This window comes from Chlamydotis macqueenii, chromosome Z, assembly GCF_036417535.1.
Source record: "Chlamydotis macqueenii isolate bChlMac1 chromosome Z, bChlMac1.mat, whole genome shotgun sequence".
Taxonomy (NCBI): domain Eukaryota; kingdom Metazoa; phylum Chordata; class Aves; order Otidiformes; family Otididae; genus Chlamydotis; species Chlamydotis macqueenii.
In genome coordinates, this window is record NC_141593.1 from 18,610,760 (window position 1) to 18,754,391 (window position 143,632).

At 40.6% G+C, this 143,632-nt stretch overlaps 3 protein-coding genes and 1 pseudogene across 13 annotated transcripts; 3 read left to right on the plus strand and 1 right to left on the minus strand.

Moving 5' to 3' along the window:
- The first annotated feature begins 3,259 nt into the window (after positions 1 to 3,259).
- On the plus strand, positions 3,260 to 10,921 carry SETD9 (SET domain containing 9). Of its 3 annotated transcripts, none has more exons than XM_086770662.1 (6): positions 3,260 to 3,369; positions 4,122 to 4,486; positions 6,213 to 6,336; positions 7,090 to 7,205; positions 8,434 to 8,539; positions 10,777 to 10,921. In XM_086770662.1, the coding sequence occupies exons 1-6, from the start codon at positions 3,284 to 3,286 to the stop codon at positions 10,862 to 10,864; spliced, it is 885 nt and encodes a 294-aa protein (XP_086626788.1). In that variant the 5' UTR covers positions 3,260 to 3,283; the 3' UTR covers positions 10,865 to 10,921. The 3 variants fall into 3 exon arrangements, with proteins under 3 accessions (XP_086626788.1, XP_086626787.1, XP_086626789.1); XM_086770661.1 differs by having other exon boundaries at positions 3,277 to 3,670; XM_086770663.1 differs by having other exon boundaries at positions 3,277 to 3,670; positions 4,122 to 4,270.
- A 5,726-nt stretch (positions 10,922 to 16,647) lies between these two features.
- Positions 16,648 to 39,444, minus strand: MIER3 (MIER family member 3). Of its 4 annotated transcripts, none has more exons than XM_086770587.1 (13): positions 39,258 to 39,386; positions 38,524 to 38,548; positions 36,172 to 36,317; positions 34,351 to 34,485; positions 32,782 to 32,902; positions 30,477 to 30,562; positions 29,903 to 29,975; positions 27,281 to 27,432; positions 26,737 to 26,818; positions 22,796 to 22,887; positions 20,992 to 21,119; positions 20,639 to 20,784; positions 16,648 to 20,556 (listed from the first exon to the last, which is right to left on the minus strand). In XM_086770587.1, the coding sequence occupies exons 1-13, from the start codon at positions 39,264 to 39,266 to the stop codon at positions 20,099 to 20,101; spliced, it is 1,653 nt and encodes a 550-aa protein (XP_086626713.1). In that variant the 5' UTR covers positions 39,267 to 39,386; the 3' UTR covers positions 16,648 to 20,098. The 4 variants fall into 4 exon arrangements, with proteins under 4 accessions (XP_086626713.1, XP_086626712.1, XP_086626715.1 ...); XM_086770586.1 differs by having other exon boundaries at positions 22,796 to 22,890; XM_086770589.1 differs by lacking the exon at positions 38,524 to 38,548 and having other exon boundaries at positions 22,796 to 22,890; positions 39,258 to 39,444.
- On the plus strand, positions 23,936 to 25,485 carry LOC147596279 (uncharacterized; annotated as a pseudogene).
- A 12,235-nt stretch (positions 39,445 to 51,679) lies between the features above and the next one.
- On the plus strand, positions 51,680 to 89,073 carry GPBP1 (GC-rich promoter binding protein 1). Of its 6 annotated transcripts, XM_086770107.1 has the most exons (14): positions 51,680 to 51,816; positions 52,612 to 53,688; positions 54,478 to 54,545; positions 56,531 to 56,645; positions 70,815 to 70,934; positions 76,824 to 76,947; positions 77,426 to 77,649; positions 78,307 to 78,373; positions 80,653 to 80,837; positions 81,669 to 81,809; positions 82,298 to 82,462; positions 84,370 to 84,554; positions 87,262 to 87,364; positions 88,128 to 89,073. In XM_086770107.1, exons 5-14 carry the CDS (start codon positions 70,872 to 70,874, stop codon positions 88,284 to 88,286), a joined length of 1,416 nt encoding a protein of 471 aa, XP_086626233.1. In that variant the 5' UTR covers positions 51,680 to 51,816; positions 52,612 to 53,688; positions 54,478 to 54,545; positions 56,531 to 56,645; positions 70,815 to 70,871; the 3' UTR covers positions 88,287 to 89,073. The 6 variants fall into 6 exon arrangements, with proteins under 6 accessions (XP_086626233.1, XP_086626228.1, XP_086626229.1 ...); XM_086770102.1 differs by lacking the exon at positions 56,531 to 56,645; XM_086770103.1 differs by lacking the exon at positions 56,531 to 56,645 and having other exon boundaries at positions 51,681 to 51,805.
- Positions 89,074 to 143,632: the final 54,559 nt, after the last annotated feature.

Here is a 143,632-nt window from a genome sequence, read left to right on the forward strand (position 1 = left end):
ATATTAAATGTTTAAATTTTGCATTACTGCAAATGTAACTATTAATTACCAAATCAGGTGAGTTGATTGGGTTAGATGGGTTCTGGAGCCATTGAGGTGTATCTTGGAAGTTGATCTGCTATTTTAGGTTTTCAGTGAAATGATTCTGTTCCTTGTGATTTAAGTAGCAAACATAAGCCTTTCCTTATTCAGTCAATCTGAACATGTATTGCAAAGGTAAGTCTTGTTTCAATTGCTTGTCTTTGTCCTGTTTTTTTTTTTAATATTTTTAAAATTAATTTTTGGATACGTGAAAATAAAGTGTTCTGTAGCCTTTTTTTGTGACTAGTAATTTCCACATTTTGATGCATCACTCTGTAGTCTCCATTACTTATATGACTTTCTCTCAACATCAGTTCTCCAGGAAAAATTTGCAGCAGAGATCTTCAGATAAATTCTAATACCTGATTTTTAAAATCAGAAAAATGTACAGAAAATTCACGACAAGGATTAGATAAAATATAAATTCATTGTAAGTATCTTCTTTTATTTTATTTACCATAGAACACCTGAACCTTGCAGTACTGTGTGGTAGTTATAATGTTGTAGTCTCCTTTGTAGGACCAAAGGATGGCAGGGATCACCTGTCCCCAGCAGTTGGCAGTAAATGACAAAGACATCTACTTATGGAACCAATTGTCTTCATTGGTAAAGGGCATGCTCCGTTTTTCCACAGGCAAATAGTACGCTATGCCTATTTTTATTTCTTTGGTGGGAATAACATTACATTCAGTGTTCTACCTGATGGTCATAGCTTGAAGTCTGACAGTGTTTCATTTTTGCAAGTTCTTACTGAAAGGTAATGATTGTTTCCAGAATATGTTGGAATGTCATGAGAATCATGCATTTCCTCTTCATCATCTTAGTGGGCAACTCATATGTGTGGCTGTTCTGACCCGACCCTGGCCACCTGCTGAGACACTGAACTTCCCTTCCTAACTTGTCCCTCATTGCTTCGTCTTCTCTGCTGAGGTGAATCACGAATGTGACAGTCTTGCTTTTAAGAGCTACAGTATACATGTACTGTGGCAAACGTGCGTGTTTTCTCATTATGGCACACTCCTGCTGAAATCCAGAATTTCAGTTGTGAATTGAGACCTTTCTTGCCTGTCTTTACTGAGAAGGTCCAGAAGATGGCAGGAAAGCATTTTGAGTCGGCCAAGGGCTGAGGCTTTTTCTGAGGCACTGTGCCATTTACTTTTATTTCCCACAATTATTTCAGTTTGCAATATATCATCACTCAGTTCCTGTTCTTGGAAAAGATGTGCAAGGCCAACAGTAGAGTTAAAGTGAATATAGAGTAAATCAAGACAATTTATAAAAATATTAGCAGGCTCTGAGATGGAAAGTGGATTCTGCTTGTTTCATTGCTTTGGTGGGACTGGCTTACAAAATTCCAAATGCTTGGCAAGAGTTCAGGTCCAGACATAGGAGTACAGGCTTTGACAGTGTTTTGTGGTTTCTCTGTTCACTCCAAAACCAGTTCTCAAACACTAGCTCCATATGTTCATTTTTTTAAACTAGATTCCTAAGAGTGCAAGATGCACGCTGTCTCATTTTGCCAATAACCTTTACTTCACTGGCAGATTTTAACTAAAACTGCAGATAAGAAACAGTGTCCAAAAAGACAAGTTTTATAAAAGTACGTTCCCAAACACAGAAGATAGAACAGCAGCCAAGGAGATAACATTACCCTTACTTTGGTATCTCTTAATGATTTGTAAAGGATTATTTGGGAGTCTTTGTTAATTATTGAAGAGTGATGGCTGAGTGATTGTAGTCCTCACTAGTTTTGTTTGCTTGTTTGTTTTACAGACACTTGACAGTAGAATGTAGCACTGAAAAAGCTTATGCCCCCACGCCACATGCACTGAAGTTGAAAATGCTCATGATTTGTACTATATTCCATCTGTCTGGCTTGTTAGGTTTGCAGTAAATAGTGCAGAATGCTTCACACCAGTAAGTAAGGTGCAGTTGCTTATGATGCTACAAAGCACAACTCATGTCTCCTTGTCACCAGGGCCAAATACTTTGTACAAAGTGTGGACAGGAATGTAACAGGTTTCAGCTCTGGGCTATTAATCTGCTGCTTTTATGAAGTGGATTATCTGAGGCACTAACAGTCTTCATTGTCAGTGCGGGCAGGCACAGGATAATCTTGGAAAGGAGATCTGCTACTGCTGGGCTTACTCCTGAATGCAGAATTGTCAAAGAGGTCAGGTTCAACTGCTGCTTCTAGATCAATTTTTTCATCTCCTTTGGTATCAGATCTTGCCTTTTCACATTGTTTAATAAAACACAGAGGGAACATGTACCATTATTTAGATATAGAGAGAGGTGTGTGTATATTTACATGTATAAGTATGTACCCATAGACATGAGTTTTCCAGTGCCTGCAGCTCTCCCTTTTTTAGTGCAAATATATCATGCCTCTCTAGGTAGCACCGTGTGGTTAGCTAGCTCTTCATATGCTGTCAGCTGTTGAAGAGCAGGGAGTCCCAACGTCACTTGAGTCCCGTTTTCTCCATGAGCTCCCTGCTGCCATTAGCAAGGAAGTGAGCTGCCTCCTCTCCCTGGCTGTGAGGAAGCTGCTCCTGCCCAGCTGTCGGTCGTGCAGGACGGGCCCGATGTCCGTGTGGATGTCCCTGGGGCTCCTTCCCCGGGAGGGACGAGATGGCACCTCAGAAGCGTGGTCGGCCTGAGGAAGACCCCTCAGCTCCATCAGTCCTGCGGGCTGACGTGTACCTTATTTTACTTTATTTAAATATATAGGGGTTTTTTTTCATTACCTCCATCAATTGCCATTTTAAAAAGTCATTTTTAAAAAATTGTGAAGAAACGAACATTGAAAAATTTGGATTGCAATTACCCCTTCATGCATATTAAGCACGCAGCAGTGTGACGTGAAGGCGGTATCACCTACTTAAAAATGTACATTATTTATGCTCCTAAGTGATGTTTGATTTTACGGTGCGGTATTGCTTGTTATTCAACTCCGTGGGGCGCCGACAGCCCTCCGAGTTCTGCGCTTCGGCCTCCCCGGGCCTCGCCCTGGTCCCGGCCGGCCCTCGGCAACGCGCTCTCTGCTCCCCCCCCCCCCCCCATTGACCAATGGCAGCTCCGTACGCAAATACCGCCACGCGTCCGGAGCGCGGATTGGCTGGACCCGTTGGGCGGGCGCGGCTCGAAAGAAGGCGGTGCCGAGGGCGGTCGTGAGGGAGGGGGGTACCCGTCGGCCGCCGCCATGTTGCGAGGCTTGCGGCGGCGGTGGGACGCCTACAAGTACCGGTTCGTGCCCTGGCTGGCCCTCAACCTCCGCCGCAAGCGCAGGTGAGGGGGAGGGGCAGGTCCTGGGAGCTACCGGGCTGCGGCGTGGCTCGCCTTGCCGCCCTTTCTGCCCGCCAGCAGGATGAGGCGGCGGCAGCCGGTGCCGCCGCATGGATTTCCCTCAGGGCTTTTCGGCCTCGAGGAGCTGTTGGAGGTGGGCGAGGAGCCGCCGTGGCCGAGACCCTGCTCCCCCCCTTCTCGGGAGTGACCGGGGGCTCCGCAGGAGCCAGCTCGGGTTTTTGACTGGGAGCTGGCAGTTCAGCCTTGGGTGTCGCTTCGCTGGTGTTGAACTCGTAACACTTGGGTACTTTAAAATGGTATCTAAAGTTAAAACTCGATAGGTTTGTTTTATTTATTTTTTTTAGTAAGTTCTCTTTTGAAAGGTAAAAGTAGTGTTTGAATTTAAATAAGTATGACATTATTATAAATTGCATAAATTAAAATCTCTCTAGTTAGCATAGTATTTGTCCTCCCCTCATTTGAAGTGTTACGACCTACGTATGTTTTTTTATAAACTTTAATAATCACATGTATTTGATTTTTGGTATGTTTGTCACAAAGAGCTCAGTGAGGTTTAACCTACTTGCCTTGCTGTAAATACACAGATAATGGTTTTATAGTAGGACAGGTATGAAAGAATATTCTTTAGATTTTGTTTGAAACCACAGTGCATGCAAGTTACTGCTGTAAAATGGCTCTTCTATATATTTTATTTAGGGAAAACATAATCTTAAAATATGTTTTTTTCTTGACAGGACCCTCCGATATGTTCCTGAAAGCTCTCAAGACAAAATTATCTCTGATGAGGATGTCTTCAAAACACTAGTGAAAATATTTAAAGCTCTGTTCATAAATGATTTCAGTAAACAAGCACATATTTTTGCCTTACTTCCAGAAATCAAATGTAAATATCTGGAGTTACTGACTGTTGAGCAGAAGCAATCAAAAGTAAATTCATGTAATCATCAAAGTCAACATGTGTTTAGTGCAGAGGAAGTTCTGTTTAATACACTAGGGTTCAGTATTACTCGAGACCGAAGTTCACTGGTGTCTGCTGGAACTGGAGTCTTTGTTACCAAAGGTTTTGTACCGAAAGGGACAGTTGTGTCTATGTATCCTGGTAATGGCATGTTCTTTTTTCTGATTAAGTTAGATGTGATTTCTAACCATTTAATTATAGAATGCCAAGGTTCTACACTAATTTTCATTTTATGCGTTCTATTTATGTCATTCCTTAACAAAATCACAAGCTACAGTGAATGAGAATATTTCTGTATAAACCTATGAGAGTTCTTTTTGAAGTAAGCAAAGCAGTATTGGGGGGGGGGGTAATTTTGAATTTTGTTTATTAAAAAAGCTTTCAGTACTAAAAGTCTGCTTTTTCAGCTGCTAGAGAAGCTGTTCCAGATTCTTAAAACACAAATGCGTGGGAGCAATTTCAAGTGGATGAACAATGCAGTTTAATTCTTTGGAGTTTCTGTTTTAGATAAGGATCTCCACACAGATCAGCAGACAAGACTGAACTTTTTCAAAACACAAAAATAGAAATTGGAGAATTAAAATAAAACCTTTGTTTAACGGAACTCTCTTCCATAAATCATGTTTGGAAAATCAGCACTTCTGTTACTCCTCATTTCTTGGTACTATATTTGCTTACATGTCTTAAAAGGACTTGTAATTCTGTCAGTATGGCTGAGCTAGGATAGCTTTGCTGAAATGCTTTGGATTTTTTTCTGTTTGATCTGCCAGTAGAATCGTCCCCTGCATGCGGTCTCTGGTTTGTGCCAGCATAGCGGGATCAGGACCAGTCCAAGCACTGGGCAGCAGAGCATGTTTTGCCGTGCCAAAGCAGGAGTGTCTGACCATTACCAGTGAACTGACTAATTGTCAAATGACAATCACAGGGAAAGTTGGTGGCGACCTTTCAGCTCTCTTCAAATTTCAGGCACATGCTGAGTGTAGGTTCATTGAGAGTCTCCTCTAGCAGCTCATCTAGCAAAACAAGAGGATGAGCTGTTGAGATGCTTTCCTTTTCCAGAGGTGTGAAGGAAACTGCAGGGCTGCTGGCTGGGGAAGTGACCCTGTGGGGACAGCAAGTCAGTGCTGTCCTGCCTGTTGTTTGACAGTGAGTGCAGCCTGTCTGTGGGGCCTTGGCTTAGCTTCTTGTGAGATTGCAGTGAAGGATTTCTGCAGAGGGTTGCTGAAGATGGCATGGGTGTGAGGGATGCAGGACTGCAATGTCATTAAAAATTGCAAGCCAGTCTAGTGTCACTTTTCTATGCTTGGAACCTAGGGCAGGTTAAATCATATCTACAGATTTGGGAAACAGTCTGCTGAAGTGATTTTTCTGTTCTTGGTTTGGCACTTTACCTCTCCTGTAGCAAGCAAAATCTCTGATCAGGGTGGTGGAAGAGAGTGTTTTAGGTTCTTTGCTCCAGTGTGTGCTTTTTGAAGTGTCCTGACAAAAGTATTAACAAAACAGCTTAATATCTTCAGCTGCACTTTCTTGTACAAACATCGCTTGGCATTTTCCTCGCTGAAGCAGGCCAGTTGGTCATGATGCTTTATCTACCTCTCAATAGGGATACTGGACAGAGACCTTTTTTAATTATTTCCTTCAGTGATTTCTCTCTTTGGAATATCTCAGCTCATGTAGATTTTTTTGCATCCCAGAAGGATGTGTCTAAAAGCTTGTAACAAGTGTTAATGCTGTTAACAGAGAGAGGAGTTCTCTCCTATCCAGTCTCCTTTTGAGTTTCTGTGTTGAGAGGGCTAGATGATGTCGTAAGCCCATTCTGACAGTTAACTTATGTTCTTCTGAAATAATTGTATCTGTCTTGCAACAGGTACAGTATACAGAAAGCATGAGCCCATCTTTTTCCAGTCCCTTGGCAATCCCTTTATTTTTAGGTGCATAGATGGCATCCTTATTGATGGGAATGATAAAGGACTATCAAGATCAGTGTACAGGTAAGAAGTCAAAAAATGGTGGTATTAATAGTCTCAATTCCCTGTTGTCTTACCCTAAGTTGTGTTATAGTTGAATATCATCCACCTATATGTATTTCATAATCAAAAACACAAGATTAAGAGCTGCTGGATGTGATCTGTTATCTACTACTTGTGTCTTCATCTGTAACACCAGTGATGTACATTTTGATGTACAGAGGCTGTTTGCTGTAAAGAAATGGTTTTAATAGGAGCAGGAGATGTAGCATAAAATTTTTGAAATGCTTCTGAGCTGTTACTCAAATCTGCTTAGTTGATAGAAAAGAAAAAAAAGCCTCTGTATGGACTTGATAATACCAAAAGCGTGAATCTAGTAGCTCTGGCTCTGGTCTACAGATGAGCGGCACTTAAGAAGGAAGCAGTAACCTTAATAATAGTTGTTGTTATTAATATCTCACATTGGAAAGGACCCATAAGGATCACTGAGTCCAACTTCCTTCCCTTCACAGGACTACCTAAAACTAAACTATATGTGCAGGTTCTTCCACGAGAGTCGGAAAGACACCACACACTAGTGGGAGGTTTAAATGTACTTTTTAGACTGTCATCAAGGTCTTGGTCTGTGCATGTCCCTCCCACCCCCTGCCAGTGTTGTCCTGTCTCGCAGGTGGGTTGGGCAGCTGTAACTTCACTCAGCGACTGTGGCCATTTCTACAGGAGGGAGTACAGATAACCTGTTAGTGAAGAAGCTGTGATTCGCGTTGGTTGTTTCAGGTCTTGCAGCAGGAGAGACCAACTTGGCCCATTTCAAATGAGCGATGAGAGCTGGCTCACAGCTGCCCTGCAGAACCCGCTGGCAGTGGGACAGTATGTCAACAACTGCTCACATGGTAAGTTGACAGGTAAATTTTCCAGGCTTCAGTTTGTCTTTATGGATATAAATTATTTTGGAGGTGACACAGAATCAGATAACTGATTTGGGGGGAAATCAGTGTTTTTTTAAGCAAGATAAGTGCTTACAGGATTAAGAGTTTCTGAGGCCTTTTGTGACAGCTGGGTGCTAGGATCCTTCAGCAATGCTTGAAATGTCTTTCCACTTGTCTCACTGACTCCCACAGATCCACCAGTCTCCCTCCTCGTATGTGGAATGAAAGGCACACATCCCAAAATGTGAGGATGGTGGGAAAGGATATCTAACAAAGGGCCACTGGGCTGAGGCAGTACACAGAGTTGCAGATCAAGTTCCCCAGTATGGTTTCAGCAGGTTTCATGAGAAAACCATACACACAGTGATAAAAGTAGTAAGATTCTATCACTGCTCAGTTTGCACTGTAGTCCTTCATGCGCAAAATCTACAAAACTGTTGTTGTGGTATAGCTGTTCGACATGAAGAGGGGAGCTATTTATTTATTCTATCTTACACTGTATGTGTTGGCCTTAAGGTGTAGGGGAGTAAATAACTCATGGGAATGGTTGTGACATACAAAAAGTTAAATTGCTACCACACCTTGCCTCTTTGCTACCACAAACCTGCTGCCACACTAGCAGGATTTCAGAGCCTGCATTATACAAAAGATACCCTGCCTCCAGGTAGCATCCAGAAGGGTTGCTGGAGTAACGAAGCAGGTATTGACTGGCATGGAGACAAAGGTCTGTCTGTGAAACTGGTTCTTCAGGTCCAATATCCACGTAAAGAAAACTCCCTTCTTCCTGCTGGACAGATGGTGATTTTCTCCATGGCTGTATTTATTACATATTTTGCCACCGGGAAAATCTTTTCAAGATTTTTTTTTTTAACTGTAAAAGCAAATGTTGTATATTGACAACATTGAGCAATGCTGTAAGCTACCCCTGGCATTACACAAGTTGTGCCCCTTCATATACATGTTGATAATCAATTAAGGATGAATTAAAGCTCCCATAGTTGGTTGTGTATCTCTTATGTAAATTCAAAATAGGACTTCAGAGGAATGCAGTAGCTGCCAACAGAGGCATGGTTTTCAGGCTTGATGAAGCATCTGGTACTTTTGCAGCAGCACACTTGATATTTTTACACCTCTCTAAAATCTTATCTAAGATTTTCTTGATATCATACTTTTTTTTTTTTCCTATTTCTAGAAAAAGCAGCCAACGTGTGTTACCAGGAGTTTGATGTGCCGGTGTATTTTCCAGTAGAACTGAAACAGTACCTTCCAAACATTGTCTACAGCCATGACATAGAGAGGTTAGCAGTGAATCAAAGAGCTGATAGATCTTATATGATACAAAGTGTACTGTATGTGTAAAAAAGACAAATGTGTTTGAAGAATAATATTTCATATGAATATGAGTTACACAAAGGTGTGCACCTGTATGGAAGAGTTAGCTCTTTAAATAGACCCATACTGAGTGACTTACAAGACTACGTCTTCCCCTTTTTCTACATCTTCACAAGTGAAATCAGCGTAGCTCTGAAGGTAGTTTTACAAGCAGTGGTACGCTATAGTGTGATTCTTCTGAATCCCATAAAGTACTTGTCATATTTTGCTTGTATTACAATACTGAGGTTTTTCACTGTGTATTTCAGTTGTAGCTAGTAACCCTTAACCAATCAAAGCCCTTCTAAGTTAGTTGAGATTTAGTCTTCTTACTCTTTTGTTCTCCATGTCTCCTGCTTATGTGAGAAATATTTTTTTACACTGAGGGTTGTAGAACACTGGAACAGGTTGCCCAGAGAGGTGGTAGATGCCCCATCCCCAGAAATGTTCAAGGCCAGGTGGGATGAGGCTCTGAGCAACCTGATCTGGTTGGAGATGTCCCTGCTCCTTGCAGGGGGTTGGACTGAATGGCCTTTGAAGGTCCCTTCCAACCCTAACCATTCTATGATTCCATGATTCTATAAGCAGATGAATTTGCAAGGAGAAACATAAAATTAATTTGTATTGAGATGAAATACTATGCAGTATAAAGGCATGTGAGTTTTAGTTACACTGCACAATTACAACATCCTGATTATAACCTGAAAATCCACCTCTTCTAGAAATTAAAAGACTTAGAAACCTTTCTCAGATTTTTGTTTGGAAATGTGGGAAGGGTAGCAATTAGATGAATATGGACAAGGAGCAATATGGACAGCAATGACAGACAGTAGGTCTGGAAGTGAGTGTCCTGTACTGGGATGTTATTAAGAATAACTATGAAGCTGTGAGAAAGTTGTAATGTTGGTCCTGAATTTAACACACCAGAGAAATTGCACTTCTGGTCTGGTTGCTACCTTCAGAAACCAAATAATCCTCTTCATCTAGAGGATGTATAAGGATTTTAGACCAGATCTCCTAGACTTTTAGTGTAATTCTGGAGCTATTTTAAAACTCTGAAATTTGACTGGAGAAAGTTATGGTGCATATTGGTAAAACAGCTTTTCTGATTAACCTTAGACTTTGTCGAAGCAAGGTTAAAGATGCACTTGTAATCTGCAGATAAATAAATAAATGATAATAAGAGGTAAGACAACTTTCAGGAAGCCTGGATGTTGTCCTTGAAGTGTTAAAGGGCAGTGGGCAGAGCTAAGCTATGGGACTATTTCAGGAAGGGGGAATTCTGCTCTCTTCCTTGGAATCTGTCCAAGAAAATACAGTCTTTCAGTTGTCAGTTCTCCTAGCGTACAGCCACTAGACAACAGATCCCACATGGTTCTAGGTGCCTGTTTTGATATTGATACTTACAGTGCTAACAACATAGGTAATCTGGTTCCTAAATACTCTTCTGTCTTGTAAAACGGTTTTTAGTACTTGTTTATCTTGTTCTTTGATTTGTTTCAAAATGGCCTCACACTAAATTTCGTAGTAGAGAGGATTGTTCTTAACTTCCACATTCAACAGCATCAGAAGAATGTGATCTCCTTTCTAGAATAGATACTTCAGCCTTAGGCCATGGTCATTTACTTAAAGGGGTGTGGGTTCCTAAATCTCACTGTAAGAAAAACGCCAGCTGCTGATTTCAGCTTGGAGTTTATGGAGAATTCACCCACCATCATACATTCCAGCAGGTGTCTGGTGCAGTTCAGAGCTGTTTCCTGGATGTTTGTTGGCGGAGAGCGGGTTTAGCCAGCTAGCACCTGTGGGTAGACGTGTCTAGAGGAATGGTATCTGCTCCATGAACTTCGCTGTAGCTTCTCCTCTCTGTATAAGTGTCTTTCTCTCTCTTGACTAATAATTTTCATTTTTTAATAACCGTGTGAGTAGAAACATTATTTGCATACCCACATAGGCTGTGCTCTTATTTTGTAATTTTTTTTTCTAATTATATTTGCTGTCTATTTCAGTGTTGTTTTCTCAGGCTCCCTGGTCTCCATTATGCATACTACTCCCAAAAGTAATCTAGACAGAGCCATTGTTTTAGCTACTTGCCATGAAGAATTAAAGAAAATAAAAGGGAAATGTAATTGTTCACTTCCACGTTTGCTTTTCCTTTTTTTTACAGCCACCTGAGATGTGTAGTGCTTGTCACTCTCAGAGACATCGAGCAGGGAGAAGAACTTTTTTCTAATTACTACACTGTTGTCAACTGAATTAATAGATTCAAGACTGAAGAAGTCTCTGTCAATAAAATACTTACTGGGTGTTTACATCAGGCTTCATGAGCATTTCTACTTAACAGAGGGCTGTAGCTTTACCATTTAGAAAGGAAGCTGCAGGCTTGTATTTCCCTGAAAATATTCCATGTTTGATGCAGAGGTGAAGGTTTAACTGTTTATGTCATTAGATGCTCAGCTGCCTATTGTTGTTGATATTACTGATTATTGGTGTTCAGCTGTCCGTACAATATCTCATAAAATAAAACCGAAAGTTCTGGACATGTCATTTAATTTTCTGGTTTGCACAGCTGTCTGTAACTGTGTCTCAGTTTTAGTGTTTTGCCATTTCACTTCTCATGCTTACAATGAACACAGTTTGTAAAAATTACTTCCCTCTCGTGAATCCAAGGATTATTCCTTGGATAATCTGACAGTTCACGGTAATTACTAGTTGTCATTCTAGTTTTCTTGGAGCTGGTCCCTTTGGTATCTGCTTCCTTTTAGAAAGTATTTCAGCATAGCCAGTTGTCCACATCTTTTATGAGGCTTTTTGGAACAGTGCTAATTCACACTTCAAATGTGCCTGCATGGTGTGCTGTCATCAAGAAACTAACTTCGGACACTTCCTTTATGCCTGTCTTGGGGTAGGAGGAAAGACTGTGTATCTTGAAGCCCTCTCCAGTCCTAGTTTCAGTGGTTTCGTGAAAGTTTCCTGGCATGTGGCAACTTTCATAGCTTTTCTTCTCAGAGAGAGAACTTCACGTTGCAGCATAGCTGGAGGAAATAATGCCAACCAAATGTGCTGTTTATTTTTTTTTTTTTAATGAGTTACTGGTATAAACAGAGACAGCCATTCCCACATGTCTGCAAACTGCCTGCAGAAAGTAAACAAGAGACAGCTTGTCAGTCTTTGGGTCTGGCTAAACCGCTTGGGGAAGAAAAATCATCCCAGTATTTACTGCAAAAGTCCAAGCAAGCCTCCCATAAGCTGATGAGAACGGAGAAGCTGGGAAATGGTGTGCTCTAATGAATCTGGAGTGGCAGGGGCAGCCAGGGTGCCCTGCTTAGTTGAAAAAGCATCTTCTCAGAACACAAAGCTTTTTGGTGTCTGTGTTACTTTGTCTCCTTCCAAGCCTGAACCTTGTCTTTCATACTCATTTGGAAGCCCTTCTCAGCCAGAGGAGGCTGGCTTTATCAGCAAGATTTAAATAGCAGAACTGTGAGATAGTGGCATGTGGCTCAGCGTGGGTTGTACAAGTTTTAGGAAGGTGCTGGGGACAACTTCTAGTGGTGGTCCTTGTGTCTTCACTGCATGGTAACAGATCAGAGCTGGCCATGACCTCCAGTCTACTGAGGAGGACACTCATCCACATCACTCTGCAGATCCCTTCTCTCCTGAGCTGGGCCCAGCACTCTTTGGGAGGAGGTTATTGGGCATCTCTTGATCTCTGAAGGAGGCTGATTGTCAGGGTGCCTGCAGTGCTGCTCAGCTCAGCTGATGAGGGTTTATGGGTGGGTGGGGAATACCAGCCCCAGCGTGCTGGAGAAGGCAGGCACTGTTCATGTTCTGCAGGCTGAGATGCTGTCATGCAAGGGCATAGATTGCTTCAGCCATCTCATTATACACTGGTTAATACCATTTAAATGGCTGGATTTGAAAGTACACTCCTGTCTGGCAGCTGTGGAACTCACTTTTACAACTCATTTGTAGAGAATCGTTTGCTCTACTGCTGTTGCTGGCTCCTGGCTATGAGGGTCGCACAGCAGTGGAGGATTGCAGGCTGCCTGTCACTAACGGGGTACGTGGGACTGGCTTCTCCTTGCTGAAATACTGAAACCCGACAGCCTGATTCAGTGACATGAGGGAAAGCAAGACCTGGCTTGCAACTGGCAGCAGCAATTGATTTCTGTCTGCTGGTGGCTACAGAAAGCCACAAAGTGGCAGGAGGAGGAGGAGGAGGTGCAGTCAGGTGGTACTTCCGAGCAAGAAGCTGCAGCACAACATGGGGACTGAGCAGGAGAAAGGAAAACGGAAGAGTGGAAGTCATGGTCCAGTAAAGTGCTACAGCCTATGAAAGGGCTTCAGGTATTGCAGACATCTTCCTTCTTGTCTTTACATTCCCCTCTCTTCATTAAAGGTGAAAATCATTCCACTTCCCTGTGTGCCCTTCCATTCCCACCAAACTGACACCACCAGTGTCTGAGAGGAGGATGCGTTCTGGTGTAATTCCAGATGTAATGTGCAATCTGATTATAAACTAGGAAAATTCTCTCTGCAATCTATTGTTTGTTTATGATAATAAATTATTCATTACAGTAAGTACAGTCTCTCTCTCTTTCTTGAAAGATTATTTGCCTGGGTAATTTTCATTGGAATTTCCTAAAAATAGGAACTTACTTGGCTAACTCTGCCTCTATATACCTGTACATTTAGTAGTAGAAGAAGGAAAGGAAAAGCAAACAAAAATTTAAGGTACTTTCAATTACGGATAGGCCAGATCTGCAAAGTCCCTCTCCCAGATGCACGCCCACAGTCACCGCGTGTTAAAATACTGTACTAATTCATGAGATAATTTGTCTGTCTAAATCAGTTGCCAGCCATGGTGTGCTGGCTGGGAGCCTCAGTGAGGATCACCAGCGGTACTGGGCCTGGCGGGGGTGGAGCGAGCTTTCCCCGCAGGAGCCCTCACAGTGCTGCGCTGTGTGTTGGTAGCTGGAAGGGTGCTGGTATCTCTGCAGTGCTGGGGCTGCAGCGGAGCCATGCTCCCGCAGCATCAAGGCTGGCTTGCCATCATTCCCCCCTCACTCCAAAGGTCAGTAGGCTGGGGGTGGGCAAGAGGTGGGAGGGGACATAGCCAGGACAGGAACTGACAACAGAGATCCTCCACACTGCATGACATCATGCTCGGCAATAAAAGCTCAGAGAAAGCAGGAGGGGAGGGGGCGTTAGTTATTAAGGCATTTGTCTTCCTGAGCAGCCGCTATGCGTACTGAGGCCCTGCTTCCCTGGCAGAGGCTGGACATCATCTCCTGATGGGGAGTGCAGAACAAATACTTTTGTTTTTCCCTTTGCTTTGCACACAGCTATTGCTTTTCCTTTATCAAACTGCTTTTTTCCTTGATTCAAGCATTCTTTTTCATCTTCTTTTCTCCCTTCCCACCCCCCCAATCCTGCTGAGGGGGGGAATGATAGCATGGCTGGGTGGGCACCTGGCAGCCAGCCAAGGTCAACCCACCAGACCAGCACAAGACCAAACCTAGGAGTGTGTGGGGAAAATGGAAAGGTTTGCCACCGCACAGAGAGTTTTAGGCTTGATTTTCCTGGATTTTCCTGAACTCCTTACCCCTGTGGTAAACATCCTTGTAGTCCCTGCACTGCAAGTGGGGGAGCTGGTGTGGGATGGCAGGAAAATAGAGGTGCTGGGAAGATCAAGAGATGAGCTAACAAACTTTGCAAGGGTGCTGCAGACTCCCAGAGAGAAGAGCGAGATGGCTCACAGCAGGAGAGGGGCGTATCTGCTGGGGGAAAGAGCTGCAAGGGGTCAGCCCAAGAAACGGAAACTCACTTTAAAGAAGTAATTATTAATCAAGGTACTGAAGTACTCAGTAAGCAAGATGCTGAAGTATCACCAGTATGATTTAGAGCAGGTGCACATAAAATAGCCTGTGTCAGCTTTCCCGGTTAGTACATGTGTTTGAAACGCCTGTCTGCGTGGGGAATCCACCCTGAAGGGCTGGGCTGGGGGGCAACTGGTGGCAGCTCAGAGGCCACCCTTCCCTCAGGGCTTCGTTCTCAGAACTGTTTTATCTGTCAGCGCTACACGTGGCCATGGGGAACGTGCTCAAGGCAAACCACATCTCTTGGCTGTGGCACTTCCAGTTTGGAAGGACTGAGAATGAGTTTCTCAGGCACTGAATAAAAATACCATCTGCTAAACTCTTGAAGGATATATGTTTGTGTGTATGTATATATCCATCCGTATACACAGGGGTGTTTCCACACAAGCATACAAATATCAAAGTGGGACTGGTGTAGGGGATACGGTTTCCTAAGCAACTCCCATGGCACCTTGGTAGGAGGAGAGGGGGAAAGGTGTGAGTGTGTGTAAATGCCGCTGCTCATCCTTCCCTCCTCTCTTGCTCTCAAAGCCAGCAAATCTTGGCCCTCTGGTACGGGAGGGAGCCAGGATGCCTCGGCAGAAACACGCTCTCCTGCTGCCTTTGTGCCGTGCTGGAGTCGTGGGCCTTCTCCTGCCGTGCAGTGTGGCTGCTTAACCCCACAGGCTCCTCTGCCTTAGCCCTGGCATGCGCCTGCCTGCTGTGCCTGAGCATCGCTCCCTTTTGGTGCGGTTATTGGTGCGGCTTTCTGGGTCGCCCGGTGAGCTCCGGAACTGGCCCGGGCAAGGAGCACGCAGCCAGGGAGAGAGCAGCCCAGAAGGCAATGGGGAGTTGTTGGGTAAGCACAACGTCACCTTTATACACAAAATAAAAGCATCTTAAAGCATGATCCAGTGAGTCAAATTAGCAACTCACAGCCACCACCTGTAGGCTTCCAGCTCGCTAGCTCTCCCTACAGAGAGGGAAGAGAAATCCAGAAACTAGTAAAAGTATTTTAGCAAACTAGTGGCTGGGGTTTATGCTTTGTCTTTGCTGCTTGCATTCTGTGGACAAAACAAGGATTTAGGCACCAAATAGCCAAGCACCATAAGGACTTTAGGGGCTGCTTATCTTTTTAGTGGCAGCAGTGCATGCGTCTTGAGATTACTGGAAGCGTAAGTACTTAAAGTAACTACTGAGTTGGGGGGGAGAGGTTTACATTATATATACATACACTAACTAAAACAATTTTTAAGACTCCAGCATCACAAGGCTAACAACTGGTTGCGTCAAAACAAGAAAGGACTGACGGCGTTGGTGGTTATGATTTGTTCTGAAAACACTGATCTTTATGCTAAACAGCTAGAAAAAGGGAGGTCCGGCTTGTCACCAAAGAGTTTTGGATAGGTGTTTTGTTTTGCACCTTCTATCAGCCATCATTACAGACACTTAAATCTCTTCATCAGCAGAAGCAAAGTTCGTTACATTACTTGGCAAATTACAACTTCTGCTGTTCAGGATTACATCAGTTTGTACTCCTGGCTAACTAAAAAATAATCATTTCTTTACCTCTAGCTTTATTGTGCCAGCCATTGCAAAAAACAAGCACAGCACGCATTTTGGCCTTTGACAAAATGGGACTGTGCGATCTCAGAAGTAATACAGTGCTCTTCAGGATCCAAGACTAGTGGTCATTTTCTTGAGGGAAAGGACAAGCAAAACAAAAAGCATTTCAAATATTATAAAACTTGAGCATTAAGACAAGTAAAACTTCTGTATTCACACTTGCTGTCTAGCTTGACATGGATTTAAGGGTTTGGGTGTTTTCTTACAGCAGAGAACAGGAATGTGTTCCCCACAGCTTTACCATGTAGTTTGAATGCTCTGTCATACTGCTGCAACGTGCTACTCCGAAGCTAAGTTTAAGTCCCTTTAAGATTTTGCTAATACTTAAACCATAATATTTTAACCTTTAAGGGCAATAATTACTATGTTACCTGCATAATGGTATGTTGCTGCATGCTGCATTTTTCACTCTTCTCTGTGTAACATTAGGTCGTGTAGTAGTGCGCACTTTTGCAGTACCTGGCGTTCTTAAAATGTGTTGAATTACTGCTAAATCTTTCTGAAAAGGGAATAGCAAACATAGTGCAGATGCATGAAAAGCTTCACGAGTAAAGAAAGGTTTCCAGACATTTATTTCTGGAACTGTACACCAGGTATTAAAGTACAACAAATACAAAATAATGCTCAAAAAAATCAGTGTTTATGTACAAATATTAAAACAACAGCGACTTCCTCTTGAACATCCGATACTAAAACATGTTCCGATTGTCACTAGATTTGTTGTTATGCACAGGGTACTTACTTTGAACTGAGAATAACTGCAATCTGCTTTATTAGGACTATAACCATTCCTACTGTATTTTACAATTGATAGCGTCTTCCTTCTTCTTTCCATGAAAAATAGGAATAAAAAAAATAGCAACCTTGTCATTATTTTATAAATTACTGTATTTAGTTTGCCTGTCTGCAGACAATGTGCTTGTAATGCTGGGCAAATAGTGTCCCTGTTGGTCAGTTTATCCATTAGTTTACATTCAAAGTTGAAATATTCACTAGAGACTTTGGTTAAATTAAGTAGTATCACTATGTTCTACTTGATCTGAAGTTTTCCTATATTTCTGACCCTCAGTTTTACAAATTTAAAACAGGAAACAATTGCACAATTCATTGACCTAGTTGTACACAATTTAGTATTCTTCAAACAGTATTGTACATCCTTCAAGTAAATTCAGCAGTTTGACTATGACAAGAGAAAAACTAAACATTTAAAAACCTAGCATGAGAAGATGGCTTACAACTAACCAAAGTAAAAGTATTGCTATAATCACAGCACCAGTTACACTTCTAAATGAATCAGCTATCCTCTTCAAATTCCCTGTACATAAAAAGGATACATTTACCAACACTGCAGTTGCCCATTATGGATTTTTTGGTTTGTTTGTATGAAGAAAAAGTGTGGCAAAGGACAAAGAATTCATCACAGTTTGTTACAAGAATTGTGCTTCACCATCTAAGAACCAAGGTAATGTGACTTCTTCATATGGTTGCAATTCAGTTATCTTCATGCTGACTTTCAAAACGCAATTCTTTTAATAAACAGTAACAAGTTCTCCATTTAAATGTTTAAACTGAGAGAAAAATAAGTAAGTCCAGCTTTTAAAAGAAAAATTCAATAAATAGCTATTTTACATGGATAAAGTCATAGTGGTACAAATTTATGAATGTCACCTCAAGCATGCACAAAAATGTTACTATACACAGAAGTAGTCAGAAAATATTGAAATAGATATCTAAAAAGATATGAAGAATTTACATATTTACAAAATCTTGCAAATTATTGCCTCATTTTAACAAGGAATTAAAAGTAAACGATACCAGCTAGCTAGCCAACAGGCTGAATAAGATCAGCATTTAAAAATCTATTAGACTAGCAGGAATTAATTTTTCTCTCATACCATCTTCTGAATTTTGGTCAAAAGTCTTTATTAAATAACTAAAGTGTCCATTCAACTTGCTGACAACCCAAACCTTAGACAGGTCTCTGTCTACATTAAGAGCCCAGCAATGCATAGATAAACTGAATATATTACTGCATCAGCTAATGAGAATGGGCATGTTCATTTAAGTGCAACTGGTATAAGCATTCAGTCATCTTTGTATAATTTTTATACAGACCAGCCACTCACTGTAAACCCACAGATAAGCTTCAATGTATAACAATGGAGGATTATGGCCAGTATTTTACAAAATTAGATAAAATGTGTTGATTCATAAACAAAAGAAACAAGGTACAAAGTTCAGCACAAAACACAGCAACAAGAAGCTGACAACTTGGCTAAAAATGTCAGAGTACAACACAGGGCCAAGGCTACCCGTTATTTACTGTGTACTTACTAAAATTACCTATTTCAGATGTGTAAGTTAAGAACTCATTATAAAATTATATCTGCTTTTGTCCACTGTGCTAAACTAATTTGTGTTTAATATGGTACATGTGCTATTGCGTAAACACTTCAACGCAATCTTCATTACAATGTTGTGAAGAAAACTCCATATGCTGCATCCAAACCTTAGGATGTCAATGCAGTTCACAGTATGCATAATAAATACCCTCTTCCCTTTCAAATATTAAAGTCACTACTTTGTAATTACTCAGCATAACCTTGAAGCAACTATTACAAATATCAACAATGCAAACTTAATCACTTGAATAATGAAAACAAATTAGTGGCAATTAAATTTGTAATACAAACAGTGCAAAAAAAAAAAAAGTATGGTGGGAAAGGGGTAATGAAGTAAGGTTCAGTTGCTCATTAAAAAACCCTGCAAGTCATACGCTATAACAACATGTTATAAGCCAATACCATGTTTGGTTTGACTCTCCCAAAATAATTAGAAATAAAGATTACAAAACAAACTTCCTGGATGGCTAAATTGCACTCAGTGTTCAAAATAAAAAAAATTACTGAAGTTAAATAGTTACTTCTATGGGAAACATTTCTACTCATCCCTTCCTATTTGACCAAGGCTGTGAAGTGCCATCTCTGAGCCAATGACCTACCAAAACAAGTAAATGCAATCCACACTAAAGGAAAACTTTCAAATATGTACTTCAAGGTTCTACTATTCCTATATAAACTAGATAGTCCCTCAAAATTGTAACGCTTTGAACTGCAATGCTCCAAACAATTTAAGATGTCTTCCAATGTAGACTGTTTAGTGGTAAATCCTAAGCTGTGCAGACTGTAGCTTTATACAACATCAGCTACCTTACGAAAGTCAAGATACATGATTACATTATTCCTCAAAGTCATGGACAAAACCCATCCAAATACAAGATAGCCTAAAATGCATCTTTTTAACCCAGTAAGTTTAAAGTACACAGACACCTATGGCAACATAATTACTTCTGTGTAAGGTAGCCATGGCTTATAATTTTGCAACAGCATCGAAGTGTAGGTCTTCACACTTCACTCATGTTAAGTCCCTTGTGCTAGCTTCCACCAAGATGACCTTGCCGTTTTGTAAACTGAAGTGCTCTAGTTTAGTATCACATGAGAGAAGGTTCCATTTAAAAAACATCCTTGTATGTTTGTGCAGTTTAAATTAAAGAAACTCACCCCTGCCTTTATAAGAAAAAAAAAAAAAATGCTACATTGAGCAGGGATCAGGAGTGGTACCTGTAAACATTGTTATTCCACTGCATCCATTACGGCAAAAGTAACTTAGACTAAAAAGTCACTCCAATCCGTTCAGAACTTCTGTGCTGGTTTTGAAATGGTGGCCTCCATCTACAGGCTTTAAAAAAAATTGAAGCAGAGCTTAAAGCTGCACCACAGAGTTCTCTTAGTTCCAAACTCTGCTGAACATCCTATGATATTTCCACATTTATGGACTGAAAGAAGAAATTACTCTTGATAAATCAAGATATAGTTCTATACATACAAAGACATCACTGATGTCATAAAGTTCAAACTTCCAGTGAAAGACTAAGCAAACCTGATAGCTCCCATCAAGTTTACTACTACTGCATAAAGTACCCACTGTTTGTTTAGTTTTCCACAGTCATTCCGAGTGAAGGGCAGCATGCTGGTGAAGAGTGTGGGTATTGATAAAACCATTTGTCTCATTTGCAGATAGACTGCTGAAGTCAGCCACTGAAACAGCCATTTTGGCACTGGTAATGTGATGCGTGTGGTTCTCGAAGTCCACACCAAGGTTATTTACAGAGACATCATTCATGAAAGATTCTGGGACAGCAATTCCCATTTTCAATCTCTTTGCAGGTCTTTCTGTCTCTTCACTGCACATGTTTATTGGGTTTAGCTCTGAATGATAAAAGCCAGTCTCAAATAAATTAAAACAATCACTTTCACCATTGCTAGGCAAGTTAAGCAATTCTTCTGTTCCAACAGGCACGTGATTAACTGGTGCTCGGGGTAAGCTGTCCATAGAAGGAAAGGCATCATCCAGGCAGTTCACATCTGAAGTGTGGCAGACTGTAGCTACACTATTTGTCAATGCTGGGAAAAAGAGGAACACAAATGTAAATGAAATAGTTGTTAGTGTAGTTACAACAAAAGCTTTTTTTTTTTCTTGATTTACCTGTCAACTCATTGGCAGTGATAGAATTCAGAATGCTTAGCTGTTGATCAGGAATGGTTTCTGTTCGACTATTAGATGTTAAGGCTGAAGAATGCACTGCTCCACCAAGAGCTTCTGCTTCATCTACCAAACGATCCATGTAGTCCCTAAAGAATATTACAAGCATAATGTATTACTTAACTGGAAAACAAGGCCTAAAAATGATGATGGATTTAAATTCAGTTGCCATAGCCACTGCAATACTACGCTGCAAGGACAGGAGGGGAAAAAAAAAAAAAAAAAAAAAAAAAAAAAGGAAATTTCTACATTAACAATTTGCAACAGAAAACATATTCCAAGAACATTTTACTTACGTAACTCCTGGATGATGGTTGTATCTCTTCTTTCCAAATCTTGTTTGCTGAGCGAAGTAATCATAACGTTCTGACTTCTTCCACATGTAATAGAAAGCTACACACTCAGCAACTGTTCTGGTTCTTACCTAAAAGGCAGCAAGAGGAATTGACAAAATTAATGCAAAGACTTATGCTTCTTCATTTCCCCAGTTCCCATATTCCTGCAATATTCTTAGTTTTATTGTTCTAGTATCTGGAACAAACCAGTTAGCTTAGGAGACTTCAAAGAGATCTATAGTTTCAAACAAGTATGACATTTATTCTGTTGTATGCATTACCGGCTTCTTTAAAACTAGATTGAAACTGTATCTATATCTGAAGCATTTCAGTTCATAACCTGTGTAACAATTCTTTAAACTATCAGCGAGACTCTTAAGGAAGAAAAGGGTGAGCAAATGACCTAAGAGAAGTGAAACAGAAAAGACTTTCACTACTTATTCCTTTTCAAAAAGTCCGAAACTGTGGAGGCTTTGACAACAGATATTCACAACAATAAATGCTTAAACGACAAAATAAAATTGTAGTCTTATTGAGAATGCATTAAGGACTCAAAAGATGCATTATGATTTATGTTAACTGTTTGTATCTTTCCCCAAAATGGTGGTTGCTATGTGAAGTCAGATTCTTGGAGGGAAAGCTCATTACTTCTACCTATATTCTTATACACTATATCCATTTTTAGATGCAGAAACATTTCACATCATCATTCGCCCACAGTTCCAGTTGAAGTTTTACAACTAGAACACACGAGTCTATTCAGACACAGTCTGGCAGTAAACCATACTTGAGCTTAATCAAACTTACAGAAACATCACAGGCAAATTCAAAATACCTTGGGTGTAGCAGTAAACCTTTCAAGTTTAGACACAAACATACCAGGCAGAGGAGGAAATGAACAGATGTCCATATGCTAGTATATGAAGTCCCAGTTAACAATGCTTTGCAGTACAGTGGTAAGGAAACATCTCTTCTTAAATTTCTCCATGCACTAAATCTTGTCTAGCTGATACTTTCCATATACATCAGCTTATGCTGGGTCCCAGAACTTTCCCTAAACTTTCTGGCATTTTATCCACTTGGAAAAAAACCCAGTTGATTTCTTAGACAAATTCTGGTCCATAGTGACAAGATACATCAATGAATGTGCTTTGTTGCACGTTGGAAAAATATTTTTAGATTATTTCTTTGCATCTCTGATGAATTACTATTTATTGGTAAGGACGATTTAGAACCCAAATATTTATGATGGAACAGGTTAAACTAGGTATTGAGCGAGACTAGGTGCAGCAATCACAGCCCTATAAAGCTTATCTAAAATGCAACAAACCCACCAATCTCCTAAAGAAAAAACCCTCAATGTGGTATCAAAGCATAAAGGGGATCATATAGAAAATTTGGGAACATCCCCATATTGTCAACAAAATTAAGTCAAGAAAACGTGCGTTTTCCCCTCCCACAGCCATGGTATGGAAATACTATACTTCTAGGAGAGACACACATTTAAACTAAATTATAGTATAAATGCATTAGTGGAAGTAATGTCAATGTAAGTCGATTTCAGAGATAATATATTGACTCATCTTGCAATGCCAAACTTTTCCAATGACACTGAAGGAAAAATTGGCACAAAAATGTCAAGCTGGTTTTAATATGCTGGTTCTTATTTCACTCTTCTCCATGGCTTCTGACAAATGCATTGCTTTTACAGATTTTCAGCATTGTATCATCTACTAATTCTTCCATTTAACTGTAAAATACTAACCTTGTTTTTCTGTATGAGATGAAAGTCTTTTCCATAAATCAGAAGTGCATGTTCAAAGCTTCTGCATTCTTCTTCTGTCCATGCTGTCATCTCTTCTAGACAATTACAAAAGTAGTATGATAAACTTATTTTCACTCACTACCCTTTTACAGAGAATAATAAATTTCTGTTGCTAACGCATGAATATCCAAATGCATTCTAAAACCCCCAACAGTTCAGTTTTTTCAATTCATGTTCCTTCTTCTACTGTACAGATATCCTACCTGAAATCTGAAATTCTTGTTTATAAAGACTCATAAAAGAGTGTGATTTCTGGAATCTTTTAGCCTCCAGGGCAAAGGACATTCAAAACATTTTATTTATTACTTCTTAGTAAGTTTGTCATCAAAAGACCAAGGTTTGATCACGTCACCAACATACCAGTGAGATCATTTTTCTGAATATTTCTTCTCACATATGATACAAAGAATGGTGGTTGTTGGAAAAAAGAGTGAATGAACAACCTGTTGCAATGGACACCCTGACTCTGAGTTGGTTAAGCCATCACTAACAAGAAGGCTTGACTGAAGTCAGTCCTGCTCGGCAAACTGTGGGAACTGTGCTAGGCCATTACCGTCTAAGGAACTAAGGAGTATAGGCCATGTCTTAATAGGAGCTAACAGTACCAGACTGAGCTGAGACTAGCCAAAACTAAAACTGCTACAGCTGCACACCTGCAGATACACCAAAGGACAGGTTGACTATGAGTCAGTCACTTCATGCTATGAACACTTGTAGCCCCCTGAGCCCATCGAGCTCTCCTGTACAGCAGCAGGCAGCACAGAGGTAATCTTCCCTTGAGCAGGGAAGGGACACCTCTTACCTGGCACCTGATGTCTGTAAACGAGGTAAGCAACATCTTACATTAAGCCTAAAAATGTATTGTATGCTAGTGAAGTGTATATATATCACGCTATAGCTTAATTATTAGAAGTGCAGTAAGTAGTAGAGTGTTTGAATACTGCCTAATTATCAATTATTGTTAAATCACTGTTCAATTACTATCCAATTATTTCTTAACTACCATTTATCATTCAATCACTGATTATGAATTGATCATCATTTGAATATTAATAAAACCTTTTAGTTAACTCCAAAATGATGACTTTTCTTAATAATTCACCTGCGACAAATATTGGCATAGTTAGCAGGATGGCGGATTCAATCAGTGACTGCTTATGGAAGCACAGAGTTTACCGTTCACTGAAATTTTCCGATGACTGGGCACACAAAAACCAGGATAATTGGAGTAAGGTAATATAACAGTTCACTCTTGTAAGAGGGAAACTGAAAGATGGTAAAGATTAGTTAATAATAATATAAAAGATGTTGAAGAGGTACTTAGGAGCTACATATTAGTTTAAGGAATATAAAGAACAAGAAAGTAGAATGTTACAAGATGAGGACAAATAAAGAAAGCAACAAGACATGCTGTTACCTCTGTGAACAAACCAACTGCTGAAACAACTTGGGGTGGAAAAAGAAAAATGCAGGAAGGTAGAGGATAAACTAGAACTCATGACAATTCAGGCCTCTGTGCCTCGCAGATCTTGTAAAAATTTGTAAGCTAATCCTTTCACTGGAAGACTGAGATGGAGGTATTTGGGAGAATCCTGATCAAGAACTTAGCAATGACAGTGAATTAGATTAATGAGAAATTAAGGTAGCCTCTATTATTAAAACTGAGGCACATGCCAGACCTCAAGGAGGCAACTGGAGAAATACAATAAAGACCACTCCATGAGAACCCCTGCAACTGGCCAATCTGCACAAAAAATATGGGTGGAAACCTGGTGAGAGTGAGACTGAGTACCTGTCGTGCACCTCCTCAACTGGACGAGATTGTATTTGTCAGATCAAGGCGAAGCGGATGGCTTCTGTGGATCAGGAGTGTTCTTGGAGAAGGGACCAGCCCCTAACACTGAACCACACTCAATTATGCCCAAGCAGCATATTGGGCAGGGGGCACAGACCCCTGGGACAGTGGGGAGCCTACTGCTATATCAGTAAGAGCATTGAGTGAACTTTTTTACTGGCATTACAAAAGCAGCCTGCCTTCAGAGGCAGGTGCACAATGTGGTAGTTACCCCTGCCCCTGTAGACACCAAAGCCATGAGACGACTAAAAAAGGCTATTTTAAAAATGTACCTCATTGCAAAAAGGAATGAAATAAGACACAACATAAAAAACGGATCTCAGGAAGGTCAGGATGGCCAGCCCTGCCTCCAACCTATCCCGACCTGGGCAGACTTGATGCATGGCATTGTAAATGATAGTGGAGAAATGAGGTGGTACAAACTGACACCAGCAGGGTGATTCTGAGATGATACAGACAGCAGATAGATCCAGCAAGTAAGACAGACTCCCCATAAGCCCTAACACTTTCCTTGATCTCATAAACTCCCTGGTGAGGCAGTGGACCCCTGGAAAAGGCACAATGAACCATGCAGGAAAGCCTTAGCACTAGGCATACCTTGGGTAGCCATATGGGGCCAACTCACTGCGACTATACTTAGTCTGCTACAGGCTTCTGAAAAACAACGGATATCAGGGAATCTGGAACAAACCAACCATCTGCTCCTAAAGATCCCATGAATAACCCTTTCAGACTTCTTAAGGAGGAACTGCAAATACTTTTTTTTTTTTTTTAAGATAAAATCTGCAGTTTGTAAAACTAAAATTCAGTTTTAAAAACAACAAAAAAAAATCAGTAAAAAAGAACAGAACTTTTTTTAAAAAGTAGCTCAAACTATTTGAATAGGTCAGTTTTGTCTCAAGTATTGTCACTTTCCTATTATGGCTTTGGGTCTACATATAATTAAGAACGGGTATTTCAGGCATCTTACAGGCAATCCAGAAAATCTCTTTTCAGCTGACATTTAAAGCCAATAGGAGGGCAGGGGTGGGGAGTGCAAGTATCAGTCCTTAGGACAGAATTCTGCGGTATGAACCACAAATAGGCAGAGGTATTTTTCAATCCCAAACCAGAAATCTAAGTCCTATAGAGTCGTGGGATTTAGGACACAACTCTGCAACTGATACTTCCTTATTGTTTAGGTCTACACAATCTCTTCCTGTACATGAGCTTTCCAAAGCACTGCTCTAATATTCTTTACTCTCTCCTTCAGCTTTACCTTTGATATTTAGCTTTTGCAGCACCTAACTTGTAAACACTCAAGTTCCCTTTGGATTCAGTTCTGGGTATGGAGTATCTGCCAGAATATCAACTTATACCAGGGCTCATACTAATTTCTACTTTTTGCAACATATATGTTAAAATACAGAATGAAGAACTGTCTTTGCTAAATGATAAACCCAGATTTTCATTTAAGGGAGTAACAAAGTCGGGGACAAACAAGACGGAAGCTCGTTTTCCACTGTAAACTCGAGCAAAGCTTTCCACGCTCTACCAAAGACTTATGGAACTATAAAGTAGAACCAGTTTAGTGTTGGCATAGCACGTTAGCTCAGTGAGGATGAGAGTGGGGCGTACTTGTATAGCCAGCTATGTTCTCCCGATTCTGGTATAAAAGTCATCAGATTATAATTGATCATGATCTCAAAAAGATATTGTAATACAGGCGAGAAGTGCCTTACGGGAGCAAAGTCACTGCTTCTCCCACTCCCCCACTCAGTCTGTGCCATTCTTACAATAGCAATGGAGGAAAGAAGAGAAGGTGAACAGCTGATCCTGCCACCTTTACACAAGTTGCAAACTTCTCTAGCAACAATTTCCAACTTGCCAACAGTCAGCTTACACCTAATCTGTGCTAAAGACATCACGGGAAGGTATGTGCTCATCAATCTGATCCTTACTCAAGGTTTTCTACACAACCTTTTTTCTAAAAAATTTTTTTTTTTTTCAAACACACATTTCTGAAAAACCGAGCACTCTCTCTTACCCTGAGATGCCTTTCCATTTGAGCAGTATCTCTCAATTGCTTCTTTAACATTATGGCTACTTTTAAGAAGTTCATACAGCGCCTATAAAATAGAAAAAGGCTTTAGAAACAGCCAAAATTTGCAAATATCCAATCTAGACTTCTAAAACTAGCCTTTCAGTGAGCAGATCTAACGTAAAAAAAAAGATAATTTATCTTTATAGATGATTAAAATTTTAAAATAACAACCAAAAGCAAAACCATCCAGAAGTTCAGGCAAAGTTTAATTAAAAAAATGTAAAACACTATATGCAATTATTAAAAAAGCTGGATTTGTCAACAGCGTGGCAGTCAGGAACATCACAGATCACAACACTGCCAACATTCAAATACTAGTAATTTTAAGTATGTGCTTAAAACTACAAATATGATCCTGACCCCAGTAACACCTAATTAAAAAAAAATAAAGAAATTAGTATTGCTGTCTTTATAATACAAAGCAGAGAAAGAGAACATGTTAATTACAAAGCAAGGTATCACAAATGGAACAGGCTACATAACATACTTGTTCATTGTCCCGTGTATGTAGTCCTTCAGGAATTCTGCCAATCATTTTTTCATTTCCTGTTCTTAAGGAGGTTTCAAAAAGGTATTCTTTAACTTTACTTTCTGAGATCACATCAGGTTTCCAAAGTAAATGGTCATCATTTTCATATGCTGTTAAAACAGAAATCCATTAACACCAAGTGTGACATTTTTAAGAGTGTAACATTAAAAGCTATTTCACAAAGACAAATAACAGGAACACAGAAGTAATCAAATCAGGCACCATCATGCCACTTTTAAATTGCAGTTCACTGTTACTCCAAAAACCTCAGTCAAGAGACAGACTCTGCAGTGTGGTATGTTGAAGAGATTCAGGTTCCATGAGGACGAGAGATAAGGGAACGAACAGTCTTTACAAAGGAGCAGCTTGTTGACAGCGAGATGATTCAAGTCAAATTACGCCTACGTATTGACCGTCTTCAAATAAACAAACTAGCAAACCATTCCCCATTTTATTCAGCTATTTTCAACAAATAAACTATAGTTTATAGTTTACAGTAAAAGAGTGTAGAATATTACTTTAATATTTCAGATATTACAGGTAAAAAAAAAAAAAAGAGGAGGTGACTAATTGCTAATTTCCAACAAAAATTTGCCAAAAATTACTTAATGGAATGGAAATCTATGTCTTAGTGGTCTCAATGTGGTAATTTGTTTTCCATTCAGTAACAACTAAACGTTATTAAAAACTGGTACATTGTATACTTTACAAGCAATTGGGATGTATAGTCCCCCTTCACAGTACACTGAAATAATGTATGCACCTCTTAAGTTGATTATTTGAAGACAAGATATAGGAAACATGCAAGAGTTGGCCTGAACCTTTGTCAGTCTGTGCACATACTTCAAGTCTGGATTAAACTATAAATGATTTATTCTGATAATAAATGTGATTAACATTGTTCATACTGTTTCACATACTCTTGGTGATACAAAATTAGAAAGTTATTAAATTCATTCACAAAAGCATCATAGCTTTTAAAGTAGAAGAGAAGAAGATTCTCAAATCTCTCATAAAACTGCAGGATACATCTCCTCTAAATGTTCCGTTACGGCTTTAGAACATGGAAAGCTTTCAAACAGACATGTGATAAGTGCAAGGCTTATAGAAGAGCAGAGCTGCCTTGTAGCACAATTCTGGTAGCTGGGACTACATAGAAGAAATATAAGCCCCTGTTTCCCATCACAAGCTCTTCACGGAGTAGAGAAGAGGCTTTCACAGGATCCTCCACCTCTACCAGCCAGGTCCAACCTCTCCAAACCCTGGTGACACTCAGCTTCAACCTCCTTTATCAAACAAGACAAGTCAGTCCTTCTTACTAGAGTCCATGACTGATAATCTCAAGAGGAGCTCCTCTGGCTCTACCTCTTTGCTCCCAGCCTCACCAGTGGACAAGACTCTCCCTGGTTCTCTTAGCACCAGCTCGTTCCAGAGAAAGCTGTCAGATTAACCCCTTCCTGGTTGTCCTCTGGTTACTGGTCTTCCTCTAGTTCTCGGATGAGGAGAAGTCAAGATGTGTAAACAGTAAAAGGACTATCCAGATAAATCTGGTTCGTATTCCTTCATTTCTTACAACCCATAAACACCATACTTGAACCTTAGAAAACAGGAGACTTCCCTAGGTCTCTCAAGCAACACAAGAGAAGTTCACTTGCTAATGATTCCAGCTCCATCCATACCAAACATTCCTACTGCAAAGGATCACTTCTCAAAAAAGCAGTTGGTAATGGTGAAAAGACTTGATACACTTCACTTGAATAATACTGCCATGAAATTTTACAGTTTGAACACAAGTAATTTACAGAATACTGAAAATTTAAAGAAAAAAACAGAATGCCCTTTATTAATATAGCCTCAAAACTGTTCCTTAATTTCACAGCTGTTCCACCCATGAGCAAATTTATTTCATTATTTGCATTTTGAATTCCACAGCTGAATGGGCTATATTGTTCTCATAGTGAAGGTTTCTAAAGAAACCAAATAAAACTCTATTAAATAAAGTTTTTTTTCAACTTTAGCACAATTGCAGTTTTTAACCTAAATTTATACTGGAATAGCATCATACTCAAAACACTGTATTTTTTAAAAGACAGTGTATCATCTGCATCTTTTAGTCATGCTATGGAAATTTAAAATAGTTTATTGCTTTGTTTTCCATATCTGTTTTGTAACCCTCTCTGTTGTGCTTGCAAAAAACAAGCAAAGAAAACTACTATTTTGAATATCTTCAATGTAAACGAAGTTATATGCTCATAGCCCAGCTGTAATACTCTGATGAAAATACCTCCCTCTTGACCCACAGTTTGTTGCCTCCTAGTATTACCAGATACTTCAGAACTAACGTGGTAATCCACCCTCTGATGTTTTCTTGAGAATGTCCTCTCAAAGTTGAAGAACCACATTTCTGAGACATGATTATATGATGGTGTTACTTCAGTTTTCTAATGCCTTTTTTTTTTTTTTAAGGTCTCTGAGACTTCATCTAAGCCACTGAATTTACCCTATAAATTTAAATAACATTTTTCCATCAACTGCTATGGAGAAATATAAAATAAAAAGTAAAGAATCAGAAGAACTTACCCTTTTCATCATCACTGTATCTGCCAATGTAAGGTGGAATTTCAGCCTGGTACTGTGAACCAACCATTATTTCCTAAAGACGTAACAAAAAAGAAAAGAGAAGGGTATTAACTCAATATTTTGTGTATGGAAGCACTAAAAAAGCCATTAACCTGGCATTTGGCAGACAATTCCAGAATTAAGGTACTATTTTCGATACATACTATAAATCTTAGAATCATAGAATGGTTAGGGTGGGAAGGGACCTTTAAAGGGCATCTCGTCCAACCCCCCTGCAAGGAGCAGGGACATCTCCAACCAGATCAGGTTGCTCACAGCCCCATCCAGCCTGGCCTTGAACGTTTCCAGGGATGGGGCATCTACCACCTCTCTGGACAAGCTGTTCTAGTGTTCCATCACCTTCACCGTAAAAAAAAATTTCCTGTTATGTAGTCTTAATCTGCTTCCTTCTATTTTAAAAACATTACCTCTCATCCTACCACAACAAGCCTTGCTGAAGAGTTTCTCCCTATCTTAATGCATTTTTCTTAACAGCAACTTTTTAAAACTTATTTTTAAAAGATAAAATTATTACCTTTCTCAGATCTTCAGATGAATTACCATTGTCTGCCTCTACATCTTCACCATCTGATTCCTTATCTCCATCACAGGTAGTGTTTGCTTCAGACACAAAGAAGTTTGTTTTTAGCTAGGAAGAATTTTCAGTTCAAACACAGAACTACAAGACATTCTTTACTTTTGAAAGGAGCACCTGCTTTTATTCTGGGAGACACATCAAGAGCCTGTTGATCTACATTTCTATTAAACTAGGATAAAGTCAGGAGGCACTGGTACTTGTATACTGCAGAACTGAAACACTTATCATCACTGCAACTGAGACAATCTACAATATTTCTAACAGTCAATGGAAATGACATCATTTTTCTTCATCAATTTTCTCTAGTAAAGGCTTAAACCTTACAGAAAAGGTATGAGAAAAATGGAAAATGTCCAAGGCTATTTCTTAGTCTCAGGTTAATCACAAAGAAAGGTAAGTTGAAGGTATGTCTTTATTATCTACTAAAATCTTGCATTAAAAGTTTTAATGGGTATTCAAAACACTCTTTTAAACAAGGCTCTCTCAACATGGAGTGAAGATACAAGAGAGATGTACAAAACGGCATAAGCAAAAGTCAGCAAAAGACTGCTTATTCCTCTTTAATTTTTTTTTTCCTCTTAGGAAGAAATACAGTACAGTACTTGAAGCAATTTAAATATAGTACTCCAGAAAAGAACTCATATTTTAGAATCCAGAACACTGTGGTACTGGGTTCTGAAGTAATTCTATTTTTATAGCTGTATAATGTGTAATAGTAGAATGGAATCTACAGTTCGAAACAATTAAAGCTATTTTGTACTCTCAAACTCCAGAAACAAGATGCTCATAAACAGGGTTGCAATTTCAGCTTCATCACAACTAAACAGGATCATCAACATCAGAGACAATATCCAAGACTCTATGGACTGAGGCTTCTCTTCTGTAATCATTTCTACAATTACCAGTCTATCTCTTTTTGTTGTTAGAAGTAGCAAGTGAGAAGTTAACATGAATATAGGAAATAACAATATGCCTGGATAATCATAGGCAATTATTTTTTCGAGTTAACGCAAGTTTAATAAAATAGCCTGTATTATGTATTAGACATGGTTATCTTAAAAACAAATGTTATCTTAGTATCTGAGAAATTGACAGAGATGAGGAAAAAAAGATGAAACTGGCAACAGCACAGAGAACTGACAGGTCGCTCCCTGAAATGGTGGATATTCTTATTTAAAATGTCCAGCCAAAAGCTCTATTAGAGAAAGTAACATTCTGATAGAAAACCATGATAGTTGAAAACAAAGATGACTGTTTCTTAATCCTCAGTAAGATGAGGGGCTAGTAATTTATTATATAAAGCTGCCACACTTTCAGTGTCATACTCATTAACAGTTCAGAAACAAGGTTTAAGTACCAGCAAGTTTGGTGTTCGCTTCATTGAAAAAAGGGCATTATAATTTTTAAGGGTTTTGTATCTCTTTCAATACAAATGTGTTTTATTTATTACACAACCAGCAGCATGCAAAGTGCTACAATTGATGATGACTGAGGCAGCACATCTTCTTTACCATCCCCTTTCTCTAGAGGGATGAAATGCCCTAGGAATAGCTTACTATACTTGCCAAATTAAAACCCTGATTAAAAAAACCTCCACATTGCTCTAACTTCAGTACACCAATGAACAAATGAGCTGCAAGAGGCAATAAGGAGTATCTCATCCGGGATAAATGAACCACTGGTTCTCAGATCTTTCCCACAATAGCTCCATGGGTAGTGAAATTTTAGTGGTCAAGGGTTTATAGGCCCCATTCCATATAAAACCACTTTGGCTCACCCCATAAAGTCCTATGGAAAAAGTCTTCAATGTGTCAAGGAAAATAATCACAAAAAACTGTGTCCTAGTTGACATCCACAGCCTGCATGACAGAGTCACTGGCTTAAAACTAGGAACAAAAACTTTAGTAGTGAAACACTAATTTAAAAGAATGGGTTATATATTTGTGTAATTCACTAGCATATTGAAAATCATGAAGGGTGTTCCTCAATACCACATTCATTATGAAATTATTGTATTTGTAGAGAAATTAATATTACTTGTGCTTTGCGCACAGTACCAAATATAAATCTTTTACGTAATCAGTCATACTAACCAAAGACAACATTCATGTACAACATCCTGCAAAGCACTGCTTCTCAATTCCTGGTAAAGTCAGCACTACTCTGCAATTTTGGTATTTTAAGCTAGGAAGCTATACATGCTAAGGCTTTTTGAGTACTATTATAAAATTAGGTTTCCTACATCTTAATGGCCGAGGAAAGAAGTCTGTAGCCTCATGTGAAGTAACTGATGGTGTCAAGTCATCAGCAGAGGATTGTGTTTCTTCATCATCACCCGACAAGAGGTCTTTAGCAATTTCCTCCTGTATCATTAAAATAAAAAAAAAATAAAACCTCAGATTGACTAGTAAGTATAGACTGGTGAGTATTTAGATTCAGCAAATTCTAAGTCTCATTAATTAAAATGAATTATTTTACCGTAAGTAAATTTAGCAGACCATACTCTCTTAATTAAAAAGCTACTTTGCTCCTCCTAAATCTAAGAACAAATACAACCATTCATTTCAGAGTTGAACACAGGGGTTTATTTCCCCTTTGTCATCTATTAATATAAATGCATAAGAAGTAACTTCTGCGAGTATCAATCTGAGATGTTCCTCCAACTGCTCTTAATGAAAAATGCCAGTGGAAACTGTCTCACATCTTTAGAATTCTGTCATTCTTGCGTCACAGATATACCAAAGCTTTCAAAGGCTGTTACCTCTTAAACTCTGAGAAAAAAAAAAAAAAAAACAAACCAAAACAGTCAGGCACTTCCACAGACTTTTGCTGAGAGGACAGTTACACATAATAGACAACCTGTTATCTTCCCAAAACAAACAAAAAAAAAGGACATCTCTCTATGTTTAAAAAAAAGGAAAAAAAAGAGAGAAAGAAAGAAAAAGTACACTTCCTCCACTAGCAGACATGTTTGAACCCCTCTGTATAGAGGTTAGGAAGAGAAAGAACTGTATTAGACAACAAGCGGACTACATTTTTTGTAGCCTCAACACAATAATGAATCCTAATGAGAATCAGATGTGCAGAGCCATCATTATACCCTACTTTCTGTGGAGTTTACCATTACATCATACTCACAGAAAGTTTAAAAAAAAAAGAGAGAGAGACATATACTTACTACCTACTTACTTTATAATCCAAACTACTAGCTGCATACACTTTACAACCAAAAATCAGAATAAAATCTCAGAATTCAAAGTTAGCTTGCAAATCAAGTTTCAGGTTTTTACATCAGCAATGCAACACTTACAGTCACTGCACATAAAACAATCTCCCTCTCACTCCCCAAAGTTGAGATCTTTCCAAATCATATGCATTTGAAAGCAACATTCCAAAGCTTTCAGGAGTGCATTTTCAAGTTATCCACAAATGTTCTGATACTTGACATGTGTGTTGGAAGCCAGAATTATTATTTCTGGACACTGCACACATAAAACAATCCCACTTCTGTGAAAAAACCTCAACCTATTTAAAGTTCTTTGGATGTGTTTTAGAAGAACTCTTAACTTACTCATTTCTCATTTGCAGTATACAGTGTCACGTAAGTTGCTATGCATTTTTAAGTGTGATAATTATAATTAGAATCAGATCCTCAATATCCTTGAAAAAAGAATGAATTCAGAGTAAGATTGTATATTGAAATTTTAAAAGACATATTATTTGTAACATCAAAGGATAGTGAAATACAATTTTAAGTCACCCAGATTTCTGCTTTTAAATGATGATACAAGGGAAAGTGTTTCTGACTTACTTTATCTAGAGTCATATCTGGAAGTTCATCTGCAAGTTCACTTGGAGAGCTATCAGCACTGGAACCTGCCATAACTGGAATTGTGGGTTCATAGCCATAGAATGCCAGTAAATCTTCTAATGGCATATTTCCTTCCTAATACAAGAGGATTTACAAACATTTCAACACAATGCCAAATACTTGTAAAAAGTTCAGGCCTAAAAGGATAAGACATATTTTGAAAAACAAAAGTAAAAGACAAACAAAGAAAAACATAATTGAAAGCAGAAATCTTGATTAAAGATTTAAAACATTTTCAGGCACAGGACTGAAATAATTCACAACCATGTTTCTTGGCATACAGTGAAGTTCCATCAAGCTACTGAAGAAAACTTCTTACTGGATGACAGTAAAGACTAATTATTAAGAATTTGCTCCTTATCTAATTAATACTGTAGAGCATGATTTGCCTGTTCTTCAAGACAGAAGATATCCTAGAAATGCTAACATCCCCTCTACAAGACTTCAGTCCTACATAGTTAGAGCTGCTAGTGTGCAAAAATGCACAAAAGTAAACCAATATAGCAACTTTTAAGCCCTCTTTTCCATCTCCTGCACAATATATTTTACGATGATTGTTGAGAATGTAACAGAAGAAAGACAGCTAATGATACAGAAGGCAAAAATAAAAAGAAAGGCTTGATTTAAAACTTGTTTTTTCCAGCAGCTTTTGATCAAGTGATTTTAGTAAGTATCATCATACTCGCATCCTAATACAATTAATAAAACAGCATATTAGATCCTAAGTGTTTAAGATGAGTGCCTCTCAGTTCTTCCTTCTATTACAGAAACAATAAGATAATTCTGTGGGTAACAACTCCATTTTAACCATCAGACTTAGCAAGCTGCTTTGTTATTACAATCACAAGTTAATAATCAGAAATAATGTAGCTGGAAAGGTAGCAGGACAAAAAAAAGAAAAAAACAATCAGGAATATGAACTCTGTCAACTCCACGTTTAGAAAATTTATTTTCATATGGACTACAAAAACACAGCCTCATATTTGATGCTAAAAATTAAACTTTCCTGGAACTCTGATGACCAAAATCGGCAGTTATGCTGGGTGGTGTAAGTGGGTCACTGAACAGTAATGCAAGCAGCATCAATTTGGGGGTGTTCAGCATTCAGCAGGCTTTTAAAATGGGTGATGCACTGCTACAGATGAACAAGAGGTACAAACAGGAAAAACAGGTAATTAAAGAGTGTAAAATGGAATAGGAAAGCCAAGAAGCACACTGATCATTTTGTACACCCACCGAATGCCAAACCGATTAAACTACAACAGAACTAGCATTTACGTCGCAAATGAACATGATCCATCATGCCTAAAACAGGACTGTTTGTTTGCATACTGGAAAAGCAAAACCTGATCAACACAATGAAATACAGCTAGCTGCCACTGAGTAGTATGCAAAATGTAGAGTTTCAACTTATATCCAACTTATAAAACTTAGAAGGGATAAGCGGTATTAGATGGGAAGACTCTAAAATCTGCTTCATTGACTTTCCCTACCAAAGTGAAAGGACTACTAAATGAAAAATAATACGAACTTAACACTAACATCTTCGAAAAGCCAAGCTCAACTTTTTTGTGAGAATGTAGTGCTACATCCTAACCAAACCTGACTTTATTTTGTTTTGTTTTTTTTTTAAACAAGCTGCAAAGGCATGTTGCAGAAAACTGCATTAGAGAATACAAAGTGAAGAACAGGTAGAATGTTCTTTTCACTAGAAAAGTTACAACATGTATGGACATCTATGAAACAGCGAGTCACTCTTACCTTTTCCAAATCTTCAATTTCGGAGCCGAAATTTTTGCTTTCTTCCATCATTTCCTCTTCTTCGAGAGTTCGCTCATCATCATAATCATGTACCAGCATTTCAGCAGACGGGTCAAAGTCATGATCCTCAGATGACAAAGAGCCAACTATCAAAAAAACCTATATTGAGTGATTTTTTTTTCTATACCAACATAGGAAATTACATCACAGAAAAAAAATACAGTTGCCTGATTTTATATACAGGGTCAGAGCTCTCAGTGGAATAACTGGAACAAATTCCTACCTACTTGACAAATTCAGCCATTTCAGCTGGCCCTCCTTTTTTGTATTTTTAAGTAATAAGTACAGTTCTCTCTCTTGCAGTATAGAGTACTTGGGAGAAGTACCTAAACTACTCACGCAAAGTTTCAGAAAGTATAATCCCAAATTAATATTTCACAAATAAAGGACTGCTCAAAACATCCTTAAAATAAGCATTAAGGTACAAAGCACATGCATCACTAGATTTTAGGTGCTGCAAGACACCTGTAGACCCTATTTATGTGATTTATAGGGTAACTAGCATAGTTTTTCACTGGTAAACAGCTAACAGGTTATAAATCAACTTCCTACTAACAGCAAAACAAACAGTGACACTCCGGTCAGATTAGCCTCACAGATGGATCTTTTATTAAAACTAATTTAACGCTTAGCACTTGCTCTAGAAAGGAAGAATAAATATAGCAGAGTTTCAAGAAATATTGAGGAAAATACACTGGACATAACAAAATGCTTCTAATGGATCACATTAATACACTATTGTGACAGCTCTGTGGTCCAACAGGCACTTTTTCATTACTCAAAAGTATACTCATAAGTCATCAATTCAGTCCTGTTATTATTTTAAGCACATTTAGTCAATGGTTAGAAAGGCTAACATTAGATTCAACAAGTTTTAAAGATGTAAATATTCTGCACTGCAAAGTCAATGTTCTACAACAAAAATCACTGAACTACAGACTTATTTTGTTCACTTTCTCATGGCTTTCAGGATGGAGAAAAGAAACTGATTAGGATATTTTTCTTTTACTTCTGGTTTCCCCTTCTAGTTCTTACATACTAGTGTTCTGTTGCAATCCCTGGCTTAGAAAAGCAGCAAAGGAAAGTTTCACTACGAATTATTTCGATGTAAGAACCTCGGAAGAAGTTTCCAAGGAAACAGTTACAAATTTTCAAGCCTCTTAAAAAAAAATAAAGCAGTACCCCTCTTTGCACTGCTTCCAGCCTTGAAAGAGACAGTTGTATATACTAAAACTTCTGAGTTTTAAAGCATCTAATTAATTTTTCAGCAATTATGCTAAGTGTTCATTCCTTCCATGCAGGTAAGTAAACTTTGTTTAGCTTGCTTAAGATAATACTGTGAAAATTCGTAATACCAAACTGTAGAGAAACATTCAGGCCAAAAATGCTTTTTATTCACACACTATTGATATTTCGGTCTCACAGAACTTTCAGTATAGCTGGTAACACTACTCCAATTACAATAAAGACATTACGTGTTGAATTTTCCTGCTGTTGACTATCACATCCTGATCTGGTTTTAAAGAAGTCTCAACTGTCTTATCCAATATAAATTTACATATACGTGTGCTCAAGATTATTGCTTCTAATCACTGTTATAACGCATTTTACTTTTCAGTAACTCAAGTGGAAGTTCTATTCCACTCACAAACCTTAGATTAAAAAATCTGACTTTTTTTAGTAGCTCTGAATGCTCAATATCCCACTTAAAATTTTTAAAACCGTATTAAAAAACACAAGCTCAATAAATTTTGTAAGAGTAGCTTAAAAATAGGACAAATAGCCAATGCAGAAAGCAAGCAGTTATACAGAAGCAAATACATTTCCCAAATACTTCAAGAATAGCTCTCCTGATGTTTACCATCCTTGCTTGTGTAAAGTAATCCAAAGAACCTTAACAGCAGTTAAAGCCTTAAAAATTTCCTATTAAGATTTTAAACATTTTCTGTTATCACCAATAAGTAAAAAATTTACTCAAGCCTGTAGTTATCAGCAACAAGAGAAGCAATCTCTCTCCAAGCTACGTGGCTTTACTGAGATGCTGACTTACAAGGGCTAAAAAACTTTTTTCATTTTGGGTTCCAAGCAGGCAATTACTAACTGTAACCGAAGTTATGGGAAGGAGTCTACAGTGTACATCTCATTCTCTTAAAAATCTGGCAAGTCGTTAACTGTGTGCACATGAAGCGTTATGAAAACTATGAGGGGATAAATTTGGGAAGAAGTAGGAAGGAGTGAGCGGCATGAGGGCGGCAGGCCGGGTGCCGGAGTGGGAGGTGGGTCAGGACGAACCTGGGCTCGAACTCCCAAAAGAAGCCTGCGGGGAGAAGAGAGAGCGACGTGAGAGCGGGCTCCCTCCGGCCCGGCAGCGGTCTGCACTTCGTGCTCCGCCGGAGCTGCCCCCTTCCCTTCCCCCGCCGGCCTCGGCATCCCGCTCGACCTCTCCCACCCCTCCGTCCCTCGCTCGCTCCCCGCCTGCCGCTCTCCTTCCCTCCTCCTCCTCCGCTGGGAGAGGCCTCCCAGGAGCCGCGCACGGCCTGGCCGACGCTCCCGCTCCCTCCAGCTCCGGCCGGGAGGGACATGACAGGGGGAGGCAGCCGGACCGGCCGCCGCCTCTTCCCCGCTCCCAGCCCGGGGCTCGCTCCTCCTCCCGCCCGCCGGGCGTTTCTTCATCGCCCGCGCTGCGGCGGTGCCGCCGCCAGCCCGTTCCGCGCCCCCCGGGGCCCGGCTCGGCGGCCGCGCCCCCCTCCGCGCCCGGCCGGGGCCTGTCGGCCGCCCGCGGGCTGCGAACCCGGCACCCGCGCTGCGCGGCGCCCGCCGTGCGGCCTAGTCGCGCAGGCTCCCGGCTGCCCCGGCGCCGGCGGCTCCGCCGGCCGCCCCACCAGACTTCCCCCTCCCGCGCCGCCGGGCCGTGCCGGAGCCACCTTACGGGGACGCCGAGGCGGGCCCGGGGAGGCCTGCCGGCGGCGGGGGCCCCGCGGGGAGCCGGCCGAACCCCGGCGCCCCAGCCCGCTTTCCCCGCTCACCTCCGCCATATTGGGACGATCGGGCTGAGGAACAGCGCTGCGCCGAGTGCCCGGATGGGGCCGCTAAGCCAATGGCAGCCGCCGAGCCCCAGCCGCAGCCGGCCGGGGAGGGAGCGGCGGGGCCGGCGGGACCGGGCTGGGGCGGAGGAGGCGGCGCCGGGGCAGGGGCAACGGCTGGGACCCCACCTCCGGCGCCGCCACGGCCTCCCGCTCCGCCCGCCCCGGCCCGCCGCCCGTCGGCCGTTGCCCCCCCCCGGGGAGGACGCTCCCCGCCCGCCGCCGAGCCCAGGGCGGAGGGGCGCGGCGCCGGCCGCCACAGTCCACCTGCCCCGCCCGGGGAAGCCCAGGGCCGCCCGGTCCCCGCGGCGAGGCAAGCGGAGGCCGGGGAGAGCCCTGGCCGTGCGGCCTCGGGGGGTCCCAGGGCCGGCTGGAGCCCGGGTGGCTCGGACGCCTCCAGCCTGGCAATCCGTGGGCTTGCCGCCCTGTCCCGAGAGCAGGGGTGCCGTGCGGGAGCGGTACCGGTACGCGTACCGGGCTGCGTGACCTGCGCTTCGCTGGGTATCGAGCCACTTGGCAGGTGCGCGTGTGGAGGAGCGCCGGCCGTTACGCTGAGACCCGGCATCCGAGGTGTCTGGAGCAGGAAACAAAATGCCGAAACCTGCAAACCTTCCTGGTGTGGGCTGCCTGCTGTGGCTTAAACGGAGAAAGTGAAATTTACTTTGCAGTGGGTTTTTCTATCTAAAAGTTGAGGTGATTTACGTGCATGTAATATTCATCACCTTTTTTAGTGTGGTGGGGGTTTTTTTAGGTTTTTTTTTGGATTTTTTTTTGGTCCCGGTAGACACGAAGTGGGAATCAGGCCATTTCCAGCTTGTTTTCTTCATTCCAGGCTATAAAGACTCATGCTTTTAATTTTGGAGTCACATGTTTCTGCTTCTGGCCAAAACAGTGTCTCTCATACTTGCTATATCAAATATTGCTCTGCTGCAGGAGTGATGTGTGTCACAGTGACAGCTGGGTGCAGTAGTGCCCCAGATCATGTCCTACCCAGGGAATTTGGGAGGCTCAAGGCTATATCTCAAAGTGAACGGCTTCTCTGGATGTGTCATAAGTGGGGTTTGCAGACAGTGTAGAGACCCCAAGCTAGTTTAGGTTCTTAAGCAGTGGAGCTCTACGCTGTTTAATTTATTCTGCTGGGACCTGTTTCTCTGAGAAACAGACAAGAAATTAACTTGTCATGTGCTGCATGTTGAGTCTAGCCTAGTTCCAGTATATAAACTCTTCGTGTAGTTCCAAACTACACAGCAGACTAAGATGTAGGCATACCTGCTCTTGATGTACCTGGGATAAGATGTTGACAAAAATCCTAAGACTTTTTAGGAAAGTTGTCACAGCCACAAGCAGCTCCAGCAGTACCTCATCCTCTGATCCTTCAGTCTTCACCTTTTTCCAAAGTTGTATATGCAGATTAGGGAGTTATCTGTTAAAAATGATCAGTAACAGACAGGCTATGTCAGAGCAGACTGCATGTACTCAAAAATTAAGAAGGAAGATATAATCCTTTCCAACTGTGACTAGTCTGGAATGCCATTATAACCCAGTAATGCTCCTTAGCCTTTTTCCCTTAGTTTTGTTCCCTTCAGATACACCAAACCCCATTCCTATCCCTGTTCCCCTGAAGCCTCAGCTCAGGTAAGGCAAAATAGTTTCCCATAAATGCAGAATGTGTAACACATACACAGACATGTTAATCTTATCAACAACATAGCATGGAAAGTGCAGCAGGAAGAATCTCCAATTTAGGGAAGGACATATTTGCTACTGTATGTGTTTTCTTAATAGGAATTCTCCCCAATTTGGATGCAATTAGCCTCTTCCTGACTTCTGAAATAGTTTACTTCACAGTCTTTCAACTGTTTGACATGATTAAGTTTTTCAACTGTGTGCAATTTTACAGAAAAATCTTCTGTTTTAATTTGCCACTTAAAATCTTTTATCAGATTTAGATCTTATTTTTTTATTATCATTCAGACCACTTTGATAAAATAGTGTGAACTCATAGCTCTACCACAGCAGGTCATGAGGTGTATTTCAGAACTGTTGCATAAGTTGCAGCAAGGATTCTGGAAAAACTAGTGGTCAGAGTTGTAGTGGACAAGGGGCTGCAAGACAGGAAAAAAAAAAAAAAAAAAGTAAAACTTATCAGGTTCTAAAGCATAACTGAAAAAAAACCCTAGCATTTTCTTTTCCTCTCTTTTCCCGACATTCAGTTTTGCACCTGCAAATGGCAGCTATACAGAAAAGCTTACAAATATTTGCACCTTCCAATACCTACAAAACAATGATGGTGAAAATCTGGATCCAGAAGATTGACTATGACCCAGGCTGCTATGATCCCGTATCTAAGTGTGGGCTGGATTTAGACAGCAATACCTATAGTGCAATTATGTTCTATGCCGTTACAACATGTTTTACCCTCTGTTGGTTTTCACTGTGTACAGATTTAGATAGAGTGAGAATGATGAAGTTGCTGGGATAAGCTGGTTTGAAGGGGATGCAAAGGAACAATGATGTGATTGCACCACCTCTTTCTCAGCTAGCATTTTTTCTCTAGAAACAGGGGCTAGAGCATGGTGTGCTCTTAAAGCATAGCTTGGAAAGTAAACGACCTTGTGCCTTTGTGGAGTCTGGTTTGGCGTTGGTATGGAGCTTCCACCAGAGCCCAGCGCTTTCACAGGTGTGCTTCTGCTCTCTGCCTCGCTTCCCTGAGCAGAAAGGCAATGTGAGATTGTTCTTTCAGGGACTTAGAATTACAGGGAATTACAGCTTCTCTTTGTAAGGACTTAGAATTAGAGATGGCTAAACAAAATATATGGATGCATATATACAGTGAATCAAATAGTTACATCAATGCAAATACAGTTTTCCATAGCTGCTGGGCATACAAGACCGTGTGGAGCTTGGTATTTCAAAGTGTCTTTTCCCTGGAATCATGAAAATGGGCCAAAAATCCACCTAAACTGTTATTTCTGGAATAATGGAGGAAAATACATTTTGTGTTCATATTTTGACTATATTTATTTATATTTATTTGCATGATTATATTTAATCATCCAAGTTAATCTCAGTTAAAAAAAAAGAAAAAAAAGATTTGAATTCATTTTTTGTTTCAATTGATTGAAACAGTGAAAATAACAGAAAGAAATAAAATTAATTAGACGAGAAAAATCTAGTCTTTTTTAAAAAACCCAAATCTAATAATGCAGTGAAGCTGAACAGTTGTAGATGAGGAGCTGTAAGATCAAGAGCACATAAGCTCTAAAAAAAATCTTGATTTGTAGCATTTTTTTTCTCCTTTACCCTTAAAGAATGATAAATTGAGTATTAACTCTTTAACATTCTGCACTCTTGGGTGTACACTATCATAGAATCATGGAATCCACTACCTTGGATACATCCAACAGATATATGGTGATCAAAGAATACCATAACCATGTTTGAAGTCTTGGTCTGTATCTGAGCGGTGTGAATGTTGTGATAATTTTTCACTTCAGTACGCGCTCTTGCAGCAAACTTGCTGCCCAAAGCCCTGGAGCACTGGCCTCAAATAGCCTTGTCTGTAGGCATAGTGGCAAAAAGTAATGCCTGTTTGTTCAGGAAATGAAACTGGTCTTAGACCCTTTGGCTGTATCTCTACTAGTAAATTAAATATGCCCAGGGATATTTCCTAGGCATTAAAATCACTGAAAAGCACAAAACTGCCCACATCTCTGCTGGCAAAACCTCTGCTTCCCTCAGAGACCGCCTGTTGCAGATGGATCTTTGAACACAGTAACTCCCAAAGGTACTGAGGAGGCAGGCTGGTGGGAGCAGGACGAAAAGCATGCGGGGACCATCCTCATAGTTTGATGTTACAGATGACCATCTGCCAGTGCTATTTAACTTACTAGAAAAGATAAAATTTTAAAAATACAAGTCACCATCTCCCTCAAATCTATAGTCCTTGAGCTTTGAGATGGGAGGAAGGAGGGAACGCCATCTGTGTATTAGGCACATCATTTACTACTCCTAATCACATTGTTCGTTGTGCAGATACCATGGTTTTGAGCACTGTGTTTGCAATAGACAATGTATACACAATGTTTTTAAATCCCCTTGTTGTGTCTGTCTCCCAGAGCTTTAGTTTTTACGAGTGCAGATAACAGAGATTTCTGCTGTACTAACTGGACTCATACATAATGTAAGAAAGTTAGACTTTTTAAAATACTGTTGCTCACTTACTTCTCACGCCAAATTTTTGAAGGGAATAGTTTCCCTTACCTCCTTCCCAAGCTTTTAGTATTCTGCTATTTTTATTAAAAGGAAAGTTTATTTTCTCCCTAAAGAACATGGAGAAAAAGTTTTAAGTGATTTACTTCTCATAACAATAATAATAATAATTTAATTTTAATAATAGGCAAAACAGCTTGTTTTTTGTGAGGCTTACCAACAGGCAGCAGATTTACAGCAAGCAGATGTTTTGTCCAGACTTACAGACAGATACAGCACATGCATGTCATGCTATGCACAGTGATTACATAAGAGACAGTGTAATATGAGCATAATAAATATTTTAATTTAGGGGATTTTTTTAATGGTTTCTTTTGTGAATTTAAACAATTTCATTTGTATACAATCCTAAATGGTTGTAAACAAAAGGTTATTATTGTAGTAGAAACTTAGGCAGCCTGACTCTCCTGACCAAGTCACTCCCTCTGTTCCCTGCTACCAGGAGAAGCAGCTTTTCAGTGAGCACTTCCTTCCAAAATACCCTTAATTGGAATCACTGTTGCTGTTTGGGTTTATTTGTCACTTGGTTTAAAGTGCCAAGGGATTTCTAGTTAGCCAGTATCTTTGTCAGCTTGCCCTCCAGCCTCTTTTATGTGTTGCTTGCATAGCCTATATTGAGTTTCTCCCTCTTTCTAGACTCCGGAGTCTCTCCTATCTTTTCCAATATGCATCCTGTAATGCATCCTCTCACTTCCCAGGTGGCATCTCCCTGCCTGTTCCTTAGCAGGTAGTCACCTCCATGAAGCTCCTGCCCACTGCAGCTCCCTCAGGCGTTTTTACAGAGAAGTGGTCTACGGAAGGTTTGTTATCAGGCACCCACCTTAGGCTGCACCCTACAGCCCTCCTGGTTTTACCACTGAAGGGATGGGATAATCCTGGCATGAAGGGAATGAGCCCCGTGCTCCCTTGAGGGCCCAGCTTTCCCAGAATGGGCTTCTTGCTTAGAGAAAGGGGCTTTCTGATGTCCTCATACTGAAATGTGATTTCACTTGCGATATAACTGAAAACAACCATTAGTCAGCCATGCATAGAAAAACAGATGACCGAGTAACTCCTCTGTACGGCTTAGTGTTGGGCAAGGAGGAGTGTAGGAGTTTTCAGTGAAAGGGTAGGCATGTGATTAAATTGTAAACAAGAGCATGATGAGAAGCAATTTCTCCTAAGTATAGTATACGTTCTATATAGTAAGTATAGTGTACATTGCTAATCTCAATTTTATAGCATCGACAGATGTGTCATGTTGTGTGCAGGAAAAAAAACATTGTGCTTTTTGGTGTCTCTCAAAATATTTTAAACACATACACAAGAGGCATCATAATTTGAAAAATATTTACATGAAACTTGCTTTTACTTAGTAAAGAAATATTGTAAGCCCTTTTGGCAAAGTTAGTATAGAGTAATAGGATGTAATTGTTTTGGAAGAACAGAATTGTTCTCCTAAACAGGAAGCCCTGTACTTGTGTTTTAAGAGTGTTTTGCTTATTTCTTTTGAGCCAATTTATAATAATTAGCAAGCTTAGAGAAAATATCATCGTCTTTCAAAAAGTTCACAAAGATACACATGCATTTATATTCTGCAGATGTGAAAACTAAGGCTCAGAAAAGTTAAAAAAAAAAGGTCAGCCAAAGCCTAATGCAGGATCTCTGGCAGAAGTGAATATCAAAACAATACAATGCTGATTTAAAGCTATTGCATCACCTTCATAGATTATAGTTTGTATTTCAGGGATTTCAAATTCAGAGGTTTTTTTCCACTTATTTACAAATACCAGGAGTTTCTAGTAGCAACATACAAAAATGCCACCGTGTAAGAGTGTAAGTATCACTTACGTTGGGTGAGTGTCCAGTAGGAAGAAACCATTTCTCTAAATCTCCGATTTTGAAGAAATAAAAGAGAGCCCTAAAATTTGTTCAGAAGTATCTGGAAAACAGTATAACACAGCTCCAGGAAGATAAGTCTGAGAAAATATTTCATTTGCTTTTGACCCTATTTACAGCCTTTCATACCATTAATGTCCTTGGGTTAGGGGCTTCTGGGGATTTTTTTTGGGGGGGGCCGGCAAAGTTTCAGATGACAGAACCACACAACAGATGGTGGAAACCTCTGCTGCCTGTTTTTGTCCATGCAGTGAGAAATAGAGAAAGAGGATCAGCTGAGAAAGAAGTAGACTTCCCTCTTTAACATTTTGCATTTGACCATTAGGAATACTGAAGCTTTGCTGGGATGTTTCAGCCTGGTTTAAAGATGGAAGAAATCTGTTAATCAGAAAGCTGGTTTTAGTCTTTCTTGAAAATACACATAAGTTAATATTATTTTGGTCATATGTGATGCGTATATTTTTTTCTCTCAAAGGCAGATTGGTAATAAAGGTAAGGAACTGCAACAGCTGAGCCCACTCTATCAACCTTGATAGTAGTCCTTTTTGGGAATCATGCCACAAAACTCAAGAGGACTTTCAACCAGGAGTTATATCCCATGGTATTTAGTATATATCACAAAATCTAGGCTCCTAGTGGTTCTAGCAAACAGATCTAAAAAGTAGTGCAAGTTTGTGGTTTGTGGTTTTTCTTTTTTTTTTTGGAGGGTGGGGTAGGGAGCAATTATTCTATTAATTAGATCAGTTAATACAGCTGGGAAGACACTGACAGACTTTTCTGCATGCAGTTGATTTATCAGATCTGTCTGCATAGAGGAACACCACATCTGTTGGGCCAGTTTCTTAAGGTAAGCCTCTGTGGTAACTACACATACTTTTAAAAAACATGGTAATAGGTATATTGACAGCAGGTAAAAATCCATTCAATTTTTTTTTTCTTCACTTTATTTGGATGTGAAAAGTTTCTAAATTAATCAAGTAGTTAAAAAATGGGGGAAATAAAATGTCAAGTTGGTGTCAATAGCATTTTTTTTTAAAAGAAAAAGAGATAAAGCAAATAGATTCGGCTATGAAATGAACTGCATTAAAATGAGATTTGCTCGTATTTAAATATGCACAAGATCCTATCATAGTGCTGGTCATCTGGTCTCCTTATTCCAAAATCAACATGCTCTAAGTTCACAAGTTAGCTAGGTTCATTTTAGGGAAAATACAGGAATTTCATTTTATAGAGAAAAGGGTAGGGTAAAGACAAGCATCTTATGAAAAATTGGTCACTTGGTATTGTACGTTAAGTTCGTAATTCCTTCAGCTTGTTCCTTTTCATCTAAACTGTTTCTTGTGATTAATAGTTATTATTTTGAGTTCTTTGTGAAAGTTAAAACTGAATATCCACTTGCTGTTATTTCTCTTTTCTGGGTGGAACAGGGCAGAAGTTGAGTATGCTTAGGATTTACTTGCTTACTATTTTAGAGAAGGTGTATAGCATGACTTTATTCTTCAACAGAATAAATATCATGTAGGCAGCATTCACCTGGGACATATTTGAAGAATAGTTGCACCCTTTTAACCTCAATTCATTAGCTGGATAACTTGCATGAAAGGAATACTACTTAGTGGAGATAAACCATTAAAATAGCTTCAATTAACCCTTGGTTTAATGTTTCTGAAATGCATTCTTGGAGATGGATGCTTTTGCTGTTAAAGGGGAAAAGCTACTAGTCAGGCTATTTTCAGTAACAGTGTAAGTGAAAACTTGAAATAGAGAAGCTGCTCTTTTAAAAGGTAGGTAGACCCACTGAAATTCTGAAGCAATTGGAAAAGTCATCTTGCCTTCCGTTCCTGGAAGGGTTGATACATATAAATAGGCAAGCTCAGATACTTTGTACTAGTGTTCATCGTGTTATCGCAAATGGTAATGACTACATGTTGCTCTGCACTTTTGTATAATGCTTCCATTCTTTTAATTTTGTTACTTAAAATGTTTTGTGTTGTGCACATGTGGCTGAAAGTTATTTTAAACTTTGCAATAAGTTTTTATTAGAATTGTGGTTATATTGAGGCATTCTCACTGTATTTGGGATCTGATTGTACAAATATTCCTCTGTTGAGAAGAACATACATTAGAATTGGGATTTTATTATTAATGTTAGGTGGTTGTTGTCTTTCTAGTTTTTAAATACTGGGCTCACTGCATCAGAAGCTTTCTGGACCAAATCTCTATTGATCAGATTTAAAACTTGTTATATGAAAATTTTTATTTTTCCCTTCTGCCTGATTCTTTGGTTCAGATTGATTGTATATTGGGCACATTGGGTTTTTAGTACAAGGTCAAGTTTTTTGTACATCTTCAAGAAGTGACAGGAAAATGGAATTAAGTATGTTTCCATATTTTTCTTTAATATGTGCCTAATTAACAAACTGAGCGTGTAATGTACTCGCATAAGTAACTTGTATTCTACTCCTTGAACAAAGGAAAGTCAGCATATTTCAAGTGCCTGCCAAAATATATTTTTGACTCTTTGTCTCGTACTTCATAAAATCATAGAATGGTTTGGTTTGTTTTGGAAGGGACCTTTGAGGGCCATCTGGTCCAACCCCCCTGCAAGAAGCAGGGACATCTCCAACCAGATCAGGTTGCTCAGAGCCCCGTCCAACCTGGCCTTGAATGTTTCTGGGGATGGGGCATCCACCACCTCTCTGGGCAACCTGTGCCAGTGTTCTACCACCTTCAGTGTAAAAACTTTTTTCCTAATGTCCAGTGTGAATCTATCTCCCTCTATTTTAAAACCATTACCCTTTGTTCTATCACAACAGGCCCCGCTGAAGAGTTTCTCCCTGTCTTTCTTATAAGCCCCCTTACTTCATCCAATCATCCAAGTCTGTGCAGTTAAAAAAAAAAATTATGCATTTTTCATATTAGAATGAGTACTAAGAGTTGTGTTTAAGTACGGATCATTAGTATTTGGTGGGAGTGAAAATGTTTCTTCTTTCATGTCTTACACCTCAGCATTTCCCACATATTTTTGTTTCATTGTATTTACTCAATGCTTTCATACACTGATGTAAACAGTCCCTGAGTATGGAATGAGCTATCTGTCTTCAGTTATTTCACAGTCTGTATTCTGATTATATATAGTGTTCAGAATACTAAATTTGGATGAAAGTGCTAAATGTGTTTTTCTTCTCTCTTCATCAAACAACCCAGAGGTACCTCAGTCATTCAAAAACAGTAGTTCTTAGCTGGTTCTTAAATCTCAACTGTTGTCTAAGAGCCACATGAGTTATCCTTTGTTTATATCATGGATCATTGAAAGGACTTTTAAAAGCATGTGTGAGCATCTGTGGCAAAAATCTTGGCCTACTTTTCCAGGTTTGCTTAACAAAGGAGAACTGCTCATATGGATGTATACCCTCCCTTCCCATATTAATTTCTGATGTAAATTTCATCATCACCTTCTATAGCTGTCTTCCAAAATAGACATGTTCTTCTCAGCCTACCTAGTTTCAGAAGCTGTTTCTGTTAAATACTGATCACTTCAATGCTCTCACTGTCTTCTATGTTCTGTATACTTCCAAAGATCCAGGTACAGTGTGGGTTCAGAAGATCAAATAACATGTTTTACAACCAAAAATTGCTATAAATGTGGTTTCTTGTGCTTGTCATTCTGGGAATCTTGTGTCTGTCTTCTTGTTCTTCATGACAGACGATTACTATGTCTATGCTAGGATTTCTTCTTCAGTAATGGAATACATATGGTTTTATCAGTGCAGTTTAATTGTTCCCCACACAAGCAAAACAACTTGTATTGGTAGAAGCATTGTTTTGCTGGTATAAACTCTGCATATACCAGGAGAATCAGCTGGTGTAGTTAGGCTGTGTGTGGCAGGAACCTCTTCACAAGCCAAACTCACATGCCAGCAAGCTTGCCAATTAATTCCTTTTAACTAATCATCAGAGGCTCAGAGAGTCCTGTTGTCTTTGCTGGAACTGCTTGAATGCTTGTGACATGTAAACTAAAGGGCTTTAAAACAGGACAGCTGTTGGTTTGAATTCAGTGTGAGGTTTGCCACTGATCTCAGTAAGGTAAGGACGTCACCTCAGCTGTTTGCCGGGTCACAGCCTTGCTTTTCATAAAGTGGACATGGCATCATGCCTTCTCGTGCGAAACAGAGATATAAATCAAACACATTTCCCATTACTGCTTTAAAGTAATTTCCCCAATGAGTCTGACAGCTTTTCCTGTGGTTACTAAAATTGATGTGGTTATTGTCACCGGAAGGAAGTAGAAGGATCATATATGAAGCAACACAAACAGAAACCTATTAGGAGGATTGATACAGATTAATCTGTAACCTCCTGCTACTGGTGTTTCTCTTTTGATACTCATGGTATATAATGTATTGCAAAGCCAGAAGATGCTCAGAATAGCTGTGCCACAACTCACTCAAATGAATTGAAAGGTCATTTCAGATCACTAATATAGCCTCAAGAGCATGCTGTCAAGGCAGCCTGGAGATGTGTTATTGACTCTATACATTTTGTTTTCATGTTGCTTTTGGTTCACCTCTTACCTTGTTTTCCTAGATACTGTTACCCGTTGTATTTTAGGATTGTATATGCTGCTTTGGGACTTGTATATGATCCCTTTGGTCAAGCTTCCTTGGTATTATGTGTTTGAATCACGTTGCATAGTCCTGACATGTTTTTGGTGACTTTTCCTGATTGAACAAACTCGTTGGCTTCTAGCTGCTACTGTGGTGTATGTCTTATACGGGTTAAATGGATCAATATGTAGGTTATAAATTATTATTTTCAAAGAGATTTTATAAACTAAACTCAAGTGTGTGGGCAGTTGTGGTACTGCGTGGGCGGTTTTGGTGCTATGGTCCTAGTGACAGCACCTTGAAGTGTCCGAGTTGGCTCCATGGCTGATGCCATGGTTTGCTATCAGGCCAGCTGGCAGAGCACTGCTCTGCCTGTCCTGGCTGTGATTTCAGGCTTGGCAACAGACTGTGAGAATAACCGGGGTGTACTCTGTCACCCGGCCTGGGGATCCCGGCTGCTGCAGCACAGGTCAGCGTAAATAAATAAAAGGACAAACAATTTCAAGGGTGAGGCTGAGAAAGGAGAGTGCAGAGGAGTCATGATTGTGATGGGAACCGAGAAAAACACCGTGATTGTTAGAAATTGGAACTGGGGTTGACTGCTCAGAGTTGAGCTGAAGGTAAATGTGACCATAGCAGTTTCAGAGGTTTTAAAGATGAAACTCTCATGTATTTTTCTGCTTTCTGGTTTTCTTGAGTTGTCGATTTTTAGTAATTGTTGCTTTCTAGTAATTTTATCAAATGATGAAACATATCAGCATATATATGTCCGCAAAATATATTTTTAAAATTTACTATTTGTGAAGACTTTGAGGAATTTTTGAAAAAAAAAAAACAAAAACAAAAACACAAAACAACCGAAAACCAACAAAACCAAAACCTAGTGCATAATTTTAGTATCTAAGATAATTTAAAGCTCATAGAGGAAACTGCCATTGAAAGAAAATCCAGCATCAAATGCAGGCTCTAAAAACACTCGCGAGTACCCTTTCTGACGATATTTAAACACCATTTTCTATATTTTTTTCCCACGTCATTAATCGCAAAATAACTTGACTGGCGTTGGAAACGAGGTTTCAAAACTGCAGAACGTTACTTCCGACGTGGCGTCCCCGGGCTGCAGAGACCCATCCTCTCCCGAACGGCCGCACGTCCGTCACGCACCTTCCCACCCTTCAGCTCGCAAGCTGAGGCGATTTCGGTCGGTTCCAGGGAGACGCCGATTTTCTGTTGTTGGTTACAGGGGAGTGTCGGGTGTTTCTGCGGCGCTGCGGCTCCCCCGGCGCGCTGTCCGCACCCTCGCCGAGGTGCGGGCGGCCCGGGGTCCCTGCAGCGGCCGGCGGCGGAAGGGACTCGCCGTTCCCGAGCGGCGGTCTCCCCGGCACCCACCGGGCAGGAGCCTGAGCCCGTGCCTCGGTGCCGGCGACCCGTTTCGGCGCGCCGCGTGGCCTGCGCCGCTGCACGGTTAATTACGGCGGCGCCGGGGACTCCCGCGGGCGGGGGCGGGGCGCGCGCTGGGGATTCCCCCGCCGCCCCGCACGGAACGTTCGGGATTGTTCCGTGACGTCACGGCAGGGGGGCTCCCGCCGGCGGGGCGGGGCTGCGGTGGCGCCCTCGGCCGGCCGGCGGGCGGGAAGCCCCGCCCCGGGCTCCCGCGGGGTTGGCGCGGGGACTCTCGCGAGGCTTGTGCGCGCAGAGCATTGCGGCTCGGAGCGGCGCCATCTTGGGAGTGAGGCGAGAGGGGGGTGTGTGCGGTGGGGGGCTGTGTGGTGTGTGCGGGGCGGGGAAGTGTTTGCGTGTGCGGCGCTCCCACGCCCCTGGCCCCCGCGGCTCCCGGGGTGGGGTCGGCCGCCACCGTGCCCGGTGTACGCCCCACGGGCAGTCTGGCGGCGGCGGTGCCGGGGCGGGTATTGGCGTGCGGGGCGCCGGGCCGCCCCGTTCCCTCCCCCGCCGCGCGGCCGGGCCCGCCCTCGGGGAGGGCAGGAGGAGCCGCCCCCGGGCCCGCGGCGGCGGCGCGGCCACCCCAGGTCAGGCAGGGCCAGCGCCCGGCGCGGGCTGGCGGAGCCCTTCCCAGTGCCCGCCGCAAAAAGCCGGTCGGCGCCGGGGGGCTCGGGTCTGGGCGGGCGGGCCCGCGGCGGCGGGGCTTCCCCCGGCAGCTCCCGCCGCTCCTCGGGCTCGGTCCGCGCTTCCGCTGGGAGTCCCCGGCCCAGGCCAGCGCCTGCCTCCTGGGGGCTTCCTGTAGAGCGGCTCGTCCTGGCTGATAACATGAGAAATGCCCCTTTCGTTGTTTTTTTTTTTTTTAATTTTTCTCTCGGGAATGAGGGGCAGGAGAACCTTTTTGCTGACAGGCGGCATTCTCCGATAAACACGCCTGCTGCCTTCTCCGGGGTGCGAGTGAAGGTTTAACTGAGGCGTCTGTGCTCGCAGTCGGCTGCCTGGTTGCATGCGTGCTTGGTTTTTTTGCGATCCGAGGTTATGTGTTTGACGCCAGCCCGGGTGTCAAAAGGGAAAACTGATTGCTTTGGTCCTCTTTACCGTAGGAGTTTTGGATTACGGAGAGTCCTGGACGTTCGCAGCCTTTTCCTCCAGCTGGTAGGCAGGAAAAAGGGTGGAAACCGAGCTGCAGCAGTTGGCTTCTTGTGGAAGGGGAGAAATATCGGACGCTGTTCCAGGATTATTTGTGCAAGTGCTTCCTCCTGAAACAGACTTCCGAAACAATCAGTTGGCGTCTGAGAAGTGAATTGGAAGTTTGAAGTCGTCAGCTTTTTCTTCCTTGCAGCGCCACGCACTTCGCCCGTGGATGCTTTTATCCATATGGCATGGATACATGGCTAAATCTATCAACTTCTGAATACTCCGGCTGCCAAAATAAAGTGCTTTATTGCTTTTAGATACTTCTTTTTTTTTTTTTTTTTTTTTTTTTTCTCCTTCTAGGCAGCATTCTGAGTCATAGGCATAACCCGTTTTGTTAGCTGGCTCCAGGTTAAGTGCAGCCTGAGTCACTGAATGGACATCGCTGAAAGGTTTGATGGCAGATATTTTTCCCCTTATGTTGTTTTTTAGATTTTCTGACATAGCTTTCTGTCATTTTACAGTGAGACCTATTTTCTAAATGAAGAATCTAATAGACATTTGTTTATCATTTTTTCTTTTATATTTTATTTAATATTTTTATTGAAAAATGTTGTTGCCAGTAAGCAATATGGAGGTATCCAGATAGCTGTTGTTTACAAATGCTTCAGTTACTGGAAGCTAGGAAACGTTCCACAGTTCAGATGTGAAATTTGGATTTTTTTGCCTTCACAGTTTGTGGTGTAAAAAGTGTATTTATTTCACCTGGAGCTGATGCTTCTTATAGTGATATGTACAAGGAATAGACAAAAGAAGAAGGTGTCAGAGGAAAAAAGAACTTTGTAAGACAGTTGGCAAATTTTGGAAATAGTCTTGTGGAATCTGTAAGCAAGAAGGATGGGTAGCTGATTTGTGTGAGGTCAAATCTATGTCGAACAGCTACAAATGTAGTATCAACAAGAACTCTGGACATTATCTCAAGGGAAACAAACTGGAAAAATATAAATCACGCCGAACTGACACCTTGTGGGGTCCTCTTGGATTAGGTACGTGTTGCAGTATTCATAAATCAATTTATACTTGAATAAACATCTTATCAGTAGAATCGTTAAACCGGTAATGTTTACTGCCTAGAGGTTGTTGGTTTTCTTGAGAAAGTTCGAATGAGCTTACAGAATCTTAATTTTTACTTGCTGTTTTTAGTAGTTAATTGAATAGTTCTTCAGGAATTTGAAGAATACATGTACAAGGAGAAATGTGTAGGCAGGAGTGTGATTTTTGTCTGGGAAATTAAAAAATAGTTACATCTAGACTGAATCTGTAGGTAACATCCTTCATGTTAATATCATAATTTCAAGAATGAGCTGTTACACTTATGGAAGAAGTCTGCTGGATGGGTCGCAGTTCTCAATCTTTCCATTTGTAGTAGATGTTTTTATAGCATGAAGGTATTAATAATGTTTTGCGGGTTTTAATTTTTTTTAATTTCCTTCACTGTTCTGTGTCACATATGGAAGCCAGATATTTTTGACCAAAAATTAGTTTACTGCCTATGCAAGCTAGGTTTTTAATGTGTTGATATTTTAAGGTTGGGTTTAGAGTAATTTCCTATTCTGTAATGGGAATGAATGAGTCTGACTGATTTGCAATACAACATTACAAAAAGCCTCCACCTTTGTGGAAGGATTCAAAACAAAATCTAGGTGTGAACTAACTAATTTTAAATGTTATTTTTAAGTCTATTGCTGTCCCTTTCTTCCTGTAGTGACTAAGTATTTCTGAAGATAGATAGTTTAAATATTGAAGTTAATTTGTTGACAGTAATTTTTTTGTAGGTTTGCATTCAGCTGAATTGCTACTGCCTCGAAGAAAATTAAGATGGACAGGACAACTTAATTCAAAAGTCAGTGGTAATTTTACTTAAGTTCTCTCTCCTATACCCCACCTTGATTATTCCTAAAGCTTTAAATAATTATTTAAAGCATTTTTGGGTAGACTGTAAGCTGAGTATTTGGTAAAGGTGCCACATTTACCTTAGTTGCCACGCTTTAAAAAATTTTACAGAGCTTCTGCAATACTGAAGTATTAGTAGTAGTGAGCTAATTAAAAAAAAAGTTTTCTCTATGGACAATGCAAAGATATTTGGGAAGATGGCTTACGTTAAAGCCTTGTATGAAAAGTAATGTTAAGCATGTGAAACTGTATCTAAAGATTACAATGTTGTCTTTTCCCCTTGTAGTTGGTTATTTTGACCACAAATTAGTGACTTGCATCTAAATAAGTTTTTTTACATTCCTAGGCTAACTGAAGTAGCTCTGTGTGTTGTCAGTATTTTGCTTTCTTTGGATGGCCTTGCTATTTTGTTATTTCAACTTTTTATTTCAGTTTTGTTGTTTTCAAAACATGGAAGCTGTGGAACATGAATAGGAGGCTGTTTCTGTGATTTCTTATGGCTGTGGCTTGTGGCTCTTCTGCATCGAGGTTCAGTGTGGCTGGGGATGGAATGAACAGAGCCACATGTGCAGGAAACAGACCAACAGAGATGAATGATCTTCCTTGTTCCTTTAGCTTGATTAATCTGTGTTTTGCTTGAAAGCATTTGGTAAATGGAGAGAGTTCAGGCATGAGTGTCCATTTGATTTGATTTTTGTCTATTATATGGTCATAAATAATAGTAATACTAGTACTTGCTTCTTAACTCATAGAAAAAGTGATATGTATCTTTTTTCAAGCTATTAACTTTCAGTGCTGTGAGATACTTTTACCTCTTGACAAGAGGCTGTCACTCACATCAAGGAGCTGCATCCCCCTACTTAGTATTTTGGGTGAGATGTTTCTCTGATCTCTTTCCCTTCTAAATGTTTTGAAGAGTTTGCATTCTAGCTTCATTAAATTAGCTCTGTCTTTACATCTCTCTGTTTGCTGGTAGTATGTTTTTTTTTTTCCTTTTCGCTGTGTTTGCACTCCGGAAGTGCCATTGTTCTTATTTGTGTGCATGTGTATTTGGCAAGGATTCAGGTGTATTTTATAGCTGTGTCTTGGTACCCTGAGCAGAAGTCATATTTGGGTGAGGCTCCTTGAAGAGAAAATACCTAGCATGCTGGTCCACTTTTAATTTCTTTAGGTTTTTATTTTTATAGTGCAGACAGTCTACTAAGCGGTTTGCAGACAGCTATGAGGAGAAGGTCCTTGTCCGTGAGAGCTTATACTTAAAGACTTGATGTAAACATGGCTTTTGTACTGAAATGACTAGCAGCAGCTTTGCTCTTGCCGATGCGTTTATTCTGGTAGAATCCTAAAATGGGTGCGTTTGTATTGAGAAATTGTCTTGAATGGTATAGGCTGCTCTGCTGTGTGAAAAAACTGTTGGTGGAAGCTTTTAAGAGTAAGCAGAGTTTAAACTTGCAGCAGAGCTTAATTGGAATTACTTCTGTAAAATGATGCAGAAAAATTGTGTAGGTATCTAGCTTTGTTATAGTTTACTTCACAAGTTAATGTACTTTACTATCCTTTTTTTTTTTTTAATCCATTGTAATGAGATTATTCTGTTTAAAATGTGTGGATAAAACAGTATGATAGTGATAGTTCATCAGTACCTTCTAGGTAAGTTGCTTTTATTCGTTCTTTTAGTATTAGGAGTAAATTCTGTCCTGCAGAGGACTACTTGGAGACCTTGCTCTAAACGAACTTGAGTGAGACTTGGCATATTTTTTGGTTTGATTTTTGTTACTACTGTGTGAGCAGTAGTATTACACAGTAACTGATCATAGTGTTCTGTGTGTTGCTGTCAAGTCTTCCACAATCACCTCCTTTCATATTTTGGGTAAACGTAGTCTGGAAAACAGCTGAAATGCATAGAATTGTTTTTTTTCTGCTTTATATGCACAGGATATTTCAAAAACACTTCCTTTTTCAACTGCATTTTCTTGAGATCCTTGTGAAGCCTCTGCGATGCAAAAGAATTCCTGGTGATTTTGTTACATAAAGCATGCTGAACCAGATGGTGATGTTATTGCACTAACTTCAGCTTTTGGACTTTGAACCCTGCAAAGGGCAAGAGATTAGTCTTTATATAGCTTTCCGCTAAATGGCAATGCAAGTGTGTAGTGTTTCAAGCAGAAGGAACCTTGTTGTAGTTCAACAAATATGAAGTTATTCTGTGTTAAGAAATAGTTTGCTTTTTTAAATTTACACTTCGGTACAGTGCAAGAAGGAAAAACTTTTCTTAGATAAAAGTGATGATTAAGGTTTTTAAAGCATTCTCATTAACTTTGGCTGTTTCTAAAACATTTCCTAAAGGATGCTGTGTTTGCTGTGACGGGAAAGATGCTGTGTTTGTTGTGACAGGGACCATACAACAAAGAGCAGTGTTTGGTATTTTTAGAATGCTAGTGTGCCTCAAAGTCTGCTAATGTTCTAGATCCTTAAGCAAAACAAAGTGTGCTTCAGTGGATTCATCCTCACATAAGGGACTTGAGCCCTAAGTAGAAATCAAGGTGGGTTTTCCTTAGTTTTTTTTGTCGTAGTTCAGCCCCGATCGGGACCAGACTACGCAGTCTCTCTCTCACTCCCCCCACCCTCCGAAAGAATAGGAGGAGATGATATAAGATAAAACAGCTCAAGGTTTGAGATAAGGACGGGGAGAAATCCTTAAAGTTACTGTTACGGGCAAAACAGACTCGACTTGGGGAAAAACACTCATTTATTTCTAAAATTAGCAGGAGAATGAGACAGGAAACAAGATAACCTCCCCCCACCCCTCCCTCTTCCTGCGCTTAACATTATCTCTACTACCTCCCCTCCCGGCACAGGGAGGAAGAGGGAATGGGGGTCGCAGTCAGTTCACCACACGTTGTTTTACGCCACTGTATCATCGTCGAGGGAAGAACTCCTCACATTCCTCCTCTGCTCCAGTGTGGGGTCCCTCCCATGGGCCGCAGTCCTTTGTGAAACTGCTCCAGCGTGGGTCATCTCTTCCACGGGGTGCAGTCCCTCAGGAACAGCTGTCCCAGTGGGCCCTCCACGGGCCACAGCCTCCTTCAGGCCTCCACCTGCTCTGGCGTGGGGTCCTCCCTGGGCTGCAGGTGGATCTCTGCCCCTCCGTGGACCTCCATGTGCCGCAGGGGGACAACCTGCTCCACCGTGGTCTTCACCACGGGCTGCAGGGGAATCTTGGCCAGGTGCCGCATTACTCCTCCCCCTCCTTCTTCACTGACCTTGGCGTCTGCAGCCGTTCCTCACAACAGGCTGGCAGACACCTCTCAGGATCCTTTTTACATCTTATTCACTTCTCATCTCCTCTCCACTTCTTGCAGCCAGGCCGGGCCGAGTTGGGCCCAGTCGGCTGCCCAGCAGGAGGCCAGAGGGTGAGGGCTGCAAGCCCCACAAGGCTCGTGCCTCCTCCTCTCTGCACCCCACTCAGCTGCTTCACATCTTCTCCTCCTCTTTTTCTGTTTTCCCCTTCTTAAATACGTTATCGCAGAGGCGTTATCACGGAACGTTCTGCTACCAATCGGCTTGGCCTTTACCAGCAGTGGGTCCACCCTAGGCCCGGCCAAGTCCCCTGAACAAAGGGGAGCAACTTCTAGGAGTTTCCTACAGAAGCTACCCCCTTAGGCCTCCCCTCACTAACAAAACCAGAACAGGTTTTTTTTTGTTTTTTTTTTTTTGCTAAATCACTGTAAAGCTAGGTTTTAGGGCTGTGGCTGTACTAGAGAATGTGTTGTGTTTCAGTGATTAAAAAAATTGACCGTTACAGTTTGACTGCAGACACTTCTCATACATAGGCATGTCATAAGACTTTTGGAGATGTTCAGATTTGATGGAGGACCTCACTTCATCCTCAGTGTTCTGCAGGAAGCCTTAGTTCTCATACTTCTTTTTAAAAGATGAGGCAAGAAGATAAATTTTTTAAAAGTATGTTTATTTTCTTCTGTTCTTCATTAATATCCAGTGCTAGAGTACTCATCAGAACAGTTCTGTATTGGATAGTGGGTACAGTGAGACTAGAACCAGAGGTCACACTTGCTCTGCTGTAGCACAGTTGCAGAATAAGAGACTTAAGTTAAATTATTCAGAACTTTTTAATGTCTGTTGAACTAGTGGGAGAGAACACCTTTAAAGTTTTAGCTCCCTTTACTTTTACTGGAGATACAAATCTTTGACAAATTTTCCTGAACCAAAGAACCTGAGATAATTACCATATCCAAACTTAACCTTGTTTGTAAATTGTTGTCCGTAAACCCTCTTGTACATTGGAATGTAACAGGGGAGAGACATGCACACTTGCGCTTCAAAGTCTTAAAAGATTGTTTGTAAAGATTTAAGCTTTTTTCTGTTGTTGTGGCTCTGCATTTACATGGCGAGAAAAGAAAGGAAATAATATTTGGTTCAAGTAGTTGTCATGCGTTTGCAGCAATTTGTTATCAGTAGAAGTGCTTCCATTTTCAAAAGCTCTATAAAGCTTGTGTTAGGGTTTGAATATTATTTTCTGTGTTATTGAAATGCAAATTTTGGATGCAAAATAACTTGAAATTAGCTTGTTTTGCTTTGTTCAAACTAAATCACAGAGTAAGGAACATCTCTAATAAGCTGCATCTTTGAAAGAGGAATGCAAAATTGAGATGCATAGAGTTTAAACAAAAGTATTGTTTAAAGCTGATACTTACCAAATTTATTTCAAACTATTGCTACTCTGGAGATAACAGGGAAGGATCTGTTTTAATGAGAAAGTTTAAAAGAAAATGTGGGTTTGTGGCAGAAGGAAAAACTTTCGATGGAGTGGGTTGTTATAAAAGCCTGCTTAGTTTGAGATAAATCCTGACTGTTTCTGTTTATGAAGGAGAGACTGTGTAGTCTGGTGGCTAGGACTTGTGCATATAGTTTCTCTGCCTAATTCAGAGCAAAATGTAGTTTTTCTATGACTGATGTTAAATAGGTGGAATAAACGTTTGAAGCTGGTCCAGGATAGGAGAACTGAAAGGTCAGTTTGTTCTGTAGCTCAGTTATTCCAGAGCTGCTCTGTTTTAGTGAGAACTTTGGCTGCTGCTGATGCTTCTTCAGGAAAAAAAACCCCTGACATTGCCAAATAGCTTTCTCTTTTTGTTGTTGTGAAATGCGGTATAATAATTGATGCTTGATGTATCTTTGATTGTAAACATTCCCTCCAAGAAAATCATGTACCTTCTTTCGCTTCTTGTTAAGTGGTCACTCTTTTCTAAAATGTCATACAGACTTGCTTATTGGATCCCTCTAAAAATCATATATACTCTTTGTCTTCCTGACTTATTAAGGATTTTATATAGTTGCTGTGGCTCATTACCAAAGAAGCGAATCAGCAGCGATAGCAGCAAACTTGAGACACTGAATAATATATAACCTTTTTTTTTTTTCTACTGTAGTAACAACACTATAGTAGATTTTAATTCTGATGGCTTACAGCCTTCTTTTAATCAATTTATAAATATTATACTAAAAATTATGGTAACAAGGTGAGGATGGGTTGTCACACAAGTGTGTAGCTGAGGAGTGGAGTTCATGTTCCCATATGTAGTTTTGTGGTGTGCTGTACATACGGTGGTAGTAATCTGTGAGACATTAGGAAAAAAAAATCATAGGTATGTGCTACTTAGGCGTACATAGAATCATGGAAGGGTTTGGGTTGGAAGGGACCTTTAAAGGTCACCTAGTCCAACCCCCCTGCAAGGTGCAGGGACATCTCCAACTTGATCAGGTTGCTCAGAGCCCCGTCCAACCTGGCCTTGAATGTTTCCAGGGATGGGGCATCTACCACCTCTCTGGGCAACCTGTTCCAGTGTTTCATCACCCTCATTGTAAAAAAAAATTCCTGATGTCTAAGCTGAATCTACCTCTCTCTATTTTAAAACCATTACCGCTCATCCTATCACAACAGGCACTACTAAAGAGTTTCTCCCAGCTTTCCTGTAGGCTTCCTTTAGGTACTGGAAGGCTGCTATAAGATCTCTGTTTTCCAGGCTGAACAGCCCCAACTCTCAGCCTGTTCTGGGCTGGAGAGGTGCTCCAGCCCTCTTATCATCTTCTTGGCCCTCCTCTGGACTTGCTCCAACAGGTCCATGTCCTTCTTATGTTGGGTGCTCCAGGGCTGGATGCAGTACTGCAGGTGGGGTCTCGTGAGAGCAGGGAAGAGAGGCAGAATCACCTCCCTCAACCTGCTGGCCACGCTGCTCTTGATGCAGCCCAGGATGTGGCTGGCTTTCTGGGCTGCAGGCACACATTGCTGGCTCGTGTTGAGCTTCTCTGCCATCAGCACTCTTTAGTCCTTCTCCTCAGGTCTGTTCTCAATCCATTTTCCGCCCAGCTTGTATTTGTGCTTGAGATTGCCCCAACCCACGCTAATTTTAGATTTTTCTGAGAAATATGGATGTGTGTATATCCATGTGCTTTTAACATTTATTCTCTTCATGGGTTTCTCTATGTGAATAAATAGACTGCAGTTCTAAACTGGTCTTCAGGGAGCATCAAGAAATTTGAATTCATATCTCCCTTCTAACTTTGGGAATTCATGCGTTGAAGCTTCCTTCCCTCTCCCCCCCTCCGTTAATAACATAGCTGCTCCACTCACAAGCTTCAGGTATTCCTAACTGTTGGAGTTTATATTGCCTTTTATTTTAATTATCTTCTGACAATCTCTGGAATACCCAGTGTCACAGAAACTGCTTGCTGTAAAATAATATAGTCTATCCAAGGAGCATAAGATGTATAGAGGCTGAAAATGCAAAATTATTTGTCTCTGGTTTCTGGTGAGATGAGTTCAGCTGTCAGGGTTGTTTTTGGTTTTGTTTTGTTTTTTTTTTTTTTCCTAATTTATAGTTTTACTGTTTTTTCCTACAAAATTTTGGTCAGCTCCATTTAAATTGGATGTATTTATTAATACAGTAAATCCATAAGGTGACCAGAATCATCCTTATTATAGTGATGTCACCATTTTTATCTGTTTGTCCGTTATAGGACATTATGAAAAAGCAAAACTGTTTTTATTTATTCTGGTAGTTCAGACAAATAGTGTTACCAAATGTATCTTGCCAACAGTAATAAAACCTGTCTTAAATACTGAAGACAGCTTTCTGGATTAGGAGAATAGTTTTATTTTGTGCACTTGAAGAGACCTCCCTGAAGTTGGATCTCTTCAATACCAGTGGGACTGTCTCTCCTCTGCTAGCTAAATACTAGCTAGACAAGTTAAACAACATGCCCCTAAAATTGGGTGGGGACAGCCTCTGATCTCATGTGCTTGTCATCTTAAAGTTCTGCTGTGATTTTTTTTTTTCTCCACCCTTGGTGGAGAAAAGATTGGGTTAGGGAACACTTACGTAAGATACACGTAAATTTATGGGGCCTGACGGGATCCTCCAGTGAGTGCAGAGGGAGCCGACTGATGTCATTGCAAGGCTGTTCCTTATTGTCTTTGAGATGTCTCACAGTGATTGGGAGAGGCTCTTGAGTACTAAAAGAAAGCAAATATCAATGCTGTCATCAAGAAGGGTAAGAAGGAGTATCCAGGGAACTACAGACTGGTCAGCCTCACTTAAGTCCATGGGCAGGTGGTAGAGCAACTAATCCTGGAAACTATTTTCAAACATGCAAAAGACTGGAAGGTGAGTGGGAGCAGTCAGAATGGCTTTATGAAGGGGAAACCATGCTTAAGCAAGCTAATAGCCCTCTACAATGAGCTGACTAGCTTGGTAGATGAAAGGAGAGCAATGGATGGTGTTTATTTTGACTTCATTAAGGCTTTTGACATTGTCTTCCTTGACATCCTTACAGAGAAGCTGACAAAGTATGTGTAGAGGAGTAAATGATGATGTGTATCAAAAACTGGCTGAATGGCCAGGTCCAGCTTGTCAGGATTGTGGTCAGTCACACAAAGAGCATTTGGAGAAAGTAATTATTGTTGTACCCCAGGGTTCAATACTGAAGCCCATACGATTTAACATCTTCATTAAAATCCTGGACAATGGAGCAGAGTTTACCCTCAGCAAGTTTGCAGGTGATACAAAATGGGGAGGAATAGCTGATGTTTGTGGTGCCATTCAGAGGAACTGGACAGAGGATCCTCATGGAGTTCAGCAAAGGGAAAATGCAAAGTCCTGACTCTGGGGAGTAGTAGCTGTGTATGCCAGTACATGCTGGGGGCTGACAAGCTGATAAGTAGCTCTACAGAGAAGAGCCTGGGGGTCCTGTTGGACAACAAGCTGACCTTGAGCCACCAGTGCATCCTCCTAACAGGAAAGGCCAACCTCTCCCTGCGCTACATTAGGACATGTTGCCAGCAGGTCAAGGGGAGTTAATCTTTCTCTTCTACTCAGCTCTGGTTAGGTCACATGTGGAGTGCTGTGTCGTGTTACAGAGTCCCCAGTACAAGAGAGATCATGAACTTACTGGAGCGAGTTCAGCAAAGGACCACAAAGATGATTAGGAGACCAGAGGATCTTTCTTATGGGGAGAGGCTGATACTCTTTTTGATCTTCTAAAGAAGTATGAGTTGATTCTCAGTCTTTCTGAACACTCTTTGGATTTTATGTTTTAATTCTTCAGAAGATACTTCCAGATTTAAAGTCAGTAAGCTATCAAACTCATATTTTTCTCGTGTAAAATTTGTAAATAGTAAAATGATGAAGGAGACTTTGTCTTTTAAAAGCTATTGACAGAATTACAGACTGTTGGGATGAGAGTAGGCAATATGCCTTCAGAAGGATGTTAACCAGGTAGCAGTTCTTTGATGCAAGGTGATGCTTAAAGTTCATAACCTTGTTTGTGATAAATTGAAGAGTTTTGCTGTTGAGACATTCCTCCTATTTTCTGGAATGGGTGTGAACCTGGGAAAATAAAAGGTAGGATTATATGTTTTTACACTTGATTCATAAGAATGGCAAATTTGTTATGGTGTTTATAGCTAAATATATTAAAAATGTGATGCTAAATACATTTCCTCTAGTTTGAGCTACTTAAAGTACGGAAAGTAGTCTCGAGGAGTCACAGCTAGCAGTTAAATGTGAGTGCATGTTACCTTGTACGCCGTAGTCCTTTCAGGACTCTGTACTTTAATAATCAGGCTCACTTTTTCTTATTTGACCTGTTTATAGAAAATAAAACATGGAACATGAAACTAAAATTCAGAATGCTTTGATTACATCTGCTTGCTGTATTCTCTGCCCTTGCAATATTTCAGAAGAGCATATCTTTCTTCCCCGTCTGTGGGCTCTCATGTCCACTTATGCAGCCAGTGCAGAAATTCCCTGGAAATGAATTCTTATGGCAGTCACTTTTCCGACTCCTGAAGAGTATTATGCACTTCCAGAGATGCTGCATGGCTATTTTTAGTGTTGTGTAAGTTGGCAAATAGAGAGAGGGAATTTCTGATGTTGGAAAGAGTTGATGAATAGAAGTGAAGCTACAATAAATTTTAGTTAAAGGATCATTTTTATAAGGGAGCAGGAATGATAACTTAAATTATTTTTTGTGTAACCATTTTGTTCCAGACCTCTGTAGCCTTTGTTTTCTTGATATGTTTAAGGCTAAGTTGAAGACATTTGTGGAGGAGATTACTATTCTTCCACTGTGTTAACAGGAGCAGTGCAGGACATATATGAAGGAAGTCGGGTTCAATCATAATTATTCCAGCATTTGAATTGGAGACTTTTTTCTTTTATTTTAAAGCTTGGTCAGATCTAGTTGTTTCCAGCATTTTTATGGATACCTGACACGGAAAAAAGAAGGGTATGTCTATCTTTTTGCCTTATCATTTTGCTCCGTAACTTTTGGCAGCACAATGGCTACTTGGTATAGCACTGCACAGAAGTGAGTTAATAATGCACCTGATTCTCTCTGTAGTGACTGTGTAGTTACTCTGTCTGTAGTGAGTCCGGTGTGTGACTGCTCTGTAGGCCTGTTTTTTACATGCTATGCAAAGATTCAAGCTAGACTAACAGATGCTTGCTGGGGTTCTCCACTATGCTTAGCCTGCAATGCTCTTGTGCTTCACTAGTGGTTAAAAAGTACTGCCACGTACTGCCAGTTGTGTTTTGCTGAAATCGTTCAGGAGTGAAGGAGGGCAAAATCCGTGACTCACACTGTGGTGGCAGGAGCCCCTAATTTAGGACAAATAATATAAGAATGAGCAAGCATCCTGGTTGTTTTTTTTGTTTGTTTTTGTTTTTCCCCTGTCTTGTAAATGTCGAGGGGGAAAAAGATTTTTTTTTTTTCTTTTTTTTTAAAAAAAATATTTTTACTGCAAGGAATTACACAAATTTAATAAAGTGTGAGAAATCCTATTTGTTAAACCGGAAATGTATTCCATAACACTGTTTCACATAGTTTGTCCAATTGAATCTCCTTGATCTAGTTACTTCATGCCCCTATTTTATGTGCTAAATGCATGGAGGTTTTTACATTACAAAGAAGCTTTGCAAACAAAACATGAATGTTAGTCATTTTGGAGGTTGCATATTTTTTCCCTGTAATAGTGAATTAAAGATTGCAGATAAGGTAAAAATTGTAGTATAAGATGAAGCTTGAAGAAGCACTGTCCTAAAGTAATCTGAAAGTAAGTTAACCAAACAGTTCATGAATACAGGATGTTTTCTGCTTTTTTTTTTGCTGTGTTGAATTCTATCTATATTATTCCAGGAAAAAAAAAAAAACAACAGGCATTTCATTAAGACTTTGGTTGTACTAGGTGGTCTTCACACTTAAAAAGTTTGCTTGTTAAACACTATATTGATTGCAAGAAGCACGGGGGAGAGGGGAAAAATCTTCCCGGGGGAACAGTATTCGCATATAGTTACCACCTATGATGTGAAAAAGTGGATTAATTATTACAGTGTTATCTTTGTGTACATACATTGTGCTACACATTAAACCCTTTACTTACAATTATTAGTTTTTGACTTAGAAGCATAATAGGAATTGAGAGGTTCGGATAATTTGTTTTAAGTCTTGAAGTTGTTCCAGAATCTTACTGTTCTGAACTTCAGGACTGTGTATACAGCCTAGATCTGCTGTGGTTGCTATCTTCTTGTGATTCTGAGTGTTTTGGATTAAGATGTCTCTTTTCTTGGTGGAATTTACTTCTTCATCTGTTTATAACCACTGTTTAAATAAATCTTAGGGCCTCATTTTGTAAGGCAAAAAAAGCAAAGTAGTCTTCTTAGACTTCTCTTGTCCCTGATTACTGAAATCGTTTATTATTGTGCCGAATGAAATTCTGAATTTCGGTAGTGTTGTTCTAAGTGTGATTTTACTTGCATCTTTTTCTATGATTTAAAAAAGAAAAATGTAATAGTGCAGTGAAAATTGACTATACTGTTTAAGATTTGATTTTTAAATTTAATTTGGTACACACAAGCTAAACTGGTGATAGTTGTTTAGTTCCATCTTTTTTGCTGGTTTTGTAGAGTGGGAGTTGAATCTGGGTGTTTTTTCTTAGCCTCTTCAGGGAAGTCTTGACTCCTAATTCGCACAGTGGCTTTCTGCTTACCTTTTCTCAACATGTTACTTCTTTTCCTAAAACAGAAGCAATACATCAAATTTCCCTAAATGCTTTTTAGATGAGGCAAATAAGTTTATTTAAAAGTAGTGTTTCAAGCTGCTTTAAAACTGGTGAAGAATAGTTTCTGTCACAGAAGGACCTGATTGACTCAACCGTAAAAAAATCCCAGCCCAACCTTTTTTGGATGTTGGTTAAGCATACTTGGTGCTGTGCTCTTATTTCAGCTGCTAATGTGGCTCAAAGTGGACAACTGAGTTATATTTATGACAAATTTCTTCACTGTACGTCATTTGGAACCAGCTGTTCGTTACTCCTTGCCTTTCACTGCTGCCTTGTTGGAGATCATACTTCACAAAACTATAGAATTAAGTTTTATGTAACTGAATATTGGAATAATTATTGCATGTTACCTGAAACAAAATGCTTTACAGGCTTCTCTGAGATCACCCCCAAGAAGTAAAATTTGGGAACAGGTTTTTTTCTTTGCTGTAGACTATTCTGCTATCCACAATGCAGCAAAATGTATTTTGTCTAAATTTATGGGCTATGGACGACTTTCTTTTCTGAAGTCACTATGCAGTACATGAATCAGACACCAGAGGCTATTGCTGAGATGAGAATGAATATTTTGATGGGTCTGATTAAAGAAACTTAAATGCCTTTGAGTGTTAATTGTACGAGGATAGTAGTATTTCACTGTATTTTTCTGGCCTTTCTAGAGCTGTGCACCTTGACTTCAATAATAGACAACTTGAGCCAAGTTAGCTTTTATGACAGAACAGCAGATACATTTTGAGTTCGTGCTGCCAGGGAATGATGACTTAAATGTTCAGTGATAAATTTTGGGCCTAATCTTTTGTTACCAAGAGAACTTCAGAAAGCAGTGGAATTGCATTCAGATCTGTGGCATTTACTTCGGTAAGCTTACTTCTTGTAGCTGAATTAATGCCAGGAGTACAACAGCTGTTTTGTTGATGGTAATGAGGCAGCAGTTGATCTGTTGTGTGGTGTGTACCTAAGAGAAGGCTTGCTAGGAGACAAATGGTTTCTTTATATCTCTCACTATAATGAAAGCAGTTCCTGTACATGCTTGTATGGGTGCATACTGCTGGCTTTGATTCTGTTCAAAAACTTTAAATGTTTGGGTTTTTTTTTTTTTTTTTTTTTTTTTAAGAAGTAATCCTCTGTTTCTGAAAGGCAGAAGTAAATTTCTGAAGTGAATTGCTGATCAATGTTACTTATTTGCCTTAGTGGCTCCTCAGTCTTTGCAGAGGCAGCTCTTGTTTGATGTCAAGCTGGAAGGATGTATCCGGTAAATTTCTAAAGAAGTCTCTTCAGTGTTTTAAATAATAACTTCAATCATGAAGTAGAGTGTATGCTTACTAAATTTGTAGATAGTACAAATCTGAATAGAGGTTGCAAGTGTTTTGGGGGACAGAGTATGCAAAAATGTCTCTGACTGCTGGAGATAGCTTAGGTAACGGACCTGAAGAGCAGGAAAAAAGACCAAAGTCAGACCTGGTAGAAGAAACCTTTCTAGTGATGGGACGTGTTGGAGGATAATGTGTTAATCTCAGGTATTGGTCTAACTTAGTTGGAAAGCAAACAAGGAACAAACTGATGTTTGGCAACAAAACTGATCATGAAGGGTTTAAGCAGGGTAAATCCTGTACAGGCAGCAGGATGTGCGGTGTCTCGCTGACGTCCCATTCTCACTTTTTATGATCTGTTTTCAGTTTACCAAAAATACCTTCCTGAGAATGAAGAGTATCCTAGAGTTACCAAATGTTTGCCAGATCATCGAAACAGAGTTCATGCTCATAATGAAGATGTTTTTATGTTAAAATATGTTCCAGGACAAACTTGTTGGAAACATCAGAAAGCTAGCATCTGTAAGGGTATTATGAAGCCTGGTAAGGCGTAGAATCGGCAACTTAAAGCTGGGTAAGGAAGATACTCTAAAATGTAGGGTTTTTTTTTTTTTTTTTAAAGTTAATATTTCTCTTTTCCTGATCTGTTTGTGGCTGTTTGTTTCCTAATTTAATTATGGCTAGGGTATTTGTGCCTATTAGAAGTAGGTGAATAAGGTTTAATAATGAAAATACTTGATTTTCCCATGTCTAATTATCAGACTAATAATATGCGCAATCAGATGAGAGAAGGTGTTTTCTTGACTTTGGTGTGGAGGTCAGTATCCTCAATAGTTGCTTTTTGTGGTAGTTTTTAACTGTAAACCTGTGAAATTGGTCAGGTAGCATTCTAAAAATACATCTGTGCTTTTGTTGCTGCTATTTTTGTGTCAAAACTAGCTGCAAGAATTAGGTCTAAAAGAATTTTTCTTTTATGGGCTTACTGAAACTTACAACTATTCTGCTGCTGACTTTGCACTCAGAGTATTGTGTAGTTTTCGTCTGGGCCTCTGTTTTTAGCACTTCACTATACTACTTTGTAGGAAAGGGATTAGTTGGAGAACTGAGAACATGGATAAGACTTGAATCTACTTCTAGAATAATTTTTATGGGAAGAAATACACAGCCAGTATCAGTGAGCTGTGGACAAAGCGGTAAAAAACACCTTCCCAGTCCTCGGATACTTGGTGATCAAATCCTACCTGAGCCCTTGATTTATGTGCAAAAAATAAAAGGTAGGGATGTTGGTGAATTGGAAGGATAAACTCTTCATGGCAGTTGGATAACTAGTAGTGTTAGGAAGCTTGAGTCGTTTTCTAAAAACAGTAAGATGAATTTATTAAGAAATTATATTGTTAGTGCCTTTGTTGTCCCATGTCTAATAGCTGATTCACCAGTAACTTGGTAATACTTTTTGGATCCTTTTTAATGTTCTTATTCAGTATAAACCTAATCTCTCTATTACAAGACTGTAAGTATCTTAATCTGAAGATTTTGTTGTTGTGCTGGTCTTCTGGTATTGATATCTGTCTTGGTCCCTCCTAAAGATTTAATGATCCTCCTACTGGGAGTTAAGAACTGTATCTGAGGGAAGGAGAAGATTATTTTTTTTTTTCTTCCTGCAGTCTGCTCACATTTAATTTGCTGTTTCTTAATTTAGCATCTCTTGTATTGGTTCATCTGTGAACATACAGCCTTTTCTGTTTCTGTACCATTGCTGAACATGATTAATCAGTAAAAGTGAACTTGATTTCCTTTAGAAAGAGAAACCATTTTTTGTAATGGTTCAATGACTGTAGGACTTGCCTTTTTAATTTTTTTTTTTCTTTTAATTAATTTGACTTAATTGGATTCCTTAGAAAATTTATCTGGTATTTCAGTTTAGGCTAATTTTGAAGAGTGTTGGATGACTTCAACGGAATAATTGATAACAAATTATTTGGGTGGGACATACCTCTAAACTTGTCTCTATTTAATGATAGCAGATTTTGTGTATCTCACCTTACGTTTCAACTCCTGGTATTGGAGGTACTTAAAAACTTAAGTATGAGCTCATGGCGTAGAAGAGAACCAGCAACTTAATTGAGAAGTGAAGTTTAATGCTTACAAATCTGTTAGACTTCCTTTTAGAAGCTGGAACATTCTCCTCTGTCGCTGGACATCTGCAATAGCCCAGTTCAGGCCAGACTACAACAATAATTATCAGTTACCAAGTTCAGATTCCATAGTTCTTACTAGTACTTAACATTACAGCCGCCTTAGAATAAAGCGAACTACAGCTGTGCTCGGTGACTAACAGATCTGCTCTGTATTGTGCAGAGATGTGGAATACACGTTTGTTTGGTTCTCACTATAAAATGCATGTGGGTGTTTTACTGTTTTCACTAACTGAATTTCTTATAGTGTGTATATTGTACATAAAATATTTTTGTGTTATTGACAATTTTGCAGTGTCTAGCTGCAGACAGTGATTCAGATTCCCCTTATAATTCAGGCAGTGTTTCATTCAATTATTTCCTTTCTGTGCTATAGTTTAACTTCAAGTAATACAGTTCATATGGTCTTGCAGTCTCTTGCTTGCTGAGAGATCTGTTCCTACCTATGGGAAGAGCATGGGTTAGGAAAAGTATTCTTGGGTTGTAATCTTAAGCCATTACCTTCCCTTGCCCATTTTCAAACTTCAGAATTTTACTGGATTTTGACACTGTTTCTGGGCATGTATATTCTGTTTCCATTGAATCTAGAGATAATACGGCATTGGTGGTGGCCCTGAGCATCTGTTTTTTTTTTCATAAGGAGCCTTAATGTGGCCTCTGAGACTAACTTTTAGGGACTAATTAAAAAAAATTAGCTGCTTCTAGGAAGCTGATGAAATAGCTCCTGAAATCCATTCTAGATAGTACCAGAAAGTATTTCAACAAGCTGATTTTGCCACAGTTTTCTGGATCAAATCTTACAGAAGATGCTTCATCCCATTTATAAGAGGAACTAAAGGAAGGAGTGTTACAGTTGTATTTTCATGATACCTGTGACGTATTTAATTAATGTCACACTTTGGTAATAAAAGCACAAGTGTGATGCTATAAATGAGATGAGGATGGTTAGATTGTAAAGCAGATCTGTATGGGAAAAATACCAGAAAACAGAAGGGAAATAATCATCAGAACACCACAAGTGTAATCCTGTTGTAACATAAGCATCTGAAAAGTACTCATTTCTTATTTTCCATTTACAGGGACTTGCCATGAGGTGCTGAAGCCTTGTTTCATTGATTTGGAGAGACTGGACCTAAATGGCGCAGCATGACTTTGCTCCAGCCTGGCTTAATTTTCCTACTCCACCATCATCAACAAAGGTATGGTTTTTGTTGTGGTTTTGAAAAACCACTGTCATTATTAGAGAAGTCTAAATGTCCTAACCTCAGTCATAGTAAAAATGCGTATCTCTTTATGAATAGGGTGATAACAGATGATATCTAGCAAGTCTTGCTGTCATGATTTAAGTAGTTGTACCATGGTTGTCAGTCTTGTATCTTCAGAAGAGTTTTTTGCTCGAGCAGCTGAGTTCATGAAAAGCAGCATATGCCTGTCCACATTATCAGAGCTGTTGTTGGATTGATTGCTTTCATCAGGAGTTTAACATTAATTATTGTGGTTTGTCCTTAAGAAGTCCTTAAACAGAGGCATGTGCTTGATGTTCTTGCTTCTGATTTTGCTCTGTGTCCTGTAAATTTTACAGAAGTGTTATTCTGTCATCCAATTGATTAAAAAAAAAAAGTGGTTTTGAAACAGACCACCTGAAATGGTTCTTCAGTTGCTAGTGGGATGCTTGATGCTACTCGTGGAGTGTGATGCTTTCAAATAGTTATGCGTCTTCACTCTGGTTGTTTCATCTAGACTGCTGTTACTCACTTTATACAATGGGACAGTTAGCTTGGAAACAGGAAATAGCGATCTCTGAATTTTAGGATTTGTAAATATTCTAGGAAGTCCTGAATATGTCTGTCTCATAAATATTTCTTTTTTTCTGTCTTGTCCTTCTGTTTTTTTTTTTAGTTTGTTTGAATGCAGAAGCAGAGGCAGCACTGGGTATTTCAAACTCCTGTCATTTATTTCCCTATTTATAGATCTGTTGTCTTCATTGTGATCTTTTGAATGCAGTATCCACATCTGCAGCTATGAGTGGCATTGCCTTACTTTAATGTATTTAAGTAAATTCTTACTGTCTTTCATGTCCCTGGAAAATACTTAGCCGTTCTAAACTTATGGAAGGAGGCTTGTGCTATTATTAAATGCACAGTTAGCTGTCAGTTTTAGTTGTGTTCCCATTGCTTTACTTATGTATGTGTGTATACACACATACGCATTTTTTTAGTCAGTTTGTTGAATGTCCTTATTCATGTTGCTCTATTTATAGAACCATAGAACCATAGAGTCTTTCTTAGACAGTGACCTCGCTAGCTTCTTTATTTAGTACAGTCTATCAGCCAATCTCAGTTGCTGTTCTGGGAATGTTAAGCCTGTCTGTTCCAGGATGGTTCCTGCTATCTGTTTTTATTGTACTTGATTTCTGATATATTCAACTTTTTTGATTTGCCTTTTTTCCAATTTATTACATTTTCAATTGGAAAAGTAATCAGAACTTAGTTTAATATGATGTCACAGTTACAAAACAATCTTCACCACGTATTTCAGGAATCTGCTGCAAAAGCTTTACCTGCGTGCTTAAAGTTCGATATAGTGGGATAAAAGTAAGTTCCAGAACTACTCCAGTACCACTCAGATATATGTGAGGTATGGGTTGTATTTGTGACCTCATTCCTGAATTGTGGGAAATTTCATTGCAAGCAGATACTGTGGATTGTGTTCTCTTCCATAAATTCTTTGCCTCACGGAGTTTAGGTAGACTTTTCTTTAATCTATTCCAAAACTCCATAGCTGTATGCTTTTGCCATTGTAGTCTTTGTGCTTCATTGTTTGAAATGTAGCTTATTTTCTTGCATAACCTCCTCCCTCGATGATTGGTATTCTGTGATATACAGCACATTTGGATATTAAATACTTGAAAAGTCTTTTTGATCCTACCCAGTGTGTAGGAAATCTTAGTTTACAGAATAGGGCTTGTCCTGTCATTGCTCATTAGACCTGTCATTAGAAGACAGGTCTCAAATGTTGTGGCAGCGTCCTGTCCTCTCCATTACCTGGAACAGATGTTTGTTTCTGCTTCCCATATATCAACTAAGCAGCTAAAGAGAAGAGCAGATAAGAGGGATGAAGAGGAAGGGTGGGATGAGGAAGGCAAGGTGCATCATTTTTCATGCAGAATGTAGCTGGGGTGAGGCTATGGGTATGAACAACATTCAGACTTGAGGAGGAGAAACGGAACTCTACCCAGTCACTTCTTATTTCCCTGAAGAGAGACTTTTAGGATTTGCATCTTCAGGAGTGTTCTGGTTTTATTTAGTGAGGGGGGGCTATGGTGGCAGCTTCTGTAAGAAGCTGTTAGAAGTTGTTCCTGTTTGTCCAGTGGACTCGGGCAGGCCTATGGGCAAGGCTGAGCCAATTGGTAGCAGAATGTGCCCTGATAATGCCTCTGCGATAATGTGTTTAGGAAGAGGAAAAACAGGAAAAAAAAAAGGGGGGGGGGAGGAAGATGTGTGTGAGGGCAGAGAGGGGGAGGTGCGAGCCATGTGGGCCTTGCAGTCCTCACCCTCTGGACTCCCACCGGCTGGCCGTCTGGGCCCGACTGGGCTCATCCTTGCTGCAAGAAGTGGAGAGGAGATGAGATGTGAAGAGAACCTGAGAGGCGTCTGCCTGAGCCGGTTGTGAAGAATTTCTGGTGAGAGGAACGGCTGCAGACGCCAAGGTCAGTGAAGAAGGAGGGGGAGCAGTAATGCTGCTCCCGGCAGAGATTCCCCTGCAGCCCGTGGTGCAGCCCATGGTGAGGCCGGCTGTGCCCCTGCAGCCCATGGAGGCCCACGGAGGAGCAGAGATCCCCCTGCAGCCCGGGGGGGACCCCACGCTGGGGCAGGTGGATGCCTGAAGGAGGCTGTGGCCTGTGGAGGGCTGGTGCTGGGGGAGCCGTTCCTGAGGGACTGCACCCCGTGGAATAAATGACCCACGTCGGAGGAGTTTCACGAAGGACTGCAGCCTGTGGGAGGGACCCCAGGCTGGAGCAGGAGAAGAATGTGAGGAGCTCTCCTCCCGATGAGGAAGAAGCGGTGTAAAACTATGTGTGGTGAACTGACCATAATGCATGCCCATTATCTCCTCCCCTCTGTGCTGTCAGGGAGGAAGGTGGTAGAGATAATGTTAAGCCTGGGAAGAGGGAGGGGTGGGGGGGAGGTTATCTTGTTCTCTGTCTCATTGTCCGTCTGTTTTTAGTAATAAATGGTTTTCCCCAAGTTGCGTGTTTTGCCTGTAATGGTAACTTTAAGGATCTCTCCCTGTCCTTATCTCAAACCTCGAGAGCCTTTTTTCTTATATTATCTCTCCCTATTCTCTTGGAGGGTGGGGGGAGTGAGAGAGAGACTGTGTAGTCTGGTTCTGATCAGGGCTGAACTATGACAAGGAGCTTGGTTTCCTGCCTCGATCCTTGTTAGCCAAGGCTTTCCCTTACACAGGTAAAGGCTAACATTAGAAAAACCTGGTGCAGGAAGCTGGGATTCTGAATGAGCTTTCTAAATGTGACCAGTGCAGATTAGAGCTAGACTGAAATCCATCTTACCTGTTGCTGATTATTTTGTCTTAAGGATAAGCTTTTATATGATTCTCCCTGTCTCTTACATAGCAAAGTCCACCGAAGTAGCTGGGTGTCCGCTGCTCAGTATCTTTTGTTCAGGTCTGGATGCTATATTTGCATCAGTGCAGTATTGCAGTTGGGCAGATGAAAATGGGAAGGTGTTATGAATAGTGAAACCGACTTGGGATATGGACAAAACTTTTCAGAAGGGATTTCTGTAAAACATGTGGGAGGAGATTGCAGACAGGCTGGTAAGCTTACTTTTAGTTCATGTTAAGCAATAAAACTACTTCTTATACTTCAGAAATCTGTGTTGCTTGCTTTCTTGGCTGGCTGAACCTAGTCAGACGATTTCTTAACTTCCAGAAATTGCCCATAGGTTTCCTGTTGGTTACAAAGTTTACTGTCATCTCTGCCACAAGAGGCTTGATAGACTCATACCTCCATCATGTGGGGAAAATGCAAACTGCATGGTCTTTGCACACTTTAGATTCGTTATATCAAGTACAACTCAAGCACTTTATATATAAAATGCTGTCAGTTACACTTTGTGAAAATGCAGTTGTTCTTCAAAGTTCATACAAAAAAAAGAAAGTTAAAATCCAAAGGCAACATTAGGTAGGTAATTGTTGTATATAAGTAAACACATGAAGCTTTCTTCTAAAATTTCCTCTAAGATCAACAGATCTGGAGCTTTCTGAAATTTTTGGCAGCTTATTCAAAATTTGTTTATAAGAATTTATTTTTTACTTAACTATTGAGATTCATTATGATAGGTTTTGATCTACTTAGATCTTTTAATAGTTCCTTGTGTTTTTTCTGTTTTTTTTTTTTTTTTTTTTTTTTTTTTCCTCTCCAAGTTTGTCAAGGAAGTAATTTACTTACCATGTCTCAAATTGAGAGGGAAATCCCTTTCCATTTGACTTCTGCATGGTTTCGAAATACCTGCTTTGTATTTTAAACATATCTGTTGCTTTCTTGTGTTTGAATTTTAAGCAGTGAATTTTGAACAGCACCTTGAGCTCTGGTAGGTCATTGTCAGTAGAACTCGGGTATCATTTTTTGTGTGTTAGTCTCTTAATTTTGCAGGAGAGGAATGAGAAGAAAGAAATAATTTTCTTCAACATGTTTTCCAGAGTAGTTAAACCTATTACTATGATTTTGTGTTTGTTTTTTTTTTTTTTCCCCCTACTCACTTTAATCAGTAGAGTACTTTTAAATACCAGTGTAGCTTGATTAGACGTTACTGGGTAATAACTACTGAAATAAACCTGAGGCTTTCATTTTCAGACATGCACCATTACTGCTGTACTCTTTTTCCTGAACGTTACTCATTCTGGAGAGGGAGTGAGCTTCAGGCAGCAAAGCTGGTACTCCCTGGAATCATTAAGCTTAGTTTGCTGACATAGTACCTTTCCACTGAGCTGTGTATTTATGCATTTGGAGATATTATGGCCCTGGGATGTGTTGGATCTCTTGTCCATTGTATTGCACATGTACATGTTTGTGCGCAGTAAGGCTGGTGGGAGGGAAGGGGACTTTGCTTCAACTGCTTCGAAGTAGCAGGGAGGTGCTTGGTAACACAGCCCTATTCTGTCGCTCACTGGGAGATGTGTGGTGTGTGCAGCAGTAAGGCTTAGCACTACTTCTGCAGAATGAAAATTTATTTTTAAATTTTAAAGGTGTAGCAGTGTAAGTGCTATAGTGTTAAAATAGTAAAGCTAGATAGAAGTAATAGGGAAGACAGCTGCTGTAAGGCATGATCTTTTTTGGTTTAAGTCCCTTAGGTATGAGTTCTAGTCGGGGTATATTTTGGTTTCTGAATGCTATTCTCAATATAAGGTTTTAGTTTATAAAGTACTCCCTACTGATATATTAAAAATGTACTTTAAAATTTCTACAGTGCCTGCTTATTAGATGATAATTTGAAGTGTATTTATGAATCATTACACTTCTGACTCTAGGTTTTATTTGTATTTCGTAATGAGTTGCCTTTGCCGTGTTAAGTTACAATGACAAGGCTAAGAAACTGGGTCTCTTGAGTACAGCTGCCTCTGGTGGCAGTGACCCCTCGCTTTCTATGGAATGCACATATGTAGTCAAATTAAGATCCTAGACTTCTTTTCTGCCTTCCAAACTGTGATCTCCTGTCCTTTCCTACCTTTGCAAAATATTTCCTTTGCTGCAACACATGTCACTTGTGCTCTGTTCTGCTGTCAAAACAGAACAGGCACGTAGGGTTTTTACCTTGTGTCACAAGCATGGTTCTCAGTGCTGTTTCAGTGTCCTGGAGCGGAAGATACAGCTTCCGCTTTGCTAGCATGGGAGATGGTGGCATAGCTCTGAACATATGCATACTTGAGGACCGCTGTTTTATCTGTCATTCATAGTCCTTTTAAAAATGCATGTTATGTACCATGAGTAATGTGCATGTTACAGTTCTGGTAATTCAGTTTTGTTATTAGTCACATATCTCAGGTCTACTGCTTGTGCTCATTTGCAGTCATCGCTGAACTTTGAGAAACACTCTGAAAATTTTTCATGGACAGAAAATCGTTATGAAGCAAATCGCAGAAGACACAACTCTTCAGATGGTTTTGATCCTAACATTGGACGGCCTAATGGAGGTATAACTTAGCTTTCATGGAACATCTTGACTATGTTTACATCTTTGCTTTGTAGCACCCTGGCTAGAAAAAAACCAGTCTGATAATAGTTTAATTGTTATTCCATAGTAAAATAGAGGTAGTGGAAAGACGGATCTGGGAGAGGATGTGATGACTAAGGGTTGATTAGAGTAGTGTGATTCCAGGTGTATTTCTCTTAAGAACAATAAGAGTGTAGAGTTAATATTCTAGACAACAACATATAAATGAACAGCTGAAAAAGGAGGTTGACTTTATGTTGGACTGCTGTCCTCTTTCTTTGGCACTTTTTGTAAGATTCTTCCCTGCTGCTTATCTGAATGAAACTTAAGTTTGCTATGCTATCACATCCCAGAGTATAGAGGTGCTTATTTAACGTCTTGTAACAATTTTGCAAAAGTAGAATGTTCTTTTAAAATGATTTGTAATTATGTTTATTTTTAAAATTTAAAAATCTAAGGGCATTTTGCGAGAAAAGAGAAGAATAGTTGGCGTTCACAAGGCAGAAATGGTACAGAAAATATAAGTCATCGTGGGGGATACCATGGCGGAGTTTCCCGTGCTCGTGCCAGCACTTTGCACTGTGGAAAAGGACAAGGACTGCATGAAAAAAGTGTACCTGATAATGAAACTGGGAAAAAGGAAGACAAAGAAGTACCCAAACAATTTGAAGCTGAGGATTTTGTAAGTTAATTATAATTATAATAAACAAGGTTTCATTGTTTCTGCAAGTGCCATTTTGTCCATTACAAGCTACTTCATGACATTTCACCAGTTTCAGATCGTCATGTAAGGCCTCACCCTTCCCGTAGGTAAGAGGGTGTTTGTCATTTGCCCACTAACTTGTTTCTCCTCTTATATCCAGTTTTTATCATTATACCTTTATTATTGTGACTTAAGTGTTTAAGTGAAACTACATTTAGGTTCCAGTTTAGTGTGGTATGTGTATGTATTAAATTCTACACGATTACCTTACTGGATATTTGAAGTACTAACAGAGTGATTTTTCTGCCAACGGCCCTTGGAGAGTCCATGCTTCAACCTAGAATTGTGGGATGTAAGAAAAGGGTGAGGTTCCTCTTTGAAGAACTGTATCTTGCTGTTTTTTGCTTTCTCTGGACAGTTCATATAATAGAATTGACTGCTGCCTGAGATGTTTTGTTGGAGAAAAGAAACAAGTTAGCATTTACCTATTTGGGTCGCAGAGGGAAGTGTCTAGTTTGTCCCCATCTAGAAATTTTTCACAGTAGAGGTCATACTGTTGATATTACTGTGATTCTTTATTTCATTGGTCGCAGAATTCAAGACATTTTTTTTTGTAATGATAAAACTTTATTTCAGCCATCTTTGAACCCTGAATATGAGAGGGAACCAAACCAGAGTAAATCTTTCGCTGCAGGTGTGTGGGGTGAGTATTTTTGATGTTTTTAAATGTAAAACTGTGTCAGAGATCTGAAGTTGTTTTATTTGAAACATAGGATTTTTTTTTTTTTTTAGAATTATAAAGGTGTAGATTTAAATTATAAAGGTATAGACTGAAATTGAGGAAACTTCAATCTTCTTCTGTTTGAATATAAATCTGTTGATCTGTAAGAGAGTGGGCTCTGAACTAAACTGTAGTCGGGGATTGTTTTCTCATCTCTACCTGATTAAATTTGACTACCACTTTACAACCCTGTAGTCAGTTGTTCATCCTGTAAAGGGTGGCAACTTTAAACTGCACAAGTTTTAAAGTAGTAATTATAACTTTTCTCTTTATGAAGAAATAACTTTAAGTATAAAAGGTACTACCTGAACTGTTGCTAATACTGAGATCTGAAAGTTGTTACTCATTTTAAATGGTGCTTTAATTTGCTGATTCTTTTTCTCATACTTTCCTAGTATGTTTTGCACTCTTAAAGATCTAGCCCAACCCCTCAATATAAACATCCAGTTGCTAAGAGCTTTTGTGGGAGCCTAAGAGCTAAGAGCTTTTGTGGGCAATTTTTCAGTTTTGTGTATTTAGCAGCTTTCATGTGAAAGTCAGGAAATACAGTTATCTTTCAGTAAAAGACCAGCAATAACTAAATTCTTTCCTAAGCAAATTGGGAAAAATTACATAGCAATTTGAGTGTTTTGCAACCTTTGGAGCGCTCTGGCTGTGGCTACTGCATGATGTGGCTCGCTTTGATCTGAAGGAGAGCAAACTTCCCAGACTTCTGGGATATCACTCTTTACAAGCAAAGGAAGGAACAGTTCTGTTAGCTACATAAAATCACAGAATGGTTTGGTTTGGAAGGGACCTTTAAAGATAATCTAGTCCAACCACTAAGCTACAACGCAGTGGCTTGTTACAATTTACAACTTGGTGTCTTACTTTATTACAGCTCTGCTATTGCAAACCTTGTTTTGTAATAGAAAAATGGGTAGGGTATTTAAAATATAGTATATGATGACTGTCTATGAAGTAGAAATGCTTACAGAGAGAAGAGATAATCTTGGAAAAGGTTGTTAATGCAGGATTGGAATGTGTGTGCAAAAAAAATAATTAGTCTGTTTTTTCACTTTTTGAAAATTTTAGAACTTTTTAATACATGTTCTTTAAAACTGTTAAATTTAAGTTCTTAGTATGACAGCTGACTGTATGTCTTTTAATTAGTGCTCTCTAGAACATGGAAGTGTTGTGTCATGTTCTGTTATGTCCATCTGAGGCATGGAGATAGAGAAACTGGTCATTGCTGTGGTGTCGTCATGCACATCTCTTGCCTCACGTTTATAGAGCCTCGGTGTGGAGCATTTGGCTCTAACTGAGCTGCTAGTAAATTTATAAGTAATTATTCTTTTAGTAACCTTAAAGATCAGAAAAGTGAGAAAGCTCATGGATGAAGATGAAGACAGTTTAATAGGTAAAACAAAAGCTGCGCACACAAGCAAAGTAAAATAAGGAATTAATTTGCAGCTCCCTGTTGGCAGGCAGGTGCTCAGCCATCTCCAGGAAAGCAGGGCTTCATACGAGTAACAGTTACTTGGGAAGACAAACACCACAGCTCTGAACATCCTTCCCTTCCTTCTTCCCCCAGCTTTATGTGCCAAACATGTCACATTGTGTGGAATATCCCTTTGGTCAGCTCGGATCAGCTGTCCCAGCTGTGTCCCATCCCAGTTTCTTGTGTGCCACCAGCCTCCTTGCTGCTGGGGTGGTGTGAGGGTCAGAAAAGGCCTTGACTCGGTTTAAGCACTGCTCAGCAAAAACTAAAACTTCTCTGTATTATCAGCACTAATCCAAAGCATAGTCCCATATTAGCTCAATCTCAACCAAAACCAGCATAAAGAGAAATACTATCTTTTGAAGATCAGGTAACTGTCAACAGCTTATTGTACTTAGGTTTTAGATTTGCGAACAAGAACTGTTCTTTGAAGAATATCTTTACTTGGTAAAAATAAAATTCTTGTGTTGCCAGGTGATATAGTTTACAAATGGTGGTTGTAGAAAATGGAACAGAACCTGTACTTACGCAGGTTTGTATAGTATGTTGTTTGTGGAACTAACACTGAACTAAGTTCCTGATTTATGCCTGTTTGCTGTGGACCATATGGCTGTCCAGTAACTTATGAACTAGAAACTTAAGATTGTATGCACATGCATACAGATATATGTACGTATATATATACACACATGCACTTCTTCAACTTTTTTTTTCCTTCCAGAATACCCTTTGAATCCTAAATCTAGATCTCCAAGAATGCTGGTCATTAAAAAGGGCAGTACAAAAGAACTGCAGATATCTGGATTCCCAGTAGTAGGAAGTCTTCATTCACAGCCAGTAAGAAACGGAACTGGCATGAGTGTTTATAAAGGATTAGTTCCTAAACCTGTCACTCCACCTGCAAAGGTGAGTCTTGGATACTGGTGGCATGACCAAGATGCTGAAAAGAATCTTGCTGTAATTCTGAATGTAGTTATTTAATCCTTGAGAATACTCTTCATAGAGTATTATACTTTCAGCTCTTGCTAAGTGCAGCACACCCCAGAAGTGAATGGGGGCAACTTTTTCTCGTATTTCTTTTTAAACTGTACTGTAATTGGATCTTGCCTTGTTCCTCATTTACCTTTTTTTGAGAAGTGCAAGAGCTGTCTAAGAATGAAAAGGATATTTTTATCTTTTGGAATAGCAATACTGGAACAGCAAAATATATATTTTGTATATATTATTTTTAACAGAAAAATAGATACCTAGTGGGAGGATGTAGTTGGCATAAATATACCTTCAGGGCTTATCCCAGTTCTAATGATGTTGCACCCTGTTAGTGTCATTCTAGTCCCTTTCCAAGTGCAACTTCCTATGTTCATATTTTGATTTTTTGTTTCAGGAATTTTTCTGTGCTCCTGAGAGCATATGATGGAGTGGTTCTTAACTGTCTAACATTCTACATTAAAAACACTACTTTCAGCTGTTGAAGACTCATATTTTGATTCTTAGTATCTTGAATATGAAGGTCTTCATTGTTTTGAAATTTTACTCTTTATGTAAGAAGTATAAACAGTACTTTTGAGAGGATTAATTGTTCATAAACAGTCTCTTTTCCACAAGAAAACAGGTGCTTGCACTAAATTAGGGTTGTAGTTGTGGTTTACTTTTGCTTAACCCTTTTTCTAAAGATTCTTTAAAATAATCCTATTGTAGTTAATGACTTTTAAAATTTCTGTTTTCATTTTTGTTTAGCCTACACAGTGGAAAAGCCAAGCAAAAGAAAATAAACTTGGGAATCCATTTCCTCATGAGTCTACATATAGTGTTGGCAATTTCAGTCCTTTCAAATCGACTGCCAAGGCGTTTACTGTATCACAAAATTCAGTGAAAGAGGTAAAGCAATGTCTGTAGTTTTTATCAAATCCATAAAACACTTAAATTGGTCAGATAAGAGGATCAGTAAGTTTTATGCAAAATTATGTTAAATAAGTTGTTTTGGGAAGTTAATGTGTGAGAGAGCAATGTGAAAGGCACGTCACTGGCCCTTAAGTACTGTACGATTTGCTTTGTGGGTTTGATTTGGAGTAAAAATGGTGCATTAGGAAGTATAACCTGGTAGAATTAAACTTCAGAACTACTTACGGTGTGATACACTTCGGAAGGTCCACTGTTCATTAGCAGTGCTCTGTAAATCTCCATCTCTGGGTTTACGTTTAAGAACTGTGTATACTAAAATACAAATATCTACCTTCTGCTTTTGCGTGTGGATATACATGAAACCTGAAACTACAGGTGCCAGGGAGTTGTTTTGTCTTTCATTCAAAGCTTTTTAAATTAATACATTTCTAATATTTTTTTCTTTTTCTGACTTCCTGCATTAGTGTAATCGGTCAAATTCTTCATCTCCTGTTGACAAAGTTGGTCAGCCTCGTTTAACAAAATTGACAAGAATGCGGACTGATAAGAAGAGTGAATTTTTGAAAGCATTGAAACGAGATAGAGTGGAAGAGGAGCATGAAGATGAAAATCATGCTGAGCAAGAGAAGGTAGTTTTGTTCATTTGTATTCAGAGACTTGAAAAAAAAGAAGCAGTACTTGTGTACATTGCTCATAAAAATAAGATTGACTTTTCTGACTGTTCCTATTTCAGGCAAAATAAAACTTACTGTAATGGGACTGTACAACGTAGCTGTATGTGTGAGTTAAGAAAGGTCTGCATCTTTCTTTTGGGCATTCTGTGGCTGTGTGTCCTAAGATGAACGTTGAGAGTAGTGTCATTGATGTGTGTGTATAAGAAATGCGCAAGGATTTTAAGATTAAAAATACATTAGGAAACATTGTCTTGAGCTTCACAATTCTGAAAATAGCATGTGAACTTGGTAGGGTTTTCTGTCCTGAAACTGTCTTGAGTTTGTAATGTCTTTGATACATATATGAAATATATTTGCTTGACCCATTGTGCACAGCTGATATTCAGAAGGAAATGTATTTAAAAAAAAAGGACTGCTTTTCATAGTAGAAGTTGTAATGTCCTTGAACAGGTGTATGTAACATGTAGCCTGGAACAGTAGCTAAGTGTGTGCTTTCTTTTCCTGCTGTTGTTGTTTCACTGACAGGAATGAAAAGATGTTAAACAAATCATGTAACTAATAGTTACCCTACTTCCAACGTTCATTTTAATGATCATCAGTAGAAGGCATAGCATGCAACTGAGTGGATGGGGAGATAACTGCACAAGTCTTCTGTAACATGGTCTTGTTGATGGAATTTTTAAGGCTTGCAGTAAAATATGTCACATCTGAAATAACGAGACAAATAATGATCAGCAGCTGAGTTATGCTTGGAAGAAGCTGTTTTGTCCTATATGTATTAAAATTGTGTAATACTTTTGTGAATTTTATTTGATAATCTAAGATATGTATGATTGAAGAGCTGAATGTATGTTTACTGGGATACTTGTTCTTAAGAAATTCTTGCTAAGCATTCTAGAAGTTCTGGAAGTAGACAACATTGAGTGTGAGGGAAATGATGATGATGGTCTTGATCCTGGACTCTGAAGTATGGTTTCTTACAAGTGTAAAACTGGCTGACTGAGCAATTGCCTCCTGCTATGGATAATGCTGTTACGTGTCCAATTTAGGGATCTTGTTGTCAAAAGGATGTTAATTAGGTAATGATCGTACTCTCCTCTTTGTTTTTACAGTTGGTAAGAACTCTGAGGCTATTTGACTCCTTACTAAATAAGAACTACAGTTTGCTGAATGAGTAGACTAAAATGAAACATCTCTGATTTATAGGATTAAAGAGCTTTTAATGTTTGAGTGAACCTGAACAGTCTGCTTTCTCAGTAAAGGTTCTTCCTAGGTCTTGTTTCATGCTTAGTAAATTACAGTTGCTGTTAACAACAGTCTGAGAAGCTCTGTAGTGAATGCAAGTGTGTAGGGGAAGCTGTTGTCTGCACTCAAAGAGCAGTATCTAATCTTTCTTACTTGCGGCAGATGAATTTTCTGCTTGAGGTATGGTGGCTGTGACCTGCCCCTTATACTAAGTAAACTTGAAAACTCATATGCTTTCAAACTTCTACTGACACACGTGGTTCTAGTATTTAATTAGGAACCTTGTTTGTAAGTTCAACAGATAATCTATTATTTCTGCAATTGTGAAAGGCAGCCTAAATAAGTTATTTTAAGAAATGTTTGAAAGTTCATAGAAAAAAGTTTGAGGCAGAGTATGCTTTCTACATTACTCCGTCAGTGGCATAACTTAAGATTTCTGTAGTATCCAGGATTGCAAACTCCAGAAGTATGAACAGAATTAACCCCAAAGTAGTACAGAGCGTTTCTGTTTAAATTTAATTTAAGTTAAACAGAGTAACTGAATTGCAGGACTCGCAGACATCTACTCGTGAATGGAATTTACTTTTAAACTTTTAACATATTATTATTTTTAACAGGATGATGAGTCCTTTAACTTGCGTAACAGCAACAGTCCTCATCATGAGAGAGACATAAACCGAAACTTTGAAAATGAAATTCCACAGGAGAATGGCAATGCTTCAATTACGTCTCAACAGATCATTCGATCTTCAGCTTTCCCTCAGGCAGATGTTCTTTCAAGCTCACTTGAGGCAGAGCATAGGTACGTACTTTATATAATACAAAGAGTATTCCTTCATGGTGCATGAGCACATCATAAATTCTTACTAGTTCAGAAGTCACAATCTGAAAACTGAGAACACATAGAATGAGTACCGTCAAAGTTCAACTTTCAGACAAGTACTAGTTTAACATGGAGCATACTTTGTTTCTACTAGACCTGCATACTGACTTAAACTTGTGTTACTAAAAATTTGATGGGTTTCCTTATAAAGAAACAAAGCAAACTGCATAGTGATTTCAACCGTCTGATTTTGATCTGTATGTATAGGAGGAACAATGCGTGTAATTGCTATTTGTATTAATAATACTTCAAATGCTGTATCTTATGTAAAGCTCCAGTGATTTTTTTTTGCTGGGAAATCACAGCTTGGTCTGGAGATGAGCTTGTCATAAGCTCTGTCAGATTCTTACTGTTCGTAGCAACTACAGAATTGCAGTGATAGATTAGAATGTTGTGGGTTTTTTGGTGGTTTTTTTTTGTGATAGGTTATATGTATACATTGGACTAGAAAACTTTCCCTTTTGTAGTACCTGTAGAGGAAATTTTTGTGACCTCTTATCCCTCGTGAGTATGAAAAGTCAAATGCCTTTTTGACTCTCTTCCTTTTTTTCCACCATTGACTATGGAGACAGAAGTCTTTGGCCACTAGAGGCTGCTGCTAACGATTTTTCAACTAGGAGTCAAATCTAACTTTCATTTGTCAATTCAAATTACTTTAGTGTTCATGGGATTTCTGGACAAGTGTCTTTCCTTTGTGGTGTTCTAGAGAGGTTCTGTCTCCGTACTGTCCCAGCCCTTTGGCTGTGACCTCTGCACGCATGTAGATAGATGTTATAGTAAGCCTTTTTTGTGGTAAATTTGACTTGAAGTGACCAGCTTAACTCACAGGACATTTATGCATACATAGTAACAGTATTGATGCATCTTGTACAAAATATTTCTTGGACTTCCCTTCTACTGGGGAAGTTTCCAACATGCAGCCATCCTCTTGGTGTAAATTTTCTAATCCGAAGTTTAATTTTTTTACACAGTTCACACTTTTGAGCATTTTAAAGCCTAGTGTTGCTCTAAAGGGACGGCAGTCCTGCTATAACTTCAGATAATGTTGCTTAAAAGCTCATTAGTCGTTGCCCTAAATTTTATTTACATTAACAGGAGCTCTGTAGTTATTCACTTTACTGTACATAATACTGTTAACATCTTTTGCTTACAGTAAAACTTTCTAACTCAAATTACTGTTGCCAAAAATAAAACTTATCATTGAACTGCATTTAGCATTGCAGGTCTTTTTCTGTATGTCTATACAAATGCACATATTCTCTTAAAAGAGAGTTTTGGATGACTTGCATATTATTTCTGCTGCTTCTTAGGATTTGATTGTTCCTGGCTGTCACATTGTCCAGTTTGGTCTAACTGCTAGAGAGGATGTAATTTCCATTTCTGTTACTGTCCTGTTAAGTTTTTAAAAAGAGAGTAGTGCTGTTCTTCCCTTCTCCTACAGTTCCAGGCTTTTATTTTGGTTTTAACAACAGTCATTGATGTTACTGGTCACCTGCTAGTTTGCTCAATGCACGTTCATTATATTGAGACCTAGAGCTTTTTGTGGGGAGAGTTATGTTGAAGGGCATTTTTTGCTGGGATCTGGCTAAATGAAGTACCTGGCACATGACATGAACTGTAAGTTTGTCTCACTTCCTTGTTTTAGTATATTCACCATTTTTCAACTCCAAGTGTCAGTTTCTTGTGTCGATTCTGGCATATACTTTAGAAACCTCTTTATTTTCTTGTGAAATAACTTTAACCTCCTTTAACATTTAAGGTCAACAGGCACATGGTTTACTTGAAGAAGATGCTAATCCTTTTGGCAAAAACTTTGCAGTGGGAAAACTTGCTGTCTTCATTGTTAAATGTCACAGTGTCTTCACCCTCAGATAACCCCTTTTTTCAGTGCCTTCACATGTAAAACCACTTTCTTCCTGCTCAGATGCTGCTGTCTCACTTTTGGCACTAGCTAAAACATGTTGATATCTTTGGGTATCTCAAACTTAGTCATGAGAGGATTGTGTCCCTTGTTTCCTTTCCTCCCCTCATCCCAAAACTCTTAATTGTAGTCTCTGCTTAAATATCAGCATCTGCTGTTGGGTGAGACTGTTGCAAAGAAGCCTGTCCTGGCTGTGACATTAGCATGTGCTAGAAAAAAGAAACCGTATGAGACCATTGCATCCAGAATTGGTTCCCATGGAGGGACACCACCACTATTCCTCATGGCTACTCTGTTATCCAGGATGTGCTGTGGTTTCCCTCAGTGTGAGTCTTTGTCTCTTCATGCCATTTTCAAGGGACTACACTGCTGCTTCACCAGAGCAATTATGCAAAGGAAATACATTCTCACTCTTCCGCCTGATACGGATTTCTTGCCTTAAAACGAAGGTACCACAGTACCAGTTTTTTACCACATGTAGTGGTAAACCAGGGTCATCTGTGAAAGACCTGAGAACTTACCAGCTTCTATGTTTTGTATATCTTCTCTAAGGCTTTTAAGCTACTTTCATGTAAGAATTTATTTTTTTAAAATATGGACTGATTAATCCATTTGTTACAGATCTTCACACGTATATGTAGGCAGAACTTGAAATGTCTGTGTGTGTGTAGCAAATTCCTTAATGTTGTCCTTTTTAATTTAAAGGTTGTTAAAGGAGATGGGCTGGCAGGAAGACAGTGAAAATGATGAAACATGTGCTCCACTAACAGAAGATGAGATGAGGGAGTTCCGAGTCATTAGTGAGCAGGTAACACTAAGTTGATATTCTGTTATCTACTTGTAGGTGGCTACCCTAAATGTTGACTTTTGAGGAGGATATGCAGTAATTTTGATCATTAGGGATATTACTGTTTCGGTACCATTTTGATATTGTGCTTTTGGAAGAACAGTTGTTTTAAAAAGATAGAGGACCGGTGCTTATTGTAGGTAAGGCCTATTCTCAAAGTATCTCAAAATATCAAGGGAAGGGTAAGGGAGAGCTTCTGAGTAGTTTCAGCATTTCTGGCAGTAGAATTGTACAGGCGTTCCAGCTCCTCAGCTTACCCTGGGAGGGGAAAGGAAATTTTGTCTCAAAGTTTTTATGCAGTTTTCTTAGTTTTCCAAGATCTGAGTTGTCTCTGTTAGAAGTTGAGAGACATTTAATTCACTAGTAACAAAGTCTGAAAAGGCAATCTTTTTTTTTTTTTTTTTTTTTTTTTTCTTGTTTTACTTTTTACATTAGAGGTGTTGTAGATACTGGACGGTGTCAGTGAGGAGGAGCTGGAAGGGAGAATCCTGTGCAATATTAAATCTTGGACATTTGTTATTTCCGTTAGTTTAGCCACACATGTATTAATTAGAGCATTTGGAATATTGCAGCTCTTTAATCCTTGGCTTATTGCCCAGCCTCTGAGCTATGTGTGGAAGTGCAGTAATTCCTTTCTTGTTGCAGAATGAAGAGATGAAGATGTAAAGATTGTTGTGTTCAGCTTTTTTTTTTTCTCTAACTACATCTTGTTTTCCCATTTCAGTTACGAAAAAATGGCCTTCGTAAAAATGGCATTTTGAAAAATGGCCTCATCTGTGACTTTAAATATAGCTCCTGGAAAAACAGCAGTTTCAAACTTGCTCTGGAGAATGAGGATTCTGAGACGAGCAGCAGTGATACATCAGATGATGATGATGTGTGAAGACTTCTGTAACATCTGTAGAAGCCTATTTTGATCTTGTGAAAATTTGGGGATGTCTTTAAAAAAAAAAAATTCTAATTTATGGTAGTAACATACCCACTAGAGGAAGAATTATGGGACTTTTCTCTGAAGAAAGCAAGGAATGTTGAGTTGGGTGTATTGAACATTACTATAATTTCTTTGTAAATGAATGTCATAGAATGAGGACTTGGGTTGACCCAGCATTGACTTTCTTCATCACTGAAGCATTTCTGACTAGCAATGTGACAATGTAACAAATCAGACTTTCTCATTTAATAATAAAAACAAAGAATTGTGTAATGTCTTGCAAAGCTTCTGTCTTAAAATGTCCAAGTCTATATGGAAAAAAAAGGCAGCTTAACACAGTGTTTTGCCAAATTATTTCTTTCTTACAATGGAAATCCTTTAGTCTGCTGTGTACGCAAAAAGGTCAATGTAGCACGTTGGCCAAAATGAGCAAAGTGCACTAAAACTCTTTTCCTTAATTGAGCTGTTGTACTGTTCTAATTCCTCCACACCTAACTGCTCTTTAGCTGTTTGTAGCATAGTCATTATTAACAGCAAAAGAAATTGATGTCACCGTTCCAAATTTCTAGAACTAACCTTTAAGTTGAAAGCTTTATGGGGTATTGCAGGACCCAGTGTTGTCACAGTGAACACATTTGTTATGGGAAAACAAGCACTGTGATTTTACTATTCACATGGAGAAAAATAATTACATTGGCTGGATTTGTCCACTACATGGAAAATAAACTGATTTACAGAGTATTGTCTCAGTGCATAGCGTCAAGGCTATTGTCTTTAAACCTGGTGAGTTTTGTTTGCATTTATGTTAAATGTACTCTGGCAACAGTGACTGCGTTTCAGAATGAGGTAAAAATATTTTCATTGCAAGATCTTGCTTTCATAGCAGTGGAAGTATATCAGTGCAATAAGCACCTGTTTTACTTTACGTCAAATTATTCTTGATGATTATGCATTGAAAAAAACAATATTATTTGTAATTTTATTTGATTCACTTTAGTTCTTTGTTTTCCACAGGGTTGCACAAACTATCTAGCATTAATTCATAAGCACAACTGCTCTTGGTGATGCCACGTACGTTTATTACATAGCTTTATATATACACGTAGACATTGCCTCTTCAAGATATTTTTGAATGGGACTATTTCTTAGAGTAAGTAATTTTCAATTTAGAACTCTAAAACAAAGATATTTATAAAGCTGACATTTATGTCCATATTTAACTTCTTTAGGAAAAAAAAACATTTTTATAAGGTGGCATCTATCGCTTTTGGGCCAAAGATGATATGTTTCTTCTATTTTTTTTATTAGTTTAAATAAAGATTTCTATTGAAGAGGTCAGGTTTTGTCTTGGAATAGGCATGCAGATGCAAGGTCCTGCATGTGGGTTGTGGCAATCCCAAGCACAAATACAGGCTGGGCAGAGAATGGATCAAGATCAGCCCTGAGGAGAGGGATTTGGGAGTGATAAACTCAACATGAGCCGGCAATGTGCCCTTGCGGCCCAGAAGGCCAACCACATCCTGGGCTGCATCAACAGGACCGTGCCCAGCAGGTCGAGGGAGGTGATTCTGCCCCTCTACCCTGCTCTGGTGAGACCCCACCTGGAGTACTGCATCCAGTTTTGGAGCCCCCAACATAAGAAGGACATGGACCAGTTGGAGCAGGTCCAGAGGAGGGCCATGAAGATGATAAAAGGGCTGGAGCACCTCTCTTACGAGGACAGGCTGAGAGAGTTGGGGCTGTTCAGCCTGGAGAAGAGGAGGCTCCGGGGAGACCTTCCAGTACCTCAAGGGGGCCTACAGGAAAGATGGGGATAGATTGTTCAGTAGGGCCTGTTGTGACAGGATGAGGGGTAATGGTTTCAAAATAGAGGGAGTTAGATTTAGATTTGATAGAAGGAAAAAATTTTTTACAATGAGGGTTGTAGAACACTGGAACAGGTTGCCCAAAGAGGTGGTAGACACCTCATCCCTGGAAACATTCAAGGCCAGGCTGGATGAGGCTCTGAGCAACCTGATCGAGTCGGGGATGTCCCTGCTCCTTGCAGGGGGGTTGGACTGGATGCCCCTTGAGAGTCCCTTCCAACTCTAACCATTCTATGATTCTATGTTCATGTAGTTAATTTTGACACAGTGTATTGAAATACTTCATTTTCTTGTGTAAATTTAAGAGGATAAAAAATTTTTTTTTTTTTTTTTTTTTTTTTAAAGAGAAAGCTGCCATATCAGTAATGAAGACTTTGCTACTTGTATGTCTTGCACACCTTTCTCCTTCTCCTTCCCCTCCTGTGTGTTTTGGTTTTTTTTTTTGTTTTTTGTTTTTTGTTTTTTTTTTTACTGATTTTGACACCTTGGTGTAGTCTATTCTGGTTTTGGTTCTCACATCCTATGAGCAAGTTCTTCTGCCTATTGTAGTTACTTAGTGGTATGCGAATACACTGTTTTTCTTAGTAAGTGAAAATTTTTTTGCCTTGGTATTTCTCAAAGTGGGAGGTAGACTTTTTTGGTCTTCAATTTAGTAACAAGCATCGCTTCTGTAATTAACCCTTTGGGAAGATACTATAATTATAGAAGAATTGTGTTAAAACTAAGTGTATAGACTTGGGAATTTACAGGTTGTAATAGAGCAATTTCTCTTTAGAGAAAGTAGAAATAATAGTTATACTTGGTACTTCTGTTTTGCTAGTTTGCATCTCGAAACTTGGCAGAAGCACTGGTTGTAATGAGCTGTAGGCAAAGGAGGTAACAGGAATTGAGCAGTGGCTTTGGTTTGTGGAATGAAACACCTTCACAGACTTTGTAAGTTCTTTTCTGTAAGTGTTTGGCTTCTTCTCCTGTATCTAATGTGTTGTCTGTCCTGGCTCTATACGCATGACATAATTACCTGTACTCGTATTACACGGTGTCTGCGTTTCTGAGGTCTGGAATGTTTGACATTGATTTGATGTTCCGCTGTGATTTGATGTTGCGCAGACACACAATGAGTACTTGTGGATTCAGTTCTAGTCCTATACAGTGGTCTGTTCTGGTAGGTCAGAGACTGACGTCAGAGGTCTGTGTAGCCCTTCGCTTTAACAGTTGTCTGCCTGCCCTGTTGCTTCAGTTTGTCCTTCACCACTGTATGGAAGTGGGGAAGCTTTGAAGTTTCCACTGAGGAATTGGATATGCCTTATGTTATATTTACTTTATTTACTTACGGCAAAGCTGAGTAGCGTGTTGGTTGTTTTCCCCTCCCCCACCCCTCCCCGTTTAAGAAACTCTTTAGTCACTTACTGGGGAACTCTGTTTTCTGTTGTGTTTTTGATTTTCATATTTTGCTTCCGTAAAATATATGAAAGCATTCTTTTGCAGTGTCCTCCTCCCTTTTGTTCAGTGCTTGAAAATGTAAAGCAGAATGAAATCTCATTCTCTAGTATGTAACAATGCAGCTTTTCCCATCTTTGAGTTTCCCAGGGCAATTTTAGTAGTTCATTGGTGTTTCTCTTCTCTCATACCTGAACCATGATCCATTCCCAGCATACATCCTCTCCTGAGCAGATTAAACAGTAACAAGGAAGTCTGCCTTAAAGGCTTAAGAAATTGTTGGACTAAGCTTGCCTATTCGCCTAGTAGGTTCTAGCAAGCTTTGGATATTAAAGAGAGAGTTTGTCAGTGCTGGGCTGAAAGAGCTTGACTTCAAGCATGTGTAGATGTGGCACTCCAGGACATGGTTTAGTAGGCATGGTGGTGTTGGGTTGATGATTGAACTTTATGATCTTGGAGATATCTTCCAACCTTAAGATTCTATGATTCAACAGTAGTTACTGATTGCTGCATGCAGATATGGCACTACCATATGATTTGCAAATTTTGCATAGTCACTGCCATTTCTTTTTACCTTGTCTTCATTGGCAGAGAAGCGTATCTTCCTGGTTCCTCTTTCTGTCCTTCTTCAAAAGTGAAGATGAGTGATGAGTCACTCACTGATTTTTTTGATCTGTTGGTGATGAGGGATGTGCCCTCTGTGTCTCCTGATGGGATGGAGGGTACCTGTGTTTATGGCAGGGATCTGGGGCTCCTTTACCTCATATAGAGTGACCAGAGGCCTTCCTCACTTCCCTTTTTCTCTCCTAACTGGTAAGAGAACCTAGTTATCTTCCCTGAAAAGAGTGTTAATAACAGTAAAGTTGTCTATTGATGCGTATCAGACCCAATAAAGATTCTGAAGTGGATTTTTTTTTCTTTTTTTTTTTTTTTTTTTTGCTGCTTGTCATTTCAGTCTTTGACAAATATTATCAAGTGTGAAAGAAAATTTTTGTTCTCTTATGCAATTGCCTGTGGGGGGAAAAAAATCTGTTTTATTTATGATGGAGACCTCAACTTTAGTGTTACTTCTGGAAAGAATACCTGTTCTTCAGTAAATACACTTAAACTACTGGTTGCTAGAAAATGGAAGGAGGGTTTAGTCAAGGATGTCTGTTTTTTCCCTGTTTTCTCTTTGCTGCTAGGCAGTGGCTGAGGTAGTTTACTCAGCTGCAAGGAACTTCTGGTCTGATAAAGGATTATTGTTGTCATGCACCAATAATTATTGGGTCATTAGGATGATAAATGTGCTGACTAGCTGGTCAGCTTTCCTCATACTGTTACTCATAGTCATCAGTGAGCTTTACTGCAAACTGAATGAGGTTTGTTTCATTCCCTGGATCTCCCTTCAGCCTTTCCTAGAGGGAGCTGGCAATGCATTTGCTAAACCAGCACTGGCAGTGATTTGCGAGGCAGCCTGGCTCTCTGCCAGGCATATGCCAAGGAAGAGTGTGTACTTCTGTCTCTGGAGGTTTGTGCTTCCTCAGGGGTTTGAAAGCACCTTCTGGGGTCTGTCTCTTGGTCTGTTGCCATCTTGGAAAGACCTTCAGGTAGACCAAATCAAAATTCATACCTTCAGCCAGTTGGTGAGTGTACTGCTGTTACTGACTTGCATGCCTACCAAAGCCTACTTCCTTTAAACTCTTGTGCGGATCCGATCATCTGGTGGAGATGTGAGGTCTTCCAGGGTCTATAACGGCATGTGTTTCCTAAATACCTGTAAAGGTACATGTGACTATGCTTGCTATTTAGGCTTCATTCTGTATACATCTTCCTTGGACATCTGCTTAGTATGCAGCTATTTATTTCCCTGGCAGTAATGTGGTTGTTACAGGGAAATAATATTCTACAACTGGAGGGTAAGTGCTCCTTCACTTTCATATCCTATCCACATGAAAGATATAGCTTTGAAGTGGAAAGGAGTATTTTTGACAACTGGTATGATTGCTGATATCCAGAGAAGCATCTGCACATCAGGCTCATGGAGCTTGGGTCAGTATGAGAGAACTTGAGCTTCCCTTAGGAGGTGTGGGGAGATAACCCATTCTGGTGGTACTGAGCAAGGCACTACAAAGTTTCATCTTGGGAAGCAAAGGGAAGCGAACTACCAATCTGCCAGGAAGCAATCAGGCTTGAGAACTGATGCAAGAAATTCCAAATGCTTGAAAGATGAACTTGGAGCAGCCTGGTGACCTGAGCTTATTGCGTTTTGCTAGATTACCAGGCTGGCTGTGTGCTGTCCTGAGCTGTTATCTTCTAAGCCTACAGATTCTGGAACAGAATCTCTTTGTGTCAGGTAGCAGTAGACAGCTCCTGACCTGCTCTGAAGCCAGACAGTATCCATTGTTGCCTCAGTGTTTTCACAGCTGGGTCAAGGAAGGGGATATTGCTTTTCCTCCGATCTGTTACTCAGTGTAACCAACAGCAGGACATGATGTGCAGCTTTAGTCCCCCTTATTCTAGTATGGTGGCTTTGGTACAGTAGCTTGCTTTTGATTCTTATTCCTCCTTCTATGTGATAGCTTGGTGTCTTGGAGCTCTGTGCTGTCCTAACCCTTGTGTCTTCCATCTCGCATTGCTTCCTATTGCAAGATTGCTGAAGTGGAACCATCTTTGGCAAGTTACGGAGCAAGTGACTGCATCATTGACAGATGAACAATGATCGAGCTTTGAGTCATCTGGCATGTGTGTGTACAATTTAAATGTAATACAAGGGAACATTGTAGAATTGTTAGCAGTAACTTATTTCCTATCCTTGACATTTGTAGCTGTTGGTGTTCCTGGTAGCTCTTGTCATGAGTATCGTGCCCTTACCTGCCCAGGATATACAGAACTTAAATTGTAGCCAGACTGATGGGCCTCTTTGTCAATTACCAGGTTCACTTTTTTTTTCCTGTAACATTGCTTTAGGTAACAAGGCATACTGTTTGAAAGGATAATGTTTGAAATGAGCTGGTCTGTAAGTAATCGGCATGTACTGTAAGTAGCCTACTGCATCTAGCCACTCTTTATGCTAAGCTGTAAGCACTTCATTACCAAGAGCTGAGAAATACTTCTGTCTGCATAGGAAAGCTATTTCAAAAAGAAGCTTGAGTATGAATGTAAAATACACAGATATTTCTCTATTCACATAAGCATTTTTTCTTTGCTCTGATTTTTTTCATTGCCCACCTCTGAAGTGGGCATCTACAGAAAAAAAAATATTTTCTTCGTTGAAGTTAATGAATCAGTTACTCTGAAAATGCAACATGTTAATGTTCCAGTTAAACTATAAATTAGTGTAATTTCATTTTTAGTCTTTTGTTTGATGAAACTGCTGAAAAAATGAACACATTGTTGCAGGTGGAACTGGTGGTACTAGCTGTGGTTATGGTTGCCTGACGCTTCCACTGCAAGGGTCTGTTCTCAGTCACTTAACTGCCAAATACTTTACTGTGTGGGACCAGTTTTCACTGGCTGACCAGGTCACTGGGGATGCAGGTGTGAGGTGGCAGAGCCCAGCAGGCAGGCTGAAGGCAGCTAAAACTGGGGACAACCCAATGCCAAAAGAGGTAAAAGAAACTTCAGTGGCGAGAATAAACAGGAGCAAACAGGATGGGGCACAAGCTCGTAATTTTGAAAAGAAAGGTCTGCAATATGCTTTCATCCATGTCATGTAGTTGAAAGCAAGAATCTTGTCTTCTGATGCCTGTGAAGCGTTCCTCCTTCTCCCTTAGTGGCTAGTCTTGTGTTAGAAGGTTAAAACCAAGTTTTGCTACACATGACCTCAAATTATGCAGTTGCATTGTAAGAAAGTAAAAATCTCAGATGGTTCATGTAGAGGTTTGATGTGATTCTTGTTTCTATTTTTTCACTCTCCCTCCCCTCTCCCCCCCCGTTGAGAGAACATAAATCTAGTCAGGATGTGCCAAGTTTAACAATAAGCAAGCTTGATGTTGATTTTAGTGGATGTTTCTTAATTTTCTAATCGTAATCTTGGTAATTTATTTACTTGGAGAAAATGGACCATACTGTGAGCTAACCACAAGGAGATGATGGTAAGTTAATGTTGGTGAAGGGCTCGGTGCGGAGTACCAGAGGCACACTTAGGAGGAGGGGAGTAGTTCTGTATTGTGTGCGCAGCATGGCTGACGTGTTTAAGTAAAAACAAAATACTGGGTAAGGCAGGTGTCCTGCCAAGTGAATGGTATATGCTTATGCAATTAAAGGCTGACAAGTAACGCATGCCTGCAAGGGCTTGAAGGTTGTACAGGCTTGTGCTTCCTGGCCTTCAGTCAGGTTCTGCGTTTCACATCTTGCAAGTGCTTGACCTTAATTTTCTTTGAATACATTTCTCTTGCTGCTTAACAAAGGTGGTCCTGATGTTAGAATAGTTTCTTGCTCTATGAAAGGGAAAAATTAAGATTGAAAAAGGCGTTAGAAAAAAGCTGGAGCTTCTGTAAAATCCTTGAGGATTGTAGGAGCAGGGACAGGCTTACAGCTGAGGATAAGGGCCTCCTCCAAGTAACCCAGGGTGTAGAAGTCCCTTATCTAAAGGGTGCATCACTGCAAGGGCAGGAGGGGGGAAAGGCCAAAGCACTCCAAGGAGGTGAGGCTGGTACTTCACTGAAATTAGAACAAACGAAGTATGCACAGCCTGGCCTAACTCATGTATTGGTCAAAACTGGGCAGCTACAGTATAGGATAAATCTGTGGGGTTTTTCAGCTTGCTTTTTTTTTTTTTTTTTTTTTTTTTTTTTTCTTCCTCTGGCTGCTGTTAACACTCTGAAAGGCAGATGGCCTCACCTTTTGAATTTTTGGCAGATTTGATGGTGCAGAAGCAGTGAGTCAGTAGCAAAAGGACAGGCCCAGCAGCTGCAGCACTTGGTCTGAGGGAGCAGGAGGTAAACCAGGACACCTTCACCCACCAGGACTCACTGGCTTCTTCCCCTGGATGCCCAATGGCAGGCAGCAGTAAAATGAAGGCTTGGCTGTGCTGAATACAGGCGATCAGGAGCTGCTTGTTACCTCCCAGGTGGGCCTGAGCTGCCTGGTGGGGCTGGGGGGAGCAGAGCGGCCTTTAGCGGGAGAGCCAGGAGGGTGGCCAGGGAGGGCTTGGTGCTGTGCTGGCTGCTGGAGCAATGGGTGCCCTGTGGGTGGGGGGCTCAACAGGGTTTGGGGGGCTCAGAAACGTGCCTGGGGGAGGAGAAGCTGCGAGGAGGAGGACTGATGGAAGGCGGCAGCTGGCCTCGAGGGCTTCGTGGCACAGCCTGTACCCGGTGTGGGCAGCAAAGACCTGCGAGCTGGTGAGTTGGTGTCTGAGTGCTTTAATGGTGTTAAGCCCTGTCAAAGAGTAAACATTTAAGAAAGCAGAGGGAATGTGGGCGAAATAGTTCTGGTGAAGCAGTGAGCTGCTGGGCAGTGTCTGAAGGAGGTGTGTGGATGAGGAGAGAAGCCCGCTTCTGCAGCTGTTTCACTGCTAATTGTTAAGGAAAAAAAAGATAAAATGAATCTCTGCTGTGTGAGGTGACTGTGTTAGGATTTACCAAACCAGGATGGACAGACTTCATTAACTAACACATAGAAAGCCTTATTGAAGAAGAAACCTTTTTGATTTCCTTTGAAACAGCGGTAATCCTGGCAGTGCTGCCGGGTGATGAGACAAACCATGATGTTGGCTCTGTCGGGAGGTGAGGGGCAGGATCTGGTGTGGACGGGTGGATGGTGAGCAGGGCGAGCCAGAGCATGCAGGAAGCGTGGTGTGGGGAATGTGTGTGGACTAAAGAAGGATATTCCATAGTGTTTGCCCATTTTAGGGGTGCCCAGCAGCTGGAGTATGCTGACTGCTGTCATTGTCACCTACCAATGTACGTGGAGTTAACGGTTATGTTTATGACTGGTTTTCTTGGTTGTTAATGATGTGGGGAATAGCAGCTGGCTCGGAACGCAGAGAGGGGTCTGTGGGCTCTGCTGCATGGGCTGTCCTCTGGTTTTGAGGAAGTTTTCATTTGCAGGAACTTCTTCAGCATAAGCCTGGTCCTCCTGCAAAGTTCTTCTGTGACTGGCACCTGGATAGTATTATGCCCTGCCCGCCCCCCGCCCATCATGCAAGAATCATAGAGTCAAAGAAAGCTTGACCACACAGAGACACATAGGTCATTTTGTCTTTGGCTTACTTTGGCAAGGTCCTATGGTAATGTCAGTCCTGGCCAGGCCAGGTGACCTTCCCCTTCCAGCTGCCTGGCCAGGTGGTCCCTCAAGGGTGCTTTCTGTGCCTTAGCTCTGTGCAAAGTGATGACAGTCTGGGTTCGGAGGAGCTCCAGTAACTTCAAGGAGAAAAGACTGCTGTTGGCCAGAGAGAAGAGAGGTGAGCTGCTGATGATTATTTTTAAGTCTCTGATCCCCAAGAGGAAAAAGTTACACAATGTTGTGTGGCCCAGACCTCAGAGCTATTGACATCAATGGCCTAAAATACCAGTGTGACAGGAAGAAAAGCAAATGGCTCCACACCATACAGAAGCAGTATTGCTTAGCCAAGAGAAGAAACTTCCCAATCAATGGTCTGGTTTCTACTACTTTTAAATAGTATCTTCTGGCCATTTCACTCTTCACTTCCATTCCTACTTATTAACATGTTATCTCTCTCCATCTTTCACAATCTGTGGGTTCTCATAACTACCTTTAGCTGTGCAGATCTTCACTGTAAAATGTCTCTAAGGTATAACCCATTCTGCCCATTCATCTCAAGATTCCTCCCTGGGACTCTTCTCATTTGCCCAGCTCTCAAATCAGCAGTGTTGTCTCTGGCCTTAGCACCATGCTGCCCCATCTGTCTCAAGGTGATGCTGCAGAGATTGTTCTCTCATCTTTGGTCCTCTCTAGCTATTTCCATGTGTCTCCTGCCCCTGATTACATCGAACATGCTTTTAAGTCCTCTGTGATGTCGACACTCCCACTCAATCTGTCAGTTTTCACTTGACTTAGAATCATAGAATCTTTAAGGTTGGAAAAGACCTCCAAGAACATCAAGTCCAACCATCAGCCTAACTACATCAGCCACCATGTCCACTAAACCATGTCCTGCATTGCCAAGTCTACAGGTTCTTTGAATACTTCCAGGGATGGTGACTCCACCACTTCCTTTGGCAGCCTGTTCCAGTGCCTGACCACCCTTTCAGTAAAGAAATTTTTCCTAATATCCAATATAAACCTCCCCTGCCTCAACTTGAGGCCATTTCCTCTCATCCTATTATTGACTTGAAGAATCAGTGGCATCCACTTCAAGAGGATGGCATCTCCCTTTGGCCAGTGATGCTGGAGGCTGTCAAGGTACCCCTTTCAAATGGGCATCCTTATATTTTCTTCCATGCCGTATCTGGAGGTCAGTGAAATTTCTTTCTCATCTTCCTTCCTAAAGGTGGTGTCTGACACCCCTCACTTCTACCCATCCCCGCAGCCTTCCAAAATGAAATGAAGCAAAATGAAGGAACCTTGAAAACTCAAGCTGCTCTGATTTCTGCCTGGCTGTTGGCCATATTGTATGTGAATTGTCTCTGCTCTCCCATCAGTTGAAGAACTCCCATAAGTAGTTTTTTTTCCAGTGTCTGTACTGTCTGGTACGTTAAGATTCTGGCCCTGGATGTACATCATGTAACAAGTGCAGTAACACAAATAATGGATGCTGAGACTCACGGAAAGAATATTGGAACAGCTGAAACTTTCTTCCTACAATTTTCAAAACAGTAGGGTGTCTGATATTGTCCACTCTAGTGCTGTTTGAGGGCACGACACCCCGTTACCTCCCATCTAGGTGTGTATTAACCGGGTCTGTCGATGTCACTCGAGCAGAAGCGAGGTTTCCAGCCGCGGCCGTGCCCGTGGGCTGCAGGCACCAGGAGAGGGTGCCGGAGATCTTCGGCTGGCGCTGGGCTCTGCTCCCGCTCCGCTCGTGGACTTTGCACAACTACTGTCAGCTAGACTTTTCCTGGTTTTGTCTCTCTAAACTAGTGTTACGTATTCTAGGCTTTTTTGATGCTTTACTATACCAGCCCCTAAATGCAGAGATAATTGTACTGTCCATAGAACTGCTTTACTTTGGTAAAATTTGTGACTCTATTTGTGAAAGCATTGAAATAACTGCTTATTGTAGGTTGGGGTTTAGCTAGAGATGTTTGTAAGCAGAACAGCCTCCATGCATAAGTGTATTGTAAACCAAGGAGGGAAAGACAGCTCTGTTATATTTTTAGCTACACAAATGCTATACATACATGAACTTCTGTTTAAAGAAAAGCTGGGAGCAAAATCAATTCTGTTCTTCATTCTCCCCTGGAATAAATCTCCTTTTTGAAGATTGCTGGCTGGATTCATGTGCTGCAGTGACTCTGTCTCAAACTTGCAGCTGAATTTGGTGTAGGCTGACTTTTTTTTTTTTGGTGAAAACTTGCCCTCTGTTCAGAGATGTCTTTACCATTGTTCAGTGCTCACAGTAGGACAGGTATTTCTTTGCTTTAAAAAAAAAGGAGTTAAAATGAGCAACAGAAAAAGGCTGATTCTGATTCTGTTCATCACAAAAAGCTGACACCAGGGGACAGCAAAGAAATAGTTGAGATGTGCTTTTATTTATGTATTTGCAGCTAGACTGCTTCTTGTCAGAGTTGGATGAGATGTTTTTTTTTATAGCCTGCAACTTGCAGCTCACTTAAAGAAGTTTTCTTTTCCACTGGATTTGTATAAGAAGTTTTATCTTTCTCCTTCACTGTAGTTCTGATGCTGATGCATGCTTGTTGGAAATGAGCCACAGGCTCTTATAGCAAGTTTTTCTGGCTTTTAGACAAAAATTTTAAATTCTCAATAGCTAGCATGAAGCACCTTTATTTTTGACATGTAATTACCTAATTTTTCAAAGCTGGAGAGCAACCAATTCCTGTTCATCAGTGGGAGTAACAGGTACCCACTATTGTTGAAAACAAAACATGATGATTGGATTTTAGACTTTTAATTAAAAACAGTTTTGTTTTAACTCTCCAGACCTAAGGGAGTTAGGGATTAAGACGTATTAAATCATCTTAAGACCTCCTGTCTCTGGGCTGTGAGGTGATACTCTACCCCTCTTGCTCAGGGAGGAAGACACCACCTCTCATTAGTTTGTTTTGTTGTCACACTAACTGGGTAAGACACGCTGCAGGAGTTTGCATCCTGGGTTAAATGCCCCCTCGTCACATGTTTGTTTGTGGTTGTGGGCACATCCTCCTGCTGTAGGGAACAGAGATGTGTGCAGCTCGAAAGCTGCTTAAGGATTTTTATAAATAAAAATCAAAGGCTACCTGTGCAATGGAGGTCGTGCACTTACACAGTCGTGCACTTTTATGGTAAGACTTCGGGGATTCATGGAGCCTGTGACAGAAGGAGGAGAGGTTGGCTTTTGTCCTGTACAAGTGAAATACATCTGCCTGCTGCTGTCTCCAGCTCCTTGGAAAACAGCAGGAGGTGTCCATCCAAGAGGGGAGAAATAAATCCATAGGACTTGTTCTTGTTACTTCTGTAGTGGAGGAATTCTCACATCTGGCCACCCCCTAACTTGAGTTAAGGTGATACTCAAGAGTTTTTGCTATACCTCTCATACAGACCTTCACTTTGATCACCCTTTAAATAGAGGCCTAGATTTTCATGCTGTTAAAAAAAAAAACCCAAAAGCCAAAACATACCCACAAACAGTCACGTAAAAGAAGCCCTTTGCCCTCATCTTTCACCACTTCTTCCCCTGCTTTCTTGTCCTGTAGGAAGGGGTTCGGTACTTCCCTTCTCCCTTTGCTCAGCAGCAGTATCATGTAGTGTTTAAAATCTAAAGATTTCTCCTGATAATGCCAGAGGCAGACCAGATTGCATTTTTCACACGATGATTACAGTGATGCTGCACAAGTTGGGGCATGCATGGTCCCATAAAAAGTGGAGACTCCCATGGTCTCCAGTCCCATAAAATTATTTTCATTGCCTATAAGACAGACCCAAATCTTTCCTTTCTATAGGCTACAAAACGTTCTTTCCTACCTCACTCTACAGGTAAAAGCAGAATACATAAAGCAGACCAAAAAGCGAGGGATCAGGCTGCCAGGGCAGTAGGTGTTTGAGTGAGTACACCCAGTGCCTTTACCACTCTATTTTCTAGAGGAAGTGGACAACAAAGCAAGGTGAAATATAGGAGAACTGAGCAACCAGCTCATAAATGTTACCCTGTGATGTGTTATAAGATGCAGTAGGTTCTGGAGATGAGAGTTTTAAGTAGGAAATGTACTTTTTCTTCAGCTGAAGACTTGAGGTTTTTTCTTGTTAAATCTTTTGAAACTTTCTGTTGGAGAAGGAAATCTTAAAAAAACCAAATCAAAACAAAACCAGCCAAACAAAAAAAAAAAAAAACAAACAAAAAACGTACATTGTGGGGTTGCTGATTTTTAATTCTTACCCCACAGAGAACTCTTTAAAGCCAATGCATATGTGTATGCATGTCTATACACATAGATTTTCAAGCTGTATGAGGACTCCAAGAACAGATCGTGTTTCAGTCTTGACTTCCTTTTTGAAACAACTTGTTTTCTGCGGGATGCTTCATTCTTTCTGCCTTCCCTGTTGAAGGGCACACTGCTTGGAAGTTTATTGCTGTTGCTGTAGGCACTAAGGCCTGGGTATCCGAAGGTACACAGGTCACTGCAGTGGGCAGACGCACAGCTTTTGCTGAAGGGACCTAGTTGAAGAAACATGAGGAGGTTCAGAGGGGAACACCCAGCTGCAGCATGTGCTGCCTTGTGTAAGCCAAATGTGCCCTTATACTCCCTCCAGGATGGGCCTAACTCTCAAGAGTCATTAGAAGTTATTGTCTGTGATTATTACTGATTAAAACCCTGCCATGGTGAAGAAAAATATAAATTCTCTGCTGAAGCCTGAGTGCTCACAGGTTATTTTCAAGTGTGGTAGCTATGGACTGAGTAAGTTTGAGTGAGGACCTGGAAAAGCAGATTAGGGGTAATTGTGTGCACAGGTGGCACCGTGCCAGTGTAATGCCTACTCATGTTCCTGAAAATGTCTTGTCTGTGGAAGCTTCCAGTGCTGGCTACTATCATTTTTCAGGATATACTAAACCACATGGTAACATCTGAACATGTCAAGTGGTTCTCTGAAAAGTGAGGAGGCTGGTCTGCTCCTCTGCCAGGCTTTCCCCAGCTGTGAGGAGCATCACGGGGCACAAGACTGTCACCAGGAGTCACTTCTGGAGTGACTGCTGCCAAGCATGCCTACCGAGTTGAGGACTAAATGGTTCCACTTTTTGTGACTTTTCAAGAAAGCCAACTCCTTTTTTTCCTGAATTTTTCCTGTAATTTATGTTCAGGTTTGAGCAATGAATTGGCTTACCATGCAGGGAAATCAGAGGCAGCCTTTCCAAAGGTTATTTACTGTATGTTTAAAAACCACAATGTGTAATTAAGAAACAGAGAGCTCTTCTCACACAGTGTTTGTACACACAAATTAATATATTCTGGGGTTAAAGTGAACACTTAGTCCAATGAACTCATCATATTTGTTTGTTTGTTTTATAGACCTTACAATGTGCACGAGTTTACATTTTGGAAACAAAAGCAGCAATCAGCAGCTCTTGGCTTTCATGTATCAGATCTTTCCTAAATGGAATGCAAATACACTTTTGTAATATTTAGCTTTGTGTTGACGTTATTTGTTATATTCTTTCCTAACCATCAGTGCTGGTCACATCAATAAAAGGGTAGGGGCAAAGCAACTTTTTTTAAAACCAGTACTGCTGTAGCTCATTAGCTGCAGGTGTTAACGCTTCATTTTCTTCCCTGTTTATTGAGCAATGAAAGTAACTCACTACATGTCATGTTGATTTTGAGCATTTTCATATTGATTTAAGGAACTTTCACTTTTCTTTCAGGATCTCTCTAGTATTCCTATAGAAAGGTTATATAAACTGCACAGCTCCCATGCGCTGGAATAATATTTGACTTGCAGCCGTGCAGGGACAGCTTCATTAAACCATTTTTCTTTTCTATTCTTCAAGAAAATACTTATGTTCCTACTGGACTCTTGCTAAAACCATGTTTATATACAAAGTCAAGATTTTCTTGGACCTAACACCAGCTGGCAGTGTTCATCTAAGTATGTTAATTTGCATTTTACAAGTTTAAAAGCCTCTTACTGTATTTTGGTTCTACAATCCTCAACAAGAGCACTGGATGGAGTTGGTCATATTGTAATTTTTATTAATTATATGTATGGCTGAACCAGACTTACACAACTGTTTTCAGTAGGAACGGACAGACAGATCTTACAGAATCACAGAATGGTTGAGACTGGCAGGCACCTTTGGAAATCATCTTGTCCAACCTCCCTGCTCAAGCAGGACAACCTAGAGCAGATTGACTAGGACTGTGTTCAGAGGGCTTTTGCATATCTCAAAGGATGTTTAAATTTGTCAAGATTACAACTGCCTGCTGAGGCAACGTGACCCTGCGCTGCCTGCAGCTTCCACCTTCTGCTGAGGGTCCATCTCCAGGACCTGGCCACCCGGGCTCCTCTCTGTGGTGGTGCCAGCTGCTTGGGGCTGTGTGCCGTCGCAGCATTGGCTGCAGACAATTTAAAAGGCTGTGATGGAGCTGTGTGTGGCCCCGTGGGCTCTGCAGTACCAATTTGTGCTGTTGTACATTCAGCATGACCCATACTGCTGGGTACCAAAATTCATCGCACTCTGGCACCAAGCTCTGCTCTACAGAGCTGTGTCCCTGCTGATGGGAGGTGATGTTCAAAGCTGCCAACCCATCCTACTGCTTGGAGATTTTCCCTCTTGGAAAAAAAACAAAAAAAACCCGATTGAATTCCCTCCTCCTGATGTGCCTTTGGTACTTGCTGGGTGCTAAATAACCACTGATAGTAGAGTGCTGCCTGTGTCTAGTGCTATCAGTCCTCTGTGTTTATCACCAGTGGAAAAGCACGCAGAACAAAGCAAAGGAAGCAAACTGAAACCAAAATGGATAGGAAGGCAGAAGAGCAACCTTTTATTTGTCTTTGTGCAAGTTTTATAGGAAAAATTTTGAAAGGCGTGAATATCTGGCATTTGTCTACCTCAGAGGTGGTCCTTTTGCAGGAGAAACTGCTCTCCAGAGTCTAGGTATCGAATAGTACTCTGTTGTTAGGAGCGTGAGAATTGACCCTTAGGGAGAGGGAGAAATGATCTTTGGAAAGAACTGCATAACCTCTGTCCAGAAGAGAGGTACCAGCTGCAGATGTGATCACTTTGAGATGATGGAGAAAAAGGTGTATGTCTCTTGGATTCCTTCAGCTTCTTGAAAGTTTAACTGCGAACACAGGAATACTTTTGCCAAGATAAACAAGCAAGTGGATATTTATGAAAGCAAAACAAAACAAAAACCTCCTCCAGTTTGGAAAAATCTTGTGACTGGTTGGAATCAGCGGCAGGTGAAGAGCTTGTGTGTTAACATTAATGCCTGAAGACCTGATAATGTCAAATATCCTTCAAAGAGGGGAGAGGGAAGAGCTATTGCCCCCTTGCAGATTGCAACCTTTTATTCAGGACATGACTCCCTGCGGTTAAGAGCATGAAGGATTTTGTGTGCAAGATATGCTACTTTCTTAAAAGCAGCACCAGTGTCTGACATTAAATATTGAATATTATAGAAATGGAGGAAATGCAAAAGTTACTGGGAGGACAAACACATTACCTCTGCATTTTCTGTTGGGCCAGTGTGTGAAGAAAATGAGCCTTCCTGACATCCCTGAACAACTTTTTTCAATTTTTGATAGAAGGCTCTGTTAAAACTCAGTCATTTCCAAGGTATATATCGTCTTCAAAGTGGGATTGTAGGTACTTCCCACGGAAAACTGAAGCTGAAGTGACCACTCATGTGTGTGCTGGAGTTGGTGGGGGACCTGGAGAGGGAGACTTTTCGGCTGGCACCTGGGCCCCTCTGCAGGGAGGGGTCCATCCTTGCCGTGGGTTTGTGGTACCGTAAGTTGATGCTGGGGAAAGTTGCCAGGTAAACTGGCCTGCATCCTCCTGCGTATTTATGATTCCCATCATTCCTGTTACAATGGCCTCTGTCTTGCTTAAGCAGCACGGTAGTTTTACCTACCTTCCTTGTGGTTTCCAGTGTAACTCTGGCTATGTGCCCTGTGATAATTCAGTTGCGTACCCCTGGCTTATAAAGCTTATAACCCTCCCTTTCCACACTGCAGTTAAAATTGTGATTAAATCTTTCTGCTTATTAAAATAAAATAGCTCATAAAATGGAGCTATTTTCACATTTTTCCAAGCTGTCCTTAATATAATGGTAACAGTTGTACAGTGTTACTTTTAATATTGCTATAAGTTGGCTCTATTTTATATAGCATTGGAACGGAGTGGCAAACAGGCAGCAAGTTATTTCCCCAGCCATTCTGGCCCCCCTTTTCCTGTTGTGCACTCCTTGGAAACAGGTCAGACTTTCCTGAATCGCTTTATTTTCTGTGAAGGTCTTTACGATCTAGATAGACTTGCACAGAACTGTTACTATTAATTAGACCAGCAAGAAAACCAGCAATCTGAGTTTTTAGGGGTTAAGGTACAGAAGAGATGGAAAACAAACAAGTGGCAATTCTTCTAACACTGAGCACTGTGCAGGGGAACCAATGCCCTACGTAACTCTCTGCTGGCTCCCTTCCATCGTAGTCAATCAGATGCGCATGAAAATTAATGAGTCCTTTTCCAAACAAGTCCTTAATCAGGAGCTGGTGCTGTAACAATTACATCCCAGTTCCTCGAGGGTTTGTTGAAGTAGTTACTGATTTAAGGACATCTTTGGCTTGGAAGTGCATATGTGAGAGAGTATTTGGAAAGCAGTAAGTAGCTCTAACCTTCTCAGAGGCCATGTTTTTTTTTTTTATCATAATATAAATCATGTAGCACTGTAAGGTCAGACTCTTCCAACAGCTGGGAAAGGTTGTTCCTCATATGTATTCTGGCATAGGCAGGCTAAGTTTAGTGTGTGAAGTGGATACACCTTGGGAGGCTTTGCTATCTTTAAGAGTTGATGTCGACTTCTAAATCAATAGTTTATCTGGGAGCGTGTGCAGAGATGTCATGAAGTGTGTTCCTGTGGAGCCTGGGAACAAGCACTGCCTGCACATGCAGCGTTAGCTGGGACTTCGACTCTCAGTGAAGCCACACCACGAGAAGCTGTAAATAATCTCAGTTATTGGGGTGGAAGATGAGATTTCAGGCAAATGCTAAGCTTGAAAAAATCTGCTTATCAGAAACTGATTAGCTTCTACTGTGCTGGACATCATGTTCAATATCTTAATGCTGCAGTTAAGTGGCTGATCCTGCAGGCCATCTGCTGTATAGAAGGGCAAGTACTTCAGATTATTTGCTGATATGTAATTATTTATCCAAAAAAATGACAGAGCTTCGCCCAGCCTCCTTTAACAGAGGCCATTAATGCTCAGGGTGATATCTTGCTCCTTCACCTTGCAAATCTGGCAATGCTGGTTTTGGGGATCTGTGAGAGACAGCGTATTGCCAGCATCCACCAGAAGGTATGGTTTGCAGGCAGATTATGTTTGTTGTACTCAAAGACAATCAACTTTCTTTTGAAACATGAGAAGTGTTTTCCATACCTTAAATTAAAGAAGTTCCATCTGCGTCAAACTCTTAATTTCCAGGAAAGATGAAGACCGTTCAGCAGAATTGTATCAACAGTGGATTTTTTTTTAAACCTAAACACTATCTGACTAAATGCAAAAGCTCTAGCAGAAACTGCTGACCTTTTGCATGATTACAGCCTCTGCCTTGCTGAAGAACTGTAAATGAATCATCCTGCAGTGAAATATAAACAGGATGCTGCTCTTTCATTGCCGCTTTGTTTACCAACATGTGCTCATCTGAACGGCAATGATATTAAATTAGGTGACAACAGCAGCTCCAAGCAACACAGGGATCCAGGGACAGAGCCGTGAAAGTGGGTATTTCTCCCCTTCTCTACCCCCTTCTTCCAAGCAGAGACTGAAGTGGAGGAGTTCTCATCCTCTTCTACCAGGTCTGAAGAGTCTTGTTTTCAGACTGGTTAGGATAAAAGTTAACAGTGATGCCTGAAATGCATAGAGTGCATGATTTGGGGCTCTCTTCCTTTTGTTCAGGTTTCACCTCGAACCACAAAACCCAACAAAGTCTCACAGCAAGATGAGAGTCATCATCTCTCTCTTCTCCTGCCAGGTTTCTTACCCACATGAAAGTGAAGCAGCAACATGCCAAAGTCCTAAAAGTTCAAAGAAGATGAAACAGCGTGGCGAATATAACTATGCTGGTTTGGTTCACATCCATGCAGGTTAACTATATTTCCACTGTGCTTACCCATGCTTTTTTTTTTTTTTTTGTGCTCGGTGTGAGTGAAGCCATGGAAATCCAGCTTTGCCCTGTCTTCTGTGATAGCAAGGGGAAAGCAACCAGAACTCCTGATGGTGGATTGAAGCAAAGCAAGTAACAGCTGAATCAAAATGGTTCAAGAAAGCCTTGGACAAATTAATGGCAATAGATTGCATACACAACTCTGATTCAGGAAAACCTGTAGGTATGAAATTTTGGAAGCTGAGGTAATGTCCTAAGGAATTGTCATGATGGTGCCATTCTTCTTGCACCCATACTTCTGTTCCTGGCTGCTAGGGGAGGCAGGGTGTTCAGGTGGATCTAGTCCAAATGTAGAACTGTTCTTATGGGTAGATTTCGTGAGGCTTGGATTCATAACAACAACTTCATTTTTCTGTGCTGAGACGACTTCATGATATTTTTGTAATCTATCGTGCTTGTTATTAGCATTACTGGGCTTTAGATAGAGGGTACTGATTTTTATGCTCTGGGCCTCTCGCCACTGTGTCAAGGTCAGAGGTTCTTAAAACAGTTTTCTTGCTATGAAAGACAGCATCAATACATAGCAAAATTGTAGTACAGTGTGAAGGCAAATAAAGAGGAGAGACAGCAGTGAAGTCTATGGATGAAAAGTATTTGGAGATGCTTTAGGGAGTGAAGAGCAAAAGGGTGCAAGGATATGTTGGTGTTTGTAAAAACTGAATTCTCACATTTGTCTGTAGTAACTCCTGGGAGTCTCTCTGCCTTTTGCTCCCAGTTTACTCTGTTTTGGACAGTCTTGTGTTCTATCACACAGGTTTTCTTAAGGGGAGATGATTTAAAGGATATGGAAATCTTGTTGTGAGTCCCAACCCACAGGACAATGAAAGAGTTCAAAGATTATTAATGATCTTCCTGACTCAAAGTATCTCATGTTTGGTTTGGGTTTTTTTTTTTTAAATTTAAATTCAATAATTCTGGAGATAGTGCTTTAGGATGCTCAAGTTTGTTTCTTGCCCTGCTACTTTCCTCCTTGAAAAAAAATTGCCTACAAAGGAAGGTGACTCTAATTTCCAGCCCAAGCATAGAACTGAAAGAGATGGCAGGAACTGGATGCAGGAGTCTGAAATGAATCTGGTGTGAAGCATAGCCTTAGGCCAGCTCATGTGAGCCAGTGACACGTGCTGACGAGTCCTTCTCTAGTCCTGCCCGGTCACGTGTGTATTTGTTTAGTTTGATTTTTACCGCAGGCACACTGAAAGCTATCTGGTCTCTAAAGCTATCACAGGGTGGACATAAACAGCCAGAAATCCTGGCTGTAGAGTTGTCACTTGCTCAGCAGACAGAAAATGTGTGAGCAGGAGCTGAGAAATGGATCTTTTTTTCCACTAGTTTTATACAAAAGAGCAAATCTCCGCAGGAAACTTCAAGTTATCTTTTTTTTTCTCTGTCATCCTTCCTGGGGGGGTGCTGGTGGTGTGCTCTGTTTATTTTGCTTTTATTTCTATGGAGGTGGATTTTAGGAACCACGTTGGTTACTTTGTAAAATACAATCTATGCTGAGGCTTGTATACTTTCTGCAGGATGACATGAATGAATCTGAAGAGTTTTCACTCAAATTAGGGCTTTTTTCTACATTAGTTTTCAAAGTTTGCATGTTCACATGAACACATATGTGCTGTAGACTCTTGCTAGCAAGTGATGCTTTTACCATTCATGAGGAGGAAAACAATGTTCCAAAAAGGCGCTTTATGTGACTTATAATGTTTAGTCAACAGTGTGTTACAAAGGGCCATAAGGCTTTGCAATCTAATGCTGATAATCATGCAAATCACAGACACCTTCAAAACCTTACTGTCCAATTTTTGGTTCCTTCATCATTGTTTCTCAAAAATGATATTTTGCTGAGAGCCAGCAAGCATATTACTTGTTGCTGTATGCCTCTACTTTGTGGTAGCAGTTGTGAGGTTACTTGCATTAAATACTGCCTAGGAAAATCTGAGCTTTTTGCTGATGCTTCTATCTGGGAACTTCTGGGCCTGTGTGATTAAGCATCCTCCTGGATCTGTCAGATGATGCCATTAGGAAGAAAGCCCCTCATCTTTCGTACATGTCATTCATGACATGGCAATCTTTATCTCTGCTGACGTAGGTTTAAGATACAAATTGGGGTGAAGTTTCATGGCACTATCAGAGCCAATCTACCAGGTCATTGCTGTCGGGAAAGAGTTTTACTTCTGGGGCAGTTGCCTGCTGGCTATGTGGTCCTCCATGCTCTAGTTCCTCTTGAATTGGATCAGATGTTCTTGACCTCTCAGTGAGCTAATTCAGCTCGTTAAACTGGGGAAAAAAAACCCCAAACCTGTTTGATTTTTTTTTTTTTCTGAGAAGAGAGGAGAAATGTGCCTTCTGGTGACTGTGAGGTGTTTGCTTGGCCCATCTTGTAAAATGTGTCCCTGGCTTTCAGACAATCTCTTTACATGCAATTCCTGACGCACTTTTTTTTTCCTTTTTTTTTTTTTTTTTTTTAAGAAAACAGATTGTTGGTGTAGCTCTGCAGCTGAGACTCTTCCAAGTGCTTTCGTATTAGCATGACCTGTAAGTGTAGCATCTCATAAATCACCAACGTGATCTGAAACCAGCTGAGCCAGAAGGAAGCACACCAAGTGCATACAAATAGCATGTTGTTTGGAAATTGGATGATTGCTGGAGATGAAACAGTCTTTAGTGTGCATCTTATCCTGACAAAGCTCATCGCTTGTTTGTTTTCTGCTGTTTTGAGCTAATGGGGTCAAACAGAGACTTTTTAATATTATGCAATGAAGTACTTAAAAATTTAAACAAAACAAAGCTAATTTAACTATTTTGATATACTCTGCTTTTCTTCTAAACCAATCAGAGCCCCTTGCAATTTGTGTTAACAGGGTGATGAGGAAAAGTATGTTGTGGGAAAGCAGAGGACAGAAGGACAGCATAGAGCAATTTCTTAAATGTAAAAATTGTGTTTGTGAAGAGGGAGGAAAGGCAGGTGAGAGCTTGATGTCAGCCAGTGGAATGGATCAAGACTACTTCTATGTTTGCTAGATTTATTCAGCCTTTGATTTTCCAGAACTTCCTCACCAGTTGCCTAGTCCAGCCTGTTGTTGTGGGGTGCTTTGACCCGCTCTGGCCCTGCTCAAGCGTCCCAGCATCTGTGACTGACCCTCGCACTGTGCTCAGCAGGACGGGGAGCAGCACGGTGGAGGATGTGCAGGAGTCAGGGCTAGCAACAGGCTCTTTTCTGGATGCAGGATCTGAGTCCTGCTCTTCACCAGGCTGGTTCTCCATAAAGAACTGTCCTGCAAGCCCTTGTGCTTAGTACTGAAAATGAAGCACTAGAAATGGTGTTTTCTAAAAGGCTGTCTTGTTTTGTAAATACCACTTGTGGTCATCTCTTGTTTTGCCCTGGTTCAGGTGCATACTGTGCTCAAAGCAAGGTGTTGATCCTGTTTTAAAGCTTGCACACCTGAGTGCCTCAAGTTTTTTTTTTTTTTTTCCTTCTTATAGCACACTACTGATGCTGTCTTAGCTACATATACATCTTAATATAGCATATCTGAGCCCTTAAACTCACGACAACAGCTTCTGTCACTACTAGATAGCCCTTACTGCAGAACTGTACACTGGAAATTGTTTTCAAGTCTAACTCCAGGTGAACAGATGCTTGCTGCATTTCAGGTTTTTGGTAGATATATCAGAGTCTCAAAATTCCTTGGCATGCTTTTATTTTGCAATTCTTGACCTACTTCGTGTAGCAAAGTTTAGACATGTCAAACTGTCTGGTTCAAATGTACTTCTAATACCCTCCTAAGGTAGGAAAAAATATATGGGAATGAGAAGCTTCTGTGAATGCTTAGCATTGTCTTCATATTTATTAGCACGCAACTACGCAGCCCTTTAATTAAATCAGATAACAACTAATAGCCCAGAGTAGTTATTTTTCTTATCTATCACCCTCAAGGACACCTCTTAATGAGCATAACAACAGCAAATTTTGAAGCTGCTGGAGCAGTCTTGTCTCCCAGCTAGCGCCAGGTCATCAGTCCCACCATACAACAACCTCCCAGAAAATGAGAGGCGATATGCTTTCTTCACTGATGGATCCTGTTGTATTGTAGGAAAACATCGGAAGTGGAAAGCTGCTGTGTGGAGTCCTACACGACGAGTGGCAGAAGCCACTGAAGGCCAAGGTGAATCAAGTCAGTTTGCAGAGGTGAAAGCCATCCAGCTGGCTTTAGACATTGCAGAACGGGAAAAATGGCCAAAGCTCTATCTCTACACTGACTCATGGATGGTGGCAAACGCTCTGTGGGGGTGGTTAAAGCAATGGAAACAGAGCAACTGGCAGCGCAGAGGCAAACCCATCTGGGCTGCCGCACTGTGGCAAGATATTGCTGCCTGGTTAGAGAAGCTTGTTGTAAAAGTACGTCACATAGATGCCCACGTACCCAAGAGTCGAGCCACAGAAGGACATCAAAACAACAAGCAAGTGGATCAGGCTGCTAAGATTAAAGTTTCTCAAGTGGACTTAGCCTGGCAACACAGGGATGAACTATTTTTAGCTTGGTGGGCCCATGACACCTCAGGCCATCAAGGAAGAGATGCAACATACAAATAGGCTCGTGATCGAGGGGTGGATTTAACCATGGACACTATTGCACAGGCTATCCACAACTGTGAGACATGCGCTACAATTAAGCAAGCCAAGCGGCTAAAGCTTCTGTGGTATGGAGCACGATGGCGGAAATAAAAATACGGAGAGGCCTGGCAGATTGATTACATCACACCCCCACAAACTCGCCAAGGCAAGCGCTATGTGCTTACAATGGTAGAAGCAACCACTGGGTGGCTAGAGACATATTCTGTACCCCATGCCACTGCCCGAAACACTATTCTGGGCCTTGAGAAGCAAGTTCTCTGGCGACATGGCACTCCAGACAGAATAGAGTCAGACAATGGGACTCATTTCCGAAACAACCTCATAGACACCTGGGCCAAAGAGCACGGCATTGAGTGGGTATATCACATCCTCTATCATGCACCAGCCTCTGGAAAGATTGAGCGGTACAATGGACTGCTGAAAACTACACTGAAAGCAATGGGTGGTGCATGTAAGGAACATGTTGGGGAAAACAGTCTGGGTTATTCCTCCTCTGAGCAAAGGCAAACATATCCGTGGGATTGCTTTCGCTCAGGGACCTGGATGTACTTGGTGGGTGATGCGGGAGGATGGGGAAGTCCGATGTGTACCTCAAGGAGACTTGATTCTAGGTGGAAATAGACAATAATTTGAACTGTATATAATCATGTCTGTAGTTCTTTTATGTTCTATCAGAGGTATTGCAGCAAGAATCACCCTCATCAGTGAAGAACAAGCTTTGATGAAACCGAGCTACGTGCAGCAGTGATGGAACCAGAACTGGCGACTAACAACTTCCTCGAGATCAACATCTTCAACTCACAGACCATGGATGTGATACACCAGCCGCGCCAGAGATACCAGCTACGAGTTCCAGATGCAGTATGTAACAACTTCACGCTACATACCATCTGTCCTGCCCTGAGAGACTGCTATCACAGATAGGGCCCAAAGTCAGGGACTAAATCAACTCAACAGACTTTGGAGGGATAGCTCATAGATTGAGATAATGATATCTGTGTGTATATCTATAAGCATGATGTAAATGGTATGGAATAAGGGGTGGATACTGTCCTGGTTTCAGCAGGGATGGAGTTAATTTTCTTCTCAGTAGCTGGTGTGTTTTGGATTTCGTGTGTGAAGAATGTTGATAAAACTGAGTGCCACCAGTGTGAGCTGCAGCTCTTATTCACCTTGGTTACTATATGCTACTTCTGGGATGCTTCTGTCATTAACTGTTACACTAAAAACTGTCTAACCCCTGTTACGTGACTTTGGCAGCAAATGTACAATTTTTTTTTTGTATTCTCTTCCCCTGCCTTTCTGCTTGTCATTTGAAATAAATATTATATCCATGTGGGAGGACAGTAATGCTCTCTTGCCTGTGCCATGCACCAGGAGAGGCCTATTCCTTTCCCTTGGGCATAGTCAATGAATTTAGAATATGATGGCTCTGGTGCAAGAGGCCTCTTTGCTCTTGCCCAGCACATGTCCCCTCCCTGCAGTAATTCCTTTTTCCACAACAGCAGCATGATTTCCAGCTGCTGAACCTGTAGGCAGGCTTGGAAATGCAGAATCTTTTACCTAACCAGGGCCATTGCTTTAAATATTGCATCCCTGGAGTCTGTACCACCAATAACCTCTGTCTATGATCCTTATTTGCTTTACAGACTCACTTTAAATGAGCAGGAAATCTTTATCTTGCTGGGGTAAAAGATAAGTTAGCTTATATTCCTAAAATCCATGAACTAATAATAAACAGAAGTGCTGTTCACTTGCCATGGCTTCTTGCATACCTGAGCTTGCCCTTGCAATGGCACAATGAGTTCCTTCTCTGCAGAGGAGGACAGTCAGTCAGGCCTTGGCCTGTTTTGGTGAGACCTGGCATTTGCCTAAAATGTGGGAAGGAACAGGAGAGACTAAAGAAGTGGGAAGAGGCACAAAAGGCAGCTGTGGGGAGAGAGGTAAAAGACGGGAAAATGTCCTCTAAGAAGCGAAGTCAGGTTCGGGTGGTAGAAAGCCTGTCTCCTCCTTTAGCAGCAAAAAATTATATTATTTATTCAGGCTGCCTAATGCTTTCCATTAGAAGACTTTTTAGTTTTTTATTACTTTGGCAGACTTTAACTGCATGGACTGAAATTGTGGGCATCAGGAGTCTGTCTCTGGCTGACTCATGTATGTATGTATTTTTGAAGAAGGTTGGTGGAGCATGGAGAAGGTTTGCCCACAGCTGTGTCTGAGCTGCAGGCAGGGAACACGGGAGTGGAAGAGACACAAAAGGCTGGGGACAGCAAACCCAGTGAATGACGGTGAGCGTGCACTGGGAAACAAAAATACTCTTGTGATGAGCAAAGGCATAAAGCAATGGTTATGAAATGGTGCTAAAGAAAAAGATGTAACTGGGGCAAGAATATGCTGAATGTGGTAGAAAAGAGAGGTCACAGATGGGCAAGGTCAGGCAGAAGGGTCTGGGATACTCCTGAAGACCCTGGGGAGGGGCAGCATGGACGAGGAACACCACGGCAAAGCTCAGTGGAAGAGTAACAATTATGTTGTCTGAGTGGAGTTTGAACAGTGCGCAGTAAATAAGACATGAGTGTATGTCCTCCAAAAGGAGAATGAGAAATGCTGATCGAGTGAAAACGTTTGCAGGGAAAGGGCTAGTTTAATAGCACGATCCAGTCAGACAGTTCTGGGTAAAAACGTCAAAATTGTCCAGAATTGTCAAATATTTTTCTTTTCATTTAGAGACAAAACTTGTAATTCTTAGTGCCAAACCATTTTTCATCCTAAATATTTAGTTTATATGAAAGAATTCATAAAATTAACACGGCAAAGTCAGAAGAAAATATTCTGAAAATATTAAAAGAAAACAATTACTGAAGCAACAATAGTTTTCAGAATGTCAGATTTTTACCTCAAATCAAGCTGAGAAGCAGTTTCAAAACATCAGACTTGTCTTGGTTAGGAAAAAACATCATTGTCCCACCTACATTGCAAACGCAGCTCTAATTCTGGTGTTCTGTACCTTGCATGTACTGATATTTCAGCCTTAATAATAGGTTTTTTTCCTGCAATTTGAGCATGAGCTGGCAGCACACTGCTCAGGCGGAGGTTTGGGGGCTGTGATTCTGGCTGTGCTGAAGTTGCAGGGAGATGCCTTAGGGTTTTGCTTTGTTTTCCTCAGCGCATTGCTGTGCTTGGATTCCTTGGGCTCTTCATAGCAAATTGTCTGTGGAAAAGAGAAATGGAAGGAAAACATGGAGTAGAGGTGGAAAATACTGTGTGGGAGTCTCTCATTCAGGGCAGATGGTAGATAAAAAAGACTTGGCCCTGATACTTGGCTAATGAGCTCCTCTTGGAAGGGGCAGAGGGACCCGTGAGACTCCTAGGCTGCACTTACAGCCTGAGCTGAATGGGCAGGAGACAGTATTCAAGGATGTCTGGTGTTGGCATAGTTGCTTTACAGAAATGATTGGTAGAAAAAGCAGTTTCGACTGAGCAGAGGCCAGTAACTTAAACCCAACATTCATCCTGTATTGAGTTTTTCCATGAAATACCTTCCCAGGCCACCAAACTATTCCCCTTCATTAATAAGGTCTAAGGCAATAGCCCTGTGGCTTCTTTTATAAGCCTATGTTTGTATTTGTTCTTTTGAAAGAACCCAGTTTTGACATACTTAATTAGTGGTAAGAACCCAGAATAAAGGCTTGCAGGTCTGAAGGACGCATCAGCAACTAGTAAATATTTGCTCTCAGAAACTTACTGTGGTTGATTCGGGTTCAGATAATATGTTAGTGTATATACTTTCATCTGCTGGGCTGCAGTCCCAGGAAGCCCTGGCCAGGCATGCATTTTCTAAATCCTTATACATAATGACTGATTTCTGCTTCACTGTGATGCCCTCTTTACTTACTTGAAGTTTCACACGTCTTGGGCTGGTGCTGTATGGCTGCTTGTATGTAATATGCATAAAAATCACTGCACCTTGCTGGTACGTAGTCGTTCCTGTAATTGTGCACAGCAGCTGCTCAACCTCATGGAGTAACACTAAATTTGAAATTAATATGTGAAAGGAAGAAAAGTAATGAAACATCAGGAATAGTTCTAAGGCAGGATAGGATAAATTTGTATCCTGTGTCATTCTAAAGCCTCCTGGGAATTTTTAGTTAAGAAAGGGATTTTGTTTGCTTTGTGGTCTTTCTATTAAACGGAGCACATCTAGGCTGAAGCTGCTGAGATGCAATAAACACAAACCATAAACAATCAACTTTTATGGAGTTGCTTTTCAGGCTAGGACCACATCTCTGAGGAATAGCTGTTGAAATTCATATTTACCCAATCCATCTGGCAGTGCTGGCACGTTTCATTGGAGATTGTTGTGAAATATTTACTTTATTTTTTTTTCTCCTACTTTCCACACATTCCTTCCTAACTCCCACTCCCCTACCACGACTTCACAACAAAGACATAAACCAGTCTCCACCACAACCACTCTGGAACAAAAAGAAAGGACATATTTTTCTTTGTGAGGAGAGAAGGTTGGTGATGATCCTTGGCTCTGATTTTGCAAGTGCAGATGAGTGTGGTTGGTTTCCTGGGCTTTTTGTATGTATGAAGTTAAAACAGCTACTCATTTGAGTAAAATTAAATTCATACCTTGGTTTACAGAATCAAGACTATGCTATCAGATGTTTGGATGCTTGTTTACTTTCAACAATTAATTAAAAATGATGGAAAACTGCTTTTAATGTGCCATTAGGCAAAACATCATTAGAATTGGTAATCCATAAAAGGCATTTAGGTCACGGGTAATTTCCAGACTGAAATTAACTCTGCAGCATTTTAATGACCGTGTCCCTGGTGCGCATTTTGTCAATTCCAGTAATTCTATCATGGTGTTCTTGTTTCCTTGTCTGGCTACTGCTTTTTCTGAAAAAGACTTCCAGGGCGATCGTCAGTGATGCCAACATGGGCAGAACTCTACTGATGTGCTCTATAGGTCATTGAGGGAACAGATGGTGAATGTATTTAATTTCCAATAATGGAATAACAAGCATGAGAACAAACAACTTCTACTTGGTAGCCTTGCATTTAACTGTTAATGATAGATCTCTATCATTCTGTTATGTTAAAGATTTCTCTTCCGGTAGGGCTGAGGGAGACATGGTAAGATAAAAAACTCTTGTTCCACTGGGCTACTACAGAGGAAGGAAAATGCAGAGTGCTTCCAGACTGCGTGTAATAAGAATTGAGTGCACTGAACTGTAAATCAGAGAAGATACCATCACAGCCTATGGCTCAGATGAAAGCTCAGCTACAGCTCTTTCTTACGGATTGCTGCATTGCTTCCTTATCAGCCTGTAACACAGCACCATGAACAGATGCACGGACACTGCTGAATAATTTCACTTACATATATGTCTTGCCACAAGAAAAAAAATAATATATAGCTGCCCTGCTATCTTTACTCTATTAAGCACTCATGTTACAGAGGGAAACACTCTTCCTGTTGTTTTTTTTTTTTTTTTTTGCTTTTGTTAAAAAAAAAAATCTCTAAGTGATGAACTGAGACTCAATCAGAAGTGTCTAAGGTTTTCCTGCACTGACCTGTGTTCACACTAGTGTAGGAGCTGCAGAGGTATAAAATGTTGAGCCACAGACTCCAGTTCCTTAAGCAATGAGCTGGAGAAGAGTGTGCAGAGGAATCCTTTCTATGTGTATGTTGTGCCTTAGGAAATAATAACGGCATACAGTTAAAGGCGAAGTGAGTCTCAGTTTGAAGGACCAGCATGTTTGCAGCTTGTATATATGTCTGGAGCTGTATTTTTGGATGAAGCCCCAGAACTAATGGGAGTGGGTAGTTTTGTGTTTGCATGGGGTATGTAAAAGTGGTTCAGTACAGGGCTTTCATGCTTTTTTTTTTGAGAGCACACAGAAGAATGAACTGTGTGACAAAAGTTCATTTATGTCTTTGTTTTTTTCAGTTAGTAACTGCAGTGATTTCCATTCTGTGATTCCATGTGTTATGGTGTGTGGAGTGACATCCCAACACACTGAAAAGACAGAAATGTCATGGGGATGGGATAAGAATCTGTCCTAGAGAAGTGATGCTCTATAACTAGAACCTGTGTCTCAGTGCTCCCATTCCCACCTAAGCTAAATCATCTGGGCTTCAGCCAGCACATGGAGACCAGGAGGAAGTACAGCTACTGACATGTATTGTGCTCTGTGAACAAAAAAGCAATGAAATCATTAGGAAAATTGAAAGGTTTAAGAAATTTCTATACCAGCCTTGAAAAAGACATTTTCTTGCCAGGTGTATAGCCTGGTAGATGCCAAATAACCTGAAGAAGGCTAGGCATGTCCAGAAATTTGTCATCTCTTCCCCAGCTATAGTGTTTGATTTAAGAAGACGTTATCTCTCCCTGCAGAACTTGGTTGGCCAAATTACTCTTTCTGTGATTGATGCTACGATGCCCTTCCTGGACAGCTAGCCCCCACTGCCTTTTCAGAGTTGTCTGCCAGATCCTGTGCCTCTGTCCCTGTGGGGTGTCATGCTTTTGTGGACCTCTATCGTTTCCTTCCTCACTTGTTTCTTTTTCAGACTGGGGAGTCTAAAACAATAACCAATGAAGTTTTTGTTTCTTAGTGGGAAGCAACCCACACCTTTGAGCATCTTTGTCCCTTCTATGAACCCTTCCCAATTCTATTACGTCCTGCTGAAGATGAGAGTAGTGGAATTGCACACAGTATTCAATTTGTGGACAAAGCCTGGATTTGTACAGGGACATAATGATGTTCTTGGTTTTATTCTCTGTTCCTTTTCCAATAATTCTTAATATTCACTTTGCTCTTTTGCCTGCTACCGAGCACTGAGCTGATGTATTTATGGAACTATTTATCATAACCTCAAAATATTGCTCTTGAGTGGCAATGGTCAGCTTGGAAACCATCATCTGACATCCAAAATTAGGATTTTCTTTTTTTCTTTGGGGCTGACTTTATGATTATCTGCCCTGAATTTAATCTGTGTTATTATTCAGTTAGTCAGTCTCATGAGGTCCTCCCTAAATTCTTGAAGATTGCCCTTTTCAGCTACCCTGAATAAGTAAGCATCAGCAAGCTTTGTCACCACATTGCTGTTTCCAGATAACTCTGAATTTGTTGAACACCATAAGTCCCACTGCAGACCTTTGAAGAACTTTGTCTGTCACCTCCCTCCATGGCATAAGAGGACTGTTTGTCTCTGATGTTATGGCTGCTGAGTTTCCTTAGAAGACCTTGGTGGATGACCTTGCTGAAAGTGTTAGAAATGCAGAGAGATTATCTGTCAACAATACATCTTTTTCCACACACTTGCTGATCCATCCAGAGAACTCAAATAGGTTTGCGGAGGAGGACTTGCCTTTGCAAAGCTGTGCTGACACTTTCCAAGTCTACCCCTCTCTTCCCATGTTGAGTTAAGGTACCCCCATCCTCCTTGACTCCAGCTGTTTGGCTGCGAACTCTATTTGGGATATTTTCCTGCTTCACAAAAGAGGAAGGCATCCTATTGCTGTGAGGTGAAGGAAATGCTGAGCCGGAGGAGTCGGTTTAGTTGTAGGAGGCTCAGTGCTTTCATTAACCAGGCTCTGAGACCTCCTGCTTCTTGAAGCATATTCTACTGCTTTTCCCTTCCTCCTTCTCATGTTTGTATTGATAGATCTAACCAGTGGACTACTATATCCTTTATTCCAAGGCCATTAATGAGAATATGAAATAAGACAGATGCCATAAGACAAATGTGAGGGACTGTCCCTCTAGAGTGACCGTTCTCCTTACAGGACAGCTTACCGTCAGCTCTCCTGACGAAGTTTGGTTGCTTTAATCAAGAATGCATAAAATCTTGCAGTTTTTCTTCCAACTTATTTGAGGCAATTTTCATTTTCACACCCTTACTCCCATCTTCCCGCTGTCCCCCATTTTCCTTAACCAATATTTTACTTCTGATTTTCATTAGTTTTAGGTCCTATCTACTCATCCTTGTGGTATTAAAGCTGTTCTGACTTATGTAGCTACATGTAGTTAATTGCTTAATTTCTGTTACAGTCACTCTTGTTTTAATTCTCAAAGGCTTTTGCATCATCATCATGCTTCTTTACTCCCAAAACATTGTTTCCTCTTCAGTCTTTTCTCTTTCTTGCCAACTTCTTTGACTAACTTTGAAATTATTGATACATAACTCATTATTTTGTACATGCAAGTACATGTTTCGGTGTATGCTGACTCCTGCCCAGTAAATTACTTTGCTGTGTGTTAACTTGGTCCGGTAATAGTTTTGCAGAGTTCAGTACTTGGTCATGCCACATGCTAATTTGTGGAAATTCAGCCTTGAGTAACACACTTACTCAGCCTTTGGAGTATGTAAATATTTCCCTTCAGTGTAACTCTGTAAGTCGCCCTCGTGGATTCTAAAATTGTACAGAAAACGCGCAGTTTTGCACTTCCTGCTAAAATGATTTGGGCTTACATAGGTCTGACAGCAAGTGAGCTCAAATTTCTTCTTGTGTTTTCTTGTCATCTGGATATGATAAAAATTGCAGGAAAGTCTGTGTGCTCTTGACCTGAAGAGTTACCTGGTGCTGCAGTAGCCGAAGACAACTTGTCACTGAACCTACCTGGGGCTTCTGCTGTGTGTAACAAACATGAAGTTGCTATGGGAGTGCTCCTTCTGCTGCTTGGATAAAACATAGCCAGGCCTGGGGACTCATCATGCTGACCGCTGCGAGCGCGGGGGCTCATGCAAATCTTCCATTTTGAGCAGTACTATCTTTTCTGCAGTGATATGAGCTGGGGAAGGTCACAACCCTTCCTTGCAGCGGTACAGAAGCAAAGCATTGTTGTCGGTGCAGGCTACAGAAAGCCCTTGTCATGGCGCTAGGCAGGCGTCATAACATTGCGTGGTGGTCTCTGAGATAAGGGCTGCCAGTGACTCGGATAAGATTGCTGTATTTCCTCTCATTCAAGGTGAAAGATATATTATTGTTGTTTTTATCCATAGAATATAATATCTACTTAGCTATGTGCAGTGCTTTGTTTCAGTAAAAAAGTAAATAGGGCTTTATGCTCATGTAGGAGCATGGCAGAGGGGCGTATGTTACGCACCTGCCCTGGCATGCACCATGTCCACTTGTCTCCAGTGGTACCTGGATCCTTTACCTGCAAAAGTAAAGCTCCTATTGACATTGGCAGCATCCAGCCTTTACCCCTAACGACTAACAAAGAGTACAAATATGTACCCACCTTCTTCACTCTTGTTAAGATTTTTTTTTGTTTGTTTGTTTGTTTTTTTTATTTAATATATAGAATTGCTAGGAATCTAGAAATGATAGCATAACATCCATTTGGTCTGTTTGTGTATGTGTATGTGCACGTGTGTGTGTATAAATAAGTTTCTAGTCCTGACATTTTAGGAAGTATTGTTATGGCATACTGGTCCAGATGGGATAATTTTGAACACTGTATAAAATATATTTCCTTCTAGGTCTAGCACATATGTTGCATTTATTACTATCACAATAATGAGTCATTAAGATAGTACAAGAATTTGAGTTAATTGCTCTCTACCACTAAATGGAAAAAAACCTAACTTTTATTTTCTCCATCAGATGATACAAATCAACCCCATTATGTCAAACAAGATATTGATTTGACATCTTTTACCTCAGACTAATTTAAGGTACAAAGCAAAAATACTTGACATAAGCAGTATCCTAGCTGGTACAATGTTTAGACTCAGGCATAAAAAGAGCAAGTAGAGAACAGAACACAGTGAAAAATGTCTGACAGCTGGTATTAATTTAATAGATTCAGGGGATTATACCAAATTAAGCCAGCCAGAGAAAACCTTTTCAAACTGCTGCATCAGTGGGGATGTTCAGTTCTGCTCTGGCGTGATCCGGCTGAATGACACACTAATAATTTTCAAACAAGAAGGTCTAATCCCTTCTGCTGCTTTTGCTTAACAGTGAAGGCCTTTGTGCTCTTGTAGCACTAAGCTTAGCAGCAGAACCTGTTCTCCTCTGTCCATGCTTTACAGATTACAACTAAACCCCCAAAATTAACGTTCACAGGAATCCTTGCTAGATAAATGACAACCTTGTCTTACGGTATTTCTCAGGTAATTAATGCTTTGCTAATAGTTCCCAGCTTCTCCTTGGGCCACCAACTCTCTTACCCCATCATCCAATCTCCAGGGAATGCCATTGACCTCTAGCCATTACTGCTTAAATATTCATGCATTGACTGATTTTCTTATTTATTTATATATAACAGTGCACTGACACAAAAAGTATGTAGAAAGGAGATACTAAGATTGCAAAGTTAAGTATTTGCAATGTAAGGAATGCCAAAATGTGGTGTTATATGGCCTTTTTTGCCATGTGCATTACAACACCATCTCTAGTTACAAAACGATGTATCCTACATCTGTCCTAGGCCCTCTGCCTTCTCCAATACTGAGAACCAAGCTGCTCCAAAGCCTCACTGAAGCTGAAGAGCAGATGAGGCTCCTTTTTCTAGGAACAGCCTTATTTACGTCACTTTTAGAGGGGCCTAAAAAGCAAGCCAGGGAAGAGTCCTGCCAAAGCAGGGTAGAGTCCCTGTCCCGGTCAGGTCTCCTGCCTCTCATTTGGTGGGGCTCTTAACTCTCCTGCTGGCTGGTCCAAACCCTGCTTCTTCCAGGCCATGTGAGGATCAGCAAGGTGGTCCATGGGTGACTTCGTGTGTGGTCAGCGCCTGCCCCCACCTGTCCCTGTACACTTAAAAGCCCTATTCATGGGCCAGTCCAGGCAATGTCCTGCTGCTGAAAGATGCAGAGAGGCTCAGCTGCTCCTGGGGCACCAGCTGCAGCTCTGAGCAGCCAAAGCATATGCAACAAGCCCCTGGTGTGTAAGTTTGCCCTGGTCTGGACAGGTGTTTATGGGAATTGCAAAGACATTTTAAATGACTAATGTTGATCCTCCCTTCCTTGTCCCTGTCTCATATTTGGCTCTGATCCTAGACGTGTTCTAAGAAGGATTCACAGATTTCAACTGTTTTCTTTTTTCCTCACTTCCTTCTGCAATAAATGTAACTGGTTTTGCTGAAAAATTCCAGAAAGATTGTCTGAAACAGACATCCAGTATGGAGGACTTCAGCCGGAGCAGTCTGTCTGGGAAATCTGAAATGGAGAGCACAAGGATTTAGCTGCATAAGCATGAATGGATTTCTAGAGGAGGGTTAGTAAAGTAATTAAGTGCACGGTATGCTAGTAGTCATCTATGACGTCTTCTGGGAAGAGGAATGGCAGCTGATAGAATATCAAGGTTGCTATATAAAGTGGTGATGTATTCTTTCCATTCACATAAGGATTTTTCTAACACCTCATTAATTTATTAAAACCAGACAGCAAATCTTGAATAAAACAATGGCAATGATCCCAGAATAATTAACCGCAGATGGCAAAGTCTGTTTAGTTTAAAAACACACACACAAAACAGAGTACCATTTATTGTGACTGTTGCTGTCATCTCTGAATGTGCATGTCGACTTATTAATGATTTTGGGGCACAGTGAATGGTTATATCTTCCTGCTATAATTACTATTTGTTTTCAGCAGCTGTTGAAATGGTTGTTTTGTGATACCGAATGAATTATTTTAGAAGCAGGAAACATTAACCGTGAACCATCTGTTTTGGGATATATTAAGTTCTCATTTAAAGACGAAGTCTGAATAACTACTTTCTCACTTTGAACTTTCAAAAGCAGAACTTGGTTTTTAAACCACGGATGGCTTATGTTAATGTTTTATGTTTTTCCCCCTTACAGAATCAATAGTGTTTCTCTGCAAAATAAAAGGATTCTGTCACTTTGATGTTTTTCGGACTTTCAGCCTTCCTTGAATCATACACACTCCTCCAATCCCTGCAACGTGAGGTAATACACTTAGAAGGATTGTGACAGAGAGATGAATAAGTTTTTTTTGAAGCATCCATATAATCCTATTGCTTTAAAGTAAATTTGATAAAGCAGTTATAAAAATGCAACGCATACTTTAGTAGGCCAGATGTTCGCCTTTGTTAGGAGTAGGATAACTCTCAGGCTTTCCTTCTCATCTGGGCTTGTTCTCCAACAGATGAAGCCAGTGGGAGCATCTCCATTGCTGCAGGAATGGCACAAAGTCCAAAGCCTCTGAAAGCCATTCTGTGTGGCTATAAGAGCTGGGAGAGCTTTATCTAGCATGCATGTCCTGTGCACAGCATACCTGGATGTACTGAGAAAGCATAAACCAACAGCTGGTAGGCTTTAAGTACTGCAGAAGGATCTGTGTGCCCTGCGATTTTGGAGAAAACAAGTGGCAAGGGAATTGCAGAGATGAAAGCACAACAAGCAGGAATCAACTGAAAGTTAGGTTTTAGCCCATGCAGATCATCTTAGGATCCCTTTGTTGCCAGTACACAAAGCCAATTATGTAAGTGAAGACACATAGACTGACCTGGTCTTTGGAGGTCCATATTCCTGTTCACTAACTGTGGAGGAAACCTAGGCAACCCTGACAGACTGGATACTCACACTTTAGGTGACTGTAGACAAAATGAATGTCACCCAACACAAAGTTGCTCCACAGCACTCACCCCTGCAGCCTGATTACCATGTGTTGTTCAGTTCAATTTGCTCTTTTTATGTGTTGTTGAAAAACAAACGCACACTGATTTTAGCAGGCAGAGTACCTGTTACCTCATGCTTTCTATAGAGGAGATGAGTACCTTCCACGTACAGTGATCTCTAAATACTACATTTCTATATTGGGTCTCTCATAATACATGGAAAGTAATAACTGAAATGCAATTGTTTCTATTTGCATAATATCTATAGGTATAGAATCATAGAATCATAGAATGGTTAGGGTTGGAAGGGACCTTCAAATGTCATCTAGTCCAACCCCCCTGCAAGGAGCAGGGACATCCCCAACTAGATCAGGTTGCTCAGAGCCTCATCCAGCCTGGCCTTGAACGTTTCCAGGGATGGGGCTTCCACCACCTTTCTGGGCAACTTGTTCCAGTGTTCTATAACCCGCATTGTAAAAAATTTTTTCCTAATTTCCAATCTAAATCTACCCCCCACTCTTTTAAAACCATTACTCCTTGTCCTATCACAACAGGCCCTACTAAACAGCCTCTCCCCATCTTTCTTGTAGGCCCCCTTGAGGTACTGGAAGACTGCTATTAGGTCTCCCAGGAGCCTTCTCTTCTCCAGGCTGAACAACCCCAACTCTCTCAGCCTGTCCTCATAAGAGAGCTGCTCCAGCCCTCTGATCATCTTCACGGCCCTCCTCTGGACCTTCTCCAACTGGTCCATGTCCTTCTTGTGCTGGGGGCTCCAGAACTGGACACAGTACTCCAGGTGGGGTCTCACCAGGGCAGAGTAGAGGGGGAGAATCACCTCCCTCGACCTGCTGCCCACGCTTCTCTTGATGCAGCCCAGGATGCGGTTGGCCTTCTGGGCCGCGAGGGCGCATTGCCGGCTCATGTTGAGCTTCTTGTATGATAATGTAGAGAGTGCTCCACAGCTATGATTATCCATCTCTTCCATATTTAGACAGCAAAATGCAAAAGACATGACTATTCGATTGATCACAATTAGGACTGTAACAAATTTTCTTCTTTATGCTTTTGCTCGACAAGATACCTAGTTTTCAGATAAATTGATTTCATAAACAATTCTGAATCAAGGAGCTTTAATCTGTTTTCTATTTCAAGAAATCAGAATAATGGCTGATGTATTTCAGCTGACTACCAGGAAATATTATTCATGATCTACCGAAAATATTTTAGTAACCAAATGGGCTAGACCTCTCTCACAATTCCCAGGGTAATACCACATATTTCCAAAGCAGATTAGCTGTACGTGCTCACTTAAGTCCTATAATATTTCATCATCCATGGGAAGCAAAGGGTCAAGAAGTTTTGTGATAGATTTTGAGATAATTTAATCTGCGAAAAAAAATTGGAAATAGTCTGCTTTGAACAAAAGCTCTTATTTCATAGGTACAAATATTTTTCAAGAGTTGCTCCCTCTTGGGCTATATCTACATGGTAGTTTTGATTAAAGTCTCCATGTATAGACTGTGTGTGAACCAAATACGCAGTTTTGTTGGACAGAAGTAACGGAGAAGACCTGGCTGTGCCCAGACTTTAATATGCCCACTGTCCTGGGCAGGTAAGGACAATATCACTGGTTTTATTCCATGATGTTCATCCCCTAAATCCCCTCCAGGGAACTGATTTGCTTTCTCACAACCAGCTAAAAGAAAATCTGAGACGTTGACTATCTCAATAAAACTTACATCTGATGGCGTGTCCTCCAACACGCAGATTACTCCAGCAACAGAAGACAAAGCCTTCCCCCTGTTGCCATCTGGGGAACCTCCAGTGCCTTGGTGCCGGTTGCACATGATAACTATGTAGTGTAAACCTATCCTTACTAATGTTTCATGGTAGAACTATTGCTGAATGTCGTTAGAGATGGCTGGTAGGCACTGAAGAAAACCTGGATAGTTCTTCAAAATAACAGGCCTTATTTCTAAGTAGAGAATGGGACAACAAATTAGGGCCCAGCAGATCACTTCCTGCAAAATAGCAGTCACTTCACATGGACTTTGAGCAGAGAGATAAAGCTGTATCAAATTTTTTCTTTAAACTGCCAACAAACTCTTCAATAAAACAGAACATTTTCAAACTAAAAAGATTAAGTAAATTCTTACTGGATTACTTTTTTTTTATTGCAAAATAGTATTAAATCACAGTACTATGTTGTGAATAAACATGTTGCTATCAAACTTCTGTGAAAAAATGTCAGAGAAAAGAAGTTATTTATACTTTCCCCCCAACATATTTTGAAAAATATAGTTTTGGAATTTAAAAGTACTTATTCTTCTGGTCAGGAAGACAGCATGTTTTTAGTAAATTAAATATATAGGACTTAGAAGACCTGTAGCACACATATTTCATCAAATTGATGCTGGAAATTACAAGGCTGTGAGCTTAAAACTTAGAAAATTTACTTAACTGAAAGCATAAATAAGAACAAAATTTTGGCTACTGAATTCGGATATGAAGAAAACTACATTACTGCATAGTGATCTAATCAGTACAGGAGGCCTCAGCATGGAACCCAGTGTACCCAGACATACTGTCTTTAGAAACAAACTTATCAGTCTTATAGTTCTAGATTGGTTAAAACTCCATTCAAAAGTGATGCACACAATCACAAAATGTTTTTAAGCTTTGTGCATGCAAGGCAAAAATGAGAAGTGGTTATTAGAAGATGCCCTCATACGAGATCACATGCAGTGCCAGTCTGATAATCTTTTCATGTCTCTCCAGTCTTTGCTGTCTTATTTTGCTTCCACTGTTACATTTTAAATGCCAGGTTTTCCATGAGATTTTTTAAAAAATTATTATTTTCTTAATGCTGTTATTTCCTCATTTAATTCAATTTTTACACCTGAACTTTTCCTTTACGGGAAAAGGCTTTTGTCTTTAAAATGAGAGTTAATTATAAGCAATTTTATCTGCCTTGTACTTACAATTTATTGTACTGAGGAAAAAAAAAGTCTCATTTTGGAAAATGAAGAGACTTTTAACCATCAGATACACCCACCCTGACCCTGCTCTGCAACTGAGTATTATTTTGGAACAAAAAAAAAAAAAAGGCTAATGTTTTCCAGATATAACAAATTGCCAAAGCTTGGAAAAACTGTCACATTGTATTTTTTTTTTTTTTTTAACGAGCTCACCCTTAACTGGTGCCTTTTCAGTAGCCCTCGTGACCCTGCAAGCATGATCTCCAGCTGTGTCAGCTCTTACTATACTGCTATGCCTCTGCTCCTTATTTTGGTACTCTTATTAAGGGTATTTAGAAAATGCATCCTGCAAAGGCTACCCAAAGCCTCTAAGGTTTTCAGAATCAGTTCAATTATTCATGAATAAAATTCAGGTTTCCAAAAGTGTTTCAGGCAGTCAGGAGCCCTGAAACACATCTCCCTGTATTTAGAGACCCCAGGCTAGCCCAGAACAAGAGAGAAGGTCACTCTTTAATTGCCTTGTTTTTTAAGCAGCTATTGCTTACACTGCTCAGAATGGGTTATTAAGTAAGATGAATTTTTACTTTAACCTACTGCTCATGCGAACTTTTAGTACAGTTCAGTGCTATGCAGCATAACTAGCTTGGGTCTTGTAAGCAGCATTTTAGCTCTTCTTTCCATGCTATGCTGATTCTGTTTTGCCTTTGATTTTTAGCATAATTTGGCAAAAAAACAGCCCTTTGTTATCCTGGCTTTCTATGACACACAAGCTTTGAAGTCACTTCTAAAGTGTTAATTAGCCTTTCACACTGCTTTTGAACTTTTACTATGATGTCAGAATTTTCTAACTGTGTGTCAGTCCTATTTTGGAAGTGCCAAGCTGGGGTCAGGAGGAGTTGCAAACGCTTAGCATCCTGGAAAAGCTGTACATTTTGTAGACGGTAAACAAGGATTAATGGTGTAGGTAGCTAACAAAATGATGGGATTATCATTGCATGAATATTTGTGCTATTGAAACAGGTGTGTGAAAAAAGTACCTAATCCACTTTAAAGGATTTATCAGAAATTACAGTGAGAAATCAAGTGACTTGCCCAACGCCATAAAGGAAGTCTGTAGAAATACCAGGAATAGATCCTAAGTCATCTGAAAGCTGGACACTGTTCCTTAAAAATGGAAGTATCCCTCCTTTTCCATGTGCCGCGTAGAGGATCTCACCTCACATTTTGGATGAGCAGAGCCTCAAAAAATGCCTGAGAAACCATAAGATGATAGGAATCCACACTTACGTTTTTCCTTTGCCAGCTGACGTGGTTGTCCTTAATCCTCAAGTTAGTAGATGCAGATAGTTTATACTTCATACACACAAGTCTCCTCTCTTCTTCCAAAGAATACTTCTCCTCTTCCAAAGAATGCTGTAAGCACAAAGATTTTTTTTTTTTTAAAGTTTTGAGCTTATGCATTTTGTACGTGATCTTCCTTTTGGGTTAACACTTCTTACCTGTCTTTCAGAAGTCAAAGGACAGCTAATTCACTAGGTAGAGGAGTGCAAAGTTTTTGCTCCAAGAATGATGGACTGTTTTGCGCATATGTGCATGCATGCATGTGTGTGTGCTGGAAGTCCTTATGTCATGTAGCTAAGGGCTTGCTCGCTGAGGTGCAGAGCTTTGCAGACTCTGAAGCCCATAATTTGGTGGACTGTAAGACTGTCCTAATGACAAGCTTGTCACAGGCAGGAGTTGTCCCTTGGAAAGTTTCTGTTGAAGCACTACATCTCATTGAGAGGAGCCCCTTCTGTGTGGGCAAGGTTTACTAACAAGAAGTAAAGTGCACAAGACTCTGCTTATACTGAGTGGTCTGTTTTTTGCAACGGCCTCATGTACTACTACCTTGAAATTATAGGTAGTGCTGAGCAATTTTGGTTAACGAAGTGGTGCAGCCTCACCTGTTAGAGAGTGGCATTTTCCTCCAAAATAATTCTCTCCCTGTCCTGCTAATGATACTGCTTAGGGCTTAAGGGGGTGCAATGACATTGCTAAAGAAATTTTAGGTAGAGGTGGAGGGTTCAAACTTCTAGTAACACCAGCAAATTGTGGGCTGTACATGCAATTTTGTAATTCTGTTTGGATGAATTACTTCCATTTAGAGAATTTCAGTTGTGAGGATAGATTTTTATGAAATCAATCAAGGCTGAATTTGGAATTCTTCTTTTGGGGATAAGTAGTGGATTCATGAATTAAACATGCTTCTTCTATATGTCAGGGACCCTCTAACAAAGAAAGAGGAACTAGAAACAATTTATGTTTTTCCAGGATTTAAATTGTAATGAGTCTGTAAGGAAGTGATGGCTATTGTGTACTGCTTTATGACAGATTTTCTGAAGATAATGAGGTAATCTCACACACTTCATAGTAAATGTTTGCAGGCTGTCCTGTTATTCTTTACAAAGTGGACCTGAAGACAGATCTAAACAATATTTTTTACTTCTACTGCTGAATTCTTAATATTTAAGTTTTGAAGTGTAAATACTTATTTGGGTTTTGTTGGATAACTTTAAAGATTGATTAAATTTATTTTGAATAAAAAAAAATTAAAAATAAGATTTGGTCTGTATTACCCCCATATGTTAGGGAAGATTCAGCTAGACTTTTTTTCACAAAGGTTTTGTATGATGTTTTATTTCTGTCAAAAATCTTAGAAGTAATTGGAGAAACCCTGTCTTTTTTTTTTCTACCAGCAATCATAAAGGTATTAATATCTGATCTGGCTTACAGCCCATCTTTTCTAAAAAATACAAGCAAGGATAAAGATAAGAGTACAGTTCTAAAAACTGAACCAGAAAGATGAGTTCTTTCTAAAAAAAATAAAAATTAGGAGGTGGCTAAGCTCTAGCTTTATCCAAGCCACTAAAACTTAGGGCCGAGTGAAGGTTGAATTTCTCATTTTGTTTCTCTCATCCCTGTAAGAAAGAAACATGAATAATTGCAGTCTCTAAAAATCTTCAATGAAAGCATTTGTCTTCAGGAAGCTAAATAAAGTGTAATTGTACCTGAGTTGCTAGGATGGCACTTTGGATCAAATGTTCCACTTTTAAGCCAGCTCTAAAAACATGTTAAGAAGAAGCTATATGAGGTCTTTCCTTCCAGCCTGGAGACAATGGGCAGAAGAGTTTGACTCAAGGAAGGTCATGGTGGTGGCATGGTGGTTTCAATGCAAAAGCAGGGTGTGGGATGTTCACAGGTGCAAGGAGGAGTGTGAATGGGAAGGTGCCGGAGGGGACCTCGAGAGAGAGAGGGAGAAGCTGAGCAAGATAAAAGAGGGGAATATAGTGAGGAGAATCAGAAATGGAAAGACCTGGCTGATGAGATAGCAGAGAGTCAGGACCTTGGGGATGCTGTGTCACAATAGCACTTCTGGGACACAGCCATCCCGCTGCAGCACGCAGCTTACTGGGGTGTCTCACCTGATGGAGGCTGGCATGTTTACCATAAAGTCTTTTGACAGTGAAAGTTATAACTGTGAAAAGCCTTGTAGAGAGAGATGAGGCCTGCCCTTCTTGCTGCCAAGGCCATCTGCAGACGGGTCTGTCTCAACCTGTTTATCTGGTAGCTGTGAGGGACAATCAGAGTGAAGGCACCAGCCTGCAGCAGTGATAAAACCTACGGTCTGGCCGTAACCATGAAGCAGTTGAGATTTTGGAACCAAGGTCTAGGACAGGGTTGTGTGTGCTCCAACTTGAAATGTGAAAATAAATGTTTATAAATTAATTTCCATTAGGACAGAGAAGAGCCAGTAGGCTGCATGTTTTGGATGTCAAGCTTACAAACAGCCTGTTAACTTGCAGTTAGTTCTCGTCATGTCATTTATCCTAATAAGTTCTCTCAGGAACTAATTGCATCATCTCCACTCTGCAGTAGTATAAACTTAGGAGATAACAGAGAAAATGCAGAGGTGCTGAGTTGCTCACAGCTCTGATCTTGTAATAAAGAGGTTGTATTATTATTTACAAAACAACTGATTCATTCAGAGATGCTCGTCATTTGGAATATGACACGCCGTATGTTCAATGATTCAGTTTCTATCATTTCCATTGTGCTGCTTCAGACGTCATATTTGGTTCATTAAAATCTTGTAATCTGCTTCCACTCCATCAGATTTTTTTGTTGCTTGTCTACCTAAAACATTCAAAGTAGTGTTTTGGAGGCAGCTTTAAGCTAAATTGCTGATGGCAAGAAAAAGACCTGACATCCCATAAGCCACTGTACCCAGGATTTTCAGCCAGGGTGAATGATCTGATTTCTGTGTGGTTAAAAACTTTACCGATCCAGCTGCCACTGGAGTCAGCAGGAGGCTTTTCCAAAGAGGGCTGCAGAGGGGCCTCTGCCCTCTCTAAGTATTGGTCTTCATAGTGGATGATTTTACCCCTCAAACCAGAAATGAGTAGAGCACTTAGATTTTGGTTGAGCACAACCATAATGAGAAAGGCTGCTGACTTTGAGCCTTTTCTGCTTGATCCAGCTTTCATATGGAACTATCAATCTGTAAAGTAGCCTTCATCTAAAATAACTTACCTTCACAGCAAGACCTTGGCTGTTGTACCTGTGTGGTTGTGCAAGGGCTGTGCTGTGCTGTGCTAGGAGAAGACAGATTGTGCCTCCCAGGTCTCTAGAAGCCAGGAGAGAACTTCTGCTACCTCTCCCTTCTCTTCCCGTTGCCAGGCATTCATCCTGAAGAGATCCGAGAACTAGTTTTCTGATAAAATATATCAGCCACTTAGTATTTGGGGCAAGAGATACATAAAAATTCAGAATTTTCAATCAATAACTATTAATTACAGTTCATTTTTAAAAGGTCCATTGCACACGCTCACAGTTTGCAGCATTTTGCCCAGGCAGGGTGTGTTACATCTTCTTGCTGGCCAGGAGACCTAAAGCACAAAATGTTGCCATTTTAGTAAATGTACCACTGGCAAACTTATGGCCAGTATCTTTCTGCTCATTTAGTTAGTCATCCCTGACTTCAATCGTGATATTTAAATGTCAGTACTGTTTATTTTACTGGAAAATTCTGACTGTTTATCCTCTCTGGTTTTGCTCATAGGTATTAGAGGAAGAAATACATTGCTAGCTCATTTTTTTTTTTTTCCTGTTACCCAAGGCAACTGCAGGAGGAGATAACGTCCCATTAGCATTAACTTTTATGCTGTGACATTCTGCTCCTAGCCAGTATGGGAGAGTTTATTATGGCAATCATATGGATGTACAGGGAGGTAAGGGTGCTGGGCTGAAGCCAGGCATCAAATAAGATTGGAAAAGATTTTTTTGGCATGGGGTTTGGAAGTTGTGCATCCTGTTTTACTCTTGGCCCACCAAAACCAAACCCCTAAAGGGCTTCAGAAAATACCCTGTTGCCTGTGTGCAAGTGCCTGCTGTTAAGTGGCTTAAGAGTGTATTTTCCTCCTGTGTCTCCCCTGTCCCGCCAAGAAATGTTTGTTGCAGGGTCTGTGGGTTTGGATGTGGACACACTCTGCTCAAGCTATGGCACAGCAGTAGCTGGGGGCGAGGGTAGTCTGGATCTGCCTGATAGCATCTCTCTCCCTGTCCCTACTGTGAGAGCAGTAAATGCAGGATGGGGCTGCAGACATCATATGGGTGGGTGGTATCTAAAATGGTATGTGAGGAAACATGGCACGTTGCGTGGCTGAATGATCTGAGGAGCAAGCAGTAAGTTAGGAATTGGCCTGTGCGATGTGATTTTGTGCCAGAAGCCGTGAATCAGCAAACCCAAGAGCAAAGGCTGGTCTGTGCCATCTGTGTGGCGCTCTGGTGAATTGCGTCCCAAGAGACCACACTGTGGTTAAGGAAAACATTTGTTAAAATATTGTTTTCTTAAGTGTGGTTATACAGAATGTTGTATTTTCAGAATTGTGCTTTGCTTAATAGCGGTTTTGAGCACAGCAATTCAGCATATGTCTTTGAAGCTAGGAACAACATCACATGAAACATAAGGCTCCAGCTTCACTTCAGCAGCCCTTGCTCTGCCGCCCACTACGCTCAGAGCTCTGAAGCTGTTTCATTATAATCCCTTCTTCCAGCAGCTCCATTCAACTGTTTGAAGTCTGGGACTAAATTCTGCTATATAGACTTTTTAGCCTAAGGGCAGGCTTTTCCTTCTTCAAAAGGAAGAATAAAGGTAGCAGCATTTTAATAGGCTGTGTTTGTTCCTGGTGCAATTTAATGTCAGTGGGATTGTATTAAGCTTGTCTCTGGGATAAAGATGCAAGAAAAATGATACTTGAGGCAGCTTTCAAACTGTGATTTTCTAAAAAAAAACCACAAACAAATGTGAGCCTGTATTTGGACTGATCCTAGGAGGTGTTATTTGCTGCTTAAATGAAAGTTTAACTGCCAGGGAGTGGGGTTGGTTTCTGGGTGTAATTGTGGAGGAGTGGAAGGTGCCACCAACATACTTACTGTGAATTAGAGTAGAAGCAGACTAAATAAATACATGCATAGAGGCATATAATCGATATAGGAGGTACTGTTGATCCTCAGAGATCTCAGAGGAGAAGATGATGGCACTGGAAGATGTAATTTCCCTTTGTCTCTCTGCGCAGGACACAACCTGTTAGCAATTTGTTCCTGTTACAGCATATCATCTTCAGTATGTTACTGCTCCTTGGGATGTAAGGGTGGTGGTGGTGTCCTGTCTTTGCTGCTCCCACAAAAAAGAGCTGGGAGCAACAAATCTGTGCAAGCTGGTCCCTTTCCCCCCATATCTACCCTAGGTTAACCTTGGCGGGAGAAAGTATAGTGGGCTTGTTGTTTTACGGGGTTGCTGCACAGGCTGGTCCCAAACAAGTTAGGGGACTGGTGACCCCTTTTTGTGTGGACCCATAGCTCATGCTTGTCCCTCTCGAGAGCCAGGCATGCATCTCCTCTGCAAGACCGTGCCTCATGTGTGCACCCTGGGCAGGGCCTTTTGACTTGCTGCTAAAGCCCATCTCAAAACTCACCCACAACTCCCTCAACACCTCCAGCAACAGGCATGCTAAATATCTGGTAGCACCAGGAGCTCAGGTTGCACCCATACTGTGTCTTAAGGATCTTAAGTTTCTTGCAAAATCAGATGTTACTGTCTTGAATGGAGCTGAAATGAAACCGTGCAGTGTTGACTGGTTTGGCTCTAGTTTAATTTTACTGAGCCCCCTCCTGTCCCCCAAACATTAGACCCATCTCTGTGAAAACAAATAAGCATAAAACTAGTAAAAGAATGTATTTTCTCTAGACAGCTTGGCAGAAATTCCTAGAGTGTTTTTAATCTTTGTTGTTTTTCTATAATCTAAGCCAAAATTATCATCCTAAAACAGGGGAGAAAACCAAACTAACAGAATGAAAGGCTCCTAGAATACATGGGGAACCGAGTTCCTTTATTATGACTTAGTTATTTGGCTTGCACAAGCAATAATTTTATTCAGTCTCTCCAGATCTCAGACCCTCAAATGCGGGGCCTTTTGGGAGGCAGTGTGCGCCTGCAGCCGCGTCCCTTTGGTTTACATCGCGTCAGCTGGCCGCTGGCGCAGGATCCTGGCTGCCAGCCGGCCTTGCCGCGCAGCCTGTCCTGGGCTGCGGTGCTTTTCTTCTGCTTCCTAACGCTCTGAATGAATGATACAGTTTTCTCAAATTTTATTTTCTTTCTACTCAGACTCATTGCTAGTAAGAAGCCAAAGGTATTATTATTTCATGATGCTGATCTTCATGCATAAATATTAAACCTAAGGAGCTAAAACTCGAAGTGGAGTAAGAAGGTCACCTTGTTTCTTGATCTGTTCTTGCTTCCTTTTGAAGTTATCAGAAATTTTATCACTGTGTCCTAGTGAGAATACGAACAGTTCCTTATGATCAAATAAGACTAGTTTTCATATCATTAATGTCTGAGATGTGAAAATATTGTACAAATAATGAGTATGTACATATGCCAAAGCTGTGTAAATGCACATATACTGCTTATAAGGAAATTCCCCCCACATGTACCTTTTATAAGGAAAGTGCATATTACACTTACCATTTCCCTTTTTTGTCTAATGGCTGTATCTGAAGCTAAAATGATCTTGACACACACACTTTGCTGGCTGCAGTGGGCACCCTCTTGAGAAAACACCTTTTTCTTCAGCAATACAAACTACTGAAAAGTGGGATTCACCTCTCCCCAGCTCTTTCGTGGCTTTGCATTGTCTGCACAGCAGTATAGTCCTGTCAGTAAGAGACGTAACATTTACCATCTAACTGCCACCATAAATCTCTAGTGAAGCCCTGAACTCTAAAACTTGCATAAAACGTGTCAATTGTGAGGAAGTTGTTACTTGTTTAATCGTGATGCAGCTGTGATGGTGCAGCTCTGTGACAGCGGGGAGCAGTCAGAAGGGCTCCTGGTGTTCAGTGTCACTACGGTATCCACATCAGGGCTCGTGTACCTGTAGTTGTGTGGGTAAAACCTCATGCTTGCAGTGACATTGTTAGACTACTGCAATTTTTCAGTGTAAACCAAGGTACCTGTGACATGGAGTATGTTAAAGACCAGTCCCTCTCCTGGGGTGTATCCAGGTAACTCTGCTTTAAGAGGACGATTCTGTGCAACAATGATTCTAGCTGGCTCCTCGTGAGGGTAGGATGTATAATATAAAAAGAAAATATGTGGGAATAAACTAGCTTACAATTACTTACAATTGAAATTGTAAAATGCCCAAACACTTGGGCATTTAAATTTTTATTAAGTTTCTTAGAGTATCTATTCCATATGTATTGAACAATACAAAAGGTGGTTGCTGAGGGATGGAAGTTTCTCTGTGGTAAAAAGTGAATAAATCCTTTTTCTATCCTTAGCTCTCCAGAAAATACCTCCATGGCTTCCTTTTTTGTCTTCTGTTGGTGAAGAGTCAGCCTATTCATCTGTCAAACAAAAGAGAAAGGAAATGTAATGCTAGAATCAGCTTTAACACAAGAGGGTCAGTACAGACCACCCCCAAAGATATAACACCCCCAGACTTTGGAAAAGATGGTACTCAGGTTCAGATACCACAGCTGAGACTAATTTTTGCTTAGTACTGTTCTTAACTCCCACATCAGAGCAATCTGCATATTCGTTTCCTGTATTTCTGTTTTCAGTTCTTCCTGTTATCAATCCGTTTTCAATTTGGATTTTATTACAATATATCATAGCAGTACCATTCACTTGATGACAGATTTTTTTAAATAACTTTTTTTTTTTCCCTTGGTCAAAAAGCCGCCACAGGAAATCCGATAAACTATCGGAGACTCCTTCCTCTGGAGTCAGTAGCACATTCATATTTTTCATATTCGTATTTGCTGTCATCAGCCATAATTTTGTTTCAGATCAAGGGAAAAGGAGCCTTTTTTAATGTGGGAGGGAAGGACTGAACCGAGCAAACTTAAAACGGGTACCATTTGTCTTGCTTTAAATCATCTTGGTTTTAAAAATCCTTTAAAGCTTTTCATTTTCTGTATGACCAGAAAACATCCAGTTCATCTCCATGTTCAAAGCGACGAACTTTGGAAGAAGTAAGTGATCATGTGTTGTTAATTCTCTATAAACAATCACGTTTCCAGCAGTCAGCTGGCTTGAATTAAGGCTTTATTAAGCTTTCATGTCTAGAAAATGTTGTGTGCACTGCTTTGAAAGTGTAGAATAAATCCAGCAGTTTTTTATTTTTCTTGAATATAAATGCCTGTCCTGTATGCCTATATGTGATTTTTTTTTTTTTTTGATACAAAGAGATTGAAAAAGGGGGAATCTTCAGGGAGCCTGAGGGGTCCTACCAGTCTTTACTTACCCTTCACCACACTGTGCCAGGCACCCGAAGCAGCCTCTGGGGCAGGCATTTACACCCCTGGGTGTGTGTATTAGCAGAGCACCATCAGGCTGATTGCTGCACTGGGATTTACACATTCCCAGCTCTGGCTTCAAAGGAACATCATTATTTTGGGGCATACATTCTTGTAGCAGTGGGACTTGACTCTGGTGACTGTTTCAGGTAAGAGTTTTTTTGCAGATGTAGGGTGGAAACTGAACCAAAGTCCTGACTATTTTTCTTTATTTTACTGAGGCTAAAAACAACCCAAGAATCATACATTGCCCTTTAATGCCACGTGTTGAAACACTTCCAAGATATGAACGTTAAAGAATGAGGTCTTTACTGTTCATTAGATATACATTTGCTAGATAAATGCGGATGGACAAGGAGTTGTTGTTACACCTCACTGCTTGAGGGAGAGGTATCATTCCTCACCACTGCCCTCCAGCAAGCAGCGTGGGATTATTTGTGTCAAAATGAGACGTGTTGCTACAGCCTTCAAAAAATTGGAGCTTCCTTTGGTGTGTTGGCATTGGCCATTGATGGTGCTCAAGACCTGCTCTTCTGGGTTAATGGTGTCACAGAGGCAAAGCGATAGCTATGTCAGGTACTTCTGCTATGTCAGCATTTTCTTCTGTTATCATTAATACAATAATATGACATCTATTACTGCCTTCAGGGAAAATGGAGAAGGGAAAAAGAATGCACTGTCACAGCAAGCACATTCTGTGGTTACTGCTCTGGCTCCAAGGTGGATTGCAGTGCCTCCACTGACTCTCCTGCCCTCAGTTTCGGGTGAAAGTGGTCACAGAGCTATCCTACCAGGACTCATGACCTGCTTCTCCCTGAGCACTCGGATCCCTACGTAGCACCGTGTTCTGAGCTTTGTGACTGCAGAAGGACCTAACCTGGCTTTTCCACACATTTCTGTTCTGCTTGAGGCCCCATCACTGCTTGAGGCCCCATCACTGGTTCTTTACAGGCCCATGGAAGTATTCCTTCCAAAAACTGCTGTGGCCCCTAGTGCCCGAACAGAAAAACAACTAGCACAAATACAGTTCAGCATCTTATTTTTATGGCTAGCTTAAAACCCTGTAAAGATTTGGGGGCTTTATATTAAGTGAGAGTAAATTCTATGAAGAGCTCCCATAGAAAGCCTAATTTCAAACCCTGAAGTACACAGGCTAAGTTTCCCCCCAGGAACCGCATGCTGTTTCACAGACATTTAAGTCCCAAAACCCCAGAAACTGAGTGCAACCTTGCTAAAATTAATCCTAGTTTCTTTCAAGCTGACTTTGGCTTAACTGCCTTTATGATGATCCTGTTATGAACTGATCAAGAAATTTAAAAAGCAACAAAGGCAAAAAAGGAAAATGGGTGTTTTTTCCAAGTACAGTGTGATCTGGTATCTGTTCAATATCTAGGGAGGCAGAGGAGGAGGCTGGATAGCGGGAGGGAAAAAACAGAACTTGATGCACATCAGAGCCATTTTTTTATGTAATAAGTCATGCTGCACGCAAGGCAGTTTTGAAAGTCCCTGGTGACGGGAATGTGGTGCAGGCTGTGCAAACTGGGCTTGCAGGGCACCATAAGAGGTTATGTGAAGACTACTAGCTGCATTTCTGCTGAGGCACCTTTTCTGCTTCCAGGTCTGGTCTGGCCCTGGGGACAGATAGTCGTGTTTGTGCAGCAGTGAGCTTGCACCTGGCTGAATCCATGTTGCCCCTGAGAAGAGCTAGCATCTTTGCAGACACTAATTTCCTTCTTCACGTGACAAAATGAGGTACTGGAAAGCTAATTCTACATCTTTGGGCACTATGCATATGCTGAGGTGAAAAGAGGAGCAAGCAGTATCCTCTGTCTCTCTGACTTCACAATATGTTCTAAATTAAAACAGCATAAAGTGAAGCTTGTGCCCCCTTGCTCTGAAGAGTTGGAGGAACTCTCCTTGGGGAGATAAGGGTAATTTCCCAATTCTACTGACAGCAATGAGGTCAAGAAAAATGCTCTGCTTTGGTTAGCTTGTTTACTCTCACCTCTGTTTTTAGAGAAAACCCTAATTTGTAAACTTTCAGACTGCAATTGAGTGGAATTTCATTTCAGCTCCTCTTATACTCCAAACCATCTACTCCATCTCCACTTACTTGTCTTTCAATGTTTTTAATGTAGGAGGTAGGTCTTACTGCTCTTGGTAACAGTTGGACTAGAGGGTTTGGAGTGACCATTGCCCTAACTTCATGTCACATCTAGCAAGGCCTCTTTTGTTTGTACTTTTAGCCACTGCACCATAGCAGGAGTCTTTTTTGTAACCTGATGTATTTGACCAGTCTGGCAAGAGCTTAACAGCCTTTGAGAAGCAAATTCAGATTTCCTTTTTGCAGCGCCTGGGGTCTGTCTGCTCAGCTAGTGTGGGTGCTTCTGCTGTTGCTTTCACACTGCAAGGAGAAGTGAGTGCTCATTGATTTTTAAAATTATTTATAGTGAAAAGAATTTGTTGGCTTCCTTTCTCTTCCTCTGTGCTGCACTGATTCTGACTGCTTGTTTATTCCTATGGGTGGATTTCCTGGTTAGGTTTCAGCAGCCTTTAATGCCTCCTGATCAGAGAGGTCAATTTTGCATCAGCGATGGGTTTTGTTCATGGTGACTCTGTTTAGTGGTGATTAAACAATTTTTCATTGTTTTGCTACTTGAGGCTCAAGTCATAGGCTTGAGAGGAATTTTAAAACTGCTGTAGCTTGGGAATTATTAAACAGTTAGGAAAGAAAACTGGAGTAGTATGGCATGAATAAGCACATGGGATGATGCAGAGACATTCCAGAGTGCTCATCTGGCCTCTACTACTGAGATTTCTCTGTGGCTGACAGCAACCTATTTCAGCTCCTTGACTTTCTTTGCCATCTGTAAAACCAAAATTTGAATAGCAAAGCTTATTCTACCAACTCTTATCAATACCTGTAAGTCACTGAAACCGCTCAAGCAGACTTAATATATACTTGAATTACAGAATTAGATCTTTACTGACCTAACATTTTCAACTGTCTCTACCAGACTTCTGGTTTCCTAACGCTACTGCAAATAAAAATTATTAACAATGATTTTTTGGCAATAATATCATCAAGACTTACTGTGACTATATGCACAAAGTTGAGCAAAATGGCTTTATTGATATGTAATTGCTTTTCAGAGCAAACCCACACATTCATTATTCAAAGGCTATTTATATCTGCTTGCAATTTTCTGGAAATACATCCATCTTAAAAAAAAAACAGTATTTGTTTTAATTCTTTCCTAAGGGGAGTTGTAGATTCCTTCTGCTCTCATTCAGCTGTGCTTAATGCTGCTACCTCTGCAGTGCCCCAGGCTTCAGAGTGTGCCTCCTCTCTTCAGAAACTACTTCTGGGAGCTTCATTCATTCACAGGACACTGACATTTCATTCACATTACAAATATTTTTCCTCCAGAGCTTGCTTATTGCGGAAAGATAGCTACAGTGATGACATTTCCTAACTCAGTTACTTGTCTTCCTGTCTGTTGGTTTTGGAAATGTGTTTTTATTAGGCACCCTATACTGCAAAACTCAAGACTATTGCTGTTGTTGAACAAACCTGATTTATAACTTGTCATCTTATTATCACTGATGAGCTAATAGGGTTAGCGACGAGTCCTTCCTTCTGCTGTAAGTGTTTATTTAAGGCATTTCCTTACGGTAGGAAAAAATGACAATCCATAGCAAGTTAACTTGATTATTATATGGACCATTAATTAGGCTTTAAAGTGATTCAACAATGAAGAGCGTGAGGCTTTTCTAAGCCTCATTTGGGACCCTCCTGTGTTGTAATTACCCCATGCATCAGTAACCAAGGAGTTGCTATTTATTATTACCACCAAAATTAGGATACACTAGTTATACTTTGGTAATGAGAAAGGTTTTCCTTTGCTGTTTTTTGGTGGTGGATGATGCTGAAACCCATGTAACGAAAGTACTTGAACAAAACCCAGTATTTCTGTTCCCAGCTCCGAATGATTTAAGGGCTAAACTTGATGTCTTGGGGATGAAATCAATTCAGTACCTTTTTGGAGCAGAACTTACGTGATACATGATGTTACTGAGTGTGGCTGCAAACCTAAAGAGGGAGATTTTCAAGAGCTAGTTTTTTTCTTCTTTCTGTCATACTGTTATCAGCTAAGTACAGAAAGACGCCATGCAGCTGCCTCTTCATTTTGCTGCAGTGGAAGATGCAGAATGAGGTCCTCTAGCCACAGTTTATTTAGGATAGCTAATTGTGTGTTCATGTTAATTGAGCCCTCTTGCTAGGTGTTACAGACCCTGGTCATGAACTTGGTATGCTACAGTATTGTGAATAAATACAGGACTTTGTTATGGCATCTGGATTTGATGAGCGGGACATGGGCACTGGGTTTAATTCAAGTCGGTCTTGCAAAACCTTTAAGTCTGACAATACTTGCAAAGGAGTAGAGCACTTCAAATTTTCCTTTTGCTGTTTGCCCAGCAATTTCCTGTGAAGTCTAGTGCAGCAGGATCCAACCCTGTTACTCTGCTACCTCACATTATTGCCTTGAAGATAAAATATTGTGGTCTTGTCTGCACCCAGTCCCACATGGATAGGGTGATGTTGCTCCCCTTGGTGGTATGAAGTGGGCCAGGTGATGCGGTTTCCAGTCCCATGACTCTCCTACTCTTGTCATGCTCCTTTCATGCAAATGGAAGTGAAACTGTATGGCAGGGCATGTGCTAGCTGGTATTTTTCTGAAGGCAGGGCCTCATGGGAAAAGAGGTGGTGTGGCGTGGATGGGCGAGTTTCCTCGTGGTCTGAGCTCAAATCTCCACTGGTATCAGTGCAGCCGCTGGATCAGGTGAACGTGCCAAGAGCAGAAACGGAGCTGCAACAAAGAAGCTTAACGTGGTGTAGATGTGCTATATGGTGGTTTTCTGCCTTTTCTGCAGACATGGGTTTGCTGCTGTAGACAGGAGCACAGTTCCTCTGCCATACGGGAGCCTGAAGTGTTATCACTGCTAAAAATGCTACTGCCTCACCCCTAGAAAGCTGTTGTGCACCCTTTTCCCTGGTTGCACGAGGTGCATCAGAGTGAAGGTAGCTCTGGCCCAGATTCCTGTCTCCTAGGCTCAGCTTTGGTGAATACTCAGGTAAATAAAAAGATGATGATGTACTGAGTGCTGAGGCTCTCCAGCCTCTCTCTGCACTCAAAAGAAACAGGCAAGAGTTTGCACAGATATCGGTTCCCAGTTTTTGTACTATCCTCTTGGCTGTGTAGTTCTTAGGTAGATTGGTTTCATTATAAAAGTAAATAAACCTTTACTGTAAGCCATGCTTCCACTGGCTAATTTAACTTCTCAGTTTTATTTCAGCCCCTGCTTTATTTCAGCCTCTGTGTTGCAAAG

Excerpts from the sequence above, each read along its gene's own strand:
- SETD9 (XM_086770661.1), top strand. The coding sequence starts at position 3,477 with ATGGATTTCCCTCAGGGCTTTTCGGCCTCGAGGAGCTGTTGGAGGTGG. Across the intron at positions 6,337-7,089 it reads CTATCAAGATCAGTGTACAG|GTCTTGCAGCAGGAGAGACC; the intron begins GTAAGAAGTCAA and ends TGGTTGTTTCAG. Across the intron at positions 7,206-8,433 it reads TGTCAACAACTGCTCACATG|AAAAAGCAGCCAACGTGTGT; the intron begins GTAAGTTGACAG and ends TCCTATTTCTAG.
- MIER3 (XM_086770586.1), bottom strand. Across the intron at positions 30,563-32,781 it reads CTTTCCTCGGCCATTAAGAT|CAAACACTACCTGTGATGGA; the intron begins GTAGGAAACCTA and ends TTGTGTCTGAAG. Across the intron at positions 29,976-30,476 it reads CATCTGAAGATCTGAGAAAG|GAAATAATGGTTGGTTCACA; the intron begins GTAATAATTTTA and ends TTACGTCTTTAG.
- GPBP1 (XM_086770107.1), top strand. The coding sequence starts at position 70,872 with ATGGCGCAGCATGACTTTGCTCCAGCCTGGCTTAATTTTCCTACTCCA. Across the intron at positions 70,935-76,823 it reads CTCCACCATCATCAACAAAG|TCATCGCTGAACTTTGAGAA; the intron begins GTATGGTTTTTG and ends GCTCATTTGCAG. Across the intron at positions 87,365-88,127 it reads TCCGAGTCATTAGTGAGCAG|TTACGAAAAAATGGCCTTCG; the intron begins GTAACACTAAGT and ends TTCCCATTTCAG.